Source organism: Haliotis asinina, chromosome 12 (genome assembly GCF_037392515.1).
Source record: "Haliotis asinina isolate JCU_RB_2024 chromosome 12, JCU_Hal_asi_v2, whole genome shotgun sequence".
Lineage (NCBI taxonomy): Eukaryota > Metazoa > Mollusca > Gastropoda > Lepetellida > Haliotidae > Haliotis > Haliotis asinina.
In genome coordinates, this window is record NC_090291.1 from 38,651,416 (window position 1) to 38,773,166 (window position 121,751).

The window sequence follows — 121,751 nt, forward strand, 5'->3', positions numbered from 1 at the left end:
GGTTGCTGACGACCTAATCTACCCCGGGACCTTCACGGGTGGTTAATCTCACAGCAGTACAAGCAATGTTTAACTACCGCCTGTGCAGGGCCAGAATGACAATCGAGAATACGTTTGGAAGATTACGATAAGGGGCGATGGAGGCGGATCCAGAAACGTCTTGACATAGATCTTGAGTTTGCACCTACAGTTGTAGCTTCTTGTGTTATATTGCACAACATTTGTGAGTTGCGTCAGGATGTTTACGAAGAACGTTGGACAATTGATCAGATGACAAATGACAGAGAGGAAGACGACATCGGTCATGACGATGACGGTGATGTTGTTGATGCTGTGACGAAAAATATTGAATACACACGTGAGCAAATACATCTATCCGTTCATATATATCCGAAATATCACTTATTGAACATCGATACAGCTGTCGTTATCGGAAGATTGTTTGGATAATTTTGGACACTTGCGCCGTAGATCTTAAACCGGAGCCAGAATCTATTAAGTGTCAGCCATCAGGTGTAAGCAGAGTGCTTGAATGTGACATTGTTGAGATTACCCTCTGTACCAGGATCCAAAACGTTACTGTGTTACACCCACAATCCGTCGTGTCTTTGCGAGGATTAAATACTTTAAAATATGGAAAATGATAATTTAGATGACATGCGAGTCGAAATGCTTCACAGTACAATAAATCATTTATGGTACTGAGAATTATTTCGAGTCTGGGTCGTCTCAATTATATTTTTCTTAAGTCATTAATCCTCGCAAAGAGACGAGGGTCTGACAACACACTGCATGCTACAAAAAGATGAATTTGGCATGTTATACAGGTAGGATGAATATTTTATGAATATTGCAGTGTTTGAAAATGCGGGATTGATTGTTGCCATTGGTACTCATGAACACTTGCACACGTTTCGCGTTGTGCATTGTTTTGCCGATTGTGTTTGGTCCTGATTGTCATGAGAGAATGTGTTAATGGAGGAATTAGCACAGAGTAGCTCGGGGACTGGATATGGATTTTTATCGAAAGAATGATCATGCTTATCAGAGAAAATTGTCCCCACCATCAAGTCGTCAATGAAACCACGAGGCAAATCGATTTCACCATGGACATGAACTGATGTTATCTATCAGGTATTTTTGTAAGACGATACATGATACTTGTCGCATTTCTTCAGTAAAAGTATCGATGCTGCAAATTTTGTATGTTCACATAACTGTTCACACATGTACCGATGAAGCCACTTTGAATTTATGACTAAAATCTAAAGTTGCAAACAATAAAGGGAATTGGAAAAAAATTATATTCTAAGTATGTTTTAATGCTTAAATACACAGAATATTATATAATACTACTGGTTGGTTCCAGATTGAAGCACGAGTGTAGTACATCTACATATAATAGCCCATCGCTTGCATATCTACATATAATAGCCCATCGCTTGCATATCTACATATAATAGCCCATCGCTTGCATAGAAATCGATCACACACGTTTGATACCAGATTTCCCCTACCGGTGCTTCTACATTCTACATACATATAATGGACAAAAAATAGTTGGGGATATTATGTAAATCTTCAAATTATGAATAATGATCTATTGATTCACTGACACACTGATAAAATATCAATAATAAAAACACCATATCCCTAACCTATTTTGTCCAGTATATTATTCGTACCTAAATGAATATCTTCAGCATCACTGATCGTCGACAATTGAATGCCTCTGTTGTTTTATATACACGCATATCGTATTTCCACTGTCTCAGTAATTTATTGTGTTTTCAAGTGTGTACATTATACATGGTACGTTTTATGTTTTTATAAATATAGTATTTCTACATATATTATGATAATTCTACATACTCATCTTCTAATTATTTTGTACCCATTCTGTATTCCTGGAAATGCGTTTTCTACATTCTGTGCATCCCAGCGAGAGACCATGCAGATAGCAAAGGCACTGTAAGTTCACATGGTCCCTAGTATGGTGATCTACTTTCATATTGTCTTGTCCTCATGGATGATATCGTTTCATGACAACATGCTAATTTTACCCAAACATCTGTAATGTTTTAGTAATTTTACTGTTCTTCGACAACAGGGTTTCTCATTTTATTGCTATTTGATAAAATAATTAATTGTTCTCTCGTCAAGACATGGCTGAAATATTGCCGATGTGAAGACAGATATTACCTCACTCACTTACGCATATATATAATATATACATGCGTATGGTATTTAAACAGAGTCTACACATTTATATCAGTGTCACTGTACATAAATATATGCCTTAAAGAAATAAATCCAAAGTTGCATTGTTGTAGAAGATATTTGTTTGTTTCCTGTATCACGCTGCGCTCAGCAATAATCTGGATGTACGGCGGCAGTCTGTAAATAATTGATCCTGGTCCAGATAATCCAGTGATCAACATGAGCATTGATCTATGCATTTGGGATACGATGACATGTGATATGAAGGTGACTGACCCTCTCATCCGGTCAAGTTCAGATAATGTGGTCGATGAAAAGACGTTCCGATTCTCGTCTCATGTGTGTCCTGTGGCGGAAAGGTCAGTTTCACAGCTGGCCATGATACTCGTCGGATGTCGTATTCCTAGATGTGAGCCTTCACATTCGTTTACTGGGAGCTGTGTATTGATATCGATCTTCAAGAATATACTAAACTTGATGAAAATGACTGGCAGAAGAATATTATTATTCAAATTATATGTTAATGATTAAACATGGAATACGTTTAAATCTTGCATGCAACGAACGTTTGCGTGCCTAATGTATTATTCTTGCGATGGAATCTGAATACCATTTTGCCTTGAATGTCCATTATGTCACGATTAGTGAGGTTCTCTCATATTACGTTTTAATCTATATCTTTCTGGAAACAAGCTAGCCCTAGGGTTTACTTTTCAAATAATATGTTATACACAACCTTTCTAAATATATATTTTGCATCCTGTTGATCTTGTGCTCAATCTTGTGATGTCTTTACGATTACACCTCTGTGTCCTTTCCATCACTTTTGTGGCGCCTTATGTCATATCTTGAATCCTTCTGACATATATGTGTATAAAGGACCGGTATCTAATATACTGAGTCAAAAAAGAAACTTCAAAAAATGTAGTTTTTAAAAACAATGAATCATTTTTCTCTGATGAAACATGTATGTATCCGAAATGGGATCCCCATCTTTCGACTCTAGAAAAACGTTAGTAAAACTCACTCAAACCCATCCATTCATCGTGCAAATGACGTTAGTGCCAAATCAGGTTTTGCACGTGCAGTCGATCACATGATCTTCGTATCGAAGCTTCTTTACTTGCACGTGTTTGCATTGGCCTCAAGAATTGAAAGCACACACTTTTAAACCACAGTTCTAAGAGTACTTTAAATGCCACGATTGTCAAATGTCTAACGTGAACGTGCCGTTGTCATGATGCAAGTGGGAAGATCAGTTATGGACATCGCAAGGGCAATGGGATTCAGCCGTCGTAATGTGTATGACTTGCAAGGTCGTCTACAACTAACTGGCATCGCTTCTGATCGCCCAAGGTCTGGTCGTCCACGTGTGACGTCACGAACAGAAGACCGTCAGATCTTCCTACGTCACCTACGTGACAGATTTCTGACGGGTATACGAACCACGGCTGAGGTGTTTAGAGGTCGACTGTCCTCACAGACTATTCGAAATCGGTTGCTGGCTGCCAGTCGCCATTCAAATTTTTATTCTTGTGACTTGACATTCTGTATAAGCATGTTTTGGAACGGCGGTGTAGCCTAATGGAACTGATTGTGGCACTGTCAGTGTGTCGAGTACATCACACAGATCTCAGCAATGCAATAATAACAATTTAACCATCCTACCATCCCTTGTTCTTTTCACAGTGCCCTGAAGAATGAATGTGAAGTTTCCTTTTTTTCACTTGGTATACTTGGCGGAATTAACAACCCAATACCAGTTTCAAACAATACTATTTTCTACAACTCAATATTGAACACAGCGCATATGTAAAACGATAAAGTTATCACTTGTGAACAAAACAAAACTGAAATGGTACAGAAGTTAAGTGTCTTTATGACGTCATATCACTGCAATCAAACATGGAGTCACAGATGTTCAGTATCTTGTGTGCACGCCTTAAGCCCTGCTGCGCATAGACGTGCAAAGACGAGCACAGAACCTCTGTGGCACTGTTGTCGGAGAGCTACTGTCAGTTCTGCAATGGCCATGGGTGGATTTGGAAGGGCTCGAACTCTGCGTCCGAGCTCATCCCACAAATGTTCGACGGGGTTCATGTTCATCACAGAGACCTGGTTGTTGTTTAGGAATACCCGCGTGACCCTTACTGTCCTTAGCCATTTCCCACTATCACAAGAAACGTTGGCCGAAGAACGTTGTCAATGTACCCTTGCTAAGTCAGGTTTCCACGGATTACAATCATGGGTTATCTGAAGTTGACATTTATGGCTCCTCTTACCATGACCCCAGCGTCGCCAAATCCGTCCACTTGAGCAATGCAGTTTGAATCTCGATCCATCTGAGAAAATGGTATTTCCCCATGGAATAGCGGCGGTAACGTGGCGTCAGAATCTGTCCGATGTATGGACGTCGACAGTGGAGACCGTGACCAGCAAGACGTTTACGGACGGCACGTGTGCTGATGCTTGTCTGCCTTGCCCCTGTGGTTGCTCGTGGTTGCCGTCTGAAATCGATTCCGGAGGGGCGAATGTTCCGATCTTGATAACGTCGTTACACGTGGAGCACCCGGACGGTCAGCAATGTTTCCTGTTGTGCTGAATCGGTTTTGAAGCTTGATATGGTCGATGGATGGGCATTAAAGTGCCTGGCAACCGATCTTCCTGCGCTCAGAATCCCAATGGCCTGGTTCCTCTGATTGTTATTAAGCCGTGGCATCTTGGCGACAAGTGATGGGGAGCAAGGACTGGATGATTTTATAAGACCCAAGTATGGTGATTGCACATGTACTCCATGCATTTCAGTTATGTGTTGTGTTCGGGCGATTTGTTTCATTTGGTGATTTTATGCTTGTGCAAGATCTTTTAGAGTTTGAATTCGAATTCACAACATTTCCCATCACGTTGCCAAGTTACGTGACAAACTTGTGTGATTGTATCAATTGTACTGTTTCAGCCATTATTCTATATAATTTCAAAAATCGGCATTGCCTTTATAATGCCGCGAAGTATATATATACTTGGCGCCAGCATCAATAGACATATATACAAAAAACGCCGTCAAAATGTGACAACAACGGGTTCCAGAATGTCCTTTTGCCAGTGTCCACTGACCTATCTCTCATAGTTAATTCTCAAGCTGACATTGACCAGAGATTCATTTAGACATTGCTACACACGACCACGCCTGCTTAAGAGGAACAAAGTGAACAGGGACTCATCTGAAAACATGACGCATGACCAGCAACGATTGAACGACGTTTTCACGTTGAGTTGGCAATCTGCCGTTTGGGGATGTCCAGCATGAGGGTGTGGTCTTGCAGACTTTTTGAAATCACCCGTTCCATAACTCGTGCTCCAGTAAGCTCTTGAAAGTCTGAAACAACTTGATTCGATTAGATTCTTAGACTAAGCGACTTAACACAAAGGCATACTGGTCACTATGTGTGACAGTGTCTGGGACCACTCCACAGAGGCACTTCAGCATACCAATCACCGTAGCTGAAAGCGTATGCTTACCTATAGGAATTACCAGTTTCGTTCACTTAGTGCAAATGGCTGAATGTCAGCGGTCTTTTCTTTTCTTTTTCGCTCTTTTGTTTTTATTTATTTATTTATTTATTTATTTATTTATTTATTTATTTATTTATTTATTTATTTTTGTTGTTTTTAAAGTTTGACAGATGCAACGAAAGCAAGCGTCCACTGGTGTGTAGATGCTCACAGCATTGCTTTTACTGAGGCGTCATATCTAATTATAACGATTTCATATGAGTGGGCGTGTCCTTAACCAAGAGCTGAAGGGAACGTCTTCAGATCAGTTCATCCTTTTTCACGCCCATTCACGCCCAGATTCGAATATCTACTGGGAACAATTTGAGAAACCCATCTCCCCTATTCCACACTGTGATATTGTTTGAATGTTGCTAAGAGATATGTAAACACACAATCAAGCGCTTTTCAAAATATTACACTTTCCAGAAAGTCATGAATTAATAACGTCTTTGACATATACGTCCTGTGCATTGGCTCATTAACTTATGTTTCTCCGACCGAATCATCAAATTTAGATTACGTCTTGTGTTTACCAGTGTCTTTGTGTGTAGTTTTGGATCACAGATTGACTTCAATCATTGACACAAGAACGTCACCGGTGATCAGAACATGGTCGGGCCGCACTCCTCTGACTCTCTCGGTGAAGTTGAATGTGTTGTGACCGTCCACTATAAGCTGAAACAGATCAAAAGATCAGATTAGTGTCGATTCCTAACCATGTACTACAAACTAAAGAATTCTTTCGCACCGCACCGCACCGCACCGCACCGCACCGCACCGCACCGCACCGCATCGCTGATACCGCATCTAATAACTGGTAACACAACGCAACGATTCTCTTCGTATTCACAATACTTTGCTTTGAGCATGACATGGCAACTTACGTAACCACCTTCGCAACACGCACCATATTGCAACGCCTCGCATCCCAGTGCATCGCATCGCTACGCTGCGCATGGCTGGCACCGCACCGCACCGCACAGCATTGCTGATAACGCAACGCTTCGCTTCGTATTCACAATGCTTTGCTTCGTGGATCACAGGCAACACACGAAACTTACTTCGTATCACGCAACGCATTGCAACGCAACATCCATTCGTCATACAATAACATTCCCGAGTGAGAGAGTTTAGTTTTACGCCGCACTCAGCAATATTCCAACTATATGGCGGAGGCCTGTAAATAATCGAGCCTGGAGCAGACAATCCAGTGATCAATATCATGAGCATCGATCTGTGCAATTGGGAACCGGTGACATGTATCAACCAAGTCAGCGAGCCTGACCACCCGATCCCGTTAGTCGCCTCTTACGACAGGCATAGTCGCATTTTATGGCAAGCCTGGGTTGCTGAAGGCCTCTTCTACCCGGGGCCTTCACGGGTCACAACCCCGAAATATCTGCTGTTTGACTACATACTTAGTTCAACTATTTACAACACAACTAGATCCACTTAATGCAGACATGAGAGCGTGATTATGTCATTACGCAATTCAGGAACTTTCCATCACGGTAGGTCTCTAGTAACACATTGTACTTAGGTTACGATTCAAGCCACAACCTTCGACGTGAACTGCAAGCGCTTAAGTTTGTTATTACGAGATGTGTATGCTGCACAAAGAGAATCTTAGTGTGGTCCTATGTATGCCATTCAATGTAGTTCTTGAGAGAATTTCGATTTATCACCTACACATCAATTCCACATCATTACAAATATAAAAAAATTAAAATGGGACTATTCACAATCGTCTGCCCTGTATGACGCAGCTGAGGAGACATAGTGATGGCCTACGAAATGCTTCACAGACTCGAAAATCATTAACTATTGACAAGTCAATCGTGGAGGAAATGTTTATAGATTGAGATTATTGGGTTGATGAGTTTTAAAATAGGAACACAACTGTCGTCTGCTGTTTGCTGTGCAGTCATTATGGTTAGAGTCTATCAATTTAGACGTCAATCACTACCCTCGAAATTACCTGTAACTGTATCTGAGAGGGTTGGGGGGCAACAAGGCAAACATTGCTCTCTCGTTTTTTCACCGATCTTCAGTGAGTCGGGTTTTCAGCTGATTTTAACTGCATTCAAGCATTAATACGGCCCTGAACATCATAACTGTTCTTCACACATTGTACCCACGTTTGGAATCTAGTGGACTTCTAGTGGACTACACAACCCTATTTAGCTATATTGTGTGTGTTATGTACGTTCTATCGCTAGAAGTCAACTGTGGCCAATTGCCCAATTGCGTTATGTCGTACGTTGTGTAAACTACGAGTGAGTGAGTGAGTTTCCGCCTCTCACGTTTCTTGCAATATCAAATGTGGAAGGCGAAAAGTGGGCTTCACACATTGTACCTATGTGAGGAATCGAACCTGGGTCTTTTGGGTGACGAGCAAACGTTAGGCGAACCCACTGCCCCCATAAACTAAAACTGAACAGCTGCACCTTGAACAATATTCCGCCGTATCACAGTTAAGTCGTATCTGGTATTAAGATTCCATTACAATCAAACATGGTTTCTGCGATAGTTAAATGAACCAGGCTTGCTTCGTTGAAGATGACCGTCCCCTCTCACTAACAACACCAAGATCTTTGTACGTTATATCGCTACATTACATCATTACAGTTAAAATGAGAGGTCACTGACCTGCGTTTATTCTGTTCTATCAAAGGAGGGCATGACAGATAACTGTACTACTCCATATAGGTCATGTACACTCATTCATTTCACTGCCAGAGGGCATCAGAGGTCATTGACCTATCTGGTTTCGGTATGTATACATTTCCACTTCAACACAAGAGGACACAAGAGGTCACTGACCTACCTGTATATAGGTCACGTACGCTCTTCCATTTCATCACAAGTGTGCATGAAAGGTCATTGCCTTACCTGGTACACTCCTCTGTGCAGTTCAACTTGAATCTCAGACTCCCTACCGACTGCCAGTGGTATATGGGGGAGATACAGCTGGGAGCCTATATGGCCCTGGAACTCTGTGTTGATAGCGATCATGTTGGAATGTTGATGGTAGTTGAAACGAAAATCACAGTGGAATGGTATATCTTTGCCTTTCTTTACCTGCGCAAAAAATCTGTAACAAAAATATGGATATGTGACTTGTTTGTTGCTTTCCTCATTTTGACAATTTCATGCACTTGAATTGCATCATCGTTCGATGTATATTCGTACGGTGAGGATGTGCTGACATCATAAATGTGATAATTACAAATCCACAGTTTGTCATCTGTTGCGTTTGGGGTTGTTGTCACTGGGCGGGGAACTTGTGTCGTACCTCAAAAGAGTGTTGATTTGAGTATGGATCGTTTGTTAACAAAATATTACCTGGTAGGTCCTGTTGGTTTCACTATAAATGTAGCCTTGAAACTTCTTAAGGGCCCGCATGGTAAGACATAGCCCTTGCCCAGAGCCTGCAAGACACATGTTAATATGTACAAGTGGCTCACATTCATGTGTACGTAAAAAAGCTGGGTAAAATGCTAAATGGCATCGTGACTTCACAGGCACCGGTGGCGATCTCCCTCATAAAACCATGGCCTTCTAACACAGGATTGTGTTCTTTCTGTTGGGCACACTCTCCCTCAGGAACCCTCTGACTCGGACCTCCAACTCGGCCTCTAACTCGGACCTACAACTGAGCCTGTAACTCGGACCTCCAACTGAGCCTGTAACTCGGACCTCCAACTCGGCCTCTAACTCGCACCTCCAACTCGGATTTCTAACTGAGACCTTCAAACTGATCTCCAACTCGGGCCTCCAACTTACCGGATTGTGCCATCTGCACTGTGCACAAAGGCCAGCCATGTTCTCCCAGTGCCCAGAGGACTGGCACGAGCTTGTAGTTTTCTTATAGCATGGCAGGAAATCCTTACGACAACTGTACGTTGCAACAGCGCCTTCATAGTGGTACTGGTACTTCCGCCTGGCACCTGTAACTTCCGGTGGGGTCCCACACCCTCTGAACTCTGAAGATCAGCACAGGAATAGAGAAGAAAGTCAGGCCCCCCTAAGTAATTGAAGGAATTACAGCAAATTTGAAGGAATTGCATCTCAAATGTAAACAAACGCAGCCCACTCGCGAAACAATTGCAGCGATATCGGTAATTTAGCGGTAATAACAGAAATACATCGGCCCTATCGGAAGCAATGTCGGTAATACTGGAAACACGATCGGCCATCTTCGGACACTTTTCGGTCGCGAGCGGAAACTCACGCAGCAAAACATGGCGTCGTTGGAAGAAGCACCCGTCTCGGTGAGATTTGTTTTTAGTTCCTACTATTACATTTTCATACTTATCCATCTTTGACCACCCGTGTTGAATGCGTTTAGGTATGAAGTGTTGTCAGGGCAATAGCTTATGTTTTTAGGAAAAGATTGTCACTGCAGAAGAGTGTCACAAGTCATGCCCCTGGAGATTGTTTACATCTGAACATCGAAGTCGTGCCGATGATTACGAACATCATGAACGTGCGCCATGAAGACGTTTATGAGCCATAATTTTTCTTGCTACGAAGTGCAATTGACAAATTTAAACACATTTTACAAAAAAAAAATGATGTTATATCTGGCGCACGTTCGTAATCATCGGCACGACTTCGATGTTCAGATGTAAACAATCTCCAGGGGCATGACTTGTGACACTCTCCTAGAGTGACTATCTTTTCCTAAAAACATAAGCTATTGCCCCGACAACACCTCATACCTAGACGCATTCAACACGGGTGGTCAAAGATGGATAAGTATAAAAATGTAATAGTAGGAACTAAAAACAAAACTCACCGAGACGGGTGCTTCTTCCAACGACGCCATGTTTTGCTGCGTGAGTTTCCGCTCGCGACCGAAAAATCTCCGAAGATGGCCGAGCGTGTTTCCAGTATTACCGACATTGCTTCCGATAGGGCCGATGTGTTTCTGTTATTACCGCTAAATTACCGATATCGCTGCAATTGTTTCGCGAGTGGGCTGCGTTTGTTTACATTTGAGATGCAATTCCTTCAAATTTGCTGTAATTCCTTCAATTACTTAGGGGGGCCTGAAAGTATATCAGTCACATGACTCCCACCTGGGCATTTCCTGCAGTAAATGTTACAGGTGAGTACGGGTGCGCGTGCGTATAATTTTATGCCGCAATCAGCAATATTCCGGCTACGGTCTGTAAATAATAAAGTCTGAACCAGACAAATATGAGCATCGACCACACGTGTGAAGCAAGTCAGCGCGCCTGACCACCCGAAGTATGAGTTACTGACGACCGATTCTAACCCGGATGTTCACAGGTTAGCACAGCCCTAAGGATGCAGGCGTGGCTCAATGGGAGAAGTATTTCTGATGTATGTTTCGTGAGTACCATATCCATGACATGGAGCGCATCAGAAATTTTGATATATATTATACTTATTCAAGAACACTGAGTTAATTATTTATTTCTTACCACTATATTATTCGTGTTATGCTATGAAATTATATGAATTGTAAGTTCATAAATATTCGATCGATCATTTGTTCAACGGCTTCGCCTAAAAGTTCCAACCAGGTAGTTCATCTGTAGTGGGAACTGGTATAAGTCGCTGCGTTGTAGTTCCAAGCCATACTCCTCACCATTTGCAAAAGAGCACACCTTCAGAAGACTATTTTCTTCTTTAATATACATTGCGCGTAATACAATTTACAGGTTCCTAGGCACAGTCAAAATACAACATATATAGTCTGGTTCATAATTATTGAGAATTTTTCTTCTTACTTTGAGCTATCCTAACACCTCAACTGATTCACTGATACTTAAAACTAAGTAATGGTATGAGGGAGGTAACTCATCTTGGCCTACTGAGTATAGTACAATTAGAGTTACCTCCCCTGAATTTGTAGCAGACGTCATTTTCCTCAGCACTGTCAACAATGTCTGCTGAAGATAAAAGAAGGTTGATTTTTGAGTTGTGTAATCAAGGAATTGATGATGTAAATACATTGGCAGAGAGAACAGGAACTCCTCTTTCTACTGTGTATAGGATTAGGAAGAATTTTAAAGAGGGAAAGGATTTTGGGCACCAGATACGAGCAGGGAGATCCAGAATATTGGACTTCTCAGATCGCGTCCGGCTGGGAATTTTAGCGTCTAAAAAGCAAAGGGCAAGCATCTCCAACATCAGGTATGAAATGATAGAAAGGGGATCAACAGTTGTATCAAAATCTACAGTTAGAAGAAATTTGATTGATCTTGGATGGGAGAAAAAGACTGGAATTCCTTCTCCTCTCATGAAACAAGAACATAAAGACAGGCGTGTTGAGTGGTGTTTGGCACATGAAAACTTTGACTGGGAAAATGTGATTTTTACTGATGAAAGCTCAATATGGGTATATCCCGATAATATGAAAATATGGACAAAGTCTGCGTCAGCACCGTTGTATCGACGGCATAAATACAGCCCAAAGTTTCATCTATGGGGAGGGATACCCTTATTAGGAACGATCCCGCTGTGTGTGTTTGAGGGAAATCTGACAAGTCAACGCTACACTAACATATTAGATAATTTTCTCCTTCCAAGTGCACATGTGTTTTATGGAAATGACTGGATTTTGCAGCAAGATAATGATCCTAAACACACCGCAAAACATGCCAAGCAGTGGTTTCAGAAGAAAAATGTGACTGCATTACCATTTCCTGCATATAGTCCCGACTTAAATCCCATTGAGAACATTTGGGGGATGATGAAGGAATGTGTGAATCAAAAGGGGTTGACAAAAATTGAAGACATGAAGAGAGAAGTGGTCCGATACTGGGACAGCATAACTCACGAGACACTAACCTCTCTGATAGGAAGTATGCTTACCCGTCTTAGACTGTGCCGTGAAGCTCAAGGAGACTTGATAAAATATTAAATTGTTACCTACACAACATGAAAAGGTCAGTTCACTTTCACAATACATTCAATTTTATCTGATTTGTTCTCGTTTAATAATATGAAATGCTTTAGCTATTCTCAATAATTTTGAACCATACTGTAAACACGGTCATTATTAGTAATTATTATTATGTGATATTTATATAGTGCATATACACGCAACATGCTCAATGCTCGTGTAGTTTGTTTTCCTTCGATCATGGGATGTCAATACGGATTCGTGGACCGCGTTGTGTATTGTACCTTGGGTGCTGTGACAACACTGAAAGAGTCTGCACAGAAGACTGACTCCAAGATTTTGCACCGGTTCACAGTAACCTGCTGAACACCTAGTCATTTTAATAGTTTATCTAATCTTTAATAAGGAAATACATTTGTACTGCTGTACTTCAGTAAAACTGGTAACATAGAGAAGCGTTCAGGTTTTTTCCCTTTTCATCGAAAGATCGAGTCGAAAGTGAAATCTTGAGAAATATAAATCAATGTTTCTGAACACACCTTAAAATGTCTAAATATTTGATCAGCAAGAAAGGCATTCACTTTTATCAAACAGTTTTGATGGATCGATAAGTGCTCCTACAAATCTGTAAATATTAGATGACGTCAATGACAAGGCCATGGCAATGCTTCCATCACAATGAATATGGTAAAATTGTATATGGGGTAAATGCTTCAAATTCCAATCACAGTCAAATACCTATAGAACCATTAGGACACACAAAATACAAATTACAGGCAGTATGCGAAGTAGTTTACAAATTTAGTTTGCCAGTCGGACTAGCTATGCCGGGCTAGTAACTAGTCCACAAAATAATATACTAGCCCTAAATGTGAATGGAGAAAGTTAGCATAAGATTACAAAATCTTAAAATACTATCCTTTATCAGGTCACAATCTTGCATGATTTAAAGGTGCAATTATAACTTAACAATGTCGGAGAGAGTGAGTTCAAAAAATGATCCCACGAACGTTTACTAGCCAGGCGGTCTGACTTGGAGATTTACTGGACCGACTGTACTTTTACTAGCCATAGGCTAGCGGGCCAGTGGTCATTTTGCAATTTGATCATGGGACGTACATTTAGTCGTTCTCATGGTATTTAAGGAATTGGTAAATGTCTGAGACTTACTTCCACTTCTACATCAAGCAGACGTGCCGCCATTTAACTAGAATGAGGTAGAAACGGCGTTAAATCCCTCACTCCATTTTCCAGTAATAAGAAACGACTAAATAATTGAATAGTTACTAACGAATGAACTTATAAAAAATATTTAGTAGTTACTTTCAACTTTCAAGAGAAACACGTTAAATTTACTTAAAGTGGTACTCTTTTGTTACCTTTAACACACGATGCACGTCCGTATCGATCTGTCCGACATGTAGAAGTCTCCGGACATGACTCCACCGCACATTTTCCAGGTAGAGTCTGCAAGTATGTCATTTGTTACAGCCCGTGTCGCTTGGGTGGAGCAGTTCTGGTCGGCGTCAGCAATAAACAAACAATTACCCTTCTTGTTAAAAACTTTATATACTGCACAGCAAAAGAAACGCAACTTTTGTCAAGTTTTCAAATGAAAGACATACACGTGCAGGCTTACTTTTATGAGATTTCATTTTTTTCGAAATTGTGGTTCTTTTGCTGTTCAGTATATATTATTAGAATTGATTGTGTACCCTTTTGAATACCTGGTGTCATCGTAGATTTTGAGTAATCTATTCACGTAATGTTAAACGTTCAAATAGAATCTGTCATGCTGCTAACCGAGACTAGTTGTTGTTTATCACGGACGTCTTATATGAAATCTGTTGATTTACTTCCAGTACAAGTCGCGGAGTAGTAACAGGTCTGGATCCATAGATATGAATGTCTTATTAACAACTAAGTCAATGAGTGAGTGAGTATAATTTTTCGCCATCTTCATCAATATTCCGGCAATATCAAGGCGGGGAACACCAGACAAGGCCTTCACACACTGCACGTATGCTGCTTGGAATCGCAGCTGGGTCTTCAAATGCTTTAACTACAAGGCTGTACGACAACTCCGAATATCGGACAGGTGGCAAGGGAATGGTAACGTGCCCCAGATACTGTCATGAGATCCAGCTTACATCATAATCTATCACAACTATTACCTTCTTGCTTTTAGTGTATCACTGGTCTCATGTTTGTTCGTTCCACAACTTTCGTTAACACGCGCGCGCGCGCGCGCGTGTGTGTGTGTGTGTGTGTGTGTGTGTGTGTGTGTGTGTGTGTGTCCCTCTGTGAATCTCTTACCATTCACCTGAAGGTGCAAGCATGCACCCCTAAACATCATGTTATTCACAATATAGGAGTTGACATACATCAATCTTGCTTTTCAAATCAAATCATCTACATTGCGACTCTGTTCCCTTGTTTTGTTTCCGAATTAAAGATTGCATCACATCGACGTTCCATTTCGAATGCAATGTCCCGTTTTGTGTGGAACATTGACGATCAACTTATTAACATGTCCATAGATTTACAAGTGAGTGAGTTTTGCGCCGCTTTTAGCAATATTCCAGCGATATCACGGCGGGGGACACCAGAAAATGGGCCTCACACATTGCACCCATGTGGGGAATCAAACCCGGGTCTTAGGCACATAGATTTAGGAGATAAGCACAAATCACTATATTACCAAAAGTATCCATCAAAACAAACACCCTCAAACCACTGTCCAGAGATGGTACTACTATATCAAAATATCTAGAGACACGTGTACCTAAATAGTAATATACGTAATGTAAATCTTGCGCTTGGATAACAAACGTTTAAATTATTTATGTCATTGTACTATAGGCCTCACAGGTCATCATCTACGAAATACATCTACGAGTCTGAGTCGGAGATATTGCAGTACTTCACGAGCATTTAAGGGCTGCGTCTCTGTAGAACGTGCGCGATGCTTAAGCGAGTGAGTGAGTTTCGTTTTACGGCGCTCTCTGCAATATTCCAACTATATGGCGGCGGTCTGTAAATAATCAAGTCTGGACAAGACAATCAAGTGATCGACAACATGAGCATCGATCTGCGCAACTGGGAACCGATGACATGTGTCAACCAAGTCAGCGAACCTGACCACCCGATCCCGTCAGTCGCCTCTTACGACAAGCATAGTCGCCTTTTATGGCAAGCATACGTTGCTGAAGGCCTATTCTACCCCGGGGCCTTAAAGAGTCCTAAGTGATCTGGAGGTGGACATGACGTGTTATCACTTAAAATAAGTCATGACACAGGTGTTCGTGAAAATCTCAAGCATGTCTTCTCCTAAAGGATCTGTTCTGTATATGTAGTATATCCTTCGTGATATTCACGATCTCAAAGCCGCAGTTGTAGTTGAAACAGACTATTTCATTTCAACACGTCATGTCATTGTCTGTTTCATTCGTGCTGTTGATGAATGAGGGAGGGAGGATGTTGGGTTTATCGCCGCTTCTAAAAGATATTCCAGTTATATCAACATTGTGTTTGCTTGCTGTCGGCAAGAGTCATGACACACGAGGTCAAGGGACGCAACTCTGCACGGCGAACTGTGTCTCGTCGGACAGCCACTGCGTGATTTTGAAGAAATAAGACAGTATTGCATACTGCAGTCGTGTAGGACATACGTCTTCGAAAGTTCATTTAATAAAAATAATAACCCCTTGAACACTAAGAAAACATAATTATTACGATGCGCTGGCCATGTTCAGTCTCCAAATTGAAGAGGAGGCTGGGAAGTCTAGTGATCAAAAGTACGATTTCCAACATGTACAATGTGTCTGGTGTCCCCTGCTGTGATTTTGTCGGAATACAGCTAAAGCGGCGTAAAGCCATATTCACACGCTCACTCCATATTGAAGTGCACACTGCCTGCACAAGCGTATTCACGGTCGCAATGAAAATACGAACCTTTTGCCACTGTTCAATGTCGCTGAAGATGAAGTTTGATCTGGTTACAACGCTCACGTGTTTGCTGCTGTTGCTGTTGAGGAGACAGACGCCGGAGTCTTGTTGGTATCCGAATGAGAGACACACTGACGACACAAGGCACTCTGTTGCACATGCGTAGAGGGAAGAACTTCGCAGTTTCCTGAAAGCATAGTGCTGCATGTATGTATTAGCCTGTGTTGCAGTATGCCAGTCAAAGCAGCTATTGCTGCCTACGAATGTCTTAAAACCTGGAAAAAGCAATAGAATATGTACAAAAAGCGTCATTTCCTTCAAAACAGCCGAGTCAAATACAGCTGCAAATAGTCTGTATGAGAGCGACAACGTTCATGGATTGTTGTTGCGTTTCATTAATATCGTGTGTGTGTATAAGTAAACCAACATTGATTTTGCTTTTACAACCATAATTAATTATGCATGCCGTTGTATGACAACTAAATGTTGCTCGGCAACAATCTCATCTATATAGCTATAGCCGTATTGTATTCTATCCCAAATCTGTATCAGATTTCCATTTGCGCTCGAGATAATGCACAACACTAAGACATGCATATGTGTGAGAGTAGCAGGCCACGGCTTGGAGAGTCAGCCCTATAAACCCCAGGAAGCTAGTGCAGTAACAGGTTCTACTTATTACTGGGACATTGGAGTATCTACTGGTTAAAGCTTTTTTCCGATTAACAAATGATTAAAGGCTGATTCCCAGCACAATGTAAAGCACATTTCTGGTGTTCCACGCTGTGATAGCGAAAAGGGTCATAACGCTATATTTTTCTGTATAGTATTCTCTTTCAAACAGCAGGCAAGTACTGTTAAACGTTATGTACCCGTCTAAATGATCTGTTATAAATGTCTGCAAATATAATAATGTATGTGACAACCAGGGCCCCGTTTCACAAAGCTCTTGAGAGCTAAAGATCTCGTAACTGTTCTCGTAGAATTCATACCTCGTATACTGCAACATAGGAGATACCAATGTTACGAGAAAGGTTACGAGATCTTAGACTTACGAGAGCTTTGTAAAACGGGGCCCTGACGTGGATAGAAACGACCCTGTGGCAACCTGTGCTGGTAGTGATGGGTGGTCAAAAGCATCTGTTGGGCAGACTTGGTCACACATATGATTGCAATACGACGTACCCTCAGTGTTCGCGTTAACGCAGAAACCTGCGTTTTTCACGCAAAAAAAAGAGAGTAAAAACACGCAAATATTTTGGGTATTGCGTATTTTGGACGCACAGATTCTGATCTAGCTACTTTGAAAAAGTACCCGATAACAGCAATATATAATGAACAAATACATTTTGAAATGACTCAGGATGAAAATTCCACATGCAACAGATTTGGGCTATATATTTACTATCTATTTCTGCATCCACTCGTAAAAAACCTACCCACTGCCGGTTACTTAAAGTCTTGTGGAGCAACGGACACATTCACACACTGAATATATACTTCCTTTCAAAAGTTAAGACGCCCTTCAAACAAACAGTATATGTTAGTTAGATAGTTTAAAGTTTAAAATCAATATAGAGAGCATACTGCTTTTGACAATGCCGTGCCGCTCTTAGTTATAACGTCACACAGGCACAGCAATATATGGTATCATCAATAGACTATCGACGTACACCAGACAGTGAGTTAGCAATATTCCAGCAATATCACGGCGAGGGGCACCAGAAATGGGCTGCACTATGATATTGTATCCATGTAGGGAATCGAACTCGGGCCTTCATCGTGACGAGATGACGAGATCGTGACGAGATGAAGGCTACTTGAACGCAGCGTCAGAGATGTGTTGATTCACATGTGTCCATTTGCTGTGCTTGTATAGCATCTACAGTTAGATATAGAAATTATTATCGGAACGCTTTGTACGTGTATATCTTCAAAGGCCTCTCCCATGTTCATGCTCCCAAAACAACCCTCTTTCATGTTTCATAAATCCATATTTATGAAATAATTTATGAAATAATCTTAGTATATTTATTAATACATCTGAGTTCAGCGTTAAAGAACAAACTAACCTGTTACCTCAAACTGACGATCGCAATGCTTTCTTAGGTTCAGTCCACGTGAATTGTGACTATTAATCCCGCATTTGTAGAAACAGAAAACCAGCACTTCTAAATTCAATGCGTTATTTGCATGTACAACAAAACTGACGTCTCGGGTATGTTCTAAAGCTAAAAAAGTACATGGTTGCACTAAGAACGACACAGGATATTGAAGTTATTCAAGCACTCAGGTTGTTTCCTTAACAGACACTTTTTAAGCGTCAGTGTAACATATCGGAATCGTTTAATGGAATCTGCTTTTAGCTGTTACGCCATGCGTTACTGGAGAAGGGTTGTCGGATGCATTTACATTTCTAAGATTCGACGGATGATTAGAAAATGTTCCCTTGATCTGTTAATTAAGAAATATTGACTGTAACGGCTATCACACAAAGATACGTGCAGATACGTACATATTGGCGTTGCTATAACAACAAAATAATGCTCGTACATACGTATGTGTTAATCAATGATCAACCCTGTTTCTTCAGTGACAAAGAGGGTGCGATTAACTACGGCGTGATTCGCAATGAACAGGAGTGTTTTTCATGTGATGTCTTTATATTTGGTAGAAACTATTCGACTGGGTTTCTAGCTTGATGAAGTTGGCCCGTATTGCAAGCTGGTGATACGTCAGTGAGATGAAGTTGGCCCGTATTGCAAGCTGGCGATACGTCAGTAACTATCATCTGATCGTTTTGAGCATGGAACAGACTTTTTCTGGTTTAACTTCAACACCCCATATTTAGCCGTCATCTAGTTACCAGAGAAGGTATTTTTAGCAATGAGAACGTTGGACCTAACACGAACGTGCCACATGTTAGTTCTTTCGCTTTGTTCAGAAATATGTTATGCAAATACTTTTTGGGAAATGACAAACAATGGTGCTGACATGCAAACATGCGCGTTCCCTCAGCAGAGGGGGATGATGTCAAAAGGAGTTGTGTTCCTATCCCAAAATTTGGCCACAGAATTCCAATGCTTCGCTTTGTGTTCATATACAAGGCCATGTGACAGCTTCTATTGGCTTCAGACGGCGCTACTTTGCCAACTCGGAAACAGTTTGGAGAAAACAACCGATCCTTTTTTACCTGTTCATAAGGAGTATAAAGGAACGGCTGAACCCTTATGCATGGTAAGAAAGACAGCTAGATGCATGTGCACGAAACTTTCAGATATTATGGCGCACCGTAATGATCGACATATATTTATTTATTTATTTATTTATTTATTTATTTATTTATTTATTTATTTATTTATTTATGAGAACTAAAATATTTAATGAGTCATGATCATTTAGTTGTTCAATATTCAAATTGCATAGCGGATTTCTGTGAATAATCTAGTTTTTACCAGACAATCCAGTGATCAAGTTCATGAACATTATTATACACTTTGGGGTTACGATGACGAGCCAACCAAGCCAGCGAGCCCTGCAAGCAAAGGTTGCTGAAGAGCAATATTAAACCAGATCTCCACGAGGGTTTCCTTAGTCCCTACATATATCGCCCAGGAAGGACGACCATGACACGATTCTGTTGCCGTTATGGACAAGTATCTCTGAATCATTATATTGCTTTCAGAATGCGAAGCACGCATGCGCTCATCGGCCTTGTGGGATCTACGAGGTGTGCATACCTGTACTGGCTGCCGTTCATCACATCTGTCTACCAACAGGTATAATTACAAACTACATGTGCAGAAATTTGTCATCCATGTATAGAAATAAATATATTAAGAACTAATCGTTTTTTCACATATAAAAGCCGGTCTGTTCCTTATGACTGTGGACACAATACACAAACTGATTGAAATAAAAGATCAAGAAGACATCTTTAATCCGTGTGTTGATTCACAAGACATACTGAGTATATTTCTACGCACAAAAATATGACACGGTATAATTTTACCATTTAATTTTAACCTGAATTTAACTAACCTGTATTATCACAAAAAGAGACCCAGTGAAAAAATGTGAAGCAGTATATTTTGAAAATATGTTTTCGTATGGTTTCCCTTTTCACCCTGGCACACACGTATTTAAGGATTTCACCATAATGCTTTGAGCTGCATTGGTGGGGTGTGGTAGTCTAGTGGTCAAAGCGTTCGCTCGTAATGCCGAAGGACCGGGTTCGATTCCCCACATTGGCAGAATGCTTGAGGCCCATTTCTGGTGTCGCCCTTTCTGTTATTGCTGGAATATTGCTAAAAGCGGCGTAAAACTCACTCACTCACTAAAAACGTGCATTACGTCGGGCTTTACTCACACACCAAACTGTACCATCGTGATGGACAACATATCAGACACACAGTTCAGCGGGGCTTTGACTTCACCTTGCTAACTTACTCTTTTCACGTTTAAATATAGCGGGTTTGCCAGGCACTACACCTGCAACACACACAGTCCTTGGTGGAATGGCAACACTGATGCTTCCTCCCCCGTCAACACTGACCAGCGTTAGCCGAGCAATGAGTACCAATATAACGGCTTCAACTGTGGCAACGTCGTCAGAACTGACCAGTGAAATCACTGAATCACCATCGCTGCCCAGTGAAAAAACTGAATCGCCATCGCTGCCTGGTGAAACTACTGAATCACCATCGCTGCACAGTGAAACTACTGAATCACCGTCGTTGCCTAGTGAAACTACTGAATCACCATTGTTGCCTAGTGAAACTACTGAATCACCATCGCTGCCTGGTGAAACTACTGAATCACCGTTGCTGCCTAGTGAAACCAGTGAATCTTCATTACCGGCCAGTGAAACCACTGAATTACCGTCACCAGTCTCCAGCGAAACAAATGCTGCTTCGTTTGGGGGAGCTGACCACACGGCTGCAGAATCGTCAGCATTGACCAGTATACGACCATCAGCGGTGACCAGTGCCATCACTGACAAATTGTCCGCCTCGACTGGTGAATCAACCCAACCTCCAAATACAACCACTTCAAAACAACCATATGTTTGTAAGTAATATTATTCATCGAATATTTTCTATTTATATTTGTAACACGATTCTTAAATTTATCTTGCCGCTATATTAATTGTGCATTCTCTGTATACCGAGCGGCGATTCGCCTTAAACTGATGGCGGTGACCGTAATTATGTTTATTGTCTGTGGACATTCTTTGTATACCGTCTGGTAATTCGACTTGAACTGTCCCGGTGAACGTAATTATGTTCATTATGATCGGGACCCCTGAAGGTCCGGGGTAGAAAAGGCATTCAGCAACCCATGCTTGCCATAAAAGGCGACTGTGCTTGTCGTAAGAGGCGACTAACGGGATCGGGTGGTCAGGTTCGCTGACTTGGTTGACACATGTCATCGGTTCCCAATTGCGCAGATCAATGCTCATGTTGTTGATCACTGGATTGTCTGGTCCAGACTCGATTATTTACAGACCGCCGCCATACAGCTGGAAGATTGCTGAGAACGGCGTAAAACTAAATTCACTCACTCAGTAACTCACTCACTCACTCATTATGATCGGACACCCTCTGTTTTACTGTGTGGCGATTCGCTTTGAACTGTTGGCAGTGCACACATTAGTGTTCAGTATGACTTAACATTTTTTGTTTACCTCGCGGCGATGCATGCTTTTCGGATTTTGATTTGCTTTCAACTGTTCGCGGTGATTAGCAATTATCCAGGTGAGAGTCAATCACGACACGCGTCTGACAATATCTCGTGCAGCACGCGCATCCCAACACTGTTTTTGCGACACCGTATCGTAGTTTTCCATACATACTGTTCTAATCTTCTTCAAACAATTAGCCATGCACAAACACAGAGTAAGATATTTTATACGTAAATTAGGATTAACTTGACTACTTTCCGCGAGCTACAGCCGAACTCAGATTTCTCCTGTACTCAATATATTTTATTTTTACCCACATTTTCTTATTAGAAAAACAGGTATTGGCACGTGGATATTTAAGATACAACTTGCATACCGAAACGTAAGTCTCATTAACCTATTCAGACATTGACCTACTTTTCATCTGATTCGTGTGAAAGTGAAAATTAACACCAGAACCAACTCTGGTTAAAATGAATTCCAATTCCTTGTTTCATATGAAACTGGCATTTACAAATGAATTTTAATTTTAAACTTTAATAACACCGTCTTTCTATATTTTTGTCGAGGTTCAGGCAGCATACCTTAACTATAGAATCACAGACTGTCCTTGTTTGGTGTGGTCGTAAAATCATTCACAATGCATGTGACCCACTGGTTAAAACTGTTATATGTTTTTGTGCTCTTATTCAGCTTAGTTCTGTAACGCACAATGAAGTTGATGTAATATCAGTTCTGTCACAGACTGCCAAACTTTTCTAGCGGCAGAGCCTCGTTTTGAGATTTCCAGGATTTCCAGGTTTCCGTTTGTCAGAGCTAGCAGAACGACAGAGCACGCTCTACGACGTGTTTGCTAGGATTAGAAGGAGCTTAGTGTTGCAATATACAAGTGTGTAGATTTATCAGATCATACTGATTAATATCTATGCATCCAGTTAAATGAAAAAGTCTAAAAATTCTGGACTGGTTATCACACTAAGTTGCGCAATAGGACCGAACCAAGTAAACAGGAAACGAGACTGTTTTGTAATCAATGTTTTGACATGTTATTAGCTATTTCTAACTTGAAAATAATCAGTCATAATTGTAGAGGTCTACAAAATAATTTTAAACGAAAAAAGCCTTAGAAGTTCATAGATAGAAAAAGGCAAACATATATTGCTTACAAGATGTGAACTTCATGTCAAAACAAATTCAAACAGTTAAAAAACAGTGGGGTTTTAACGCATGCAATGTTAGTTCATGTACAGGTAACGCTAGAGGCACTGCAATATTATTTAACAACAACTTTGATTCTAAGTTTCTAGAAAATACATGCGATAAAGATGGTAAATATGTCGCCCTCAAAATCTTGGCAAAAGAAATTAGCTACACAATTGTTAACAGTTATGGCCCAAACAAAGATTCTCTAGGCTTCTATGAGCATATTGAAAACGTTATTAAAGATTATGATAATGATGAAACATATCTGTGTGGTGATTTCAACAGTGTTCTGAACCCACAAAAAATTCATTTAATTACAAAAATGTCAACAACCCTAAACCTAAAGAAACCTACATGGCGACTACCTACATCATTAAAACAAGCCGGGCTTGGTTTCTTCCTCTTGTCACACAACTTATTTTTGTCTGTGGATAAATGTAAAATAACACCTAGCATTTTGATTCCAAACTCTGTTGCTGAGTTAATACTAAAATCCTATCGTGGTAGGCGGTTTTGAAAATTCAACAATTCATTATTGTACGACAGAAAATATACTACTCAAAAAAAATGAAACGCATAAGCAGACTTTTTCCATGTAACATTTCGAATTTGAATCATTGGTGTGTATGTCATCAGTGTATCTATGGTAAACGCTGTCTGCAAACATTTCCGAGTTTGAATCCATTGTCACTGAGGACAACTCGCCAAAACGCACCAAAATCTGTTTTCCTCAATAAATGGAATAAATTGTGAACGGGAAGAAATTCATGCGTTCCTTTTGTACGCACATTCCATGCATCATTTCCAAACGAATCCAGAGGTTTCAATGCTCTTGCGACAATTGACAATCTTAAATTTGGTGTTAAATGCCTAAACTTACTGAAGCTCAGCGCAACAATGCGATTGGTCATTTTGGGGCTGGGGAGTCTCAGTCTGCGATTGCAAGGCAACTCAGTACTAGTGTGTCACAGAGTACCATACCAAGCCTTTGGCATCGCTATCACCACCAAGGGTCAATACGTGATCGTCCCAGGTCAGGTCGACCACGCCCGCTCAGGACAGGTTTATTCGGCTTCGACATTTGCGGAACAGGTTCACCACAGCATCCTCCACAACATCGGTAGTGCCAGGACTCAGAACAATTTCTGATCAGACTGTGAGGAACCACTTACGTGAGGCTGGCATTCGTTCCAGAAGATCTTTGAGAGGACCTGTCCTTACACGTCAACATCGGCAACAATACAGACAGTGATGTGGCCAACATCTCCCATGTCCATTGCAAAGGTGGAGAATTGTTATCTTCAATGATGAGTCACGTTGCATGCAGCGACGTCTCGACGGAAGAGCACGTGTGTATCGACGTCGGAAAGAACGCTTCGTTGCAAATTGTGTACAGGAAGTGGACAGATTTGGCGGTGAAAGTGTCATGGTTTGGGCTAGAATCTCATATACTGATAGGCCGCATACAGCAAGAATAACCAGGGATTTCCTTACCCAGAACAACGTTCGGGTTCTTGACTGGCCCTCACGACCACCGGATCTTAAAATCTACACTGAAGCAATATGAAGTCAACGAAAATGGCAATATGTCGTATTCACTAGATTATCAACTACTATTTGCAACCTTATTACAAAGTATCAAGGCCAAGACAATTTATTACTTTTCCACAAAGAAGAAAATACAAAATAAAACGGAAGTTGATCTTGAAAAAGAAGTGAGTGTTCTAGAAATAAGCATAGATAAAGTAGACAACATATATAAATGATAAGACTAGTTTATTGGATAGTATAAAGACTAGTTTATTGGAAAGTATAAATGATATTAAATTAAGGTTAGATAAAAGTAAAATACAAGAAATGCTTACAAAATCAAAAGCTACGTGAATTGAAAAAGGAGAAAACCCACAACATTCTTCTTGAAACTAGAACCGAGGAACTTCCTAAATAAATCCTTTACAGAAATAGAAAACAGACGGGTATATGCTGAAAGATATTGAAAGTATTATAAATAAAACTATAAATTACTATAGAAACCTTTACCAATCTGAAGGTCTTCTCCCAATTGCTTTACAAGAAGTTTGTAAAACTACAATGTACCTTAATTAACTGAAACTCAAAAACAAACTTCAGAAAGAAACTTGACCATAGCCGGACTAGCAAAGCGTTTGAAGGAATGAAAAATGAAAAAGGTCCTGTCCTGATGGCTTTACATCGGAATTCTACAAATTCTTTTGGAAAGACATAGGTATAATTCTACTTAATTCATTAAATGATGACTACGAAAAGGGAACAGTTTCCGTTTCACAAAAGCAAGGTTTAATAACTTGTATCCCTAAGGGAAACAAACCAAAAACAATAATTAAAGAACTGGCGCGTTCTTTCACTTTCAAATATTGGAGATATTTCATCTTACAATATTGGAGCGGCGGCAATCCCAAACCGAATTAAAAGCATTCTACCGTTTGTAGTGCAGGAAGATCAAACAGGTTCTGTGAAAGATATAGGGGAAATAATTTATGGTATTATGGACTATACTGGCACTTTCCAAATTCCTGGTTTTGATCTGAACAATGTTTATACGCCATCTATAAAACCCTGCAATCTTTCACACGCTTTTCTGGTCTAAAGGTTAATATAGATTAATATGGATAGGATCCAAGAAACGATCTCGTATCAAACTATATAGGGAGTGGAAATCTGACTGCCTCAGACTGACTACAAACTGTTGGAAATAAATTTAGATAATGATATGGATAAAAAAACAACATAAACGAAATGAATTATGAAGAAATATCAATACAAATAAAGCACTTAAGGAACATCTGGTTAACAAGAAATCGTACACCTTATAAAAAAGAATCACTGTTTTATAATCCCTCCTCCTGCCCAAGTCACCTGTTTTCTGCCTTCCCCGCCCACCTGAATTTCTCATATACAATTTCAAAAAGCAATGTTTTAGATTTATATGGCGAGACAAGCCAAATAACGTAGAAAGAGATACTGTTGTTCTAAATCCGTAATCCGTGGGGGTTTCAGTTCCAATAATTAAACATGTCATATCTTCAAGACTAAAGTGGGTACAGAGATTACAAAGAACCTCATCAAACTCTAAGACGTTATTAATGCATAGATTACACAGTCAGTATTTATTGTGGACATCAGATAAAACGTATTGAAAATAGAGTAATTCATGCTATTTTAAATCCCTTTTCAATAGAAGTCTTTAAAGATTGGTCTAATATTGTTAGAAGATACAAATTAAAACTTCGAAGCGAACAGCATCCTAACACTTGCCTCATATGGAATGTAAACGATTGCTCCGTGCATCGAAAAATGTCACACGCGGTGTTGTCAGTGTTTGCCGCACTGGTCTCAATCACATGTTGCTTTATGTGATATTTGTAAAGAGCGTACAAAGGGAAATAATTCTATGGGGTTCGCTTGAAATAGGGGTCGGTAGAGGCCGCGAGAGTCGATTATTGCAACGTTGCATTAATTCAAATTCAAACTTTTAATTTCATATTGTAATCTTAATACGCAATTATTTTGGAATAAATCACATAATAGCTGATACAGTCAATGAGAGAAATGCAATATTGAATTTTAGAGAAGTGGGGAGTGATAATGTGCCTTTAAGACAAAATTTCACTCAATGGAGCGTATGACTACAAATGATATGCAGCTATTTCTGTTACATGGTCACCAAGTCCTCCTTTGCATGTATGTACTTACGGATCATATGCTACTATGTTTAATCTGATTGTTTATGACTTTGACAGAACGAACCTTTATGTCATAGACGATTAGCATGACCTATTATAATGAGCGATAAAGCCAATACGGAGTTCTGTCATAAGGTTGTATGCCCCAGCTCTCTAACAATACACCGGCTGATCAATGTCAGCCCGGGTGGAAGGAAATTGGACTTACCTCCCTTACTGCGTCGTCTCCTCTACAGGCTTTCCCGTGAAAATGTCTTCCAATAAGAAAACGATAGTGTCCACTTGCAGAAAGGCACATTTTGTAATATTGGGTTTTTGCAAATAATAGGTGTCATGAAGACAAGAACTGGATGGATGTCGATGTCTTTATTGTGATGGACACGATGTTTCGGGGTGTATTCCTACTCCTTCATCAACAGACAGCTATATAGGTACATGTGAAAAAAAACAGTTATGAGTTAACAAGGGAAACCAGACCCTAATTGGCACTAAATTAATAGATGAACAATTGAAACCTAGGGATTGTTAATCCAGGCATTGGCAGGAATGGCTGATGATGTAACATATGCTAGTTAATGGTTGTTTTCAGCGACTGGACTGATATGGAATATGACATGGGAACTGACATATGATAATGTCTAAATACATCGGTGACCTACATTGATGCACGGGTTTCAGGCTTTTTTGGCAGTATTGGCTAAGGTCGCAGCATGTAGGACGCAAAGTCATGTCACCATGACAAAGTGATATTTTGCTTAAGGACATCGTATGAAGACTATGAAACCCGCACTATCCTACCCGGAGTTCCATGCGGCCAGCTAGCTTAGTATCTTTGCCACAGGCCAGAAAGATGTGACGATTCCTCACATCTTACACAGTCCATTTAATATTATGTACACCATTTCTTAACTTCTTTAGTTTGTGATGAATCTACACATCTAATTAAACATCGTTGTAGAATGGTTTAGTTTCACTGAGAAACTATCCTAAAACGTATAACACTACGAGGGGATGTCAATAAGTTTTGAGCCTTGAGCATTTTTCATACCCAAGTGTCACAGCCTATGGTACGACATTGAGCCTTGGGGTGTAGCTGATGTGATATGTAAGTTTTGGTATCCTACTCTCAGAAGTTATTGAACAGCTCATATTGACAGAAAGAGACCCCCTCACGGCAGTGAAAATGAATAAAATTGAGTACTTAAAGGTCACATGCAACCAAAAATTCAAACATAATTAAAAAACATTTATCACTTATTCATGACATATAATATACATTGCTGCTTTTAAAAAAACAAATAAACAAAATTATAAGCGTACAATCGCGATTCAAAAGTGCAATATTTTGTACTTGGGCTTACTTCCCCCGAAACGAAGCCCTCGGGAGACCGAACCCAGTCATAGCGGGTGGATATGCACTCAAGTGTAACGACGGCTTCCGATTGGCTGTTTCATTTGCTGATATGCTGAGGGTTCATTGTGTATATAGAAAGATGATCTGTTTGATGAGCATTTTATAAGTATAGCCAGTCACAAGAGAGTAAGATTCTTTATGGATAACAACTTCTTTTTGTGTACTTGATGCGTCGTTTCAGTATGGATTCATATACTGTTGTCAAACAAAATCATATACACGAAAAGAAGTCGTTATCCATGAAGAATGTATATAGAGATGTTGGGTTTGGAAAATACATGTTCTCTGAATTATCAATCAAAAATCATGTCAGTAGAGATGGTAAACTACTGCGTGGCTGGAATCTGTCATTCGTCCAAGTACAAAGCAGGACTTGAAACTGACAAGAGTTTGCACCAGTTTCCGTCATATCCACTCATCCGAAAAAGATGAATGTAGTTTGTTTGCAACCCACAGACATAAAAACATGTCATGTGTATCACACGTGCCTAATTACATAATGTGGCAGATACGGGACTCGGGTGCATGAGTCATAAATCAACTTATTTTCTTTATGTCGTATAGTCTGATAGGTGTTAAGTTCAAATTGCACGTGGTCAATGATTGAAGCTGTGTATTGCATATTGTGTTTAGCAGACAGGCAGACAGACATATAGGTGTGAATAAACCAGACACTGAGCTTTCTCTGTGACAGAGACTGCTTACCACAATCAACAAGTTGTTTTACGTAACGAGTAGATTATTTACTTGTTTGTGTACACAACCAAGTTTAGACTACTGCTCACGAACTCAGACGCTGGGCAAGCATACTGTTTCAAGTTCCATGGACCTATTCACTGCGCATGCGTTATGGACGCAGCGCAGCACAGCTGTTGAAACTAGTTTTTTCCCCCAGCGCTGGGGGGAATTTAGTGAAACGTTTGAACTCCGATTTCGCGGGCTTTTTTTCATCATGTTTTTTTTTTCATCTTTATAGTTTGATTGGCATTTTTTATGATTTGTTTTGGTAAGTGCATACCGAAAGGTACCAGAATCTGCAAAGTTGTGTTTTACGTTGCATGTGACCTTTCAGTTTTTAGTTCTTGAAGGAAACTCGGCGAAGAACATAGAAGAAAGGCTTTCAGCAGTTTATGGGAAGTCTTCCCCTTCATCTGCTACCATCAAACGATGGGTCAATGAATTTATTGTCATAAACTTTACTGTCGCAGTTGTTGTCGAATATTTACGTAACAGTGTAAGACAATATGCAAACCTTGCCGAATCGCTTGCGTTGTGCCAGCCTCGGCCCATTTATGAATCTGCGCGTTTGTTTACAAACAAGAGAAAAGTCCGTTCACGTGATATGCAAATTAGCTTGTGGCAGTAGTGTTATGCTAAGTCATCGCTGCGCCGGAGTGTGCGAAACACGATATTTTCGCCGTAGTACTGGTAAACACATATAAGATGATCCACGACCTGACAAATGACCCCAATTTGCATACTTGGGAACGCCCCACAGAACGATCCACTTGAAACAAGAGGGAGACAGGTTGCCTGATAAATATCGAAATCTGTTTAACAGTATTGAGACAGGTGTAAAACAGTAGCGAGACTGGTGTTACACAGTAGCGAGACGGGTGTTAATCAGTAGCGGTGTTGATTTCATGTCACGGTTAGCATGTATTGCACGTGCATAATCGGCAAGCTACCTGTAGTGGCCAAGGGTACTCGCCCAATTCGTTGTACCGCCTCTCTTGTCACAAATGCGTTTAGTGCGCCGGATCATCTGATACGTGTCTAGCAGTAGGTAATAGGGCCCGCAAGTCTCGGGAGGAGCTACTTCCGGTACTAGGTTTCTGGTGACAAGCGTATCTTCAAGAGCCAGTTCTGGTTCCAAATTTCCCGACCGCCAAATATTACTTTACTAGACCGCACCAAGTGTACAACCACCATGCTTGGCTGTCACAGGTGTTGGCAGCCGTAATAGTCGGCTAATTCGGCGAGGCTAAGATCGGAAATATATCTTTCCTTCAAAAATTATCGATTCTTTGCTGACAGCTGACAACAATGAGACAATACGGAAGCATATGAGTCCTTTTCTTTACCTGTAAGATACTGTTGACAACCAGTACAGTTGTGTTTCCTTTCAGTATGCCAGACAGTGTTCGTCAAAATATATTTTGGGGGAAAATCAATATCATGGTAAACGTGAAATGCATCTGTGTAAATTATATTTATTTAATACATTAAAGAATTAATTAATATACTGCTATTAATAAAACAGTCATTTGTTAGCAACTTTATGAAGCTGATGTTCTTTACATACTTGACTCTGCTATTTTCCATTTTCAATCAACGTATGTAATTTCCAAATTAGAATATTTTTGTAGTTAATGTGTTATTTTCTAAATACGTTATTATGTGGCAACAAGAGTTGTGAATATCAAATTGTTTTCCTTTGTCGTACTGTAAATATATTGATCCCAACACTGTTCTATTCTGAATAAATCACAGTTCTCATAACATAATGAAAACATATTAATAAATGAAACTTTTCCATTCGTGGTGCATTTTTGTATGGACACTCACAAATCAATCAACACTTGTTTGTCACCAGAAGTACTAAACAACGTAAGGCCTCGCGAAGTACCGTGACCTACTTACGTATGTATCATCTCGGTCTTTGCAGACACTTATTTTGGATGCTACAACGACACCGAGACTCGTGCCCTAAACAGGTCCTTCATCACATCTTCAACTATGAACCACAACATATGTTTCCAGCACTGCTGGCCCTATAAATATGCCGGCCTAGAGGTATGTTTATCATAGCAGTATCTTTGATATTAATACCTTGATCCTTGTCCCACGTCAGTACAATGTTTGACTTGTAATCGGCGACATACCTCCCTTTATATCTCCATTTTACAAACACAAAAGGTGAACGTAAAGGTGCCGTTACAAATGAATAATAGAAGCGGGAACGCTTTTTGAACATTGAACAATTCAGGTTGGAGAGTAATATACTGGATACTAAACTCATTTCTGTGAAATACCATTTTTTATAAAGCTTGTGAAAGATTTAGCATCAAACTCGCTTCGCTCGTTTTCACTCGTTTGATACCAACTTATTAACTCTTTTAATAAAAAATGGTATTAAAGGTCATTTAGTATCCTCTATTTATTACCCATATAGTGAAACATAACCAGTGCCATATATATATATATATCACTTTTTCATTCTGTTTTGTCTTCCAATCGCTTGCTAATTCCTCATGGGTGTGGATCCATTTCTCTAGCGTGAAACATCTGAAGCTCTTTAAAGACATTTAGAGGTTGGACGGACTTGAATACATAACAACCTTTTTGTACGACGTTTCTGAGTTAATTCACGCTCCTTCATCATGTTTTTATAAAACATCTGACATTTACCAAGGAAAGGCACTGTTAAAACAGTTATATTGGTTATATTGGCTCAAAATACAAGCGGTCATGGTCGGAATTGTGTTTACTTGACGTGAACAAATATGAGATGTTCGCATTTTAAGGGAGAGAGGTAACAGCCTGATTTTGATGCAAGCAAAAACCGCTGAAGAATGTTCAATGATTTATTTTTGTAAGCAGTACTCAAATTAGCTGATCTTTGACACGAATATTCTATTCAAATAAAACCGTTACTTTTTCCTTCTCTGAACTTTTATGTTTAAACTATCTTTATAAACTGACATTGACGTCGCTGTTCTCGGGGGACACGTTTTTTCGTTAAATCCCTCAAATCTGATACAATCTCACTTCATCCGACAATTATCTAAATATTGTCCCTCTGACATGGGCATTATCTTAATAACTTTGAATTAATACTTGTTTTGAAGACTGATGCGACTTTGTCTTGCCACAACTGACTGTGATCGTAAAATATGACAATGTTGACAATTTTGTTGACAACGTTGTGGAGACACACAACCCTTCTCTTACTGGCTATCGGTTTTCCCCAATAGGCTACGAAGAATCGCTGAGAGGATGAGCTATGTGTCTGTCGCAAGACGACGACGACGACGACGACGATGATGATGATGATGATGATGATGGCGGTGGTGGAAATTCAAAGATCTTTTTGCGCAGTTTTCTTTCTATTTCAGTTCTCAGATGAGTGCTTTTGCGATGACGACGTAGCAGCCGGCCACACGCTTCAAAACGATGCCAACTGCAACAACGCCTGCTCGGGCAATTCAGACGAGACGTGTGGGGGCTTCTGGTTCCTAGAAATCTATGAATTAGATCAAACATGATTCCCTGGCGTGAATGAAGACCTACATGCCTTGTCTCAACAATGTTTAACCCATGAAGATCTGGGTTTGTATTGGCCTTCAGTAACCCATGCTTGTCATATAACAGGCGGCTAACGGGATCCGGTCAGGTTCGCTGACTTAGATGACATTTCATGATATTCCATCGTATCACTTTGTCTTTCCTTAGCAGGTCTGGCTGTGTGTAGCAAGGTCCAAATGAATGTCTGGTCCGTGTCAGCCTGAGACTTAACAAAGAGTGGGGTGGATAGGTCAGTAGACACTCTCAAAAGGATAACATTCTGGCCCCCGTGGTTATCCCATTTTAACGGCGTTTTGGATATATCCTATAGATGATAGCGAACAGAATGCATCACGTCAGTGATCACATCAAGCAGTCAGACGTCCAGCTAGTGCCATGGACAGAAGTGAAACCCAGACTTTTCCGCCACTGACACCCATGGGACCAGGGAATGTCATTCCATCGACCACATTATCTGAATGAAAGGGACAGTCTCCTTCATATCACATGTCATTGTATCCCAATCGCATAAATGAATGTTTATGCTGTTGATTACTGGAATGTGTGATCCAGACTATATTATTTACATACAGCTGGAATATTGGGGAACGCGGAGTAAAACTAAACTCACTCCCTTTACGCTTTTAGCTCAGTTTATAGTCTATCTTTGATGTGACTGAGTAAGTTCAGTTTAAAGTCGCAGTGAACTATATTTCAGATTACCGAGTCCATTCGAGAACATTCGGGTTGGCGACTAAAACAATTGATATGTCTGAATCGCTGATTTGTTGAGATAATTATTATTGTATCCCAATTGCGTAGATCGGTGCCAATCACTGAATTGTGTGATCCACACTCGGTAGTGAGTGAGTGAGTGAGTTAAGTTTAAGGCCACACACAACTCTGAACCAGCTATATGGCGGCGGTCTATTAATAATCGAGTTTGGACCAGACAACCCAGTGATCAACAGCATGGGCATCGATCTTGGCAATTGGGAACCGATCACACGTGCCCACCCGATCCCGTTAGTCGCCTCATACAAACATAGTCACCTTGTATGGCAAGCATTTGTTGCTGAAGGCCTATTCTACCCCGGACCAACACGGGTTCTATAGATATTTGAGACTATCGTGATACAGTGGAATACAGGAGTATTTACTAACAACCACCAAACACAACCACAAACAAACAGCATAATGTAGGACTCAAGTCCGTAGTGACCACGTTTCTCACATTCACAGCCTTTGCACACAGGAAAAGAAATCGGTCTAATGAGAAACTACAGACAGTCAAAAGAAACAGAAAATACAGATTTCCGATATCAGGTTCTAATTAGGACTGACTACGTCTTGTGAAATATTGACAACATGGATTCAGCTGAAATGGTGTTTAACGACACCGTCTTCACCCTGAATCACGTGACTGCAACTGTATCACTTAGAAGAGTTTTAATTGGTGTGGTTACTCAGATATTCAGTGAAAAACTAACATCACATAATATGTTTGAGACTAATATTGTCGGCTATTGATTGATCTTGTCGATCAGAAACTGGAGAAAATAAATAGTGATCGGATGAATATTAATATTTTGTGTCCGCGTGTGCATGCGTGCGTGCATGAATGAGTGAGTGTCTGTGTCTAAACGCATTATATATGATGCCATACGACCGTGCCGCAACAGGACTGGTTTATTCTTTCTGCTAGTTACCAGTGGGTTGGTTCTTGTTGGCTGATTTGCCGCTTGGTTTTACTCGAATGTTCATGGTGCACCACTACGATGAATTCAGACTATTTCAGGTGTCCAGAAAGCTAAGAGGTCCAACGAGTATGCATACAAACAACAACAACTTCACATTGACTGGTACGTTAAAACAGAGGTATATATAACAAATACATTGTAAAATACATACAAACTATTATAAAATGAGACTCATCTTCTATAAATCACATAACATACAAAGTCTACTTTCTTATGACATCTGCCATTTTCTATATTTGCTTCATGGGATGTACATCTTAAATTGTACAATTGCTCTCCTAAACATGTTCATATTAACATCAAAGAGCTTATGTTCTGCCATAAAATCTGATTTTAAAGGATACATAATGAGGTTTTGGGTGAGGAGAGTTAGCGAGGCAGTCCATAATTCCATGTACATACCTGTTAACTCTTGTGTTACAGATTTGATAAATACATTTGGGAAACTAATACAGTCACTTTAAAACCATAACCAAATCCACATGTTTCAAGCATAGTACTTATACTTGTTATCCAAGTTATCTTAACATTTCAGTCATACATACATGTGAGTATGCTGAATACCACTTTGAAAGTATTTTACGACCTTTCAGGTCACAGTGAGTGAGTGAGTTTAGTCTTTAACAATATGCCAGCAATATCCAAGTCAAAACATTCATTACACGAAAGTCTCGTGTCCTGTTTACTGGGTTCCGTACCACTTCACATCTTACTGCGATAACCAGTCCAGAATGTTTGATTCATGTAACTGGATATGTATAGATTAATCCGTTTGATGCCTCTAAGCACTTGCATATTGCAACGCTAAGCTCCTTCGAAACCTTACAAACACGTCGTACAGTGGTGCAGCGAGCTTTCACAAACGGAAACCTGGAAATCGTGGAAGTCTCAAAACGAGGCTCTGTCGCTGGAAAACTTTGGCGGTCTGGTACAGAATTGATATTATATCAATCTCATTGTGTGTTACAGAACTACACTAAATAAGTGCAAAAAACACATTACAGGTGTAACCAGTGAACCAGATGCATTGTGAATCATTTAACGACCTCATCAAACAGGGACAGTGATTTCTTAGTTAAGGTATGCTGCCTGAACCTCGACATAAAAATAAAAATACGGTGTTGTTAAAGTTTAAGGTTAAAATTCATTTGTAAATACCATTTTCTTATGTAACAATGAATTGGAATTCAGTGTAACCACAATTGTTTATGGTGTCTATTTTCACTTTCACACGAGAAAAATCGAATCGGCTGAAAAGAAGGTCATTGTCTGAATAGGTTAATGAGGCTCATGTTTCAGTATGCGGCGGGGACACCAGATATGGGCTTCACACATTGTGGACAAGTGGGGATTTGAACCCAGGTCTTCAGGGTGACGAGTGAACACCTTTCCCACTAGACTACCCCACGGAGGAAGACCTACTGACTTTCCACTTGGTCTTCTAGGCTGACCACATGGAGGGACGGACACGAGTGTGGTGCATTTACACCAGATACAAACAGGTATTCAGGGCGAATGAGGATTCGAACAATCACACGTTTCTGAGAGTGTCCAGTGGACGCAACTGTGCCGTAAATTGCCGCGTCTTAAATCGTTGACTGTATAGTGTGTATGAATGTTGATTGACGTTTTCTTAGTTTCACACATGAGGGGCTGTCCATCTAATTGGTGTCTGAGCATCAAATATTAAGAAGAGTATTACAGTCAAAGAAGTTGCAGCTTCAGCATGTTTTTCTTGATCATTACGACACGTTTTGAGGACTATTGGCTACGAAGTAATTATCAGTAATGAGAACGGGTTTTTTTCGATATTTTAACACAAAGGTGTTTTTAAGTATTAGAAGAGCTGACAAGATTTTAGTAGGTTTTGCCACGTGGCTTGGTGATATTGACAGAACACTTTGGTAACGATTCGCGAGGGTTTCCATGACTAGTGTGGGTATACGTGAAATACGCAACAGTCGTTTCAAGCGTTCAGTGTTGACGGACTGAACAGAACAGGAACTGCGGTGATATGTGATGTGAAATATGACGATCGTATAAACAAACCACAATAAGGAGTCGAACTCATTGATCTGGACATATCCCCAGGATTACTTTGCGAGGGACAAAATTCTGAAAGACATTATGTCATCTTGGTTCCTATTTATAATGGCTATGGTCTTTGCACCTTGCACCCCACAGGAAAGTACGTCTATCACACGAGAAACTGTGACTACCCTACTGGCAAGTTTTTCTACCACTCAAGAAACTGTGACCACCCCGCAGGAAAGTACTTCTATCACACGAGAAACTGTGACTACCCTACTGGCAAGTTTTTCTACCACTCAAGAAACTGTGACCACTCCACAGGGAAGTCCGTCTATCACTCAAGAAACTGTGACCACCCCACAGGGAAGTCCGTCTATCACTCAAGAACCTGTGATCACCCCTCAGGGAGGTCCGTCTACCAGTCGAGAAACTGCGACCACCCCACGGGCAAGTCTGTCTCGAGAACTTGCAGACCAGGGGGACGAGATCCTCACCGTGGTACTGGAGACGGAAGAGCAGTGCAACGCCATGTGCGTCTACGCTAGGCCCTGCCTCACGTACTGCTGGCAAAATCAGACTAGGGTCTGTCAGCTGAAAGATGCTAGGAGGGAGAGCGTCTGTAGACTGGAACAGGGATGGGAGTATCGGACCATGGACATCGCCCGTATTGTAAGTATTAAGCAACATTTATTACGGTTACTAAATTGCCATGAGAAAAGGTATAAGAAATCCCCCTTGAACCCGGAGAAACTAACACAGACAAGTCTAAAATATTCAATAATATGTTGAGCAAACAATGATCAAGTTACAATGAATCACAATACAGATTTCTAGTACAATGCACCTGAGTCACAAGTCTAGGGTAATGTTTCACAAATATATAATATCAACTCACCAGACTCTCGACATTTTACAGTGAGCTCTGATAAACTAATTGAAGATAGTTTACAAAATCAGTGGTCCGGCACGAAGTGTCAGTCTTGAATGTAGATTGTAGGTAGGATGTTGTTGGCATACAGACGATGATGGGCAGAGGCACACAACTCCAGTAAATACGAGTGTAAGTCCGCGTGTGTGTCCGTCAACACAACAACCAGCCTTTTTATATACACTGACTCGGTGTCTGGAACATTCGAGCTAAGCCTCGCTGTATCGCCATTCATACAGACCTTTCCCCAGTTTAAGTAAACTTAGCCTCAGTACTTTTCGTTACTCTCTACTACTGAGTCTAACAAAACCTTTGTCAGGCAAGTACGACATTCTACCTTCTTGGAACTGTCTCGTCAACAACTGAATCGTATATTACGTTTACACATGCTATCATCTTTTCAAATGTGTTTGTTATTCAACGCGCAGTCATCAATATGCCTGCTATATGGCGGCGGTCTGTAAATAATCGAGTCTGGACAAGACAATCCAGTGATCAAAATCAAGAGTATCGAACAAGGTACGTGGGATACGATGAAGTATTTAGAGAAATTCACAAGTTACAAACTATTTAGCCAAAAATATATATAAATGTAAAGACGCGAGCTTTGCTAGTTTGTATAACCCACATATACCGGACAAAAATATTTAGGGATACATGTACATGCAAATTTTGAAATTTTGAATAATCACCTGTTTATTCGCTGACACACTGATAAAATATCAATCAGAAAATACCAATATCTCTAAGTTATTTTGGTCAGCAAATGTTTGAAGAATAACATTCACTCGTTTTCGTATTTTTACAGCTTATAATGTAATTCTTCAAGCAATGAAAGTTTGAAAATGTTTTAAATATTTCTGTTGACTAAAGTGGTACTTGATAGTGATAATTGCGGAAAGAGGCGACCAACAGATCGTACACGTTACAGCTAAGTATGATTTTAAATGTTCATAATTCATATATACTGGTTCAAAACAGAAACTTCACATCTGGAGAAATAATTTCTAGAAGGTACTGAGTGTGAGGCAATAACGTAATGGTCGGGTCTAACCGGACACATCCGCCCATTTAAGTGTGTGGTGACCACACCACGCTCTTTGGTGAAAACATAACCCGGGGATTACGTGACTATAATTTCGTGACCGTGTGCAGTATTTACTGGCAATTTGAACATGTTAACAAATCTTGAGAGATAAAGACTTCTCATGTCACGCCTTGCTTCTCATCATATGTTACGTCATCTATTGTTTTCCCACAATAACCGCATGAGGTTTTTGTTTTGTTAGCAAGACCTCTTCCCAGGTTTTACACTTTGCAATTGTCTTTTCCTAACTCTATGTGAACATCAACATTCAAATCATATATGAATGTTTGAAATCAATTGAAAAACATCGTTCAATGTTAAGTTCAAAGTGCAAATATTTAAGTTCTCGTAACTTTTTCTCGTAGTACTCGTACCGTTTATACTGTAATATAGGAGGTACGAATGCTACGAGAAAAGTTACGAGCGCTTAGGCTTACGAGAGTTTTGTGAAACGGGCCCCTGGTCGCTTAATCCTTTTTCATCAGAACTACGGTAGTCGAAGTGCCTCTCAAACAGAATACCCCACACGTGTACAACGTGTGAAGCCCCCGTCCTGGTATTGCTAGAATATTGTTAAAAGCGGCCTTAATCTTACCGGATGTTAATGAATTTGACTTATTGTGCAAAATGACATGATGAACAGGAGAGCGCTTTGGCAGATCATCGAACAAACTATGCTCATGTGACATTCAACAGGTAATTTATGGGATCGCTGACTGAGTTGACACGTCATCGTATACCAATTGCGTAGATGGATGTCCATGCTGTTGATCCCTGGATTGTCTGGGTCAGATCCGATTACTTACAGAGAGCCGTTTTATTGTTGGAGTATTGCTGAGTGGGGTGTAAAAATTAACTCACTCACTCACTCACTCACTCACTCACTCACTCACTCTACAACTAATGCAAATCTCAGTCTTAGGTCCCCAAACCCCTGTTAAATCATGTATCACATTAAAGTTGAAGCTGTCTAAACCGGTACTTACTGGGACTGATGTGCTGGATTGTAGAGTCAGTGGTAAATGCACAAGCCATGGATGGGGCTGAGATTTTATACCGGTGCTGACAACCTGCCGGATTGGACAGCTGTCGGTTTAAGCAGCTTCCACTGTATGTATAAATATAAACACTCGTGACTCAATTTATTGCATACCTCCTACTTTTGAATAGAGTATGTGTGTGTGCGTGCGTGCGTGCGTATCTCTGCAGTAGCTCCGATCGAGTGTCTGTCCACGGCTTGATTGCCAGTATTTAAAGGTCGCCTTTGTAGACAGGAGAACTGACGTCAGGCAAGTGACAAACACTGACAGCATGAGTGGCCGGGCATACTCCTTACTCTCATCGTACACACCAGATGTCCTCACTGATTGTCACTGATCAGTTCATGCAGTTATCACTACCACGTTGAGTGAGTGAGTGAGTTTGGTTTTACGCCGCTTTTAGCAATATTCCAGCGATATCACGGCGGGGACTACCATGTTGCCACATACGCCTACAGGAATCTCGTTCCTGCCATAATCGAGAAAACAATTCTTGGGCGGTGGCATTTCACTTGTATTTGTGTCGTTTTACCCCTCAAAACGGAAAGGCTTCGAATATTACAAAGTCACCCTGTTCTTTATCCAGAGAGCAAACCATCCGTGTGGTGGTCGCCCATGCCGGACCATGGAGATGTGCACACCTGTGACTTCAGGGTTATTATGTCTGCCGCTAGGTGAGTAAATATTGTTATCTTACCTCAAACATAAATGTCGTTTTGTGATTGGCTAGGCGATCATCTATGATTTTCAGTATACCTCACTTACAAGCGAGGCGCAATTCAATGTACTCAGCTGCCAGTGGCAACTCATGCGGTACTTCGTGGTAGTACATCTTTATCTCGAATAACGTTGAATCACGCATGATGCACGAAAATTATCGATGTTTTGCGAATGGAAGTCGATGGAAGGGAGATAACTCTAAATCTGTTTTTTTCTTGTGTCGTCTGCAAAGTCAAGCGATGAATACGAAAGGATTTGCCTCGCATTTAAATAAATACATTTTAACAAAACGGTCCCAATTCCCTTATAGGTTCAAGTAACGCCGATACCACAACGACTGATAAGCCTAGAACTCATACCCAGGGTTCCATTTCAACTGACAGGAGTACCACTTCGAGATCAGATGATGAGACTACAGCTACAAATTATTCTATTAATAACCATGATGCGATCAGCACTGAGTCATACAGAGAAAGAAATGAGGAAACCGAAATTGATTATGGTGACGACAGTACCACCTAAAATACTACTAATACTACATCTGATAATGAGACCACTACTGGGACTTTATGAGACCACCACCACCACGCGATCTGGGACTGCCACGACTACAACATTGCATCCTACCATCAAGGAAAAAGACAAAGACCACGCATAAAGAATATATAACTGGCACCAGAGGATCTAAGATCGCAAGGTTTGCAACAATCGCATTTAATAGTTCATAACAATTCATCGCTGCACGCTTCTCTCGTATACACGAGGACTGGGCGGACTGCATCTTCTTCACAAGCGACATCATGTATCCGCAAACCAACAAACCCTCAATATTTGAATTTGTGTATGTAACAAATAATGATATTTCTGTACAGTCAGACCTTACTGGAATAGGTCTCCTGGAGAACGGACTGTATGTGCTATCACGAGATGGATACCCGTAGAGGTATTTAAAGAAGTCACCACATTGCTTTTTGCCTTATATAAGTTGTTTGTTTAACCATGTTTTGGAGACAGGTCTGTTTCCCGATGCGTGGAATATTGGCTTAATCGTACCATTGCTCAAATCAGTGGATAAGAAAGACCCCAATAACTACAGGGGAATATCCTTGCTAAATACTTTAAATAGAATATTCTCTGCTGTCATAGATAATCGCGTCAAATTCTGGATCTCGAGCCAGCAACTATTATCAGAGCATCAGGCAGGTTTCAGACAAGAATACTCTACTCTTGACCATATTTTCACTTTGAACAGTCTTGCACACAAATATCTGCTCAAGAAGGGATGAAAATTTTATTGTTTATTTGTAGATTTCTAAAAAGCATTAGAGTCTGTGAATAGATCCAAACTTATTTATGTTATGTAACGTAAAAGCTTCTGTTAGAATCAGTAAATATAAGATGACATATAAGGTTGCGTTTTGTCACCCATACTGTTCTTGTTATATATAGAAGAACTTGTAAACGACATTTTAGCAAATGACACAAGAGGCATATTCATTAATGAAACAATCAACGACATATCAATACTTCTGTTCGCGGATGATGTAGCTGTATTCGCAGACTCGGTTATATACTTGGTGGAAGATTGATGTTTTAAAGAAATACTGTTTGAATTGGGGTCTTTCAATAAACATTAACAAAACAAAAATAATAGTATTGAAAAAAGGAGGCAAAAATGCGAACTGTGAAAAATGGTATATTGGCGATAGCCAACTAGAGGTTGTACCATACTATAAGTATTTAGGAATTGTGTTTTCATGTAGAAATGATTTCTCCAGAGCTTGTGAGACACTTGCAATGCAAGCAGAAAGAGCACTACATGCTGTAAAGCGTTTTATTTGTCTTACGAGAAGGTGAAAAGCTTGACTGAACAAATGCCTCTTTGATTTTATCAGCCTCGTACTTTGTCTCTATTGTCTTCACAGATAAGTTTCGCTTTTTAGGTGTAACATGCGATCCAGTTATCCCCCAGGGCTGATCGGGTCCTTCGCTGAATTGCTCTGCCATGTTACTAACCGTACTGGTTAAAAAAATTGATCCTACACCTTAAATACTAAACCAAAAACAAAACATCAATTTAGATAATCCAACTCCGTTTTCCTCACTTCTCATTTTGTATTTTCAAGGAAATCACATGACCGCTAACATAGACTGTCACATGACAACAACATGCGCCATTGGTTTTTTTTAAGAGATATCCTGTCTGTCCGTGATCAACGTGTCACTGGTAACAACTTAGTTATGGTTAATTGTTTGAGTAAAGTTCAGTTGGTAAGTGTGCTGACAATGTATGTATAGATGTATAGACTTGATTGCTGAGTCCGTTAATCGTTACTTTTGATTTTTAGGTGGCACGTTTATGAGGATGACTTGTGCGACTGAAGTTTTCAGTTGCAACAACCAGCTTTGACAGTTCGAGACAAAAGGGTAAATTTGTACTTGTTAGAGCCTTTGGGGACCCTAAAATGAGTTCGACACAACCGGGAATTCGACACATCTAGTTCGACACATCAGGCTAAAAATAATGATAAATATAAGAAAATCGGCAGGGACCGAGATGTCAGTTCGACACATCCGAGAATTCGTCTCAACCGAGTCCGAGACAATGGGGTTCGACTGTATAACAATCTTCCCATTGAGTCTTCACTCAAATTGTTTGATGGAAAGATTCAGCCAGTTCTGTTATATGAAGCGGAAGTTTGGGGGATTAAAAGTAACAAGAACATAGAAAAACTTCATACTAAATTTTGTAAATTCATTCTGAAAGTGGGTATAAAGGTGCCAATAAAATTATACTAGCAGAAAGTGGACGCTGCTCGTAATATCGTTCTGGATAAGATTGATTAGACAACCTCTTAACAGAATATCCAGGAACAGTTATGAACTTCTCAAGAAATTAGATGGTGCGGGAGATATAGACTGGGCTTCATCTGTACGGGAATTATTGTTTCAATGTGGATTTGGCCATGTATGGTTTGCACAAGATGTTGGTGACAGTGATTCCTTTCTAAAAATGTTCAAACAACGATGTAAAGATATATAAAAACAGGAATGGTTCCATGACGTCCGTTCGTCAAGTAGTATTAGCTATTATACAGAATTTAATTCCATTATCAAACCTGAATTATACTCATCTTCTCTAAATGTATCCATCTACTAAGAGTTCTAACTATGTTCCGTTGTAATGGCCATGATTTTAAGATAAAAGCTGCAAGGTTTTCTGAACGTCCGTTTGATGAAATTACCATCTGTGATCATTGTAACGTCACGGAGGATGAATACCAGACATAAATATCTACCCTTCTATCTATGTAGACAACCATCAAAAGAAACGTTTAAAGCTGTGTTAGCAACGAATGACGTGCAACTACTGTACAAGATAGCACTATTACTATACCATATAAATCGCAATAGATCACATCGAGAATAGCTCTGTATTGCACTTAACATTGCCTATCTTTGGTATGCTATTTACGCCGTATTGCATGGTAGCGCTGTCACTGTGTACATTTCAATATATTTACATTGTACTGTTGGCCTCCGGGCCATATATACCAATAAAATCTGTTTGTCTATAACAATTACAGAGTTTTTTCTCTTTTTTTCTCTCTCATAAACACTCTTATATTAAAAATAGTGTCCATTAATGTTAACTGAAAAAGACATTACAGTCCAACTTCAACTATCCTAATATTAAAAAAATTTCTAACAGTAACAGTATTGCTTAACAGCAGATCAATACAAGAATATGTGTGAGTGAGTTTGACTCTTAGCCGCTTTAACAATATTCCAGTTTTATGGCGGCGGGGAACACCACAAACGGACACATTGTACCCATATGGGGAATCGAACCTTGGCCTTTGGGGTGACGAGCAAACGCTACAGCCCCTAGGCTACCCCACTGAGTCTCTGACCCTACAAGAATAGGATATATGGAGGGCAACTTTAGTCAAATGAAAATGAACTTCTGTGTTTATGTTCTTTATGGAGACAGAAAGGGACCAGCCTGTGTGCAAGCCTTGTTGCGGATCTAGGCATAGAGAGCACACCAACAAAATGTGCGCACCCACTTTCTAAAGTTTTATGCGCACCTTATAAGGGACGTGTGGCAAACGAAGGAGCGCACACCTTTTTAGCGCATTTACAGCTCATGCCCACACCATTTGGTGGATTTTGCATGAAGGTGGGCTCACCATTTAGGCGGATTTGCAGCAAAGGGACCTAGTTTTGGGCAGGGCTGCAATAAAAGTTCAGCCCATCCTGTTACTAGGAGGGTCAGGAAATAGTGGGCGTGGCCTATATGTTCCAGTTGTCAAATCAACATATACGTACCGTTATGTACGAGTCACGTGTCACTGATGTTATCGACCTGCAAACATGCCTATAATCAGTTGCTCCCATGAACTGAAGATGTTGAATTAAGATGTTATCCTCAAGAACCATTTCAAGAGGTGCCATCATTCATTTCATAGGAACAGTGTGCACACGACAGAAGGTCTGATTATGATGGAGAAATTGGTGTAATTACTTTTACTCAGCTCACACTTGCTGATGCCAACACAACATCATGCACTGCAGTATTGGGTTTCGCACTATGTACAGTCTTACAGTTACTCCAAACAACTGAAAACATTAGGAACCAGATCTCTCTGCAGCACATCTTTGGCATGCACTCCCCATTGAACAATGATATAATCATTGAATCTCGAAAGAAGACTGAAAACGCATCTCTTCAGCAAAAGTAATTGTTATATTTTTCAGCATGCACTGTGAGGAGTTTTGTGGGAGAAACATAATATCCGTTTGAGGCATGTAACATCTATTTTCAAATGGTTACATAACATAACAAGGCTCTTTCCAACATTAGCTTGTACACAGATAGAAACCATTCCTAAAAAGCTCTCTGGCAACAACAATTGTTCAGTCTCCATTTAACTATATATACAGATATCTTCCAGTTAGTTCTCAGCCAGTATGAAAAGGGATTAATTCAAATATATGGAAAACCTAAATACAAAGTGAGCTTTTCAGTTTGATGTTTACTGGAATAATCTCTATTATGCTTAACTGAATGGTTGACGGATATGTACAATATCAGCTATATGCACCATGTATTGAAATGGGAAGAGAAAGATGTACATGTACTCTGGAAGAAGCTCATTAATTATTGTCACCTGACGTTGGGTTACTGACTGGCAGTGAAATGTCATTACCACAGCTGGAAGGCCCAAGGGTTGTTGTGGTAAGTCATATCGCAGGTTTGTACATGTCACTCAAAATCATTGATACAAACGATCCCCGGGGCCATTGTTATTGCTGTTGTCGCTGCCTTTATACCAAGGTGTAGGGGTCCTCACTGAGGACCGATATTGGCGGAGGGAAGTAGAAGATGCAGTCTTTTCTGTATCGTTTATAGGTTTGAGTCTCCCCTGTCCAATCGGTGGCAGAAACGTCTGACCTGACCGTCTGGTCTTCTTAAAAGACCTGCTTTGAGTTGACTTAGCAATAGGAGGCAAACGCACCATGGTTTCACTCCTAGCTTCTGCTGGCACGGGTCTTGGAGTGCCTTGCTTTGGTTTACGGACTGGCATCAAACTGTGTCGCCTCTCCTCCCAGCTGGAAGACAGGTTTTCGACAAGTCTCCGCAAGGACTGATTCTCTGACATCAGAGCGTCGTATTTGTCATACATTTGAGCCAAACTTGCCTGTATCTGTGTCTTGCGTAATTTGACTTTGTTGAAGGTGGCCTCCGCCTTGTTGCATTCTGCTTTCCACATATCAATGTCTCGCTCTGCCTTGTCCTTGAGCGCCTGTTCCCGCCTGAGCTCTGACTCCAGGTTTTCAAGCTTCATCTGGTACTCTCTGTTCTGCTCAGACATATATGTCAGGTATCTGAAACAGGGGATTATAGAATTTCTTGCAGATGTTTCAGTGGGCGAGCACGACTGCAAAGGTACTCCAGTTATATCAAACCGAATCCACGTAATAGACGAAGCAAAAACAAAGTTTGCATTGTCCAGTATTGATATAGTTCTAGGGCGCCTTGAACCAGAATTAGGCATGTGATTACACCAGGCCATAGGTCAAATGTAAGGCATGTTATTATTAGGGCAGGGATTGGGAAAGGCGGAGGACATGGACCATTTTGCACATTAGAATGACAAATGGGACATTTAAAGTTGAAGTTTACTATTGATACAAGAGGCAGTGGCCCATTCTATATTCATAAAATTGCTAATAATTGTGAAAATAGCCCAATGTGTAAGTTCTCAAGCCCAATCTCTGTTTGAGAAAGCACTTCCTGAGTGAAGTAGAGATTTTCATACTTTTGTTAGGTTGAGTCTCTTCCAGGATTCTAACTCACACCTTTAGAGCCAGGTAGCTAACCACCAGAACATAAAAGTCAGCCTTCTAACCCTCATATCCACCACGTCTTCAACAAAAGCAGAGGTCCAGCAACTGGTAGTGTAAACTACCGACTTTGTGTACCCCTCTGACAAGTGTAAGAAAGTACACCAAGAAAGTGTGTGTGTGTGGGGGGGGGGGGGGGCATATGGAGGAAAATTACCCTTAACCTCTTTAGGATGTGTATCCAGCAGAGGTACTTACTGTTTCTGGTTGTTAAGAGCAGTGACTGTTATGTCCAAGTACTTCTTAGCATTCTGGTGAGCTGCTGTTATCATCTTCAGCTTGCTCTGAACACTGGGTTCGAACTGGTTCAGGAAATGATCTGGTAACAGATCCGAAAATTATAGCACATTTTAGGTCAACAACCCTGAATCAGTTACAACAGTGTGCAGAATTATTAAATGGGACTTTCTCCCTCGTAAAACCATGCAGACAAATTTATCATTTGTTTTTATCAAACTAGAATTAAAGATGGCACATTAGATGTTTAGGGTCTCCTTTCACGATGCAACCGTTACTGAGGTTATTCTTAACTCCCATTCTTTAACAATGCACTAAGGTTACCATAGTGACTTACCATCACCTTCATGTCTTGTGAAAGGAGGCCTTGGTCGATTTTAGAAGGAATCATGAAGCATGACTATGATGTAATTTTTTGGACATATGGACACTGGAATTCTATCAAACAATTCATTCATGAAACAATTTACAAAGCTTCTACCATCTAGTCTGATGTCTTGTAGTCCAATCCCAGTGTCTTGTGAGTTCACATGGTGACAGGTAGGTCTCTGAGCACCATCATGTTCGTCAGTGTTAGATGGAGAGGGGCGAGGCTGTGACACCAGGTCGCTAACATTCACATTCTTATCTGTGTCAAAGAAATAAAGGCTTGCCATTTTTTTTATGATTTATTTGGCATAAATATCTGGCATTAAATCCAAAAGAACGTGACTGCAATTTAAAATTCCAGTAATTGCCATGTGAAATATGAAAAGTAATGAAGAATGGACAGACGTCTGACATCAGTAATTACCAGCTACTCTACTGATGCTGCCACATTTCATCATTCAGTGGACATTATGAGCTGTCAAAAGTTTCAATAGTTTCAATTCGCTCAGTATTAAACGGATTATGAATGTAAATATATTTACATAAATATATTTACATTTATTTCAAGAATGAAGCCGTAACAACATCTTTCATCTGAGACCTAGGCATACCTAACAGTTTTTTAAAAAGTAATTTGAACAGAGAGTGGGTTACTGTGATACATTAAACATACAAATCAATAAGTAAGAATCACAACTAAACTCCATAAAAATAAAAATAACATTCCATACAGACGTTTTAAGTAACATCTACTGAGTCTGAAACTGACAACCCATCCTGTCAGCACCATGAATATCAGAAAGAGACTCAGTCAGCAAATCAACTAAGCTTTACTTTCCATCTCAATTCAATAGTCTCTAAAACACAAGAATGGGATAGTTGTGGCCTATTCTGATCTGTTCCCAGAAGTATAAATCCTGACTTTTGACTTACTAGCAGTTAAAACATTGAAAATGAAAACAGAAACTGCACAAGAAACATATGAAATGCACCATATGACCAATATCGCAAGATCAAGGCACTGCAAAGGAAAACACTGATCAAAAGCAAGTTCAAACTTATGACTTAGCTACAAGAAAACGACCATGCCACGTGAGACACAGCTTACACTTAAGGACGAAACTTACGCGTAGGAGTTGCTTCTGATGACTGGGAAGATGTGCTTCCACTTGGAGATCTAACTTGTATGGGTGGTACTGTTTTCATAACTGAAACAAACTAACGTAAAACTGTTGATTTGAGAACTGTTGCTGTAAAGTAACTAATCTTCGTGTTATGGTTTTGCGTACGATTAGGAATATCCTTTGTTCGAATATCCTTTTAGCTTGCCGTCAGTAACGTATTGAAGACAAATAAATTTTCAAACCAAGGGTTTATTCGAGTATTTACAATGACTCAAAGCGTTTATATATACTGTACAGCTTGGGTGTATAAACACTGACATTCGAAAACAATTCGACAATAAAACAGAACAAATTGTCCTTCCAAAAGTCGCCTGATGATATATCGACTAAATATGAAAAGTAAAAACTATCATTTTGCATGATGTGAGGGCTATAACACCCCTACAGTTTGATATTCAAACACATGATGATTACTGGTTTCGCGCGGATGACGAATAAAGTGAGAATAGAGCCATTTGAACATATAAAAAGCACAAACATTTCGTACCTGTTGAACTAATCTATGTGAGACTGCGGAGATCGCATCTTGTTCCTCGATTTGCCCAAATATATATCATAACCAAATTAAGAGCTTGAAAATAACCCCAACATCGATAAACAAATATACGTTTTTGGATAAACCGACAAAAATTCACAAACGCAGCGAAAACAAGGTCACGTGACGTATTCCAACATGCTCCTTGCGACGTAAGGCTTACAATTTAAATTATCCGTAAGTCAGGTTATATTCAAACATTTGCATTTAATTGTAATCCTGATTCGATTTGTTTAAGGACAAATCCCAAACTGTATTTGAAACTCGCATAAAAGAGATTGCATAGTAACAATTCGTCAAACCTTGCACTTCATTTCAATTAACGGGAGACCACTTCGCCAATGCACGGAGTTTCAGAAAAGACGAAAGGGTAGATAACTCTCATAGTTCTCGTATTGATTGAGTGTCATTATTTGTAGCATTCCTTGGTTCGTATCCTTGTGGTTATTTTGTTTCCCAGTGCTCACCCTTTTAACATTATATGAACTATGAAAAAGTATCGTGTTACTATTATTTTTTTTAAATCTTTGCAGCAAACGCAAAACAAAGCGGGAACGTGGTAATTATCCGACGCAAAAATCAAAGCTTTACCTAAATGGGTCAGTTTACTAAGTCTCAGTATTACTCGTTACACTCCCACACTGGGTCCGAGTATAGGAGTGTAATGGATAATACTGAGACTAAGTTTACTTAGACTGCCAAATGTCTGAAATTCTAAAATGCGGCTGATTCATTCTTTCAAATCCAGTTTTATATTAAAGAATATCATGAAACAAGTAGAAGTTCATATAGTGTAAGGCATATTAGAACTGTTTGTTGGATGTCACAGCCCTTCCTCAAAATAATGGCGCGACGGACTGGGCTAGTGATTTAGGCGTTCGACCGTCACGTCGAAGACTCAGATTCGAATCTCTACATGGGCTAAAAGCGTGAAGCCCATTTCTGGCGTCCACCGCCGTGATATTTGTGGAATATTGCTGAAAGCGACGCAGAACTAACCTCACAAAATTATTATGATCCAACGTATGTGCAGTCTTTCGTATTATGTTAATGTGTATATATTATTATGTTATTGCTCTTTAAAACTTTGCGTGAACGACTGCATTCTTACATAACTTTAACAATGCAAGCAAAATGCAACACTAACGCTTAGTCTCTGAAAATATAAAATTTTGACAGTAACCCCCAAAATTTAAATTGAAAAGGAGCCTTAGTCTGCACTCTGGAATGATCATTTTAAGTGAGATTCAGTCACTTGTTCCGAAACTTAATCTTCAGTTGTTTAAAAAGGTAAAAAGATGTGTATCCATTGTGAGAAACTCATCGTTCTCGGTTTGTCTCCTAACAACCCAAAGACTCCGGTACCAGCATGCCACGTAAGTTATGCTGGTTGATATATCTCTGTGTCGATATTGTATGACACACTCAATAACAATACCGCCCGTAAATAATCTGGACCAGACAGGCACCGAAGGATCAACACCGTTGAAGGGAGATGACACTTTACCTATGCCATAACAGCGAGCCGACCGTTACATCCTTTCAGTCGCTAATAACGACCAGCATAAGGCGCGGTTGAGAAACTTTAATCCGGAATCCTCAAGTGACTGATGGACATGAAGAAGACTGTTTGTTGTTCCTGTCATTACATTCTTTATATAACAGGAGCTTCTTTCACAATCAAACATTTTTTAACATTGCACTGAGGTTACCTTAGTGACTTACGATCACTTTAGTGCTTTGGGAATAAAGTGAGTGAGTGAGTTTGGTTTAACGCCATATTCCAGTATTATCGGGGCGAGGAACACCAGAAATGGGCTTCACGCATGGTATCCAGTTGAAACATTATTACCTCTAAACTACCACAACGCTTTGCTTTGTGCAAAGGTTCTGGCTGGTGAAAGCGATATTGCTGACTACTGGTCAGGACAGTGAAAGTTATGGATTATTTTATTATATTTGTCAGGTTTACAGTAACTATGGATCCTTCAGATAAGTCTGACATCGGGTCATGATGATGAACTCCGTGAATCCAACCGGTGTTTAATTTTACTGCTGGTCTAGGCTGTGAAGCCCACTGATCCTTGAGTCAGGTCTGAGATTGTCTAAATTATGTAGCCTGAGGATTCATTACTGATAGTTCTGAACAATGCCAGTATAATGATTACAAAGGAAGGGGGTGTTATCGTTGTTAATCCTCCATTCAGAAATATTGGAGCTATATCAATATATATACTATAAGCAACTGTATGTAGATCAGAAAGAAACCCCGACTATCCATGCTATGTAGGATTATGATCACTGACGCATTGCCAGCCAATAATTTCGAGTAAGCCTAACATGTTACCAAGCTATCTAGATAGCATGGACGGCTTTCCAAACTTTTATAAAAAATGATGTGTAAGTTGCGTTTTTTCGAATAATGGTAGATATGTCCCTGGATCAATCTAAATCCTTGAGTGACTGCGTCTCAAAGGGATGCAACTCTGCACAACAAACTGCAGCGGTACGTGAACAAACACAAAGACATGTGGTATGAAACCATAACAGTTTATTAATCATAGTAGCTGACTGAACAGGTGCATAATATCTGCATATTCATGACACACTACCTACTTGTATATACACTGTACATGGCCTATGTAAGAAGGCAAATCAACAATGCTCCAAATCCCTTGTGCTAAAACAGAAACTGAGAAATTTCAAAACAAACTGATATGAATAACAAACCAATGTTGATACAAATACTTTCTCAAAATCCATTTCATGACAAGGTTAACCTCATAAACACAAAATAGAAGAACCACCATGCATCACTTACAAAAATAACTTGGTATATTTTCCTAACACTTAAAAAATAATTTTGAGTCAGTGAGGATGGACTTACAGTGGTTCAAAGGATATTCAGACCATGAGTGAGTGAGTTTTGGTTTTATGCCACGTTAAAAAATATTCCACCTGAAATGGGTTTTACATCATTGTACCTACACGGGGAATCAAACCCCGGTCTTCTGCATGATGAGCTAGCTACCTCTAGGCTACCCTAAAGGCTCTCAGGCATATGACACAGCAATACATGGGAACAGGTGTACCATACCTGGAGTGTTTTGGACATAACACTAGTTCATCCTACTTTGTACTGCGTAAGTGTTTGAAGAAAGTAGTGGACAGGTTACAAATCCCGACATTTAAATGTATCTTCTAGAAAAGGTTCCTCGTTTCTGGTCACACATTACTCAATAACTGTCCTGGCCTCAAAGTCCAATGAATCATATCAATGACATTCCCCTTTTGAAACTTGATGCTCACTTTTATCAGCATTACAAAAATCAAGGTGTATACATGTAATTTATCCAAAGGAGAACACACACAGGATTCATTCTGCACAGCTATCTTGCTGTCTCAAGATCAGACACAGATACCCCTTATGAGGCATAAATTTAGGAAGAAGAATGATTTGATTTAACAATGCTTCAAACAAAAATTTCAATGATATCAACTCATATTTGTTTCATAATAGAGTAAAGTCTACAGTATTGTAGGGTAGCCTATGTCTGGTGTTCCCGGCTGTGATACTGCTGGAAAATCAATAAAAGCAATGTAAATCCCATCTCACTCACACTCATAATGTGGTGATACTACCTAAAGCCTTTGCCACTCTGGTGAAACCACGTTTGGGTATGAGGCTTACAACCAAACTGCAAATTGAACTCTGTGATCATATGTTTGCATCACACCTAAGACACAAGTCTGTGAACTTGGAATATCTCAGATGAATTATCACATACCATAATCATAAAATCATAATCATAAAAGTCTGTTTCTACAAGACATCAAACATTTTGCAGCATGGAACAAAGGACTGGTAACAAATATATCTTTACAGAGTGTAGATTACATAACAACATGGTCTTATACAAGTCAAACATATATACATATATACAATGTGTGCTTGTTGATTATGCGGCACTCAGCAATATTCCAGCTAAATGATAGTAGCCTGTATGAGTCTAGGCTAAACAATCCAGTGATTGGTGTTGTGAGCAATGTTCCACGCGGTAGGGTATGCAATCAACCAAGTCACTGAGTCACCCAATCAGTTTGGTCATGTCTTGAAACCTGCCTATTTTGACTCCTAATCCCCAACTGGTAGAAGCACAATGAAATAAGTAATAATAATAATAATAAGTAGCCATAAACAGAAATATCAGGATGAGTTCTTCATGATGGATGATTTCATCTGAACATTTATTTACAGCAAAGATGAAGCTACAACAATAAAGATACATGAGAGCACTTCCTTCTGAAACGTCATCTTTAAGAGAGCAGACGACATCCACTACCTGTCCGGAACAAGCTACTTAAAATCATTTATTTTTCACAGAAATGTAATGGTCATGAAATCATAGGCTCGTAATCAAGAATTATAACAAATCATACATCATGCAAGGGTTAAATCAAGAGACAAGAGTGGGCCTTCACTGTAAAAATGGTGACATTAGAAGTATACTGACAGCCTAAGGTTAATGGACGTAACGCACATTACATACTTCTCAGAAGAAGTTAGGGATCATTTTTCAAAATGGTCCAAGTGCTTCAAGAAATATGAACACTTTCAGTTTCAAAGCATAAAAATTTGTCATATATGATAGATGACTTTCAACAATTGGTGATCTTGACTGGTTTCTTCTCGCTGAATGGTGTAAGTATGGAACACTGACGAATAAGTTTTCAGCAATATGTTTACTAACATGCGACTGACTGATGGTTACAATGCAACTTAAAGATGTCATAAATGCTCAATACATGTATTTGTTATGTTTTTGCATACTAAAGCAAAACAAAACAAAAGGAAAAGATTATTGTTTAAAAGTCAACGTACAACTGATTTCATTATATTGTGAATACACTAATAAATGCCTTTAAAACTCCCAAAACATCCCATGGCTATTTGTCAGTAACATAGAGCACATCTAGAACCCGACCAGCTGTGAATGCTTACAAAGTCTGGATAATTTACAGGCTCATTTCCTGACTCAAATATGACAAATTTATAAAATATACATCATCTCAATCAGTTGTTCTTCTCCTCTTTGACTTTCACATTTGTCAAAAATAGATCAGGATCTATCTGGGGGGTGTGGAGTTCAGGATATGATTCTGGCAAGGAATTCTCAACGAGGCTGTTGTCAATGTTGTCATCCATGTCCTCCAGACCAGTCAGAGTGAGGCCAGTTTCACCAAGGTCGAACAGTGGCAGATTGGACAGGTCTTCCTGAGGTTCATACTGGATCAGTTCATTACCTGAAATTCACACAACCTGACTTAGATTGTTTGATTTTTCACAAAGTAAAATATACTTCACATCAAATATTTATGTTCTGGATGCATATGCTTGGAAAGTAAGTGAGTAAGAAACAAACAATCTTGTAATTGACACATATTTCTTTCTTTGTTGGTCGAATTGCTGACATGACTGATAATCAAAAATATCTTCAACAGGAAACATCACATCAAGTTGTCAACTAATGAGATGAAATAAACAAGGTTAGGTCTCTATTCACAGATTCATTTATTATGTTCAGGATGGTATTTTGTTTGTAATTCAAGACTAAATGTCACCACCAGGAAGTTCATCATTGCTGAGTTATTCTTGGAAACACATTTCATTACAATAGATCTGAAACAATCCTACATCTCTGAACCCATATGACTGCAGATATGTCCTCACTAGGTGATTACAGAGGGAAATATGAAGTTTAAATATGGTGGATTCCAGGTAAAAAGGTAAGGGGACATAACTGCTGCTTCTCATCAGGGTACCACCAAAGGCAATCATCTGCCTTGAGTTTTCTGTCTGTAACACACCACGTAGTGGAGAAGGAAACCCAGAGGGGATGCTTACTCCAATAACTATACATTTTCATTACAATACATTTGAAAGAAGAAGACAAAAAGTCATCAATATCCCCCACAAGAGCAAATTACTCTTCATGGACCTGTCTAAGAGTAATGACTAGAGTAGTCAATGTTTGGCATGAATATCCAAGAGTGGAAGGAGAGCATTGTAAGGATTTAAAGTTCTGCTTCAGAAAAGAACACTACCACCAATTTCAGTCACAGTCAAACTTATTGTCATGGAAACCACAAAAAATAAAATTCACCCATTGGTGTAATCCCCAAAAGGCACATCTAGGGCTTATGATGAGCATATCGAACATGTGTACCAAGTTTGATAAAGGTAGCATTTATAGTTTAGGAGATCTGCTAGAGACAAGATGACACCCCCATATTCAGTCATAGTCACAGCCTTAGTCTTGTCTCCATGGAAGCTACAAAAAATAAAATACACATCTGTCTAATAGTCAAAAGTCAAAGACATAGTCAAAGTCACTTCTCCATGGAAACCGCAAAATATACAAAATCGCCAATATCCCCTTCAGTGGCAAGATACTCTTCTTGAATATGTCTACAAGTTATGATTAAATCAATTGCTCTGGCATGTATATAGCGAAGTGGAAGAAGAGTACTGAAGGCTCTTTAAGTTCTACTCCAGAAAGAAGCAATACCACCAACTTCAATTGAATCTAACCTTGTTGCCATGGAAATGCCAAAAATATTTAATTCAGAATTCTGAAACTACCAAAAGGCACCAGTACACCACCATACCTATCTATGTGCTGTTTGTGGTGAAGAAATAGTAAAAGGTTTTAAAGTTCTGCCCCAGAAGAGAGCACTAACACCATTTTGAGTCCAAGTTAAACTTGTTCCCATGGAAATGCCAAACATTATTGATTCAGAATTCCAAAACTACCAAAAGGCACCAGTACACACTTACCTATGTGCCAAGTTTAGTGAACAAATATTGAATGCTTTTAATGAGCATTGACGGACAGGCATATGGACACTAGGATGGAACTCCATTTCAATACCCTCCCCTCCAAAACTGGAAAATAACCTTATACCTGTGAACCCATTTGTCACTCACCCAAGATTGTACCACTGTTTCCAGACTTGCTGCCATCCTGATTTGTTGTCAGTGTCTGAAAAGTATCATCAATAGACATAACAACATCTTGTTTTAGTCAGATGTTTAATACCGCACTCAAGAGTATCCCAGTCATCGGTCAATCAAATCTCGATCAGGCAATTCACAGTACGTAACTACACCAAATAACATAAGAAATGGAATTTTCAAGAAAAAAAAGAGGTCTCATAAAAACATTCATGTTTATGTCTTCTGTTTAAATACTTGACAAAAAGTAAGAGTTGCATTTCTTTTGTTGTTCAGTATATAATCAAATACATTCAGAAAATCAGTGATCATGACTACCCGATCCTGTTAGTTACATTACATCTTCTGACAAGCAATCATGGATCATCAATAAACAAAGTTTTCCCCAAAAAGCAAATAACAGAGTCTAGCTTTCTGTAGGTCGTACAATATTAAGTGTGACATTTAACAATGAACAAATAAGTATGGAAGCCACCTTTCCCATCCTCCTGGGGCATCCTTGATATCTCCAGGGTATACCTACAGGGCATCTACAGCCCGATAATTTAATTACCTCCTTTGGCTGGCTTTTTATCCATTCAGGTGTCTATGCTGGGAAGCTGAGAGTACTACTCAAAACCAACTTTCGCTTCATAAACTAATATACTAGTATCTAACTGATTAAACTTATACCCTGTACATGTCTGGACATGATTGAGAAGTTGGTTGATGATCTGGTGTATAGCCAACAGTATTCAATGTAAATAGTGCAAGGTACTTACTGTATCTGAAGCCTTAGACAGCGGCGATTCTGGACTGAACAACTGAAATAATGAAATCTTGTTAGTTGACTCAAACCTAATTCTTTCATTTCAAAAACCTTTTACATACAAATTCTTTGCACATGAATCTGTGGTATTTTGGGAGTTATCAAAACAGTGTCTTTGTGTTTACCTCTCCACTAACCACAATAAAATTAACCTTTGACATGCTCCTGTTTCCTGACACTCAGATAATAGAATGGAATACCTATGTTGCCTTACTGCACTAAATGATGTCACTGATCTGGGTTTTTTAGAACGGATTAATATAGTGGTCTTGGAAGTTCTCAATGCAGACATATTTTTTTCTCAGTATCACTTTTACTACATGACACTGTGAAGACAGGATAAAGGTTGTACCCTAGTCTGTTTCACAGTCCCTGAACCACATTTATTCCCTACTGTCAAGCTGTCTCTGCAATGTTAAAGTCTCAAAGAAGCAAGTCTAGATTTCCTCAGGTTCAGTCTGAATCTCTGGTCTCCCTGGGGCTCCTTTTCAACTTGTATGGGTTTGTTTGTTACTATCAAAATTATATATATTCAGAGACTAAGCATTAGTCTATCAAATGCACTATTATCATTTGAGCTTACTAGACCAAATGAAAGTTTACTAGACTCTACCTCTGGGCAAGTGGTTTACGGAATGTAATGCTGTGTGACGACGTATTGACTTACATACAATGTCACAGTTTTGATTATATTTGACATCAAACTATGTAGTTAACAAATACTATCCATGCAAAACAGCATTGCTGACTTTCAGAAAGAAAACATGAACACTGATTAACAAGTGTATTCTTTGAAGTAAAAGGACAAAATTATTAAGATTATTTTTAGACACTGACAGAAAACTTGGGATGTGGTGATGAATTATCGACTGTAACTGTCCTATAATAATAGCTTAAAAAACCTTCACAAGCAATTTTCATGACTGCCAACAATGATATGAGCAGCCTGCATGTGATGGGAGAAAGTAACATGACAACTCAAACTTACCCCCAACAAAACGTTGGAGTCAAGACTGTACTGTCCTCCAGACAACAAATCCTTCAACTCATTGATGTCAGTCTGCAGGATGTCCAGCTGTTCAGTCATATCATTCCTGCAACACAGCAGCAGCAACATCAGGTCAATGCACAAATGGGTTCACATTATGAGGAATTTGTCATCAGTGAGGTTTTTTTTGGTTTTATCTAGCTTGCAGTTGCAGCAATATTACAGCACTATAACAGAGGGGACATCAGAATGAGCTTCAGGCAATATGCCCTTGTGGGAAATCAAACTCACCCGATGCTCTATCCACAAGGCTAGCCCACCAACTTTGTCGTCAATCAATAAGTATTTTAAAAGTCACATGCAACAAAATACACAACTTTGCAGATTCTGATACCTTTCGGTATGAACATACCAAAACAAATCATCAAAAAAGCCAATTCAACCTATAAAGTTGAAAAAAAATGATGTAAAAAAGCCCACAAACTCAAGGGTTTAAACAATTCACTAATTTACCCCCCAGCACTAGGGGAAAAAGTGGTTTCAACAGCTATGCTGTGCTCATAACGCATGCGCAGTGAATAGGTTCGTGGAGCTTGAAACAGTATGCCTGCCCAGAGTATGGTGATAAGCAGAACTATGTCATAGAGAAAACTTAATGTCTGGTGTACTGACATCTATATGTCTGCCTGCCTGTTTGCTACTAACAACATGCAATGCACAACTTCAATCATTGACCACATGTAATTTGAAATTAACACCTATCTGGCTTATAAGCCATAAACAAAAAGCCGGCTAAGAGTATTGGAAAACGAACCAGTGGCCAATGAAAAGGTTTCGTTACACTTGAGCACACACCCACCAGCTCCAACTGGGTTCGGTATTGAGACTGCTTTGTTTCGAGGAAGGTGAACCCAAGTACAAAATATTGCACTGTTCATTTGCAATTAAACACTTATAATTTTGTTTAGTTGTTTCTTTTTAAATTAGCAATGCATTTAATATATCATGAATAAGTGATAACTGTGTTTAAATAATGTTTGATTTTTTGGATGCATGTAACCTTTAAGTTTTTTAACAATCTTATTTATCTGAGATTTCCCCAATCAAATTAATTCAAAGGCTCTACAAACTGGGTGGAGAAAGTTACTTTGTTAAATACTAGAATTTTTGTCAAGTGACTTATTTCAATTCCATGCAAAAATGTATAGTAAGCATTAAGTCTCTTAATTAGTCTTGAGATGTACAAGTCACCTCTACAGTCACCATATTCAGTTATACTTTAACAACATGAATATTGCAACTGAACCGCAATAAAAAAACATCACTCCCTTTTTGAAATTGGTAAATCGGTTTAATTCAAACGCATGAAAATAACATAATAATCGTTGGAAAGATGTTTGATCATCAATACTTAAAGACAAATTTCAGACAATTACAAGTCAGAATGACAATAGGTGGCATGACAGTGTGATCCAAACGTCTATGGCCTCCTTGAACCTTGACAACAGCATTGCATCTACTCCACATCGAGTGGATGAGATGGTTGGCCATAGAAACTTGTGCCCAGACTCAGTGATACGTCTAAGAGAGTTCAGCTGCAGATGTCCATGATGTTTCTTTTGCAGTTCAGTATAGTTATTCCTTTCTTTTCACATCCCACACATTAGGAGAAAATCTGGCTTCTTATAACAAGCATGGATTGCTGAAGACCAATTCTCAGCCAAAACTACATGGGACACTTTTTCATGAAAAAAAAAAATTCTGAACAAACATTTCATCTCGTTGGAAGGTTACATTTATCATGGAAATGGTTTCAAACAACTGGCAAGACACGTACTTGTCTGCTGGGTCAGTGGAGATGATGGACGTTGATGTGATGGGCGCTGATGTCACCTGCAAGCCCATCGCGCCAGTTATAGTGGTAGGAACATTCTCTGCTGGAATAGGCGAGGTTGTAGAGGTGGGTGGTGCTATTACAGGGCTGGCAATGTTTGGCACGATGCTGACAGGGACCACATCATTGAGAAGTGCATCCTATATAGAACAAAATATTCTGATGAGTTTCTCTCACTTAGAACTCAACACTTCAACACCTTTGTAATACTACCAATGTAGCATCTACCTTATACACTTAAGGAAGAATAATGTTAACACCCATGTTTTAAACTACACACAAATGTGCCTCCAGTACCCTCTAATCTAGAGAAAGGCTGCAGAAAAAAGGACATTCACTACATCCTGACTGATGCAAAAAATTATTAACTGTACCCACAAAACATCTATGACTTTTCTAAGTGCTTGCTTGTTTCTTTCAAAGCAGCTGTCAAGCATCATATCATCCACCACAGGGGTTCAAAAATCACATCGCCCGATGCCCGGGACAAGTCAGTTTTCATTCTGGGCAATGAAATAATGGTATCTTACTTGTCCGTAGACTGCTAGATAATTTCCACTTTTGGTTCCAAACTGCAAATAATCCTGGATTTAATTTCAATTTTCATATCTGCTCATAATTTAGCTATCAAAGTTTGCAAAAATAATAATAAAGTAGAGGTATTGGAGAATAAAATTATCACTCTTCTCTAATTAGTCCTGTAAACATTAACATCAAACATTGTGTCATAAAATCAGGGCAAGTGGAAAATTAGTCAGGACAAGTCGCTTTCTTGAAGTCACTTGCCCTGTGGCAAGTGGCTTTCAACATATCTTTGAGCCCCTGCACCAGTCCATGTGATCAGTGATTCATTCCAATCTCTAGTGAAATTATCAAAATGTAAGTTCTCTAAACTGATACCTCTCAGGATCCTGTTATTGCCTGTAAGGATCTTTTAAGCTAATTAGGGGTCCCCATGTTTGTAAATCAAGGTAAAAACCTGTAACACCTTCTAATTCAGACATTATAGATACAATAATCGTCTATAATCAATAATTTGGGTAGTTGCATGCAGGTGAGATAGTATGGACAGTCACTTAGAGAAGATACAGCAAGTGCTTACAAGTTACACATGAAACAGCATGGATAGTTACTTACAGGTGAGATTTCATCAACATCAGTGACTTCAGGACCGAGATTGGGCAGTGAATCCGTTACTTCATGGATGATTGGACCTGAAGCCTGGGGCTGAGTGAAATCAATTTCACTGGTTGACGGCTGCAATTTGAACAGCACCACACATGATTATGCAATCTGACTCATTTACCCATAGTGACATCAATAAAAGAACCACACGTGGAAAGACTTTTACCAGTAAACTGCTCAGCTGCAATACTTCAAGATTATTGAGAAATCTCACTCAAAGACACAGATGAAAAGCTTTTCTTTCTCTGAGCAAAACTTTAAGCAGAAATTCAGATACTTCAAAGATTATCAAGAAATCTCACTAAAAGACTCGGATGAAAAGCTCTCCTTTCTCTGAGCAAAACTTTAAGCAGAAATTCAGAAATGAACAATTATTTCATGATGGCCAAGCATATGCAGTTTGAAAAGCTTTGCACCAACATGTGAATGATTGGTGTTCTCATAGGCCATCTTGGGTACACATTACGTCTCGGACTGTTCATGCAAGACTTGTAAATACCTCCAGGTAGGCTCGCAATCACTGCCGTAATACAGGAAGTCAAGTCTATTTATAGCTTGCTCATTGAGCAGTCGTTTTGTTTGTGTGCAATTAGTGGCTTGCAGCATAATAACACTTTTAGTGTGGGTACATATTTTATTTAGACCCATGTTTAATTACCTGGGTCCTTATTCTTGAAATGTTAGTGGCCCTAAGAAGTCTTAACTTTCATCGTAGCCAATGCGTTAAGAATGGGCTTAAGAAATTCGTAGGGCTATGAACGTTTCGAGAATAGCTAGCCAGTTTAAATATGCAAGCATTGATTACGGTTTTCAAAATGTTGTATGCTGTGAAAATGTGGTTCTAAAAACAATGAATACTCCTGAGAATATAACATGATTGAAACAAGCAATTTGATTGGCTGGTCAGACTGAACAAAATGCCTGTTTCCTGCAGATGTGGTTGCTTCCAAAAAAACATTTTGTGTTTGCAAAAGGCTCAATTTTCATCAAATTCACGAACAAGGTTGGAAATGGATAGCTCGATTGATATTTGTCACATCTACCCTTACATGTATAACCGTTCTATTCTGATTTCCACATCAAATTCAACACACAGAACTTGAGTTCAATGTTTCTCTATTTTCGCATGCACAAATAAGTGATGTACATATTGTTTAGCTGTAAAAATAGTGATCCAAATTCATATTTGTTGTCAAATACTCTATGGCTTTCCATATCTGTTTGTCAAAGTGTTTTCCGATCCATTTCTAAGAAGAATTGGTGATGTATCAATAACTGATTGACAGAAGATATCAATAATCGATCATGGTTCTAGTGGTCAGTTAACAACACTATTAAATATCCCTGAAAGTCATATCATCAGCAAAGAAAATAATTAACAGACTAGTCATTCCAGAGAAGGGGAAAACATGTTTAAAGCCTGATGAGATGAGAAAATGATTTCCCTGAGCACAGTGGACTATTCCAGCTACTTTGTATTCTGTATTCTAGCTATTTCACAGTATAATTCTGACTTGTGTTTTCTCTGATGGGCATTTGAGTTATAAAGGTGATGAAGAAAGATGGTAATTTCTGGATACACAACTTCTTTATTCTGTTAAAGGCGATGTTTCAACCTAGATTCTAATGTCACCTGCTTGAAAACATTAGAATCTATGTAGAAGTGTCACCTTTCACATAATAAAGAAGCTGTATATCCATAAAATTATCATCATTCTTCACTCATCTGCAGGAGTTAAAAAATCACATCGCCCGATGCCCTGCACAAGTCAGTTTTCATTCTGGGCAATGAAATATTGGTATCTTACTTGTCCATAAACTGCTAGATAATTTCCACTGATGGTTTGAAATAGCAAGTAATCTTGGATTCAATTTCATATCTACTCAAAATGAAGCTATTAAAGTTCGCAATAATTATAAAGTAGAGGTAGTAGAGAGTGAAATTATCACTCTTCGATAAATAGTCCAGTAAACATTAAGATCACAGCTTGTGTCATAAATTCAGGGCACACATTGTGTCATAAAATCAGGGGTAGTGGATAATTAGTCAGGACAAGTTACTTTCTTGAAGTCACTTGCCCCGAGTCAAGTGGCTTTTCAACTATTTTTGACCCCCTGATCTGCTGTACATTTCCTCTATATGCAGGCCCGTTACACATACCGACTGAACAGTGTAGGATTTGGATGTCTCTTCAATTGATAACTGTCGACTAAGCTTGGGCTGCTTGGCACTGATCTGACTGGCGTTGTTCAACATAAGTGGCATTACTCTCTTCCTTGAGTTGGTGGGAATTCCTCGGTTCCCACGTACCAGAGTCACCAGAAACTGTATCAGCTGGCAAAAAAAAAAAAAAAAATTATCATTTTGAAACAACTGTTTTAATTTAAAAACAAAACCAAATTTTTCTTAATTATAGTTTAAAAATGAAAAAAAAATCAAGTAAAATATGCAAAAACATTAAAATGAACACAACATAATCAATTCGTTGGTCACATGTTTACCAAAAGTGCAAATACACTCAAAACAAGATAATTAAATAATAATTATTTACATGTCACAACTGTTCATAGCTGACTAAATACATCAATCTGCATATGCTTTTCAGTTATTGATGTCCTATTTTGGGTGCAGCTGCATGAGAAATGTGTCTTTTTGTTAGTTGTTAGAAAGGGCTGCAGCGGGAGGGACAGTGGTAGTGAGATGTGTTGACATGTATACAAGAACTTACTGACTTAAGTTATTTATTTTACTACTACCAGTCTTCAGTAACAGCTCTTCATGTCCATCGAGTAGTTTTAACATAATTACCTTGTTGACAATCTGTTGCTGTTTGAGATGCTTCTGTCTCAGATTGGCCACCTCCCTCCATAATGCCTCATTTTCTCTAAAACAAGAAAAGGAACACATGTGACTATGGTTTTGCATCACTTCTAGCCACATTCTAGCAATATCTAGGGAGGGACACCAGAAATGAGCTTCACACCTTGTACCCATCGAACCTGGGTCTTCAGTGGGATGAGCAAGTGTTAAGAAATTTCTCTGGATGCTCTTTCATCTAGACTACGGATAACACTATTGTCAGAATGTAGTAACAAAAGAATAAAATATTTAATCTCTGTCTACCTCTTGAGGGTGTCCATCTTGGCTGTGATAGTCTCCTGCTTGCCCCGAAGATTGCGGACATCAGCCAGCACCTTGGATACATCCTCTTGTTTCAACTTGATCGACTCGACCTTCACTCCAGGTGACACCTAGGGCAACACAAACAAATGATGAGAGGGATATAATATATGACCTTTAATGGTAATTGATATGAAACACATGCATTGTTTCAGATGTTAAGTACCCATGATCACGAGTGAGTGAGTGAGTGAGTTTACAATGCTTTAGTTTTTTCAGCATTCCAGCAATATTGTGTTTGGAGACACCAGAAATGGGTTTCACACATTATACCAATGTGGGGAAACCAGGGTCTTCGGCGTGACGAGCCAAGACTTTAGCCACTAGGCCACACCAAAATAGATAATAACTGTCATCAGATAATCATGACCATATTAACATGCCATAAGACTTTTACACATGTGATCAGGATGTTTTAAAGAAGCATGCATAACAGTAAAACATCTCACAATAAGGGTTATATCTATGAAAGAGAATAGTGTTCCAATGAAACACTATAAAGAAAGAGTATAAATAAACAGTTTGGAGAATATCTCTAACAAATCCAAATGATGAAAATACCTTGCATCAAACATAAGTGAAAATATTACAAGTATTTCAACTGAAAATGGCGTGGAATTCCCATGATTCCTATAAGTGAATCCCTGCCTCGAGACTGGGGAACCCACCTTTCTCTTGATGTGCTCCAGCAGCTCCTCATGACCTTGCTGGAAGTACACATGGTGGAACTCAAGGTCATCTTTCTCCACCTTCAGGGAACCCTGGTCCACGCTCATAACCTTTCGGAAACCATCTGAATATAACATAAATCTCATGATAAATTCCAGATCATGTCAGTAGTTACATACATACATATTTAAGCCCATTCGTTTAATTTGGATTCAGTTCTTGGGTGTTTTAGAGTGACGTTTCTTTCCAAATGCAGAGACTTTAATGCTCAATATACTCTCTGTAAAGTCATTGTCTTAAACATGTCAGTCCTCTCATAATAGTTTGTGTTTTGCATTAGACTGTCTTATTCACATTTACTGATAATTTTCAATGTCAAATTTATAGAAAAGTTTCCTTATTAAAGATTTTTAAAAAATCCTGATTCTTTTCATTTTCATCAAAATAATGTGTTTAAAATTGAAGTCCTGGGCTTAAATATGGTTTATTTATCACTAGAACAGTGATTTTCCGTATTTAAGCCCAAGGCATAAATACATGATTTCCTGGTAATCAGTTATTATCAATCATGTTATCATCAGTGATAATCATGTCATTGAAGATCAGGGATAGAATTAGTCTTCAGTAACTCATACTTGTCAAAAGAGTCGACTAACAGTAATGAGTGGTCAGTCTCACTGACTTGGTTGACAGTGATACATGTCATCGTATCCCAATTGGCTGTAACAATGTGTATGCCGTTGATCATTGGATTGCCTGGTCAAGACTCAATTTTTTACAGACTGTCACTATCTAGCTGGAATAATGCAACAACAAAAAAACACACCAGTGTTACTGGTTCTAAAAACTGATTGCACAATAAAGCCATAAACACAGTCCATGACAAAGTTCTTGATTGAAAAACTGCTTGAGACTGAAATGCTAAAAGCTAGTCAACAAATGGTGAAAATTTCACCACAGTGTCATCAGAAGATGACATATCCCCCCCGGTCCCCACATATTTGAAAGGACAAATCATCTGACAGTTACTTGATGTTTTCTCAGATTAAGTTGGAATCATTTCCATGGAAGTCATGAAAAATATAAATGCCATATATCTGTAAACAGCAAAAGGCACCACTTCAAGATCTGTCTCATATATCTGCCCAAAATCTGTTGAAAGATATCAACTGGTTTTTCAAGTTGCTAAAAAATGCTAAAAAATTGTAAATAGCAAAAGGCACCACTCCCTGGTCTGCCTCAAATATCTGAAATGTTTTGCTGTAAGATCTTGTTCCAGAAACGAAGCACATCTCTCCATTTTGAGACTAAGTGAACCTGTAAATAGCAAAAGTCACCACTTTGGGGTCTGCCACACATATCTACCAAGTTTTGCAGAAAAATATCAAATTTGGTCTAAAAATATTGAACGGTTTCTGAGTTATGCTCCGGAAACAAAATAATTACGGACAGACGGAAGGACGGACACACAGATGAGGAGTCGACTATATCCCCCCGCATTACATGCCAGGGGGAATAAAAAGGATAAAGTTATACACTAATTTTATTACATGTTTTATGGATCCCCCAGTTATACTTTTTCAAGATCAAGAAAAAAAATACAAATTAATTTTCGGACATCAAAAAATACAATCCTAACCATTTCATTGGCCAAAAAAGTAAAATTACAATAAAAATGTTTTCCAGATTTTATTTTTGCCCCATATACGCTTCAAAAATGGCCAATAGTAAATACTTTTAGCATAAATAGGAATATTACTTTGTCTGGTGATTTTTATTCTTATTTTTTTCCCATTTGCCTTCAGGTTTTCTAAGGACAAAAATCCCTAAAAACAGAAAAAAAATTGGGCTGGCAAAGAGACTGCCTAAAATAAAACAAATATCAGAAATATTCATTTTCATTTCTATCATATTCAGTTTCCACAAAAAGACCAAGGCAATTCGCAATGTCTAGAATTCGAAACCAAACTGATACAAAATATGCTAATTACATGAAACATATTCAGATATATACACTAGAAACACTAAAATTTATTGATTGCTCATTTTTCATCCAAATTGTTTCTTCAAGCATTGTTGAGAAGAGCAGTTAACTCTTTCCTGATAAATCTGTATTATTTTGTCTGAGTCCAGGACAAGTTATCTTGTGCAAGTTGGAAGGTTACCTTGTTTACATGGGAGTGGTGACAGATGGATGTCTGGGTTGACAATGTTGACAGAAACAAATGAAGCATGTGCTGTAGTAGGAAGGAGTAACTACATGCAAATCACAGTCAATAAGCTGCATACTGGCTAGCGACCAGTTATCGCCATTTTTAAGCAGTTTTTAATGATTTGCTCCATTATTTCTGAATTTTTTATGTTATTCACCTAATTTGACATAAACTCGGTGATAAAACTAATGTGTTTCAAACCTTGACATATTGAATTGGAATTTTTTTAAAAATAAAGAAATTCAAAAGAACAAAACTCACCCTCACTGTGAATCTTGATGGATGCTGATATAAGCTGATGGGAATATGGAAATTTCACCCCAGGGTGGAACTTATCAAAAGTTGACATTTCGAGTAGTAGTTTTAGCAATTTTCACAATGTTTGCTTTAGTTGGGGAAAAACGAAAAGATAAAGGTGAAACTTGACAGTTATATTTTGTCAGCATTGTCTGCATGGTATCTGTCGAGTCCATAAAACGGTGATTGAAATTTGGGTCAATTCAAAGTGATTGAATGTTTGCACTATGGGTATGTTATAGCCTGTATAAATTTCGAAAGATGAATGAGCTTTTCAAAAATACCCAAATGTAACTTTCTAAAAAAACATGCTCAGAGATGAAATTTGCATCCATCATTTGACTATTTAATTCCCTCGTTTTACATTTTCATTCATGTCATCCAATAACTTTAACATCTATCAGTGACTGTAGCAAATATTCAGGGATTTGGAAAGGCAGGGGCCATGGGCCATTTTGCACATTAGAATGAAAAAGGGCCCATTAAAATTTTGAAGATTTATGACTGACACAAGGGCAGTGGCCCATTCTAAATTCAGAAAATGTCTAATATTATGTAATAATCCTGAAAATTGCCCATTATCAAAGTTCTCTTTTCCCAATGAATATTTTTTAATTATTTTCATAAATAATACTTTTAGACATGGTTTTGTGTCACATAAATAAGTGACATTCTCTCGGGTAGTCACTTGTATGCATATTGGGAGAAAACAGCTATTGTACACCTTACATCCACTTGAGAACATCCACTTGTTTTGCATGAAGGTGTACTGAAACTTACAAGACAATGTTTTTTAGATTGTATCTTGTCCCATATACACATCATAAATTGCTAAAAGTAACCTTTTAGCATCTAGAAGGAATATTACTTTGACTGGTGATTTTATTGTTATTCTTTTCCTTCCTGCTATTAGGTTTTCTGAGGACAAATATCCATGAAACAAGAAAAAATATTGGTCTGGCCTCACTATTAATTTGTTTCACCACTGCCAATAAATTATTCACTTTACAAATGTTTCTGAAGAAAACATTCACTTTTGTTTTGAAACTTGCTCCGACTGATGCCTTTTATCTTGTAAATAGCGTGTTACATCATTATCGCATAAACCCCTCATAAGAGGAAATAATTTAAAATATGACCTACTGAGGTTTTACATTCGAATCCTATGATTCTTCTAGGTTTTACACATAAGGGTACTTAGTACATTTGCCACTGAGCAAGTGACATTTAGAAAGTAACTTCTCCTGACTGATTTTCTACTCACCTTGAGTTTATGACATAACCAAGAGTCCTATACAGCAAAAACAAAATAACTCTACTTTATCATTATTGCGAAATTTATTAGCTGCATTTTGAGCAGATATAAATGAGAATCCAAGTTTATTTGTAGCCTGAAACCGTATGTGGAAATTATCTAGTAGCCCAAAGACAACTAAGATATCATTATTTCATTGCCCAAAATAAAAAATGACTTGTCCTGGGCATTGTGATTATTTAAAAATCCGATGATCAACAGTAGCACTAGCAGCATCCGTCTACCTAATTTGGAGTGAGAGAGTTGAGTTTTACGCCTCACTCAGCAATATTCCAGCTATATGGCGGCGGTCTGTAAATAATTGAGTCTGGACCAGACAATCCTGTGATCAACAACATGAGCATTGATCCACACAATTGGGAACCGATGACGTGCCAATCTTGTCAGCGAGTCTGACCACCTGATCCCATTAGTCACCTCTTACAACAAGCACAGTCGCCTTGTATGGCAAGCATGGGTTGCCGAAGGCCTATTCTACCCCGGGACCTTCACGGGTCGGCCTTGTATGGCAAGCATGGGTTGCTGAAGGCCTATTCTACTCCCCACCTTCATCATGTTCATGGGTTACACAATTTGGATATGATGACATGAGTTAGTTCATTACTGGAAGAGCTTGCAGTATAAGTCAAACACCACCTTTACTGCAATCCTGGTTCCTTTCCTGTTACCATATATCACAATATCACAATAAACAAACAAGGAAACGGATGAGATGAATTTACTAAATCTCACACTCAACAGGATATGCTGGTCTGACGAGACAAGTCAAGTCAGTCTGCATGTTGGTCTCAACTCCCACCAAACTGGGATGATCACAACAACATGACCCATGAAGAATGTCTTGATGTCTGACCTTCATTACTGGAAGAGCTTGCAGTATAAGTCAAATACCACCTTTCCTAGTGATTTCTGACGAAACATTTGGAGTTTCCAACTTCTCACAATCTTGCTGAAGCAGCATTTCAAAATAAACAGTGTCTTAGGTCCTACATACTTGTGCAGACTGCTAACAACGTTTTGATATGACACAAAACACTGTTTTAACCATGGTAACAAAAATTCAGTGATATTCATACTCAATTTTGAACACTGACAATGTAAACTCCCAAAAATTTCAGCCAGACAACTGGTCTGATGACTCTCAAATGTTACCAGACCGGTTGGAAAGTTGCCAGCCAAGAATTTTCTGAACTAAGAAAATTAATAAGATGATGAGGTAAACTGGTTAATGTTTTCAAATCTGTTTCAGACAAAGCTTTAGTCCTTATACCATGTATACTCTGGTCACAAAACAGACCATCACAGAGAGTCGGACAGGCGGGAGTTTGCAACACTGACAATATGGAACACCCATGTTAACAGAGATAAGTTGTTCCAACAATAACCATTTATCTCATGCCACTCAAATTTGGTATGTATTAGTTTGTTGTCAATAACATGCAGGATTGGCAAACTAACATGACTTGCGCTACACCCAGGCCATTCTTGTATATCTCAATTTGGAAAAGGACATCAGGGTTCAAGTAAAACAACATAACTAAAATAAATCATAAATATTCACTAATATTCGGTTCTGGAGACCACGAATAATGAACTGAATTTATGAAGGGTTACAGTTTGATTCACTGAATATGTGAGTGAATTATACCACCCGTCCTTAATAATAATACAATGACTGTCGACCACTGGACAATACAAAGATTTTCTGAAAGAGTGATAGGATATGCCTACTTCTAGTACAAATTAGTCTATTAACTTAGACACAAAATAATAGCTATTATTTGGATGTCAGTGGTATAAAAGTTATATCAACCAACGATACCAAATAGAGAAGCATTTCAAATAGCAATTCAAATACATTGATTGGGTTTTAACATAATTTATACCATGTCGGAACCTTTATGAATATATACAGAAAATAAACATTGTAATCATATTAAATATATTAATATATCATTAACGCATCAGTAATTCATGACAGCCATACTAAATGAGTTATTAAATGTTAATAAACATGGTGTATGAAAGACTATCTGTTCATTATTGTCAGTCTCCACAGTCTCTGTAAGCTATTTCCATTAATTCTCTGAGACAGGGATGTTCTTTCAAGTGCATCACAGCACACTAATAAAAATATTTAGTTCTGCCATTTGAAATTTGAGAGAACCAACAAGAACAAAATCATGTTTATCTATCGTTAAATAATTTAAACAAAATAGCTTCGCCTTCCATTTATTTGTTCCGTTTTTGAATCATAGGATTATCTTGTAAATCATATGAGAACTATACATGTTTCGGTATGCAGTTTTACCTTTGTCAAAGAACATGTCATCACACAGCCCATTCATTTCATGGACCATTTAGATAAACAAGTTATTTCTAATGGTGCCCTGGGCTGCAGGAATTTCTCGATTTACTTATCTATACTACTTTTATCCAGAAATTCGCTTATACTAGACAACACAAAAAATACTGTCAGTCATGAGATGGTAGATTATAAAAATCACTCACATCTATTTATTCTCAAGTAAAATCAAGAGGATACGTAAAGTGGATAATTGATTCGACAAATTCAAACTATACCATTACTACGCAGCATCATGATATCACCATGACAACATTCTACACAAAGCTTTGCTTGTCGGGTGTTTGGCTAGGCTGGACCCACAATCCATAATGAGGCAAAATATGATACATGTCATGAATTTTGTGCAACAAGTGCAAATAGTAGATGATGATGACAATAAATAAGCAGTAGATATATTATTTAGCTTATTCAGTGAAACATTAACAAAAAACATTCCTAGATATGCTGTGCCTATCAACATGATGAAGAGTACTGACCACCAGCCTCCTGATCTGGCTTGGACAATATACCACTCTTTTCATTTCCCTAGAAATATTCCAACTATATTAAGGTGCCAGACACCAGAAATGGGCTTCACACACTGCTCCCATCAAACCTGTGTCTTTAATGTGCCGAGCGAATACTCGAAGTTAAAACATTAGGCTATCCCACTTCCCCTCTTAAATCCAAGTAATTACACTCCTTCATATACGCATGAACATTTGATTCAAGTGACCATGAATAACAAACCGATGACGTGTCAGTGTCAACCAAGTCGGCAAGCCTGACCACCCGATCCCGTTAGTCGCCTCCTATGACGAGTATAGTCGCCTTTGATGGCAAGCATGGGTTGCTGAATGCTGCTTTTGGCAGTATTCCAGCATTATTATGGTGTTGCACCCCAGGAAATGGGCTTCACACATTGAGTAATCATAAACAAAAGTGATTAAATCCCTGAATCAACAGATGGGGGTTATATTCAATTTTGGATCCAAGCAATGCTAAAACTGCAGTGTGGTCGGTAGTTCTGAACTTCAGTCAGAAATATCTTAGGTGTATTATGACCATAGTGACAGCCTGAAAATATTTAAGCCTTGACAAACAAACCAGTGGTTGAGAGTATGAACAAAATTCCATGTTGTCAAGGCATAAAGAAAAGCAATGAATCAGAGCATATACTCCAGTTATGACAGCTCAAAATTGTTTTTTGGAATGGTGGTGTAGCATGGTTGTTTTATCGTCTGCTCGTTACACTGAAGGGCAGAGTTCCATTCCCCATATAGGCAGTATTTGCGAAGCCCATTTCTGGGCCATTATCACTCATCGTGATATTGCTGCTAAAAGCAGCTTAAAACACAATTCACTCATTCATAACAGATTTTTGGAATAATGAAATTTGTGCACTTGTTAATGGAAATTCATAAGGTTTAACTATTTCAACATGTCAAGAGCAACATTGTGAGACATATTCATATACGCAAAAGTACATGAAGTCACTCTAGTCTAATGGCTGCTAAAAGAGGAACTTACACATGTTGAGCTGTCTGATGAAGCTGGCAATATTGTTGTGTTTGAAGTATAGAGGCAGGACCTCTCGAGCAAACCGGGACTGGTCATACACATGGAAACTGGTGCCACCCTGAAAAAACATGTACAGAAATTCCTGACTCAAGTAACATAGTCAAATCTGTGCATTCATATGAATGCAACAGTTTATCAAATAAATGATCCTATCTAAGGGGGAGTGATGGAGTAGCTTAGTGGTTAAAGTGCTGGCTTGCCCCGCTGAAGACCCGGGTTTGCTTCATGTTTCACACATGGGTACAATGTGTGAAGCCTATTTCTGGTGTTCCCTACGTGATATTGATGGAATATTGCTAAAAGCCACATAAAACCTTACTTAATCACTCATTCTCATCTTAGGTAAACTGAACGAGATTTACAAATTGTCTTTGTTCTTTCTTTATGAAATATTTCACCTTTATTTGATTGAAAAAACCAAATAGTTCAGGATATAATAAATAATAAAGACACTTATATAAGTCATAATTTACAAAAGTATTATTTGCATAACAACGATAATAATCGAATAAACATTCTATTTATTTTCATTGATCATAAAGATTACCACCACCAATTAGGATTATGCTCAGAGTTCAAACGATTCAGTGTGATACATTCTAAAGCACATAAGCACAATTACAACAAGGTAATGAACACCAATGAGACCTATTTATTTATAGAGAGTGACAGTATGTAATAATATAAATATTCTCTGCAAGAAACAACGTTTTCAAACGAATAAGAATTACAATCAACGCACACACAAAAACTGAAAATGTCCAACCTCTCCTTGACTGTTGTCAACAAAGCCTGAGAGTTCTAATGGGGAGGCCTACATGAACTAATTTCTCACATGGGAACGCCATGCTGCATAGCAATAACACTAAATATAACCTATATTTAAAACATGTCTCCATCTGACACCAGTATCTTTTGACTCTTTATGCAGAAATTACTCACTATCGATAACTTGCAACTACAGCAAAAACGTTAAAGTCAATAATGGAACGATTCAAATCTGATATGTCATCGTAAACATTTATACAACATGCAGGGAACACACGGCGGTTCTCTCCCTCCGCCGCAGTCATTGCGAGTTTACGTACCTCTCCCCAACAAATCAAATCATTCCACCCTGGGTCTTCAACTAATATCCATAACTTTTTCAAAAATGCAGGAACGGTTCCAGTATCGTTACTGTCTGTAACAGAATACATCTTCCAAATTTCACTGAGCAAGGTATTTTCCCTGCATGTACTTCCAATTCGTGTGAAGCGCATGCGCGTACTATCAACCCAAAGACAAATGATATATCTGTCAGTATATTGAGTACTTCGTGTGGACAAAGTGAATCGATTACTTTTTTGTAACGCATTCATTCGTTCATTCGTTCGTTCATTCATTATTTTTCTTTATTTCACTACACATGTTGGTCAACGGCCTCTGGTAAAGACTGTCCCGTAACGCATATGTATTTAGGTGTAGATGTCACAGAGATGTTCACGAGCCTAGGTAGTTCGTTCGTTCGTTCATTCATTCATTCATTCATTCATTCATTCATTCATTCATTCATTCATTCATTCATTCATTCATTCAGAGAACGAAAATGTTGTCTTTACTTATTGAAAGTTATATCTAACCAGGGCTAAAGCGAACGGGTTGCTTTATGATGTTTGTTTGGCATTACGGTTTACAACACAATCATTGTTGGATGTGATCAAACATATACCGATTAACCAAACAGTTAGGATCAACGACAGTGTGCATGAATGAATGTCAATAATCCGATAGAATGCTTGTTGAGGGTCACCGACTTAATTCCTTTAACGCAACTGTACACGACCAGGACACAGTAATTATGGGTCTCTTAGTGTGATCTCTTCTTACGTGGTATCTTCAGGGGCAGGTATATTCGCACTATCAGATGGTATCATTTGCATCAATCTTATTCACTAATTTTTGAAGAAAACATTTTAACATGCATAGTTATATGCTATTGGGACAGGCAGGGATTGCAAGAACTGGCTTTTTTTAAACAATTAGGGTCGTATCAGAAGTGCCCAGTTACAAAATGAACGTAACGTAGATGTGGAATAAAATCCAGGCTATTGTCGTGACGAGCGAGCTATTTTACCACTGTGCCACAAATAAACCCCTTGGTATGAGGCTGGCGATACCCACTGCGCTAGCCATTGAAGACGCACCGAGTCATCTCCCTTCTCTCTTTGATCCGTCTGGTATGACGCCCTCTGGGTCGGAACAAGCACCCTTCAGCTCTCCACACGAAGACATGACCACGGGGACTGATACATGCATGCATGCATTCATCCACCCATCCATCATACACACACACACACACACACACACACACACACACACACACACACACACACACACACACACACACACACACACACACACACACACACACACACTCACACTCACACACACACACACACACACACACACACACACGCACACACACATACATACATACGTGTATATGCATACATGTACTGTAGCTGAGACACAGAGATGTGTATTAAATCAAGAAATGTTAGAATATAAATTCATACTCTGTTAGAAATTAAAACACACACTATTATAGTTGCTATATCATGGTCTATGTCAGCCAGTTGTCAGATTGACAAATGTTTCAGCTCCAGAAGATTTACACGAGTTAGATGAAAACATCGAGCACGTGTATTAACTTTATCAAAACAGATATGCGTATCAGGCATGGCAATCGTGGACGAACTTCACTGAAATGTAACCTGCCCATATAGTCTTAAAGTATAAATTTTGTTTCTTTATAACTGTTACTGTTTTTATGCAGTATTGTTAAGAAGTCCTTTTGTTTTACCTTTTGGTGTTTACAGTTTAAGTTTCGGGGTTTCGATGTTTCAAAATAGAGCATCAATGCTCAAATATAATAAATCAAATATATAAATCATTATATGGATGCTTCACAATACAAGTCTGATCGCAGGGGGGTCTTTTGATAAACTCGCCCTTGAAGGTAGTTGTTGTCTGGTAGTACGCAAGTCACGTGACAACACGGGGAATCCCCAAGTCCAAAACTGATGAAATGAAAGTTCACGCACGCGCATAGTCGACCAAAAGGTATGAATTATTGCAAAGTTTAGCTATGACGTCATTGTACACGTAGCCAGAAGCATCAAAATTTAGGAGAATTCCAATATTTAGTAACAACAATGAAACTAACTAGAGCTGTTATACACGCTGAAGGGGTCGTATTCGGCAGAGGTACTGCAGATGTGTACCCCAGTTATTATTTCTGTATACAGAAATGCACCCTAAACAAAATCAAAATTCAGAAAGGTACCCGGTACCCTAACCGGTGGACGAATCCATATTCTGCAACCCTAAACCAAATCCGTTTGTAGTTCTTATCGCTCAGCTCATAGTGAGTGGTATTGTGCAACGCGAAATGTTTGTTACTGTGAACGCTCGATCGTTTCTTATCTAACGCAATCAAATGTACCTAGTACAACTGCATGACAAGTCTAATCATAAAAACGACACAGTGCAGAATAAAACTCGCCCAAGGGTACATTTCTGTATTCAGATTTTGATTAGGGTACATTTCTGTACACCGAAACGTACCTGGGGTGCTTACCTGTAGTACCCGTGCCGACAACGCTATAGACGGCGTTGAGGAGGTACCGCTTCAACATAATCAGTAAATCTTGCGTGGTTTACAAACGAGATGAAGTGTGGCCCGTTTAGCAAGCAGACTATAGCTTTACAAGCACATTGTCAAAATTCAAAATCAAAATGTCGATCACCAATGTGTCGTAACTATTATATGAATTTATTTCGAAGGGAAATGTCAATGATAGCACAGGGGCCTGTAATGCTAAAAATACTGGCATCAAGATGTATACTGGGCCCGACTTTGTACCATTATATAGTGTTCAGACAACGCCGGTGACAGTGTTTACCTTTATGTCATTGTTTTGTAGTGCAAACCCCCGTGAATTATTGGTTGTAAAGGTTTTTGTGACTTGACCTTGAGAAATGTAACAATCCCTGCTTCAAAACTCTCTGTTTATCAGTTCCAGTGAACAGGTTCGTTTGAACAGGGATCATTTAAAAGATGTCAGTCAACGTGTTGAAATATTTCGGTCTTCAACCAATTACAGATGCAGGTAAAACGTGTCAAATTCACTTATTTGTTTGTGCTAGAACTAACTGATTTCATCCTAAACGAAACGTTGTGTTGTTAGGAATGTTAATTCCTGACCTAAGCTAGTGAAGTTAGTGAGTTAGTGACTTTTTATTCAACATGCACTCATTGTATAAAAAACTATACCCACACGTCTACGGTTTATAAAATCTATGCTACCTTTTTTTGTTCATGGACTTAGATGTTAAACAATAAACATTTTTCATGTTATCGTTTAATCAAGATGACAGTGAAAGGTAGGAAATCGGCTGTACCCTAGTCTATCTGACATTCCCTGAACCACACTGTAGTTCCTACTGCCTAGCATTCCAAGCAATGCTGAAACCCTAAATGAAGTAAGTCCAGATTTCCCCAGGTTCTGAATTTTCCTTCTGGCAGGGTCTTAATTTCAATTTAAAATTGTTTTATTTGTTGCTATCATTTCTGGCGTTCCTCGCAATATGATATTGCTGGAATAATGCTAAAAGCATGTGAAACCATACTCACTCACTCAGTACTGTCATAATTATATATATTCAGAGACTAAGATTTAATCAAGCTCTCCAAATACATTGCAGCAATGGCTCAGCTTAAAAAAAGCAAACAAATGTTGATATACAATATCCGGTTGTAAGTCAACGTTTGGTCGCATTGTGTAAAGCCCGTTTAAACCTCGCATCTACGGCTTTTGACACATTAGTCGTGATTTACAGGAATTCAGGCGATCGTCTATGGGGAAACGGTACCCACCTCTGCAACAGAAAAACTGCACAAGTGGTTGGCTCTTCTTCCTCCGAACATACGACAGCTCATAGATGATGCGAGCAAACAGAAGCGACCCTTTCTACCACCCGAAGCCACACCTGAGATGATGACGGCTACGAATGACACAATCTTATCAATGAATCAGATGGAAGTCTTGTATGTGAGTCACTGGATTGTCGGGTCTGTACTCGAATATTACTGGCAAACACGGATAAGTTGAACCGGCGCAGAGAACGCGTTTACGAGAAGTAGGCAGTGCATGGCAATGAGCAAACCCATTTTGTGTGTGAAGGGTAGCGCACATGTAGGCTAATGCATGTGCAGTGTATGATGATGAAATGGATTCGCTCGAAGGAGTTTCTTGAGATAGGCCACATGCTTCACACATCTCTCTACCCTTGATCACGTACAGCCTGAGGCCCTTTGCCTCACAATGGCAAGCTCCAAGGGGAAGCACTCAAACATGCTATTATGGGTCAATTGTCAGGTCGGTGCTCAACTTATCCTTGTTTGCCAGGAATAGACTGCCGCCATAAATAACTGGAACATTGGGGAATGCGGCAGATAACAGCAACCAAACATGAATCACCCCTGTTCTGTTGTATAATGCTTGAGGGAAATCAAACATTTAGGATCCGCATATGTTCGAAACCAAGGTTCTCGGCGAGTATCATATTTGGTTTGTCATCAAAATGTGCTTGTTGCTGGATTTCAGTCACTGCCAGCTAAATGTTGGAGAAATACTGAAGTGAAGTGGAACGTGTACCACTTTGATGGAATGGCTATGGTTACGACAAACCTAGAAACCATTGTCCGCAAGTCGGAACAACTGACCATAACAACCTGGTAAACGAAAGGGACGCAACTCTGCATACTGAATTGCGGCGTCATAGACGACTTGGTCCCTTCCCTGACAGGACATAACTGAAATATCGTTTATTTCACGCTGAGGACCCGGGTGTTTGATTTCCCACATAGGTGCAGTGTGTGAAGCCCATTTCTGGTGTCCCCGCCGGAATATTGTAAAAGGCGATGTCAGACTAAACTTTCACCGTTTGTAATTTCATTCTCAGAGGTGCATAGATCTGGCAATAGAAGCTGGTGATTTCAAGATGGCGTCCTGTATTGCCTTTACCGTAGACCGGGCCTCCTACTGGTCTGGAACGTCCAAACCCCTGCTGCAAATTGTGGATTTTATAAAGGAGAAATGCCCAGAGGTGGCCATCGCTCCTCAGATCCAAGTGAGGAAAGCCCGCCTCTTGAAGGACGAGGGGGACCTCCATGGAGCTATTAAGGTGCTCAACCAAGTCCTCATTAGGCCCCAGGGGAATCCAGGTAGGCCGCTGCACGGCATTACGCTCTTATAAAGTGTATTTAAGAGAAAGCATGGCTTTGTATTGTGAGGAACGCATGATTACAGTCAATTATATCTCAAACCAATTGATGTATACTTGTAGGAGAATGGAGGTATGCCGACGATGACCAGTATGTCACCACAAAGGCAGAGGTCATCAAAATCAAGGGCAACATTATGCACAATCTAGGTGAGTCGAGACTGTATGTCACACAGTTGGACAAGGAGGTAACACAGCTGGACAAGATCAAACAGCTGGAAAAGAAAGTCAAACAGGTGCACAAGGAGGTCTAACAACTGACCGAGGTCACACAGCTGGCCAGGGAGGTCAGACTAGTCAATAAGGTCACACAGCTGGTCCATGAGGTCACACAACTGATGAAGAATGTTCCACAGCTTGTCCACGAGGTCACACAGGTGGCCAAAACATTCATACAACTGACCAAGGAGATGACGTCATATAAATTCAAGGCTTTGATGGAAGTGAATATCTGAATCAGTCTTGGGCCAGTACGTACAAAGCGGAGATCTGCATGAAGACGAAATAACAATTTTTCAACGCAAAACATCTGGGAATCATTTTAGCCAAATCACCACCCTTTTGATGAGTTTCTTTGTGAATGAACACTTAGATGGCAGTTCAGATGTATAGTATATTAGGCCACAGTAGGAAAATGTGTAGAATATAATGTACGAATATGCAGTGTCCGGAGACTGTGTAGAGTGTTTCAACAGTGCATCACAATCCTGAGGTCCAGTATTGCACCACTGCCTCATAGTTGTGTCATGGAGCCTGTCTGAAATTTCAAGGGCGAAACACATTTTCCCTGGATTATGTCTATCAAAATTGCTCTACAAAGTAGATTTCAGTGTCGTAAACTGCCTATTGCAGCATTGAAAGACCACGAGTACAGATATTTTTCTACTGTTTTCAAGGTGTGTTTCTTTCATTAACCTGCTTAAGTAATTTGGTGCACTTCGTGATCTTGGTTATCGATTAGATCGTCTTGAGTGGGTGCCGCCATTGTGCTTCAGACAAATGCAAGAAACGTGATAGGTGAAATCTGTTTAATCAAATCGAGAGACATAGAATGGACACACCGCTTTAAGCACTGAGGTCACCACGAAATTAAAGCCCTCTTTCGGCAAGTGTGGAAACTGGTTCTTTACGGTCAGTTACTTCCCTTGCATCGGTAAGCCGAGTCTGTGAGTGGTTTCGTTTGTTTGCAGGAATGATGAAAGAAGCTGTCGAACCCCTTTTGCAATCAATCCAACTGTTTGCCTCTCTGAGAGAACAGGACGACAAGGGTATAGCATCGTGTCTCGGGCTGCTCACCAGATGTCTGGGAAGATTGTCACTGAACGACTACGATGAAGTCCGGCAGAGATTTCCTGAGGACTTTGAGTCCCAGCATCCTTGTCACCAGTCCTACTTGACTGGCATTGAAGCTGTCCGCTACATTCAGACTATTGATGAGAGTCTGTACCGCTCCAAACATCAGGTACACACTACAGGACTCACTTGCATAAACATTCATTCCAGCATAAGTGACCCACATGTGGTTACACATACACCAAAAATGAAATATCTAATATTATTAAAATGACATGTATTTGAAAACAAACATCCAATGTATTCGAAACAATAATTTCACTCTCAAGATATTTTTGGTTTTCTAGATATGCCACATCCAAATGTGCCTTCTTAATCTTCTGTTACGAAGGTTAGACTTAGTGTATGTTTCAGATTTAACCTCTTCCTATCATGACAAGCCAGTTTTCAAATTTTCACTTTTCAAATTAAAGAGGAATGTGCATTCTGTTGAAGCACAATAAACTGTGTTTACCCCGAGCCTTTATAACCAGACACTGTGAAGCGAAAACATTCGTGTCTGATGAAAATTTACACGGAAAATACACGTTTCATTCCAAATGTGTTTACATAATCCATACAGCATAATCAGTCAAAACAATAACTTTATGTAGATGTCACATGTTTGAACTTTAAGAATACCACAGTTTAGTTAACCGTAAAACAAACGACATGATCGATAAGGCCAAATTTACATTGGCGTCTCCCTGTTACGGAGGTAATAATTTGGCATGAAGTTTTCCAACTTAAGAATAAACTTTAAAAAATACCGTTAATATCAATGTAATAATTCAGAAAAGGCAATATCACTGTAATTCTAAAACCCCTAACGTAATACATACTGTACTTTATGTGTACGTTTCTAAAATAGTGTAGTTGGATGGGGTTTGCTAATTGTTGTCACTTTGTGACGATGTCCTTTCTGCAAGGTTGCGCGCATTAGTTTTCTTATGTAATGTGTAGTTCTACGCCGGCGGCCTAAAACAATATTAAACTATGGTGGTGATTATGACGACGACGACGACGATGATGACGACGACGACGATGACGATAGAGTTCTAAAATTCTTCGTGTCCGTGTCCTTTCAGCTGGATGCGGATGTATCACTGTTGAAATATGCCATTCTACGACCCTCTGTCCAAGAGGAATACAAGTTGTTCCAGACAGTCTTGAAAGAGATGAAGTCATGCTTGAGCGCACACAAGACCATCTCAGCACTGAGGAGCGTGGAACAGTTCCATGAATTTGTCCGAGCCTTATTCATGATCAGCCTCACTTTGTCACTCACCCCTGTCCAGCAGGACCGAGACCTGGCCGAGTACCTGCAGCAGCTGAGCATGGAGTTATACCTGCATCTATGTAGCCATCAAGCCGCTGGTCAGGCGGCCCAGTTGGACCATACATCGAGGACAGTGAAGATTATGGATTTGTCTTTAACAATCCTTGATCTTCCTAAGCTTGAAGGGAAGGTTGCCGGGAATGACAGCATGGATAGGCAGCATAGTGGGGATACAATCAAGACACAAGACGGGTCTCAGAATGAAGAAAACGAATTTCCGAGAGGACGTGCATCTCAGAACGAAGGAGTATCTCTGAAGCTAGTAGATAAGGCCCAGGACGTGGATGGGGCGAGGTCGTTAGCTAAGCATGGGTCAAGCTCCTTAGAAGAGCATCTTTGCGGGAAGGCTTGTCAGAAGCATCCTATCCCAGTCGCCAGTAAGACAGAACCAGAAGCTTCAGACTGCAGACCAAGAAAAGCAGAAATGTGTGGTATTATCCCTTCCGAGGGAAGAGCAGAGACAGAGTCTTCTAGAGGATCGTCATTCATTAGCCACAAAACAGAAGGCACGGATATCCAAACAGAAACAGGTGAATCCTCTGTGATCAATAGACGAAGGAAGGAAACGGCCCCGAGAGCCTGGACGTACAGTTTCCAACAGGCATCCATAGCCAGTCAAGAGACAACTCAAGGCTGTTACACCTATCCCCTGATGACTCCAGGTAGAGTTGTGGATCCTAAGAAGCAGTGGCAGATATATAAGCATAAATGTGTAGGTCTCCCTGTGGATCCAGCTTTCTTCTCCTCGCCGGTCCCTTGTAAAGGTACTCAAAACCAGGACGAGGCATCCTCGTCAGTTCGTCCGAAAGACCTTGTGAACTTATCAGTGCCATATATTTACCAAACTATTGAAAGTAGAGGTAGCACTGGGGAAAGGAAACACATAACTAAAGAGAACAATTTGGTTGACCAGGATGCAACAACGAAGCCATCCGAAACATGTGAAGATGCTGACAGATCATTCCTCCACCCCCACGACATTGCCAACCAGCCTATGATGAGGGAGGAAGACAGGAAAAGAAGGCAGTTGAATGAGAATACTGATATTCCAGAGTTATTGCCCCTTGTTGACCTTTCAAGGACAACATTGACCGATTCCTTTGTAGACATGGATCTTGGGGAGAGCATCACAACTGATGATCCGGCAGAGTATCTAAGCAACTGGCGTCCACCCCTGCCGCAACCTGAATCTCCCGCAGACAAGCTTCGAAGTAAGTAGTGGTCATTTTGAATTTTGTATTTAAAGAAAACAGTGAAACCTCAAATGTAACCCCACGCGTCCCATTAAAAGTGGGAATTGTGCTTTCGAGGGAATTTGCATATCATTTAATACGTATTTGCTCAAAATACACCTCTTAAGCAAAGGTTTGTAATGTTTTTAGTATTGTAGAATTGTTTTAGAGAAAACAAATGCGCAACACCACCAGCGTCGTTCTGTGAAAAGAAATTCTGTTATTATTGAACTTTGGGCACTAATTTCTCAGGGTCATTCCTGCTGACGTACAACCCCGCCACTGGAGACTGGACAGCCCAGAGTACTCTGGTATATATTGGGAAGAAGCTTGATCTGGATGAGGGAAAGAAAGGACACTGCCGAGATGCCTACCACGTTCAGTTTCTGCACCAAGAAGAACCCAGAGGACGGTATGACGCACGTGGTCCTCCTTTACAAGGGGCGGACCAAACATTATAATGGCAATGATCTGCGAGTTTTTTCATGGAAAAGTCACTTACAGTCAGTGCTCAAAAACTTGATTTGACAACTCAGTCTTCTCCTGAGAAAGTGTTACAGGGTGTTTATCATGGAAAAGATTAGGAAATATTGTTTTATTGAATTTTTTTTTTGAATATTGGAAACGTTACAACAAAACACCACCACTAAACCCGTCCTAGAAAATCCAAAAGTCTTTTTACTGGTATGGTTACAATTTCCGAAAGTCATTTTACTGGTATGGTTACAATGTATCGTTACAGTTACATGTTTCAAGTTCGTAATCTAATCTGGTGGACCTATGATAAACTTCAACAGAAACATCCCCGGTGATAAAACATCAGAGAATATATGATTGGATGGTGTAAATTGTTTCTCTCATATTTCAGTGTATGCTTCAAATTACCATCGGCCTACGAAGGGCAAATTAGGTTATAGACTGTATCTGCTAGCACCATACCGGCTGGGTTTCACTGGTCTTACTACTTGATCACTCTTGCTTAATGGCTTCAGACCAGTGACGTTCCCGGTTAGAATTGGCCATCAGCAACCTATATTTGTCGTGAAAGGCCACGAACGGGATCAGGTGGTCAGGCTTGCTGATTTGGATGACATCTGTTGCTAGTAACGCGGATCGATGTTCATGCTGTTGATCACTGGATTGTCTCTTCCAGACTCGGTTATTTACAGACTGCCGCCATATAGCAGGAATAATGCTGAATGCGGCGCAAAACAAAACTCACTCATAAACGGTGTAAGAACGTACACTGAAACGACACTCTATATGAATAATATATAGTCAGTAATAAATGTAAAGTCAGCGTTGCGAGTCAATTTTTCTTCGTATATGTCCGATACGGTGCACAGCTTCGTTTTGACAGCATTGATTGCTTACTCAACCTCAAGGACTTTTCATAAAGTAGCTACGCCCCTGTATGCTTTATTATTCAATACACAAATTTCAAACAACTCAGGTTGTTTTCAGATACGTGGGCAAAAGGTACAGGTCTCCACAGAACCACTCTGTAACACGCTACATGCAGGATGTGGTGTGTCAGATGATGGCTGGACACTATGTCCTCAAGTTCAACGAGGTCCTCCAGAACTACCAACGAGACATCCAGGTCCAGTTCCTGCCAGCAGCCCACCTTCAGTTGCTGACACCAGACGGGCGACTGGAGGACTGCATCAACGTGGAACCCTACCTCCACGGCGACTTCATCAAGCTCACCAACAACCTGGCCTTCTCCAACAAGAAGGAGCATCGCGGGGAGGAACTGGCCACGGCCTTGACCCACTTCTCCTTCTGCGAGTCCAAGGGCACGCTGATGATCGTTGACATCCAAGGCTGGCTTGGTAGTGAAGAAAGTGGCGTCATCTACCTCACCGACCCACAGTTCCATACAAGCGGCATGGAGAAATTTAGTCCGTATGATCATCAAGAGAAAGGCATGAAAAAGTTCTGGTTGGAGGTACACCCAGTATGCAATGATATGTGCAAGGCTGCTAGGCTGAGTCGACCTGACCAGTCTACGTCAGGGTGAGTCAGTGACTTGTGGTTAACGCTGCTTTTAACAGGGGCAGAGCGGTAGGTTAATGGTTGTACAGATCCTTCCTAAGGTTTCATTGCCCACATGAGCATCAATGCGTGAAGTCCATTTCTGTTGTCCCCCGCCGTAATTCTTGTTCTAATGTTGATGAAAGCTGTGTAAAACTAAACTCACTCACTCACTCACTTCCAGTCATATCATGTCAGATTACTTTGTCTGTTTTCCAAGTCTGCATCAGATGTCAGGGAGATTGTAAATGCAGATTCTAAGCATAAACGCAATTTATTTTCTGACGTCTTTAAAATAGCCATTGGATGTTTAATGGGACAGTAATGTCTTTTAATTGTGATTTCTACAATTTAGCGATCTGTGTCTCCATTTGTGCTGTGAACCCGAAGTGGATACACGGGACTGTCAGTTCCCTGAGGAAACAGGGATTTAATGAAACTATTGACATGGGGAAAATGAACAGAGTTTGAAATGTTTTTAAGGATTATCTTTCATTAGAATCTGAAAATACTAAGTGACCACATTCCACTATCTTAAACCTGCCAAGGGTCACAGGTTGTAATCAACTTCGGACACAATCCAGGATCAGTATCACTTAAACTGACAGAGCCAAGGTGCAAGACATTTATATGTATTTATGGCTGTTTATATTCCATGTTGGTGAAATCAGTTGCGTGCCACATATACCTTCGTTACAAACTCAATGCTTCATTACAACCGGCCGGCCATCGTTGCATCGAAATAGCGTCACTAAAGTTCACAACGAAAGCTTCTCGTTAGTTTAATCAATAAATGCGATTAATTGCGATAGCTGAAATAGGTGTAAAATGCGGACAAAATAGAAATCAATAATCATTCCGGCTCTTTAATAAAATTATCGTTGATTCACTCAGGTAAGAAACTTTACTATTGTTAAAATCTGCACCATATGCTATTATGTTTTAAGTTAAACCTGTTACATCTTTCTACCCTTGGCACTACCCATGGTTTGATCCTCTAACATTCACAGGCACTGCCGTTACCACGGTTACTATCACTATGGGGGCGGTGGGGTAGCTTAGTGGTTAAAGCGCCCGCTCGTCACGTCAAAGACGCAGGTTCAATTCCTTACATGTGTACAATGTGTGAAGACCATTTTCGGTGTCCCACGCCGTGATATTGCTGGAATAGTGCTAAAAGTGGCATAAAACAACACTCATACTGTGACTATGCATACTGACTGCTCACTCAGGTAACGCATTGTGTGTCGGTTGTGCCTCGTAAACTGTCAATGATACGTAAACTGATGTATTAGATTGTGTGCCTTGATATTTATTTTGACTATTATGTCGTTTGTAATTAGTTTATAGCATTGTCATTTCTGGTATATATGTATTTCTATAAATGACTGTAACGTGCTATAAAGCCTGATTGTATCTATTAACATGGTGGAAATGCGCAATATTTTATAAAGATTCTATGACAGAATATTTTATTGAAATATCGAAATGCTACACGTGCCACATCTTCAGTCTGCCAAGGGTCACAATGATAACGAAGGTCCAAGACCAGTATCTTGTAAGTGTTAACAGATAGAGATAGGCTAATCCAATTTATCGTGAACTTCACTCGTGGTCACACCGATAACGAATGTCCAAGACCAATATCTTGTATGTGTCAGCTGATGCATCATGTCTTTCGCTTGTCAACGCCGTTGTGGTCAAATACGTTATGAAAATCTTTATGTAATTCTGACAGATAGAGTAACTTAACTTCGCAGTAGGTACGTTATCGGTAGTCGAATTAGGCAATAGGATTTAGATACAACAACTTATCAGCAATATTATCAGTAAACCCGATTAGCTATGACAACTGGGAAAGGGTATAAAACAGGGACGACCACAGTCACAAATCATCCTGTGACTGTGGCGCAATAAACTCCTTGTTTATTTACTCAGGTAAGACCCTTTACTTTCTTCTACCTTGGCAAATCGTTACCATTACTGTTCAATGTTTTCTGTAAAACATTTTTGCTATCGTGACCACATGTTAAGATCCTTGGCAAGGTCGTTATGTTTAGGTGGAACGTGGTCGTTAATATATTTTAGACTGTTTTACTCTCTATTGCTCTGTTCAGGAGCGGCTAGGTACCCTAGTGGTTAGAGCGTTTGTTCGTCACGCTGAAGGCACGGGTTCGATTCCCCACGTGGGCACAATGTGTTAAGCCCATTTCTGGTGTCCTATGCTATTGCTGAAATATTGTTAAAAGCGTTGTAAAACCCAAATCGCTCCCTGCATTGCTGTTCATGTTTGTCTGTTTGATAATAGTGGTTTCGTGACTGTCGTGGAGCGTGTTGTGTATTGTTTCAATTAATGTATTATGAGTGAATATCTTCCCGTGTTGAATGATACTGGTATAATGTACAGAGTGTGTTCGACACTGTGTATTTCATTATGTAATGCGTAATGTTGTTTTGGATATGCTAGTATTTAATTTATAAGATGTATGAACGAAATTGTGTTGATGTTATGTGTTAGAAATGTATCTTGATTTATGTAGTATGTGTTGTGTACATCGACGTATGATGATTATGTACTTTGTATAGCAGCATGTAATGATAATGTATCTTGGCAACTGATTACTGATTGTCAATATGTTCTAATAATTATTTGTACCTAATTATGTAAAAATGATCCTGTGACTGTGGCGCAATAAACTCCTTGTTTATTTACTCAGGTTCTCGTGTTGTGTGTGGGTTGGTATAGTTACACCTCCTAGCTGCCAAGCGAGCTGATTCCCCAAACTCGCGAGTTAACATATCTATCCCACGGAAGACTATTTTTTGTATTGATTTCGTGGCTATTCAATAAACACATTGTTTATTCACCCAGGTCTTGTGTAGTTGTGTAGGGTGGTTATGCACATTGGCCCCCCTGACCAGCTAGTTCCCATATTTCCATACAGGTGCCCCTTTCACGAAGCACTAAGGTGATCGTAAGTAACTAAGGTGACCTTAGCGCAGTGTTAAGGAATGTGAGTTAAGGTTAACCTTAGTAAAGGTTGAAAGGAGCCCCCGAACTGTGCTCCTAGGAGATATCGCTTAGACAGTAGCTTTTGTACAATGTCCTGACAATGCTATGACGACATGAACCTGATGACGTCACAATGCAAGTTTAATGGTAGCACCATGTTTAGAGATGTACATTTTTCATTCTTCAAAAAAGAAGAGCGATGTTTGATGAGAAACAGAATCTCACACTCGTGTCTACTGATATCATTTATACACTCCTTGATAAAAGTAAAAATGCAATATAATGTATAAAAGTATTTTAAACAGTGTAACTTTATAAACTCGTGTTAATATGATTGATATAAGTAGACTCTTGGGTGAGATTCTTCATACCCGCACGTTTTGATAAAACAAGGAATTAAGAAATACAGTTCGTTCTACCACCATGTATAGTGTAATAAAGCACACTTTCGCCCTGAACTATTACAGTTAAAGCACGAGGAAGTTTGCGTCCGAGTGCTTTAACGATGTAATAGTTCAGGGCGAAAGTGTGTTTTATTACGCTATACACGGTGGTAGAACGAACTGTATTTCTTTCCTAAGATGCCGTATTTAATAATTTCTAAGCCTAATTTCGATTAATCTATGGCAGAAAACAAACGACGGTGTCTGTGACGTAAATTAAGAATCCTCGCACAGGGCTAACTGACGCGCTGTTCTTTTGACGTGTCAGCCCCCTACGTTAAGACAAACGTTACTAGAAAAACAAATGATGAACAGTTTGGTGAAGGTTTATGTTCGGGTTAAATACCTTCTCTAGATCATTTTAATTACATCTCTTAAACCATACAAGGCAATATGACCGTCTCATTTCTACTACCAACGAAAGTTTAGATCAGTTACATTCAGCTGAAGCTGACTAGTCATGCAACATTCCACGACTGTATGGTGGGAATGTAAACATTGCAAACATGACTGTGTCTCTGTAAAGTTTTGAGTCGATCTATGAGGCATTTTATCCTTCGGGAAAACATAAACATAAAGTTTCCACAGGTGATGTTAGTTGTTTGATGCAACTGCAAACCAAGAAACGGGATGCGACGAATCAGTTTACTGTGGGAGGCTGTACGAGGCGATGACAACTGACATCCATCGTGACGTCGGTTACATTGTGACGTAATGCAAAAAAGTTAGATTACGAGGGGGCAGACTGGAATGGCGCTGTGACGTTAACACATTGTGACGTAATGCAAAAAGTGCACATTTTCCTCTGATAAAGTATTGTCGGCGCCTTTGATCTTTCGCCGAAGCATCTTAGAATGTGAGGCAGACCTACGTACGTACTAAGAAAACAGGGTTTTTCAGCCCCTGTACAGTCTGATAGATTCCTGTATATGCAACGAATCACAACAAATGGTACAACTGTCATTATTTGTTATTTGCTTGTGAAGTTTGATCCTTGTTTATCACCGCCCTCAGAAATATTCCAGTTATATGACGGTTGTCCGTAAACTAACAAGCGTGTGATCCAGTGATCAACAGCATGAGCATCGACCTAGGCATTTGGAGTACGATATGTGTCAAACAAATCAGCGAGCCTGAACACCCGATCCCGTTAGTCGCTTACATATACATGCAGTGCTTAATGTGCCAAGGATGCACATGATCAGTGATTATGATAATAACCATTAAGTATTACATATTATGTCCTTGATAAATGCTGATGTCAAGATACAAATATTATATTGTAGGGACATTCTGTGGAAATGCAGTGCTTAATGTGCAAATAGTGGACATGATCAACATAGTGCTATATTCATTATTTACTATATATTTTTTTACATCTCTGTTGAACTTATTATAAATATGCTAAATGAACACAATTATTATTATATGATATTTATGTACCGCACTTCCACGCAACTAGTGCTTACTGAAGGTGCTGGCATTTTTTCCTCTTGATCATTGGATGTCAATATCAACGGCACACCTCATTATCAATCTCAGAATTTGCTGCCTCTTGGCGCACCGAGTTTTGGGTGGCTTTCTCTTTGTCTGACATATAAACCTAAAGTGTGCTTCTCACTATATATCAGGTCATAGTTTTCCCCAGAATAACCACATTTGAGGTTTTTGTTTAGTAGGGACAGGTTACATTTTTCGCTAGAAAGACCTCTTCCCAGGATTTACTTTCTGCAATCATCTTTAACTCTGTATGATTATCAACATTCAAATGATATATGAGTGTTTGAAATCAATTGAAAATTACCGTTCAAGATTAAGTTCAAAGTGCAAATGTGTTCCCTAGCAAGATTGGAACTATAGTTCTATGGAATGTTGTCAGACGGTCTACAGTGGTCTATCACCACCGGGCCGACGAAGAAAGTGGGGTTGAATTATCTATTTATAGCTACTGTCATGATTTTACGTGCGCTTCAGTTTCCATATAAATTCATTAAATGATCATCTACATTGTAATTACCTATCATTGACGGTATATATGTTATTGAAGACACTTCTCCTCGGCTTTGGTAGATAATGTAAAAACCATCGGGGTCGATAACCCCTCCGGTTTTATAATGTCTACCAAAACCTCCGAGGCGTGTTAACTCCTATACATATCGTCTTGACTAGTCCCTTATAAGACATGAGTATCAACTTGAGGATTCGTGTTAAGAGATATTGTTGCATAAAGCTGTCTAAGATAGGACTGTCTACGTTTTGAAAGATTATCACACATACACCAGCACTAAATCATCAAAGTAACCTAGTGAGCCATAAAATCTGTCAGTTCCATATACACCATCAGTTGACCGTCATTACACAGGAACGCTGGCTGTTTCTCATGTGAAGTTAACTAGTGCTGTAAGGTGTGTGTGCATTTGAACTGGTGCCGCAAGTTCGCAGTAGATATGATACGACGTCGTGATTGACATATACCTTCAGATAATCTGTCTTTTCCTCGAAACCTTAAGTCGAAAAATATGTCACTTACTAACCAGAATAAATAGTACAATGTGTCAGTGAATGCTACATAGTATTATCAAGGCAATATTCTAGAATCGGTATTTACAGTTTTTTTAGGGCGTGGATAAGACAGATACTTGAAGTTTCAGTCACTCGCGATTGCCTAGCACAGTTACGTCGCTTAATCGACTTTATTCAACTTTGTTTAGAATCTCATTACCCTACTTTTTCTCTTGAACAGAAACCTGACGAATTTAAGTCAACGTTCAACGCCGTTGATAGTTTTCTTCTTCAGTTTATAAACACAAACGATTCAGGTCTGACACGTCTCCGAGTGGCGTGATGCAATGTTGTTGTTTTTGTGACATTACACCCGATCTTTTGATTTGAATACACGCTTCTAGAACAAAAGACAAAAAGTAATCCACTCTCGTTGATTCGTTACAGAACTATAGTAATCAATGCTTGCCGTAAGCGGCGACGAATTAGATCGGAAAGGGGGGAAGCAGACTCGCCGACTTGTTTGTGTCACTGGATTGTTTGGTTCAGATTCGAAAATAGTGGAGAACGCTGCTATATATTTTGAATATTGCCCATTGCGATGTTACATCGGGATTAACGGGATCCGGAGACTCGCTGACTTGGTTGACACGTGCCATGGTATCCCTACTGCGTACATAGATGTTCATGCTGTTGATCACTCGATTACAGATGGCCGCCATATCTAATAATGCCGAAACTTTGCAATCAAATAAAGACAGTTGTAGTATTTGTTTTTATAAACAGTAAAGTGCATTATCTACAGGAATCGTTGCAAGTACGGGGAATTTACTATCACAGTATACAGGGGAAGAATATGGTCTTATCATGTCTAATGCTTTAAGATCAAGAGTATCTAGGTAACAATGCTTGATAATCACACTTGCGTCGATCCCCACCCCACCCCACCCCACCCCACCCGCAGTAACCTTCAGTCTGTAGTAGAAACATGATTCTCTCGCGTTACAGGAGAATGTCTCATTCGGCTACTTGTGTACTGTGTACTACACTGTCACTCCAAAAATCGTTTCGTCCTTTCCAAGCAATTTTGACAGTAATGCTTCCGTTATCTACGTGTTAAACACTGTAGATAACGCGATTAGGTTTCTGCGTAAGGTATCCAGTTCAAATTTCGTTAGCTTAGGTCGTAGTGGGACAGCTACTTCCTCTACTCGACCTGGGTGTCATAGTCAACTCGAAACTCCCCTCCAGGTAACCATGGCTGACGACGAGTCCCGGCCTCGCTTCACCCTGTACTATACTCCAACATCGTTCTACTCCCATAAGGTACTGTATCTTAATACAATAAGAGTAGGTCGTTATTTATAGTTGATGTTACTTCAGTCGTTGCTTGCCCACCTGGTGTTTTAAAACACCTCCGGTTTACAGACTGCACCAGCTAGGTCACGACGGAACTTTATATATGACTGGATCACTGTATCCCCAGATGAACAAGATTGGGTTTTTTAAAATTTTACTTAAATCTGTTCGTTTGTTTATTTGTTTTTTTTCTTTCCTTCGTTCCTACTGACATGGAGGTAGAATGACATGTAGACCGTGTGGTACAGTCAGGTAGATGGAAGTTGGAGGGCAGGTAGACAGTGTGGTACAGTCAGGTGGAAGGAGGTAAGAGGACAGGTAGACAGTGTGGTACAGTCAGGTGGAAGGAGGTAAGAGGACAGGTAGGCCGTGTGGAACAGTCAGGTAGATGGAGGTAGAAGGACAGGTAGACGGTGTGGTACAGTCAGGTGGATGGGATAGAAGGGCAGGTAGATAGTGTGGTACAGTCAGGTAGATGGGGGTAGGAGGACAGGTAGACAGTGTGGTTCAGTCAGGTAGAAGGGTAGAAGGACAGGTAGACAGTGTGGTACAGGTGGATTGGGGTAAAAGAACAAGTTGACGATGTGGTAGAGTCAGGTTGATTGAAGTATATGGTCAGGTAGACAGTGTGGTACAGTCAGGTGGTAGAGGTACGACAGGTAGACAGTGTGGTACAGTCGGGTAGACAGAGATAGAATGGCAGGTAGACGGTGTGATACAGTCAGGTAGCCGGAGGTAGAAGGACAGGTAGACAGTGCGGTACAGTCAGGTAGACGGAGGTAGAAGAACCGGTAGATAGTGTGGTACTGTCAGGTAGACGGAGGTAGAAGGACAGGTAGACAGTGTGGAACAGTCAGGTAGATGGAGGTAGAATGGCAGGTAAACTGTGTGGTACAGTCAGGTGGGTGGGGGTAGAAGAACAGGTAGACAGTGTGGTACAGTCAGGTAGGTGGGGATAGAAGGACAGGTAGACAGTGCGGAACAGTCAGGTAGACGGAGGTAGAAGAGCAGGTAGATAGTGTGGTACAGTCAGGTAGACGGAGGCAGAAGGACAGGTAAACAGTGTGATACAGTCAGGTAGATGGAGGTAGAAGTACAGGTAGGCGGTGTGGTACAGTCAGATTGATGGAAGTAGATTGTCAGGTAGACAGTGTGGTGCAGTCAGGTAGTAGAGGTAGGATAGGTAGACAGTGTGGTACAGTCAGGTAGACGGAGGTAGAAGGACAGGTAGACGGTGCGGTACAGTCAGGTGGATGGGGGTAGAAGTGCAGGCAGACAGTGTGGTACAGTCAGGTAGATGGAGGTAAAAGGGCAGGTGTGGTATAGTCAGGTTGATTGAAGTATATGGTCAGGTAGACAGTGTGGTACAGTCAGGTGGTAGACGTACGACAGGTAGACAGTCTAGTACAGTCAGGTAGACAGAGATAGTCCAGTGGAAGTAGATCGACGGGCAAATAGACGGTGTGCTGCAAACCCGATGGATAAGTATGAAAAATGATATATACATCTCATTACCGTTTGGTTGGTCTTATTAATGAAATGACAGTGTCACCTTATTTTCAGTAATGCGCCAAAATCAACTGAAGAAAACAAACGTACAAGAGTGCTTAAAATAATGGAAGAAGGTACTCCTTCTAGCTGAATGCACAAGCACCAGACGAATATAGATGCCATGCATCAACCAAATATATGGTCGTGCATGATGCAGTGACACATGCAATATCCTGCTGGACGATCATCAACATATGATGTTAAATATGTTGCCACGACAACGGGTAATAAAACACTCGTTCAAAAACCACTCAGCAGTTCTGTAACGTGATCGAGTAATTTCGTGAATTCTGACACCTCGTGATTAGGCCGTGACTATACTTCCTTTGTCTGATTATACATATGTGATCTATGGCGAATTATTTCTTATAGTTGGCTTGGAAGGTGGTTCTGTCCTATGATGAATGTTTAGACATCAGTTTTCATGTGAATGTATGGTTGTAACAAAAACAACTCTGGCGGGATGTTGGCGTCGTGACGTCATGATAGAACAATGTTTCATTGTGAAATGGATCCCTCCTCATTCTTCATTACTCTTTTGATGGACGATTTCTTTTTTATATAACTCAGTGTAAATATGTCAAATATTTGTCATTCGCTAGGTTTACTCAGTTGAATATTTTTGAATATATTGAAGTTGGAACTAATGGCACGAACTGAAAAAATGTTTAAACTATTGACATGACGTGTCGTTGACGTGATTCTGAGAATTCACTAGACGTACATATACCAGTAAAACTGTTCAGCTGAACGTCATTGCATGTTATTTCTATGAATTACATGCATGGTTCAACTGAAAGAAAGTATGAGAGTCGGTAGATTCAGGAATAGAAGTAGAAAGAACAGAAGTATGTGGAGTCATATATTGACAGATGCTGATGGCTGACATGTAATGACTTAATACAATAGCAGGTGTTAACGACACACACGTGATGACACATGTTGACAGGCGATGATGACTCACATGTGATCATACATTGGCAGGTACTGATGACTTATGTGATGACATATGTTCACAAGTGATGATGACTCACTTGTGATGACATAATATTGACAAGTGATGACTGATATGTGATGACATGTTGACAGGTGTTGATGACTCACATGTGATACCACATGTTGACAGTCATTTATGACTGATATGTGATGACATGTTGATAGGTGTTGATGACTGATATGTCATGACACATATTGATACGTGCCGATGACTGACATGCGATGACCTATATATTGACAGGTACTGATGGCTCTCTATGAGAAGGGAGAACTGTTTACGGAGAAAGTAGTGCACCTGGGAAAGGGCGAGGGGGTAGCTAGGTGGTACATGGAAATCAACCCTGCGGGACAAGTGCCCGTGCTGGGAGACAGGGGCAAACTGATACCTGAGTCTGAAGCCATCATCGATTACATCGACAGGGAGATTGCAAATGGTTTGTGACAACTGTATTCACGTATTTAGGGGACAGTTGTAGTGCTGTAATCTTAGGAAATAACCCTTTTTTTCCTCATCAAGAAGTGTGATATTTCCAGAAATCGTGCAGCCATGTGTGAATATTTAAGCTTTATGTCAGAATATATGTCAGCTTGGATAAAAAAGGTATATGACGCGAAAAATGTTGTAATTACTACATAATTTCGGGATGAATGTCACGATTTTCTCTCTGAAAGGCATTAGTGTCAATGACTCCTGATATAATAAATAGAGACCTCCATACAGAATGTCATTGTCTAAGTCATTGGACTCGCTGACCTGTCTCAACTGAAAATGTCAGCGCCCCCAATAATGTACTGATTAAACTATTCCACGGCTATTACTGTGCACAGATGAAGTTTGTTACGGTGTTATATAATATTCAGACATACAAATATGCCAAACTTGAACTTTGAACTTTGAAAACATCGGACGAAGAACCGGAGAAAGACACATTGTTTTGCATGATGGTAATGTTTCATTTTCAGAACCCAAACTCGTTCCGTCGCCAGACTCAGACCTTGGAAAAAGTGTTGACAAATTCCGAAAACTTTTAAAACAGACCCCCGTAGAGGTCCTCACAGGAGGACTGATGTATAACCCCGAGATGGCCCCGGGGGGCACCTGTTCCCCAACCCATAAGGCAGGTGAGGCAAAGGAGGAGAGAGTCTCAACTGTGATAGATCTTTAGCCATCACACAAACATACCGGGCTTTTTTTCAGTATACAAGACATGCATGCTTCGTGATTGTTATGTTAACATAATCTACAAGGTATTAAGATTCAGTATTTTATTCAAAGAACTAGGCATGTTTTATGATGGGTGCTCATGAAACCACCAGATATCATGTTCCAGTCGAGAGGTACTTGCTTCTGTTATCATGGTTCTGTTTCTGGAAATGAATTGTGAAGTGTTTTTTCGGTGACGTTTCACAAAGTTTGGAATTACTGAGTTAACACAATGATGAACAGATACTAAGCCACCATAATTATACATTAACCATACATATTATCACCACAAATTTTAACCCTACTAATGCCCTTGGCTATTTACACATGTACATTACACCAAATATCAAAAGGTTACTTATTAGTTGAAGCAATTTTGACGACATTCTCCAGATTGTTCCGGACGTGGTATAATGTACTAAATGGAATCAGTGCTTTGTGATATCAGTATCATAACATAGTCACTGAGTACTGAGGACTAGTGATCCAGTTCTAGGTCATATATTGTTTCAAACGATTGGTTGTAGGATACATCTTGGTACTACTAATACACGGTGTAGTGAGATTACTGTTTTACACCACTTTTAGTAATATTCCAGCAATATAACGACAGAGGACTTCACACGTACTTTCACAAATCAAGTTGAATCGGATCCGGATCTTCGAGCTTCCCTTAAACTAGTTAAATAATTGGCAGTGTACACGTGGCTGTTAGACGTATGAAGGTTCTTTTGCCAACTGAGATACCGAAACACCGGAAGTTATCCTGGTTACTACCGCATACACTGACGCACAGTGAGCACGTCCTTTCGTCACCTTAGACAGAGCAACAACAAGTATCATATAGTAATTTAGTATGATACGGCAAGGGATTCGAACCAGCGAACATTAAGCTAAAAGGCAGATTCCCTATCCCCATGACAAACAGTGGCGTTAAACTTGGGAGACATCTTCAGGAAGAAATGACGTCAAGCCGTGGGACATGGATACGTTACAAGCAACCAACAAGAAACTCGAAAATACTGATATTATGAGTCCGGACCAGATAATCCCGAGACTGATATCATGAGCACCGATTAACACAATTGAGACACGATAACATGAGTCAACCTAATCTGTGAGTCAACCAAGTAAATAAGTCTGAGCACCGGATCCCGTTAGCCGCCTCTTCCGTCATGCATGGGTTACTGAAGACCAATTATCGATGAGCGGAGCCAGAGCAGTTGGCACTCGAATCGGAGATCCGTTCGATAATGATCCATAGTTCCTTAGCACACTGTGAGCGCGTTGGCTTTGTGTAAGCTGGCAAACAGTAACCTGTGTTGTTCAAGAAGTTCAACAATCATTAATTACTATAGTGTTATTGTGTCAATACTTCCACTGTTTTCACAAACATGTATCAGGGTCCCGATTAACACAGCATTCGTAGCGCTACATTCGTATGATAAACTATAGAGTTACGACATCTCGTAACGTTACGAACTCTTTGTTGACCCTGGTAAATTAAATCGGGAGGGCGGTGCCGTTATAATATTCCGAATACAATCGTCATTGTACACAGTACTAACGGATACACATTCCGTCCAATCTATAAACGTATTTATTTTCGTGTACGTGGTACAGGGTTTAATAACACGTAGATAATCATACAACTCAAAACAGCCAGCAAAGAATATATTTGAGAAAGGTTTTGAAACTTTTGAAAATACACTAAGCTATTTACGAACTTCTATCAGGGGCGGTGGTGATTACTAATACATGTATTGCCTAGTGGTTACAGAGTTCGGTCTTCACGCCTAAAGTCTTGGTAAAGTTTCGCAGATGGGTACAATGTTTGAAGCACATATCTGGAGTCCTCCTTTGTGATATTGTTGGAATAGTACTAACAGCGGCGCAAACTAAACTCACTCACTCACTCACTATCAGGGACAACATGATATTTTCTGTTTTATGGATACTGCTTCTCCGGAATTTTTTTACCTAGTTATATATTTTGAAACGACCGAAAATTTATGATTTACTCGAGGCAGATATGTTTTTGTGTGTTGTTTATGCTATAAAATTTATAATTTCACACCCAGAAAGAGATGAATATTTCATACAACAAGAAGCAAAGCTGACAAAAATGGCGGAAGAAGAGGTCGATTTGAAAGAAGCCTACCTGAAAAAAGCAGCTGTGGTCAAGGCCAGGTCACAGGTAGTGAGAGACCAGTCACGTGTCCAGGCCGCCATTGACGCAGTACATCCGGTGCTGGACGAAGTTGAAGATCAGCTGTCCAGGACGAAACAAGGTGAGAAGTTGAAGAGTATTTGACTGTTATCTGAGTGTGACAATGCAGAGTACACAACAATTTGATTAATTGCTAATCTCTGTCAGGTGGGTGTATGATGGATATTTGTCTTTAAAATACCGTGATAAGTTTGCGTTAGAATGCTTGTTATGACCTTATTTATTTGTTAAAACCTCTAGATTTAGTTTTCCATAGTGTCAGAATTGTTTCTGCAGATAAGGCTCCCAGAGGCGTTTCAGAATCATGTGACTGGATACCAAATGATTGCATAGTATGGGTCGAAGAGAGAAGAGACGATATTACTCAATGCGGGCAATAACGCATTATAGTAGCCCGTGAAAACTGGGTTAAAATTTATCCTCAGAAATCCATGTTTGTTGTAAGAGACGACTAACGAGATCGGGTGGTCAGACTTGCTGACATGGTTGGCACATGTCATCGTACCCAGTGTTTAGGTTGATGATCGTGCTGTTGATCACTGGATTATCGGTTCCAGACTCGATTATGTACAGACCGCCACCACATGGCTTGGATACTGAATGTGGCGTACAACTACATTCACCCACCCACTCACTCACTCACTATATATACTGACCAGCAAAAGAGACCCAAGTCTGGCTTTTTTTGTCAGGTTCTTAAATAGAAGATATAAATAGGAACGCTTATTTTTCTGACATTTCATTTTTTCGAACATTGCGTTTCTTATGCTCTTCAATCTGACAATGAGCAACTGTTCAGGTGCGGAGGGCGAGAACTGGCTCTGTGGGAGTGGCTTCACGGCAGCTGACATTAACCTGGTGGTTCTACTGAAAAGACTCACGAAGTTAGGGCTCTTCTCTATCTATTGCTCCAGCAACAACCGGAAGTCTCTGTGGGACTACTGGGAGAGGGTGCAGAAGAGGCTGCCCTTCATTAAGATCACAGAAGTTGAGAAAAATTATTTGAAGCTCTTGCAGAAATGATGAAAAGTTGTGCACACCAGGAGGCGCTGGAAAGAGGCAGCGTAAGGAATGTTAGTCAATGCCCGAACATATTTAGATACATGTATTATGAACGTGCTCGCTTTTTCACACGTGTTAATCTTTATTGAATCGTCCTCAGAATAGAGTTTAGTTTATTACAAGGCACATCACTTGCACGACAACGGTATTAGAGTGTATACCAAAACGTCACACCATTATGTAATAAAGAACTAGTCACCCTGTAAAGTTTCCTATCTTTATTGTTACTAACTTCTAAAATGCCAATCACGACAATTGTCAGAATGAACAGCCAATTACAGCTGAATCTAATCATCACGGCTACTATTTCTCTATTTCTTTGTTGGTTAGTTTCTTTTTAACACTGCAACCGACAACTTTCCAGCTATTTGACGCCGGCCTGAAAATAGTGAGTCAATCCAATGATCAACAACATGAGCATACACCTACGAAATCAGGATACGATGCATGTCAACCAAGTCAGCGAGTCTGACCTTTTGATCTTGTTAGTCGCCTTTTGCGTCCGGATCGCCACGGCTAGACCAGTAAAACTCAGTTTGGGTGCACTGTACGCATCAAGGTGAATGTAACGGATCAGGACTGACAAAGTATAGTTAGGCGGTAACGTTCCTTGAGCGATACGTTAACATTTTAAAAGTAAGTGTTCACTCTACACAGGATCCTGCAACACGTCCTTATTTCAGAAAGTTACACATTTTTTTCATTGGTTATGTCTTTATTTTGTTTTGTTGCGGGTTTTTTTTCAACTGCTGAAAGACAGAGAAAACAAGGGAGATTATCTAATGTTATGCCACAGGTGCAATAATGGCACGTGGCATGTCATGTTGTGAGTGAAATTATGACATGAATTATCATATGTTTGTTTGATTAACTCCGCACATAGCAATTTTCCTGGGACGGTGTCTGGTTTTGGTTTGGTTCTGTAACGCCGCACTCGTCACTTTTCCTGGGACGGTGTCTGTTTTTGGTTTGGTTGTGTAACGCCGCACTCGTCACTTTTCCTGGGACGGTGTCTGTTTTTGTGGTTTGGTTGTGTAACGCCGCACTCGTCACTTTTCCTGGGACGGTGTCTGTTTTTGGTTTGGTTGTGTAACGCCGCACTCGTCACTTTTCCTGGGACGGTGTCTGTTTTTGTGGTTTGGTTGTGTAACGCCGCACTCGTCACTTTTCCTGGGACGGTGTCTGTTTTTGGTTTGGTTGTGTAACGCCGCACTCGTCACTTTTCCTGGGACGGTGTCTGTTTTTGTGGTTTGGTTGTGTAACACTCACCTGTATGGCGGCGGTCTGTGAATAATCGAGTCTCTACCAGTCAGTCCACTGATCAACAGCATGAGCATTGATCTAGGCAACTGGAATAGGATGACACGTGTCAACCAAGTCAGCAAGCCTGACCATCAGATCCCGTTCACCAACTCTTACAAGAACGTGTTGCTGGAGATTCTGCCCGGCATCTTCATGGGTTGAGGAATCGTGTCATGTTGTCAGTGGCATGACATGCTGTGTGTGAAGTTCACGTGTCGAATCATAATTACGTGTTGAGAAAAGGTTGCAAAATTATAAATTATTTTTAATTAAGTATAGGGCATCTATCATTTCCTTAATTAAAATTTTATGCATGTTGTATCTCTGAAGTCTTTCTCCTTCCTGAGAGAATGATGACAATGTGACACTGTGTCATTATCGTGATCCGAAGATGTGTGCAGTGAAAGTGTGTCGTTGTAGGTTCCCTTTTACGAGGATTGTTATCGTTTGTAAATCGAAGTACAATGCACTGCAACTTGAGTGATTTATGTCTTATCTTGAAGAAGAAATACAACAGGAATATATATAAACCGTGAGTTTGAACACAGGAAAGGTTGTGTTCTAGAAGCAATAATACCCAACATGCGTATGCGTTGAAGAGTATGTGTCGGTGTGTGTGCGTGCGTGCGTGCGTGCGTGTGGGTAACATCAGTCAGGATGACAGCACGAATCATCTCTTACTGAGGTGCCTCAGCTTGTTTTGTTTATAATAATTGTTTTCAGCAAAACCTGGGTCAGAAATCTGCAGTGTATGTGCGTATGAGCGCGCGTGTGAATGTGGGGGTGGGGTTACTTCAGATAGTCGATTTTGAAACGACCACACCATCACTAGACTCTTTATTCGTAATTTAATTATAATAATTTATTCAACAGCTCAACTGCTAGTAATAATCTGGAGTAGGTTAGGTCACAGAGCGCATGAATGGCTGCCGTTACACACTTGATTTACATCGCTTGACACTGTAACATGAGATTCTATAATTCTTGGGTGATTTACCGCTATGCTTAACCTTGATTTTATACCGTTAAGCACACGCGTGACAAAGTCATACAATATACTGTACCCTGAAGTTAAGCGAAGCTTTGCGAACAGGCGTGTGCAGGTCAGTGCTGCTTTTGACGGCCCGTGTCGGCGGGACCGAACAATTGTGGAGGAGATAATGTAACGAGTGTGGGAAAGTGATCGTTTCATTTGCAGATGGGCATGTTGTACATACAATGTACAGTGACCTTCTAGATTGGTATTTGATTGGATATAGATGCAAAAACAATGTTTATCGTGATTGATTGATGCATTTATGAGTTTTAAGTCCTGTTTCGTTTAACTATTCCTCTTTTAGATGTAACCTTGGTCAGCTACGGTTACAGGTTGCTCGTCTTCTTAAGTTCCTAAGCGATTTACTCGTCGTTACGTTATTATGATACGCATTTGTGGTTTCTGGTTGATCAATATTATCATGGGTGTATGTTGCATCAGTTAATTGTAGGCAAAGTGGATTTATTAGCCAAATATTGGAGTTGGCCCGCCTTTACCCGGTCCGGACCGCGTTCTAGGTCATTTCAGGTAACCTTGACCTTAGAATGATAGCACAATAACCAGGCGTCATCAACTACGTGATAGGCGGATGACTTGATACATACTTGAAAAATCTTAATATATCCTCGACTATGGTATCGGTGGTGAAACGGGTCACAGGCAGTGCAGCCTTGTTTGTGACACGACAATATATCTTCTGTTCGCCGTTTACCGGATTCTCCAAGATGGCGGCCCCAACCCCGCGCTTCAAACTGTATATGTCCGGGACATCCTACTTCGCCCAGAAGGTGAGTCTCATGCAGATACAGGTGTGGTCGTCTGTAAGGCGTTCAGCAGATTGCATTGTGTTGTTGTTGAAGGACACGTCTTGATAGATGTCTGGGCCACGCCGATCGAAGACTCAGGTTTGATTCTCCACAGGGGCTCAGTATGTGAAGTTTTGTCTGATGTTCCCCAGCCGTGATATTGCACGCATATTGGTAAAAGCGGCGCAAAACTACACGTAGTCAGTCAGTTAGTCAGTCAACTGTCTCTTCACGACGAAGGCCCGGGTTCGATTCCCCACATGGGTACAATGTGAGCAGCCCATTTCTGGACTGTAGCATTAAGTATAGGATAATGTCAGAGGTACTCTCCATTTCTTACAAATAATGGAGCCGAGGCACATTATTTTCAAGAAAAGGAGAGTTACGAGGATATTGCCCTACTTAAATTACATTCAAACTATTGGGAATATTTCTGTTATCTAAAGCTAATGACAAAATGAAGTCTTTAAATTGAAACTGGTATACATTGCTCCATCCGGAAAAGTAATGGAGCGAGCAGAAAATGGAATGGCGCCACAAATGTATTTTTAAGTAAAGGTTGTGCGGAGGGGGAGACAATATTGTTCAGACACTTAAAAGCTTGACATATGGAGAGCAAGCTAGTTCAGTGGATGCATTTTACGAGAAATGCATTGTCGTCAGAATCGTAGATAATGGCTGGAAAGATGAGCATTCCGATAAAGGTGTGATTAGAGCAACCGTTCGAAATGTAAAACTACACTTGAGTGACTACAGAATAAGTTTTCATAAACAGAATCAGGTAAGCATAAATAACGAATTTGTTATGCATATGAGTTAGAATTTCTGCTTGGATTGCCAGAGTTCAGTGTCTAACCAAGGTAATTTGGAGATGTTTAACTTAAGCTTCGGGTGTGTCAAAGATCTGTTATTGTTCAATAACCGTCAAATCGTTATTTCCATTTAAATGATTTACTACCCACATGAACTTCAAACTTAGGAGACAGACGAGACCGCCTCGTCTGTATAAACATCTTTTAAATCGAGTAAATAGATTACTGCAGCCTTAGTTGTTCACATTTCAAAGTTTTTAGGTACGCTCGAGCCTTCTCGTTTTACCAAGACTTTTACCAAAGATCACCATAAAGCTCTTAAAAACTCTAGGTGCGGTGAGGTAGCCTAGTGGTTAAAGCGTTCGCTCATCACGCCGAAGATCCGCGCTCGATTCCTTACATGGACACACACAATGTGTGAAGCCCATGGTGATATTCTTGGAATAGTGCGTAAGGCGGCGTAAAACTTTTCTCACTCACTACGAAATCCTAGGTCTCATTATGTTATCAAAGAGATGTGGAAAGCATTTTGTCGCTTGATGTGTCGTATGGATTTATCCACCTGCGATGCTAACTCTGATACGATACTCGCCTGCATCTCTTGCATCAGGTTATGATGGCGTTTTTCGAGAAGAACGAACCGTTTGTAGAAAGGTTAGTGAACCAGCGTGCAGACGACAACTACGAGAGCTGGTACATGAAGCTAAATCCGCTTGGAAAGGTTCCAGTTCTAGAAGACGGTGGAAAGATCATTCCCGAATCTGACGACATCATCGACTACCTCGACAAGGAATTGCCTCAAGGTTGGTAAGTTAACACTCTAGGCTATGCTTTGTCCATGGATCAATCACGTCCTTTAACAGTATCCCAGGGTGTAGGTTGACCCTGCGACGACGTTGTTGGTTGAACCTGGGTCTAAGACGTCCTTTAACCCCATCTCTAAACTTGTGTATTAATGAAGACTGTCCTTTAACGAAACCCCACACTATGTTTTGAACTTTGGGCAAGAATGTCCTTTAAAAAGATAACTCCAATGCCCAAATATCAAGAACACCCTGAGAACTTGCATCGATCCCGAAGGGTCCTCATAAAAATAAATCATTACTCTGTCCGTAATTTGCATAAGGTATGTTGATAATTGTTTGCCCCACTGGAATTTTGTTCTCTTGTTTGCTGTATGTTCGTCTATTTTATGTCTGTCTTATCGCTTTTTTTCTTTGACGCCACACTCAACACTGTTTCATATACGGCGGTGACCCTCAAGTAATCGAGTCTGGAACAGATAATTCAGTGACTTGCACATGGTGCGTCATGTAAACAAGGGAGTATATACAACCGAATTCGTACGTCATCTTTGAATACGTACATACATCACTGAAGACCTACATTCACAAGGACGTATACTCCACATATACCATATCGCGTTACCAGGAACTACCACATTGTTCCAACTTAACCAGGACCGAATATTTCTCAAGTTCTAAATCAAGTAAACATACAGTACTTGCCAGGATCTGGTACGAAGCCATGAAGATCCTGGTAGGAATTAGTTTTCATCAACCCATGCTTGTCGTGCAACCCATGTCAGTCGTGCAACCCATGTCAGTCGTGCAACCCATGCCTGTCGTGCAACCCATGTCTGTCGTGCAACCCATGTCAGTCGTGCAACCCATGTCAGTCGTGCAACCCATGTCGGTCGTGCAACCCATGTCGGTTGTGCAACCCATGTCGGTCGTGCAACCCATGCCCGTCGTAAGAGGTGACTAACAGGATGGGGTGGTAAGGTTGACACATGGCGTAGATCCATGTTAATGGTGTTGATCATGGGATTGTCAGGTCCAAGCTCGATTATTTGCAGACCGCCGCCATATACCTAGAGAGTGTGAGGCAACATTCAGACAAAGACAAATGTACGATGTTTGAAGTCATCATGTTATGGCCAACGTTTTCTTTTGCCGACCAAAATACCACTCCCATTTCCACATTCAGCCCCACGCCTTGTACCTGATCCGTCGTCTGACCTTGGCCGGGAGGTGGCGCACTTCAGGAAGCTGCTGAACATCAACGTGGGTATCATCCTTCACGGCCTCGCCTACAACCCCCACCTCTCCCCCGACTACACTGCGGCAAAGACACGGGAAGGTAAGCCCACCATTCAGCATGAGTATCAGCAACACCAGATGTGTCTAACAGATATATCAAACCAACACAAAATATGAACTCATATTGCGTCATTGACCGTGTCTCTAATTCTAGTAGTTTATGTTCTTTGCTATTTAGTGTTTTATACATAAAGTATGAATTTCCTATTTCTCTCTTTTTTTTGGCTTAAAACTCTGTCGCACGTGGAATCAAACGCCTGATCAATGTGTAGTGTTTCAGGTTTACGTTTTTATCCAAGGCTGCACACCTTGTATTAGCTATCAGGTATTTGAAAAAAGACAGTATTTTTAGTTTTCGAGGCGATGTTGTTTGCTGTTACTACGGTCCTTCTGCGTCCGATATTTTACCTATGGTAAGCAAAGTTGTCGAACGAGCTGAGCATAATGAACAGCAAAAGAAACGAAACTTTTTGTCATTTTTTTTCAATAGAAGACCTAAACATAAACTACTCAAAAAAGGAAACGTATAGGTAGTATTTTTCCATGTAAGTTTTTGTATTTGAATCAGTGTCTATGTAATCAGTATATCTGCAAACATTTCCGAGTTTCAATCAATTGTCATTGAGGACAACTCGCAAAACGCACCAAAATCTGCTTTCCTTAGTGAACACAATAAATTGTGAACATGAAGAAATTCATGCGTTTCCTTTTGCACGCACATCCCGTGCATCATTTCCAATAAAAGCCAGGGGATTTCAATGCTCTTGTGACAGCTGACAACCTTAAATTTGTGTTAAAGTCATGCCTAGACTTACTGAGGTTCACCGCAACAATGCGACTGGTCATTTGGAGGCTGGGGAGTCTCAGTCTGCGATTGCAACTGAATGTGTCACAGAGTACCATAGCAAGCCTTTGGGATCGCTACCAGGGGCAAGGATCGACACGTGATCGCCCCAGGCCAGGCCGACCCCGTGTGACCACGCCCGCTCAGGACAGGTTTATTCGGCTTCGACATTTTCAGCCGGTTTCACCACAGCATCCTATGACAACATCGGTAGTGCCAGGACTCAGAACAATTTCTGAACAGACTGTGAGGGACCGCTTACGTATTCTCTCCAGAAGCTCTTTGCGAGGACATGTCATTACACATCAAACATCGGCAACAACGCAGACAGTGGTGTCGCCAACATCTCCCATGTCCATTGCAAAGGTGAAGAACTGTTATCTTCACATGCTGTGACGTCCCGACGGAAGGGCACGTGTATATCCACGTCGTAACGAACGCTACGTTGCAAATTGTGTACAGGAAGAAAACAGATTTTGTGACGAAAGTGTCATGGTTTGGGCTGGCATCTCATACAGTGGCAGGACAGACCTCATTCAGGTCCAGGGCAATTTGACAGCTCGACGTTACTGTGATGAAATCATCAGGCCTCATGTTCTTCCTTTCATGAACCGCCAGAACGTCATTTTTCAGCATGATAACGCTCGTCCGCATACAGTAAGAATAACCAGGGGTTTTCCTGCCCAGAACAACGTTCACGTTCTTGATCGGACCTCATGATCCTTGGATCTTAACCCTATTTAACATTTGTAGGACGAATAGGATCGTCGCGTGAGAGAGCGTGACCCTCCGCCACATACGTTACCGGCTTTGTTTCCTTGAGGGAAGAGTACCAACTCATTCCTATAGCTAGGCACTTCATTGATAGCAAATTTCAGCTATGCGGTTTTTTTTCTTTTTCTTTTTCTTTCTTTTTTTTTTTTTTGAGTAGTATAAATGCTTACTTTTATAAGATTTCATTTTTTCGAAGCGTTTATTTTGCTGTTTAGTATATTTCTATATTTTATTGTTTGTGTTCACAATCTTGAGAGAATGTAATGCACGCTTGACATGATAAATCTCATTATCAAATGTAGATCTTCTCATTGTAGTTCAATGTTCAATCAATATCAATTACATTGTTAAGCACCTTTTAGTGATTCTGTCCGAGAGCTCAATTACACTCACCTGTCAGTTGAATATTCGCATCGCTTTACTACTTGTTAACCTTTAACCTTGAAGTTTGTTCTTCCGACCCAGAGCTAGATGAGATGATTGCTGGTAAAATTGCAAAACTGGAGAAACTTGCCACTGAAAACCCCGATCTGAGAGACGCCTACCTTGCCAAGATTCCGCCATTACAGCAGAGAAAGGAAATGTGTAGTAACCCGGAAGTTGTTCAAAGGGCACTTGATGACCTTCAGACGATCTTAGATGAAGTTGAGGCCAAAGTGGTGAAAGGTATGGCAACAACTTATCATCTTTGACTTCTATTTTTCGCTTGCCGTGTTCTAAGTATAGTACAAGTGCATTTCAACTCCTATTCTGATGATTTAAAATTGTTTCTTGAATTTATTTTATTTGTTTTATCTTGAAGGGGTGAGTGGAATGCGTGTGCCGTGTTCGCTCACGACCACCTGACGCCATTATATTTTGCCTTCAGACGTCATTGAGCAGTTTTCCTCACTTAATGTCCAGGTTCCCCAGGCGAGACGTGGTTACTGTCTAACGACTTGACGGCCGCGGACATTTCCCTGGCGGTGCTTCTCCGACGTGTGTCACTGAGTGGCCTGACCTCGCTCTACTTCTCCCCTACCAAACGACCGGCACTACACAAGTACTGGCAGCGTCTGCAGACCCTCCCCGCCTACTGCAAGCTGAGCGACATCGCCGACAAGTACGGCGTTAAAGCTTAGTTACGTGTACTACCAGACACCAGACTATGCACTAGGGCTGTCCAAAGTCGTTGACTAGAAAGATATCATCGCGTCATCGGAGGTACATTTCCCAGTAACATCATCTGGGTTTAGACATGATTACAAACATGGAGCGGAGTTAGAGTTTTCGGTTGTAGTGAGACCTGTTATCCAACCGTCAGTGACGCATGTCCTAGGCTAACTGCTTGTCTCTGAAATGAACGTATTTTACAGAAAATAAAAGTATTTGAAAGTAAAATTAACAATTAAATAAAAACGAGGCCAAATACCTTCTTCATTTTCAACTGTGGAAATGAAGAGTTGTCATATTTCTAGACCTGCGTGGGCTGTCTTGGATATATTTGCTTCAGGATCTGTACGACAGACTAAGCCAGTCTGATTGGTCTGATGCAGTCTGATTCGTTCAGTGTTGCTGCCAACAAATTACGTGCTTGAGACAAATAACGTGAAACCTAATGGTATAATAGTCTTAGGACTTGTGTCAAAATTAGGAGTGAGTGCATGAGTGAGTTAGTTTTACGGCGCACTCAGCAATATTCCCGCGATATGGCTGGACCAGACAAACCAGTGTTCATCAGCATGAGCATCGATCTGCGCAACTGGGAACCGATGACATGCGTCAACCAAGCCAGCGAGCCTGACCCCCCCGGTCGTGTTAGTCGCCTCTTACGACAAGCACAGTGTCCTTTTATGGAAAGCATGTGTTGCTGAAGACCTATTCTACCCCGGATCTTCACGGGTCATTAAGACTAGGACTTTGGTTCAAAAAGGTCCTATATTTACAAACCATGTGGTTAACATGGGGACGAGTAAATTCACCATGACAGTAGGCTGTTGTGATCAAATTTCTAGTGGCTATGGAGGGATGCCGTAACATTTGTGTGTGCTTATCCTTTGGAAAGGGGCATTCTTCAGTATCTCCTTTAGTATATGAAGTGTATGAAAAGCCCTGAATAATCCAGAACCAGGGTGATCTAGACTTATTTTATATAGACTTTAGTTCGATTCTATTTTTCATTGTATACTTTAGTGGCTGTGAGTCAGCACTGCCAAAATAAAGTGAAAATGTACAAACATTTTATATTGTGTTCTCTGATATGTGAGTGAAAGATTTTGTCATGGGCACAAAATATTAAGAATGAGTAGATTTGCTTTCTCCAAACATTTTATGGAAATTTAGGAAACTGATACTTCAACAGAAAATATATTCGACCTTATGTCATGTTGATAAAGTAGGTCAAATCAACTTGTTTTGAGGCTACTGTGGAAATAAGTTAAAGTCTCTTTTGAAATGAGATGAACTTCAAAACATATAACTGTATTATGCAACTTCTTTAGGTGGCATGTACAAGTAGGCATGATTATAAGGAACAAGTTATAAGGATTAACAACCTCCTTATATTTACCATGTCAATGCTCACACAATCTATTTCACCATATGGTTTGTCTTAAATAAAACGTCTATGTGGAGAATGAAAGTAATGAAATTAAGCACCAACAAAATAATGCGGGTTCGACTCGGGTGAAGCGTTGCAACCTTAGTCATAAATATATTTATAATACACTGAGGTATAGATAAAGAATGTGATTTATAATTAAAAGTCACATCGGCAGTATTTCAGCCTTATGACTATGAAAGTATCATATTAACCAAAACGATACTACAACTGAAAGTATGCCGAATTCGGGATTTGTTGTTGTTGTTGTTGTTGTTGTTGTTTTGTGTCGATGCACTCAGAAATAGTCTTGTTATATGACGACGACCTGCACATAATCGAGTTAAATTCAATCTGAGATTGATATTATGAACATCGATGTACGCAGTTTGGACAAGATGACGGTCACCTAAGAGAGCCTATACGTATATTTTAAAAAAAACAACACGTTTACGAAAGCTTTGTGGATAGGGGCCCTAACTGTTCATCACCGACTTGCATGGAGCCGAAAGTGAAATGCCTTTCTTGAGAAAATCGGCCAGCTCAGTTTTGAGCAAAGAGCTTCTCTGTTCTATTAATAGTACAGTGTGTTTAGTGTTTGCATGCGCGTTTTTGTCATGCCTGTGCAGCAGAATTAAATCTCCCTGTTCGGGATTCAGGATCAGAAAACCCTCTTCGGGATAGAAACAATATTTGAAAAAATAACTGATCCCAGCTGAAAAGAGGGTGGACGTGAGATACCTGACGGATGCATTTAGTGGATTGTGAAAGTGCATAACTGTCCCAAACTAGCAAACCTTTTTTCCCAGTCACCTTTGAAAGATTTTTTTCGGCAGGTCCACTTTTATCAGAATCATATTGATCTAAAATTTATCTCATCTCAAATATTTAAACAATTACATCGCTTCGTCAATATTTTGCAATATGCTGTAATAGGCCAGATTGTGGAGACGGTACACCGATATATGGTCTCTGGATCACCGACTGAGTGAGTGAGTGTGTAGCTATGGAAACGGACGTTATTTACTGTTTTCAAACATCTTCAACAGAAACTCTTTTAAACGGCATTGTTAGTAATGTGTATTTATCTGGAAAACGTATTATTAATCTTATATTTGAGACACTCAAACAATAAAACCTGGACCCCGCTGAATCTTTGTATGTCGACGTGGTCAGTGTGGCCTTGACCTTGGAATGATAACATTCCGCTATGTCAGAGGAGGTGTGAGATAGGCTGTGTATAATATCAGTGTCGAAACGGGTCACAAGCAGTGCAGCCTTTTTCGTGACACAGCATACTCCTCTCTTTTAACTGGATTTTCCAAGATGGCGGCCCCGAGCTCACGCTTCACCCTCTACATGTCGGGCACCTCCTACTTCGCCCAGAAGGTGAGTCTCAGATACAAGTGTGCACGTTTTGGTGGATGAGAGGATGACTTGGTGGCCGTCTCAGTCTTCAACAGCGTCGTGACGACTACGGCATCGTCTGATGCTCATCGCACACGTCTTGATAGTTTTCAATGTCATGTACGATCTTGCATTGAGGCAGCTAATTAGATGACTGTCTTCCAAACAACTGCCATTAGCTGTTTTAACCAATCGATGGTCGCAGGGAGATACCTCACTCACTCACTCACTCACTCACTAATACGAACGGAATAGCCTTCAGATGAATCTGGATACTTAGACCCGAAAATAAAGAAGTTTGATGGAAACAAACAATTCCTTTTGAACTGAAAATCAGTCCCAATGAGAGTAGGCATATGAACTTAGCATGTTTGTAGAGTTAAAACGGCGAGAGGAATCTCCTAGCCAAAGCGAGCCATCTGGGATGAAGAATTTGAACTTTTGGACAAACTAGTTGTCTTAAATGAAAATCAGCTAGGAGTAATAACCGGCTTTCCAATATAGATTCACGTAACTATGATACTAATTCTGAGCCATACCTGTATCTCTCAAATCAGGTTCTCATGGCACTGTTCGCGAAGAATGAACCATTTGCAGAAAGGTTGGTGGACCAAAATGTAAACGACAACTACGAGAGCTGGTACATGAAGCTAAACCCGTTAGGGAAGGTGCCGGTTTTGGAGGATCGGGGGAAGTTCATTCCCGAATCTGACGACATCATCGACTACCTCGACAAGGAATTGCCTCAAGGTTAGTAATTTTACATCAAGCTTCGAAACTTTGACGTCCTTAACTGTCACAGCTGTATGTTTCTGATTCAAGATGTATATATTCGAGAACACGCAAGAAACCAAGTCAAAACATTGATTACAGAACAGTTTCTCGTATCCTGTGTACTGAATCCCGTCCTACTGCGCATCTTGGTGCGATAACCAGTCCAGATTTGTTTAGATTAAACCATTTAACTGGATGCATAACTATTAATCAGTATGTTTTGATACGTCTAAGCACTTGTATATAGCAGCACTGCGTTCCTTGCAATCCTTGCAAACGTCGTACAGCGTGCTCTGACAAACAGAAACCTGGATAATCGTGGTAATCTCAGCTAGAAAGATTTGGGGATCTGGTACATTGAATAAGCGCAAAATAACACATAACACGTGTACCCAGTGAACCAGATGCATTGTGAATCATACTAGGACCTCATCAAACAGGGACAGACTGTGATTGCTTAGTTTGGGTTTCCTGCCTAAACCTCGACATGAACTATAAAAATACGGTGCTATTAAAGGTTAAATCTAAAATTCATTTGTAAATACCATTTTCTTATGAAACAATAAATTGGAATTCAGGGTAACCGGAGTTGTTTGTGGTGTCTATTTTCACTTTCATACAAGAAAATTCGAATCTCCAGAAAGGTAGGTCATTGTCTGAATAGGTTAATGAGACTCATGTTTCGGTATGTCAGGAGCCTAGTCGAATCAATTCGCCTCTTTCAGATTGCGAACTACACAATTCCATATACAATCCCACACACTTCAAACAGAAGAATGGTGCCTCACTTAAAAAATAGTATAATGATATCTTTAATATCTGAATTGTACACTCAACCTTCGTGAACGTAAGGTGTCTCGATTATCGCTCGTCCGACAAACATTCTTTCGGTCGAGCCTACTTTACTTTTGTTTTGTTACGATTAGTATTATTCCATTCTTATGACGTCGGTCTGTTAATTATCGAGTCTGGATCACACAATGTAGTGAATGACATCACGAAGGGTGATCTGCTCGGTTACAACACTACGATGTGCCTAAACTGAACACACGCTCCATTTAGTCGCCTCTTTATAATTTATTAACCAACACCAATTCTAAAAAGGTGCACCGGAAGATTTCAACCGGTCTTCAGCAACTCATGCTTGTCGTAAGAGGCGACAAACAGAATTAGCTTGTCAGGCTTGCTGACTTGGTTGTCACAGAGTGATCGATGCTCATGATGTTGATCACCGGTTTGTCTGGTCCAGACACGATTGTTTACAGATCACTGCCATATAGCTGAAAAATTGCTGAGTGCGGTGTTAAACAATCAACAAACAAACAAATTAGGGATCAGGGGTTCCTCTCACGAAGCAATGTTTATTAAGGTTAGCCTTAACTCCCATTCTATAACATTGGACTATGGTCACCTTATCGACTTACCATCACCTTAGTGCTTTGGGAAAGGAGGCCTTTGAATGCTTCCTGACAAAGGTACGACATGTTAAACCATCTTGCTGTCCCGACGTAAACATCTCTCTCTCTCTCTCTCTCTCTCTTGCACATCCAGGACCACGCCTTGTGCCTGATCCGTCGTCTGACCTCGGCCGGGAGGTGGCGCACTGCAGGAAGCTGCTGAACGTCAACGTGATTGTCATCATCTTCGGCCTCGCCTACAACCCCCACCTCTCCCCCGACTACACTGCCGCGAAGACAAGGAAAGGTGAGGCCACCGCGTAATATCAAGATCAACGATATCCGATACTTTCAATAGAAAAGTGGAACAAAACGAAGTGATATACAGTGATCGGCTGAATCACAACTAGCGATTTGTCCCTTTTATACCATGCTTTATCTTATAACTAGGAGATAGATCTCTTCATAATTTTTATGTTCATACATTCAAGAATGAGCGGCATTCTAGAAGTTAGTTATGTAGAAATGACCAGACTTTATGGATGATCAACTTCTTTATTTTGACAATGGCGAGGTTTTTGGTATAGGAATCTAAGCCGCCATTATCAAAATAAAGAGTTGAAGTCTTTACATATCTCTGTTAAGTGTTAATGGTGTTTTACGGTTAATGTTCGTGTTTTTCCGTTATTTTTTTTTTTTCATTTTTCTTCTCTCCACTACATGAAATCAAACTCCTCACTCTAATTTGAGTGGTCTTGGTTCGATAGTATTTTTTAGTTTTGAAGCACTACCAAGTAGGCATACCAGAAAAAATACCGTTGCAAAAACTGGACAAAAGCAACGACTTTTGTTTGAATTAATCTTATTTAAAACTTTCATAACAGATCTTCGTATTTGAAACAAACATATATTCAACTTAGTCTACTAAAAAGAACACATTGTCATATCTAAGGGGTTCGATTGGGTAGCCTAGTGGTTAAAGCGTTTGCTCGTGACGCCAAAGACCCGGGTTCGACTTCCAACATAGGTAGAATGTGTGAAGAACATTTCTGGTGTCACCCGCAGTGATATTGCTGGGATATTACTAGAACTATACGTGCTAACTCATGTCTGAGGGTTCCGTTGGGTTTTCCTTGGTGTTAACCCAGGTCTTCTCAGTTCGATCTGTCACTAGTGTTATGCAAGGAAATGGAGCGATTTCACTTCATAGCATTTTCAGATACAGAGCATTTTGTTTCATATTTTACTGTTTGTGTTCGCATTTATCTGTATAATACATACCTGCATGATGGGAATGATTTATGCTAGTATACGTCTCTTTATCAAATGTATTATCCACTCAATCTTATTTGCTGTTCGGTTGCAATGTTATTCATATTCTCAAGCAACTTTTAGTGATTCTGTCTTGGCACAATTAAATTCACATGTCGGATAAAGATACCTGTTGTCTACAATTTAACCTTGAAATTTCATCTTTGGATTCAGAATTGGATGACATTATCGATGGTAAAATCGCAAAGCTGGAGAGGTATGCCACTGAAAACCCCGATCTGAGAGACGCCTACCTTGCCAAGATACCGCCATTGCAGCAGAGAAAGGAATTGTGTAGTAACCCGGAAGTTGTTCAAAGGGCACTTGATGACCTTCAGACGACCTTAGATGAAGTTGAGGCTAAACTGATGAAAGGTAGCGGTAAACTGTCTGATACGGGTTTTCTGAGAGACGGTATCGGGGGCTAGTAATGGCACACCGGTCTTAATGAGGCCATTCATCTAAGCGTCTATGTGTGAAGGTTACGCAATACCAAATGCTTTCCCATAGACTTCTATATCAACCTTATTTTTTCACAGTTATCCAGGCTATCAACAGCAATTCCAGGTACACAACAATAAAACTTTCCGAGCTCAGGAAGCTGAACACATCAACCCAAGCTCCACGCGAAATTTCATCTACGTGAAATCTGCACCCATATAAGCATGAGTCATAGTGGTACAAAAACAGCATTACATGCTTAAAATTTTGGTCAGTTTTAATTACAGGATGGGTGCACTTTTAAAAGACATAAACATCTTACACTATTTCATCCAATCACAGCTGTCACAAGTCTCTGACTCATCAGTTGTTTACATTTCATTACTCGTTCACGGAGCATGCGATTCTGATTTACGGTAGTGGAAAACGTCACAACTGGCGTTTCCGTACCAAACTGACACGGCTTGATCTAACTGAAATATCATTCGCTCCGAGAAACCAGACTCACTCACTCCTTTTCACATTCCTTGTTTCATTGAATGTCCAGCTTGTAATGACGATGTGTTCCATAATAAAATACAGAGAAACACCCTAATCAATTTCGGAAAGTTTAGTTCAGTGTGGACAGTGGAGCTAGTACAATCCAAAAGATACGGCAACATCCATATGAAGGGCAGAACAAAGCTATGCTTGATTCATTCTAGACCCGAGTGATTTTTTTTACTTATTTATCACAGTAGGGCTATACCTTGTATATATTCGTTGCATTACACGCAAGTCGACGGTGATAGCTCAGTTGTGCAGATGGCAGTTAGTGGTGGTGGCTACTCCTGAAGCTTCTCATATTTATGCCGTTTCAAGATGCTATGGTTGCCGTTTTTGGATGCTGTGACTGCCGTTTTGTGCGCTCTGCGACCGTTCTCGGGCGCCGTTGTAGCTGATACGCGAGTTTTGTTTTCCGTTACAGTGGGTTTGTTTCGGTTTTAGAGGATATTCTGGCAGTTTCTGGTGATTTTTGTTCTGTTTTGGTGGATATGAGTTCAGTTTGGGTGTATATGAGCTCAGTTTTGATTTGTTCACCGTTTGTATGGTAGGCCTGTCATAGTAAACCACAGCCCCCCCCCCCCCCCCCCCCCCCCCAGTTATGCTGCACAGCCACTGACCCGTGCATACCAACATTCCTGTGTCATATGACCTGCCAGCAGCCATCCTGGTACCACGGACAAACTGGCGAACAAACATTGAGGGGTTCACATTGAGGCCGACATATTTGCCCTCGTAATTTGACTACTATTAATTATCTTATGCTTTGGCTGCCTTCACAGACCCTATATTAAATGTATTTTATTACCCACGTGTTTTTACTAAAAAATGGAATTATCTCATTTAAAAATATTCTCACAAAAATATTTAGGCTAATCTCTGCTTTCCAACTTATTCTAGGCTTCAGTAGGACTCCTATTTCATTTTCTGTCTCTGCGCAGTTTCATTCGCTGACTTACTTGCTCTCCTATACAAAGCCCGACACAAAAGAATGAGAAAATATCCAAGGAAGTCTATACATATCTCCAGGTATTTTCTAGGCTCCTTTCTATATTTCATTCAACTTGTTAATATTTTGATAACAGATCATAACATTTAGTCACGAACCTGAATCAGTCTTGGTGCAGCTTTTCTCACTTAATGCCCAGGTTCCCAAGGCGAGACGTGGTTGCTATCTTGCGACTTGACGGCCGCGGACATTTCCCTGGCGGTGCTTCTCCGACGTCTGTCATTGTGTGGCCTGACCTCCCTCTACTTCTCCCCTACCAAACGGACGGCACTACACAAGTACTGGCAGCGTCTGCAGACCCTCCCCGCCTATAGCAAGCTGAGCGACATCGCCAACAAGTACGGTGTCAAGGCTTAGTTACATAATATACTATGTCTCTGAAGACATTGTCGCGGAAGAGATACCTTTACGTTCTCACGATTACTTTGTGGATTCGGGATTTCTATTTGTACAGGAATATCGAAATCAGGTTATAACCAGGGTGGAATAGAAAATAAAAGGAAATTTAAAGGAGGGTGACTCTCTTGATAAAAGAGCAAGAAAACAAATCTACTCCGAAACGGTGAGTTCCACAAAGTATCACTTCAACGTGCTAGTCGAAGATTTCAAAAAGAAAATATAAAAAAAAAAGTTTCATAAAAAAAAAAACAATTCCTAATTCCGGGCGCTGAAAAGAGGATTGGCCTTAATGGGAAATGCATTCACTTCCCACAGACGTCACTTGTTATATCTTCGTTCGTAGGAAGATATGGCCGCCAGTAACCTCTGTGGGGAGAGAATGTGGGAAATGGGGAGTGGAGTGCAATGAAGATGAAGTATGTAACAAATATGAGTCCTTTTAGAGATATTGTCTTAATGAGTATCCTGAAGGAATGTAAAGTAGCCGATCTTGGATTGCCAGTCAAGTACATGGTTCGTACTGCAACAGCTAACAATGCAGGGCCCTGATCCAGGCCAAAACAGCGATCTTGTTATACGCTGGAGTAAAGTGAAAATGGGTCAGCGTTAGTGCTCGTCTCGATGTAAATAGGGCTTCTGCGCATGTCTATAGCGTAACTTCCGGGGACCTATATAGTGCAGTCTACCCACGATCCAGAAAACGTTGGCAACTTGAGGACCTGTCGTAACTCTACAGTTTCGGCTTACGAATGTCTTGCGCTACGAACGCTTTGTGGGTTGGGACCCAGGACGTCACAGATCGAAGCTTGATGGTCAGGTTTGTGTGGCTAGATTCGGAGAGTTGGTCAACAGCCCCTCAGTCGATGCTCACAGTATCATTCACCTGAGTGTCTGATCCAGATTCGTATTTTCACAGATCGCCATCGTACAGCTGGAATATCGTGCTAGCATACAAGAAAAAAAACACTCAGGGGAAGCAATATTAAGGTTGAGAGCGCTAGAACTGATCACATAAATAGTAGCCCAAAAGAGGGGAATCGAACTCGTCAACAGCGCCACCCAACGGCCTAGGACATACTCTAAATGCATGCACACTATACGTAGCTGGTGACGGTCAACGCCAATCGAGTCCACACACGTGATCTCTCAAGACACTGGTCTGCCAGTGCTAGCAGTACTAGTGACGCCAGTTCCAGTTTGTTATTACGTCAGTGATTTCCGGTGAAAATCACTTCAACTTCCTCTATTGTTTTTGTTTGTTTGTTTGTGTGTTTTCGTATATTTTTTCCGGCTGCAGTCTACCATTGCATAACAGTTTAGGTGTAAACAGATGTGTAGTAATCAGTCAGACGAAGAGACGATGACGTTTGCCGGGAACGTGAACGCTGTCATATAGACTCATATAGACAAATATATTCAGTGCAGCCTATGCAAGTGCAGAATGCGTTGCACGTCTAGATTACTAAAAATGAAGAAAGTGTCTTGGGTTCCCTTTTACTGTATTTTATCAACATAATTTAGAAACCAGCTTTTTCTGTAAAATATGCTCATTTTCAGGAACGCTTATCACTTTGACATCGTCGTAAAGGAATGAGATAACTTATTACGACTGCCAACTGGGCCTCATCAAATCTATCTTACCACTACTCTTTATATTTGCCTTGAAGTCGAAGATACGGAACTTGGTGCAGAGTGAGTGCCTGTTCCGATCGCGCTGACATAGACATTTCAACGATCAAACCGTGAACTGTTTAAAGTAGTCTGTCCTACAGGCCCTGAAACAAATAAATCCAACATAGCCCATGCAAGTCTAAGGAATCTCTGGGATCCATTTCATTATATTATTTTTTTTACTGTGAACTTTTTCAGTAAAATATATCCATTTCAGAGACTAGTTGTTAGTCTATGTAGACTCGTCATATAGAACTCTTCATGTATACAACAGAGGCAATGTCTGGGCAGAGGTTAGCTGGGGTCAGCAAGGGACAAAGAACACACACCATATGTCAACATCTGTGTTCAGGTTCAGTTAAACGTTGTTTACAGACCTTATAAATAAAGCCAGTTTTCTGTTTCTAGTGCATTTTTAAAATTTTATTTGGAGGATATTGTTAGAAGGTATGTATTAGATTTGCACAAATCACTGAAGTAAAAAAAATAGTTTAGATGATAATTCCTAAAAAATAATAAATAATTTATATAAATAACAGACTGGGTGTCCGCTAGACACCTCTTACTAGTCCCCTAGGCTTACCCCTTCGAAGTATAGAATTACTATACATCCATGCATGGGCTCGGCATTCAATAACGCCTTGGTCCAAGGCTACATATGTATGGTCAGCCTGCAATGTCCATCACCTCAGCCACAATGTTAAACTTCTTTGTCCAACTTGTAATACTCTAACGTTAACGGGGCCTCAGCCACAATGTTAAACTTCCGTGTCCAACCTGTAATACTCTAACGTTAACGGCACCTCAGCCACAATGTTAAACTTCTTTGTCCAACTTGTAATACTCTAACGTTAACGGGACCTCAGCCACAGTGTTAAACTTCCGTGTCCAACGTGTAATACTCTAACGTTAACGGGGCCTCAGCCACAATGTTAAACTTCCGTGTCCAACCTGTAATACTCTAACGTTAACGGGGCCTCAGCCACAATGTTAAACTTCCGTGTCCAACCTGTAATACTCTAATGTAAACGGGACCTCAGCCACAATGTTAAACTTCCGTGTCCAACTTGTAATACTCTAACGTTAACGGGACCTCAGCCACAATGTTAAACTTCCGTGTCCAACCTGTAAAAAAAATAATAAAAGAATGATATTATAAATCCAATATGGCTGCTTATTAAAACAAATCCATCATCAAAAATGAAACAAATATTCTACAAACGATGTAGTTTTTTTAATATCGTCCATAGCTTAGAATCGTTTCTGTTGCTAGATGCATAAAGGTAATCCTTTGTTGGAAACTTTACTTAGAAGCAAATACCAATATAGCCGCTGTCAATCAACACGTGTACAAATTTGAATCTGTCATTGATGCCAGTTCACCTGACTTTTGGCGAATGGTCAGCTATTATCAATGCATAAAGCAAACACTGTCACCTATCAAACGAATCATAACAAAACTATGCGAGAAATGCCATGAACACTTTGCTCCAAAAAAACAAAGGATTCGATATGAAGTCAGTAAGCGACATAGCTCAGGTTGTGGTATGGAGTATAGAAACTAGGTGTGCGGAAATATGAGTGAGTGTGGTTATTCGACGCTTCTGGCAATATTCCAGCAATATCACAGCATGGGACTCCAGAAATGGGCTTCACACATTGTACCCATGTTGGGAATCGAACTCAGGTCTTCAGCATGACGAACCGACGCTTTACCCATTAGGTTGCCCCGCGCCCCGAGAAAATATGAAGCCTTTGCTCATTGATGATGATGATGATGATGATGATGATGACTCTACGTCGCTTTTAGAAATATTCCATCAATATCACGACGGATCTTTGCTCACTGGGTTTCAGAAGAAAACATTTAGGCAGAAAAGTAATGGGAAATGTACACGTGCAAACCGGAAACCTTTATTCCAATATGGCAGCATGTGATATGATCGAATTCGGTCGGAATTTGATGGTACCGTGTCCCACACGTATACCAAAGCTGTAAGTCATTTAAATCAAATCTGAATTATCTTACCATAGTCTTTGGAATTTTGTAGTATCTATCAACGGCCTACTCAAACATGAACAATAAGTTGGACTCACACAGACTGATTGTTATTACGTTAACACTGAAACATAAATCGCCAGCTTTGTGCTAATACGATTCCAGCTGGACATGAAGCCTTCGGCTTGGATCCCTAAATAAAACAGAACAGAAAACATTAACAGAACATCATCCCTGAGAAGACGTCGTTTCCATATCCATCGCCATTTTGGTCAACCACCAACATTATGATTAGGTCGATAAGAAGAAGATTTAAAATGTCCATAAAATACTACTCGCTTGGTAAGGCCATGAGAACTCACAAATAAATGCCCCGATGTGCCAGACGGTGTCCCGACATCGCTGCAGATATCCCGACATCCTAGGACAGATAGTTGGTCACAACGCTCAGCAAACATGATGGAATCAATGTCACAACACGCACAATTAATGTCAACACCATGTCAAGGCCACAATGGTCCGTTTTTGTCTCACATGGTGGCGTCGAATGCTGTGAAATCATGAAACTGACCGGTCACAAAACTAAAGAATCCGCCGTGTCATACAAGGCCGGTTTGCCGCCAACTTTAAGCACTGTCATGTTCAGCAATGTCGTACTAGCAGAGTAATTCCCAGTCAATCTACAGGTTCATGTTGAGAACATCATAGATCCAGTTTCTCATGTGGCTTCCTGTAAATAAACAGAAGCATGGTGAGTGTCAACAACAACATTGGCAAATTGACATTAGACACGAGTTAGCGGCATGGGGATGAAAATCAACATCATCCCACAGACATTGGACAGGGATTGATGTTTCAAATACATTGATGTACTAGGGGCGACAGCTGTGTAACTAATACAACTATCACAAAATAAATGAATGAATGAATGAATGATTGATTGATTGAATGAATGAATGAATGAATGAATGAATGGAAATTATTAAAACGCCAATGTTGAGGAACCAGCTCGTTTGGGAAGTACACATCCACACAAAACCAGCTCAGACTAAACACGGGACCATTTGTGACTCTCGTCCCTTTTAATTATGGAATAGTGTAAGGGACATTCTCGCGATCTCTACCTTTAAAAACAAGCTTGAAAAGTGCCAAAAGTAGGAGAATACGAGATCGCATTCTCCCATACGGTATTCCATATTTAATACCTAT

At 40.0% G+C, this 121,751-nt stretch overlaps 9 protein-coding genes across 9 annotated transcripts; 6 read left to right on the forward strand and 3 right to left on the reverse strand.

The window, feature by feature from the left end:
* Positions 1-4,081: 4,081 nt before the first annotated feature.
* On the reverse strand, positions 4,082-16,810 carry LOC137257341 (uncharacterized). Its single transcript, XM_067794651.1, has 7 exons — positions 16,610-16,810; positions 14,035-14,122; positions 9,562-9,761; positions 9,121-9,206; positions 8,668-8,869; positions 6,309-6,450; positions 4,082-5,596 (listed from the first exon to the last, which is right to left on the reverse strand). Exons 1-6 carry the CDS (start codon positions 16,808-16,810, stop codon positions 6,334-6,336), a joined length of 894 nt encoding a protein of 297 aa, XP_067650752.1. The 3' UTR covers positions 4,082-5,596; positions 6,309-6,333.
* Positions 16,811-21,120: 4,310 nt separating this feature from the next.
* On the forward strand, positions 21,121-22,984 carry LOC137257497 (uncharacterized). Its single transcript, XM_067794825.1, has 2 exons — positions 21,121-21,673; positions 22,980-22,984. The coding sequence occupies exons 1-2, from the start codon at positions 21,121-21,123 to the stop codon at positions 22,982-22,984; spliced, it is 558 nt and encodes a 185-aa protein (XP_067650926.1).
* Positions 22,985-36,628: 13,644 nt separating this feature from the next.
* LOC137258310 (uncharacterized) lies at positions 36,629-44,053 on the forward strand. Its single transcript, XM_067795945.1, has 3 exons — positions 36,629-37,372; positions 40,345-40,432; positions 40,789-44,053. Exons 1-3 carry the CDS (start codon positions 36,800-36,802, stop codon positions 40,998-41,000), a joined length of 873 nt encoding a protein of 290 aa, XP_067652046.1. The 5' UTR covers positions 36,629-36,799; the 3' UTR covers positions 41,001-44,053.
* A 1,704-nt stretch (positions 44,054-45,757) lies between these two features.
* On the reverse strand, positions 45,758-48,701 carry LOC137258102 (uncharacterized). The gene is made up of 4 exons (XM_067795663.1): positions 48,623-48,701; positions 47,608-47,754; positions 47,088-47,208; positions 45,758-46,370 (listed from the first exon to the last, which is right to left on the reverse strand). The coding sequence occupies exons 1-4, from the start codon at positions 48,699-48,701 to the stop codon at positions 45,758-45,760; spliced, it is 960 nt and encodes a 319-aa protein (XP_067651764.1).
* A 3,044-nt stretch (positions 48,702-51,745) lies between these two features.
* On the reverse strand, positions 51,746-73,990 carry LOC137258923 (heat shock factor protein 1-like). Its single transcript, XM_067796619.1, has 12 exons — positions 73,796-73,990; positions 72,657-72,765; positions 64,954-65,078; positions 64,229-64,356; positions 63,914-63,989; positions 63,266-63,439; positions 61,057-61,176; positions 59,863-60,059; positions 58,026-58,131; positions 56,991-57,032; positions 56,203-56,257; positions 51,746-54,518 (listed from the first exon to the last, which is right to left on the reverse strand). The coding sequence occupies exons 1-12, from the start codon at positions 73,967-73,969 to the stop codon at positions 54,289-54,291; spliced, it is 1,536 nt and encodes a 511-aa protein (XP_067652720.1). The 5' UTR covers positions 73,970-73,990; the 3' UTR covers positions 51,746-54,288.
* A 1,753-nt stretch (positions 73,991-75,743) lies between these two features.
* On the forward strand, positions 75,744-87,688 carry LOC137258829 (alpha-protein kinase 1-like). The gene is made up of 9 exons (XM_067796522.1): positions 75,744-75,812; positions 76,769-76,861; positions 77,592-77,803; positions 78,717-78,978; positions 79,101-79,187; positions 80,228-80,499; positions 81,458-82,919; positions 83,193-83,352; positions 84,405-87,688. Exons 2-9 carry the CDS (start codon positions 76,810-76,812, stop codon positions 84,961-84,963), a joined length of 3,066 nt encoding a protein of 1,021 aa, XP_067652623.1. The 5' UTR covers positions 75,744-75,812; positions 76,769-76,809; the 3' UTR covers positions 84,964-87,688.
* Positions 87,689-92,072: 4,384 nt separating this feature from the next.
* Positions 92,073-99,544, forward strand: LOC137258831 (ganglioside-induced differentiation-associated protein 1-like). Its single transcript, XM_067796523.1, has 5 exons — positions 92,073-92,261; positions 95,083-95,275; positions 95,805-95,963; positions 98,127-98,336; positions 99,075-99,544. Exons 1-5 carry the CDS (start codon positions 92,193-92,195, stop codon positions 99,296-99,298), a joined length of 855 nt encoding a protein of 284 aa, XP_067652624.1. The 5' UTR covers positions 92,073-92,192; the 3' UTR covers positions 99,299-99,544.
* Positions 99,545-101,977: 2,433 nt separating this feature from the next.
* On the forward strand, positions 101,978-109,234 carry LOC137258015 (ganglioside-induced differentiation-associated protein 1-like). Its single transcript, XM_067795549.1, has 5 exons — positions 101,978-102,463; positions 103,904-104,096; positions 105,283-105,435; positions 107,479-107,679; positions 107,917-109,234. The coding sequence occupies exons 1-5, from the start codon at positions 102,308-102,310 to the stop codon at positions 108,132-108,134; spliced, it is 921 nt and encodes a 306-aa protein (XP_067651650.1). The 5' UTR covers positions 101,978-102,307; the 3' UTR covers positions 108,135-109,234.
* Positions 109,235-110,139: 905 nt separating this feature from the next.
* On the forward strand, positions 110,140-116,987 carry LOC137258510 (ganglioside-induced differentiation-associated protein 1-like). The gene is made up of 5 exons (XM_067796208.1): positions 110,140-110,980; positions 111,556-111,748; positions 113,324-113,476; positions 114,655-114,855; positions 116,613-116,987. The coding sequence occupies exons 1-5, from the start codon at positions 110,918-110,920 to the stop codon at positions 116,828-116,830; spliced, it is 828 nt and encodes a 275-aa protein (XP_067652309.1). The 5' UTR covers positions 110,140-110,917; the 3' UTR covers positions 116,831-116,987.
* The last annotated feature ends 4,764 nt before the right edge of the window (positions 116,988-121,751 follow it).

What these genes read in the sequence shown, in the direction of transcription:
- LOC137258829 (XM_067796522.1), top strand. Translation starts at nt 76,810, where the DNA reads ATGTCAGTCAACGTGTTGAAATATTTCGGTCTTCAACCAATTACAGAT. An exon ending in TCAACCAATTACAGATGCAG is followed by an intron (nt 76,862 to 77,591) that starts GTAAAACGTGTC and finishes CGTGATTTACAG; the next exon opens with GAATTCAGGCGATCGTCTAT. An exon ending in ATCAGATGGAAGTCTTGTAT is followed by an intron (nt 77,804 to 78,716) that starts GTGAGTCACTGG and finishes TTTCATTCTCAG; the next exon opens with AGGTGCATAGATCTGGCAAT.
- LOC137258510 (XM_067796208.1), top strand. Translation starts at nt 110,918, where the DNA reads ATGGCGGCCCCGAGCTCACGCTTCACCCTCTACATGTCGGGCACCTCC. An exon ending in CCTCCTACTTCGCCCAGAAG is followed by an intron (nt 110,981 to 111,555) that starts GTGAGTCTCAGA and finishes CTCTCAAATCAG; the next exon opens with GTTCTCATGGCACTGTTCGC. An exon ending in TGAGGCTAAACTGATGAAAG is followed by an intron (nt 114,856 to 116,612) that starts GTAGCGGTAAAC and finishes CTTAATGCCCAG; the next exon opens with GTTCCCAAGGCGAGACGTGG.
- LOC137258015 (XM_067795549.1), top strand. Translation starts at nt 102,308, where the DNA reads ATGGTATCGGTGGTGAAACGGGTCACAGGCAGTGCAGCCTTGTTTGTG. An exon ending in CATCCTACTTCGCCCAGAAG is followed by an intron (nt 102,464 to 103,903) that starts GTGAGTCTCATG and finishes CTCTTGCATCAG; the next exon opens with GTTATGATGGCGTTTTTCGA. An exon ending in CGACAAGGAATTGCCTCAAG is followed by an intron (nt 104,097 to 105,282) that starts GTTGGTAAGTTA and finishes TTCCACATTCAG; the next exon opens with CCCCACGCCTTGTACCTGAT.
- LOC137258831 (XM_067796523.1), top strand. Translation starts at nt 92,193, where the DNA reads ATGGCTGACGACGAGTCCCGGCCTCGCTTCACCCTGTACTATACTCCA. An exon ending in CGACAGGGAGATTGCAAATG is followed by an intron (nt 95,276 to 95,804) that starts GTTTGTGACAAC and finishes TTTCATTTTCAG; the next exon opens with AACCCAAACTCGTTCCGTCG. An exon ending in GCTGTCCAGGACGAAACAAG is followed by an intron (nt 98,337 to 99,074) that starts GTGAGAAGTTGA and finishes GCAACTGTTCAG; the next exon opens with GTGCGGAGGGCGAGAACTGG.
- LOC137257341 (XM_067794651.1), bottom strand. Translation starts at nt 16,810, where the DNA reads ATGCAGCACTATGCTTTCAGGAAACTGCGAAGTTCTTCCCTCTACGCA. An exon ending in AAACCAACAGGACCTACCAG is followed by an intron (nt 8,870 to 9,120) that starts GTAATATTTTGT and finishes TTTTTGTTACAG; the next exon opens with ATTTTTTGCGCAGGTAAAGA. An exon ending in TGCACAGAGGAGTGTACCAG is followed by an intron (nt 6,451 to 8,667) that starts GTAAGGCAATGA and finishes GATCTGTTTCAG; the next exon opens with CTTATAGTGGACGGTCACAA.
- LOC137258923 (XM_067796619.1), bottom strand. Translation starts at nt 73,969, where the DNA reads ATGCGCTTCACACGAATTGGAAGTACATGCAGGGAAAATACCTTGCTC. An exon ending in TCCACTGACCCAGCAGACAA is followed by an intron (nt 58,132 to 59,862) that starts GTACGTGTCTTG and finishes GCTGTGTTGCAG; the next exon opens with GAATGATATGACTGAACAGC. An exon ending in ACTCCAACGTTTTGTTGGGG is followed by an intron (nt 57,033 to 58,025) that starts GTAAGTTTGAGT and finishes TCATTATTTCAG; the next exon opens with TTGTTCAGTCCAGAATCGCC.
- LOC137257497 (XM_067794825.1), top strand. Translation starts at nt 21,121, where the DNA reads ATGGCAACACTGATGCTTCCTCCCCCGTCAACACTGACCAGCGTTAGC.
- LOC137258102 (XM_067795663.1), bottom strand. Translation starts at nt 48,701, where the DNA reads ATGAAAACAGTACCACCCATACAAGTTAGATCTCCAAGTGGAAGCACA. An exon ending in ATCAGAAGCAACTCCTACGC is followed by an intron (nt 47,755 to 48,622) that starts GTAAGTTTCGTC and finishes TCTTTGACACAG; the next exon opens with ATAAGAATGTGAATGTTAGC. An exon ending in GCTCTTAACAACCAGAAACA is followed by an intron (nt 46,371 to 47,087) that starts GTAAGTACCTCT and finishes CCCCTGTTTCAG; the next exon opens with ATACCTGACATATATGTCTG.
- LOC137258310 (XM_067795945.1), top strand. Translation starts at nt 36,800, where the DNA reads ATGTCATCTTGGTTCCTATTTATAATGGCTATGGTCTTTGCACCTTGC. An exon ending in CCATGGACATCGCCCGTATT is followed by an intron (nt 37,373 to 40,344) that starts GTAAGTATTAAG and finishes TTCTTTATCCAG; the next exon opens with AGAGCAAACCATCCGTGTGG. An exon ending in GTTATTATGTCTGCCGCTAG is followed by an intron (nt 40,433 to 40,788) that starts GTGAGTAAATAT and finishes ATTCCCTTATAG; the next exon opens with GTTCAAGTAACGCCGATACC.